Below are 123308 nucleotides of genomic sequence, written 5' to 3' on the forward strand. Positions count from 1 at the left end.
GAGGTGGTGGCTGAGGATGAGGCAGGGGTTGGGGCAGAGGTGGTGGCGGAGGCCGGACCACAGGGGGCGCTCTCTGGCACTGCTCTTCCAGCCGGGCGATGGTGTCTGTCTGGTTGTTAGCCAACGCTGCTAGGTGCTGATACTTGTGCTCCAGGTCCTTGTAGCGGTTGACCAGCTGCAACATCTCGGACGTCTGGTTTAGCACGCGGCTCTCGAGCTGCGAGAGCTCCAGCGCGTTGTCCCGCTTGCGGATGATCTCATGCAGCAGCTGCATGTAGAGCTGCGTGACGCGCGAGTTCATGTTGCGGCTCTCCTTGCGCAGCAGCTTGACCTCGTTGACCAGGCCGCCATCGACCTCCACCAGCTGCTGCAGGGTTTCAATCTGTCGCTTCTGCTTCAGCAGCTCCCCATTCAGCAGCTCCAGCTCCTGCTTGTGGACGCGGTTCTCCAGAAGAGCGTCCGGCTCCCGCGAGTTGACGCAGATGGCGCCCGTCACCTTCCGCTGCGGCACGATGAAGGTGTAGGAGCACTTTTCCGGCTGCTGGGCGTCGTCAGGGGAGCGCCCATACCTCGTCCGTGGCGGTGGCTGCTCTGCATACAGAAAGTCCTTCTCTGGGCCATCGTCACTGCTCTCAAACTGCTCGGCCCTTCCCGCTGTCACGCTTAGTGGCCCAGAGGCCAAAATCAGCACCAGAACAACTGTGAGTAGCATCATGCTTCTAGTCTCTGGGCTGTGGGGGGGTGTTCTTGACCTTGATGTGGGTGGTCTCTGAAGACAGAGGATGCAAAATCAGATAGGAAACGTTAGAAGGGCCCTGTCATCGGAACATCGTGCATCCTGGCAAAAAGCAAAATTAAATACATGTCTATAACTCATGTTTTTCCACATGCAGTGTCAGAGAATTGTCAGAATTTAAGTTTGCGTGTAGCTACATTGGCCAGAAATGCTTTCAAATGTCTCATGAACAAGAGAGAATGTTGAACAGTTTGGTTTAATTTACATGTCTATGTGAATTATATCCAGACAGCAGAAACCTTCATTCAAAGCAAACCTACGCAACAGGACAGCAGAATTCACGGAACTTTGTCCATTTGATGCATTGCTGTCCTAGAAGGTAATACACTATCTATGCAGACATTCTCCCTGAGATGGACTGGCATCCCATTCAGGGTGTTCCCTGCTTTGTGCCCTGTACTGCCTGGGATAGAGTCCAGGCTACCTCCATGAACATGGCCGAGGTAACCATTTGATTTACAGAGATGGACGAACATTGTGCTTGAGATTCTCAAACAGACCAGTTTTTCGCATCCCGGGTTTTTGATGCTACTTTCGTCATGAAAACAAAGGCTGTCTCTGAAGGTTCTGCAATTCAGTGAAGAACGTATCTGTGCAGCTTGTTCTTGGTTTCAGCTTTGGATTAAGCAATAATCCATAATTTAGTTTTATGTAATATTAAAAAAAGATCAGAGCCTCCGCAAAAGAAATTAAAGTCACTTGCACAGTGGAACTCTGGACGGGCGCCATTGAATAAACCCTCAATCTATTTTTATACCATAAAAGCACAAAGCTCAGCAGCATGTTGGGAAATGTAAATGGACGTCTCTCAGAGCGGGGGGGGGGGCTGGGGGGGGGGGGGGGTTTGAGAGAGCGGACGCAGAAGTGTCGGAAAGAATATTATGTTTAAAATTTCACCCCATGTACCAGTGTGTGAATCCCCGAATAGAAGATGTTTTTTCTCATAAACAGGCAGGAATCTGATAGCGCTAAAAGACGCTGTCCCTCTTTTTCTTTTTGGAATACAGAAAAAAGCAGGTATATAAATGTTCATAAACTATCTGTTTGTAGGATTGTAAATCTGTGTCTTTTACGTTAAATATGAGCTATTGAAATGAAAGGTTACAAAGGTTATTTTAGCTCATCTTTTTGCGGTTGTTGTAAATACAGATAGTGGAAAGTCCAGATTGGACAGGCATGACCGCCGGACCACTGATCCCTATTTATTTTATTGTGTTTTTATGACTGGGATGGTGCCCCCCCCCCCCCCCCCCCAAATAGTCAGGCCGTGTTTTATGGGGAAGTTCCTGTAAACAGCGTAGCTGGCAGTGGAACGGCAGACGGCAGCCTCTGAGGTCCCGCTTCTACTGGGTCCACAAAACAATTATTCCGCGCGCCAAGACGCACGCTCATCTAAGAGACTCGTGTCGTTGGCACCAACGAGTAGCTTTGCGGCCAACTAGTCAACGAGACCCCTAAAAATAACCCCTGGGCCAGATGGGGGCTGGGTGTGCTGTCGTGACATCTGCCGGAATTTTCCATGCGAATGGGCTGAGATTTGTCCATCCTGTTGGGACAGGTGTGACATATCGGCATGTCGTCTTCCCTGCTTTGCTTAAATGGAATCCGCCCCCCAGTGCTCGACTCCCACCTTCTTCTAATGGAAAATGTATTTTCCTCCCTTTAACCTGATTTCGAGTCAAGAAAAAGTCGGTCGATATCCTTCCCCACCTCATCCACTGATTCCAAATGGGCCAAATCAATTCTCAAATGAATGATTACAGTGCTCACAGCACAGTGACGTTGCCTTTTGACTGAGGCAGGTGCCATGCAGGTGGACAGAGCAGTGGATTTAAAGACGAACAGGGAATGGTAAGCTAACACTTCCATGCTATGTGACTATTCCATCTGTGTCTCTTTTCAGTCCAAGCCTCTGTCTTCCCCTCTGGATACACGCACTCCTGTGTTTGAAATGAGATGGTGGGGGACATAAGTGGAGCCATAATTCATACAGAGGGGCCAACCTTATCATTAGTCAATGATATATTTTGAATCTGTGAGTGACAGTTGAGGGGGCACACTGAGAGCCAATCAGCTTTCAGCTGTGACCAGTGCCCCTGTGGTCCCACCCCTGTATCTGCTCTGTCACATGGAGTTCCTGTCAGCTTTCTGGATCCACTGCACTGAAAGCAGAAAGCTTATGTACCATTCACATAGTGGCCTGTATTAGCTGGGGTACGATCCAAGTGTCGAAAGAAGTACAGTTTTTAATAAATATTCCAATGCCATTAAGTCATAAGCCTTTTTATGATTTACTTGATTGGGATGCTTGACGATTATTATTCTCCAGCTCTGGAGGATACAGATGTTCTGCGTTTGTGGCCCCAGTCTCCTCATGCGAAATGTTCTCGAGATGTTGCTGGATGCGGTGAATGTGATGACATTAGAAGAACAAACGATTTTTAATCAAGGGGCTTATGCCCTTTCCGCTTGACCCATCAACATCTGTCAATTGGAATATTAGCAGCTGTTCCAATAATCTAATTAAGTCTAATTTAAGACATCTGAGTAGAGATAAAGTAATACCCATTTTAAGGAATGAATCAAACGGCACCACCATGCTGTGATTTCTGGGGAACCCTGGGAAGGCTGCATTTTCACAGCGAAAAATGCCACTTCAGAATCACAAGAAAAGGTCTAAAATTACACAGGTAGTCTGAAGATGTCATGTTTTGTACGTGTTTCAATGAAATTTAACGCCTTAAGATATGGGAATGTAGACGAGAGGAATGTTCCAAAGCAGGGGGGGGGGAGCTGGAGCCAGAGATCTTTCACAACGTGAGCGAGCATCGCGTGGATACTGCTGTTGTGCAACGTTTGGAGGAAGATGTCATTTGTTTGCTATCTCCGCTCATGGAGATCCTCGCCTCAAAGGGATTAAGCCGAAGCTTCGCTGGATGTTTCAACAACGTCGGACAGCAACACCAGTTCCACCTCCTCGTCTTCTGGATGGAACGTCCTCTCACAAGTCTCTGTCTCCATATAAGAGTGTTTTCAGGGGAGTGAGAGAGGAGTCCCAACTTGTGCAAGAAATGCATTCAGTAGGAAAGGGTTGTGAAAACCTTCAGTCGAGTGATTAAAGTTAATATAGATTTTTATATTTTAGATGATATATAAAATAAGATTAATGACCCTCTTCATCTGGTACACAATCAGCACTTGGTGTGAAATCCCCAAATTCCCCCAAAAATATAATTTATATCCCATGTATCTCATATGCACCTACAGCTGGATAAATATGTACATTTTTATGTAGCATTCATATAATGGGGAGAGGGGGAGCAGCTGGGCGAGCTTCAGGTAAGAACACATCTTGAAAAGTGTTTGTGTGTGTGTTGGGGGGGGGGGCGATCAGTCTCTTGCTCACTTCAACTGGCTTTCAACAAGGGTGTATATAGGGCTGGGGACACTGGCCCTAGCTGAGGTCACGGGACACGGGATTCAATCCCACAAACTTCCAGACGCAGACACAGATGCTCAACCAGAATCCGCTACACAGAACCATAGAGGAAGGTCCCCGCAAGGTCTGCTTCTCAGGCTTTACTGATTTTTTCTTTTTCTTTAATGTTTAGATTAAATGTTCAAATTCACACAGGTTAAAAGGGGCAGCATAGGGGCCTCAGCAAGGGCCACTCAGGCAGTGAGTCAGCATCAAGGTCAAAAAGGTCGCTACTCAAACAAACCTGACTATAACACTGATTAGTCAGCACTCCCCCCCCCCCAGCTTCTGTCATTGATTACTCCTCTACTACCCTGTGATTTCTTTGTTCCTCTGTTCTCAATTAACCTCCATTGCTCTGTTAATTAATCTCCCCTTCAGTTTGAGATTGTCAGTTCTAATGTACTGCTCTGGTCTTCATTTTCCATTACTTTGAGATGTTATGGAACCTTCTGTTTTCTCGGTCAGTCAGATGAATCAGATAAAGGCTGTGTGTGCGTGTGTGTGTGTGTGTGTGTGTGCGTGTGTGTGTATGTGTGTGTGTGTGCGTGTGTGTGTGTGTGTCTGTGCTCGGAGTGTCTCATCATTTTGGTATGACTCTGAAATCACTGGGCTTTTGGCAAGAATATAACCCAAAAAATGGACGTCAGTTTCATTTGTCTCAAAAGGGGCTTCAGTAATGCTGATTACAGGTTTGAAGGCTACAATTACAGCCCAGGTTTGCCAGGCAGTGACCGGCCACACTGCTGTCTCTCCTGATTTCATACCTGGTGTCAGGAGACAACCAGCACATGTTAAATTAAAGGAATCCCCAGAAACACATTTTTAGCACAGGTGTGTCAAACTGCTTGAACATGCAGGAGTTTTAGCGTCCTTCCAAACACGTGAGTGTGTGGTGTGATTGTGGACACACTCGACAGCTAAAGATGGTTCTCAGCAGCTTAATGTCAGTTATGCACCAGCCTTCAGTGCAACTCAAAACCACTTTTAGATAAAAACCATTACAAAGTGAAAATGATAGTTAGTTTATTGTGAAGGATAACACTGACCTGTCGTGCTGTTCGATCTGCATCTGGTTTACAGCCTGTACCACCATGACAGAGATTCTGCCGGTCCATTAGTGGGTGTACAAGCAGATTAGCTCATTCTCAGGACTGGGGGAGGGGGGTTTGGTTCCCAACACAGCAGATAAGTTCTGTGAGCATGCGTGTGTGTGGGTTTGTATGTGTGTCGATTATGAAAAACAGGTTAGGGCTGGGTAGGGGTGAAGGTTGTTATGATGTGATTAGAGTTTCTCCCATAGAAATGATCTGAGAGTCCCCACAAAGATATAATCACAAACCTGTGTGTGTGTGTATGTGTGTGTGTGTGTGCATGTGTGTGGGGTGTGCCCAGTTCTATAAAATTTCCCATGTTCTCTAGCTTATGTCTCCCACCAAATCTAATTTTCCTACCAGAGGGATCAAAAACAAGTACCCAAGCATCCTGCCCCCCCCAGCTCCTGGGGCACACCACCATTGTTCTGCTTATGACATCACACCCACACATGAGCAGACCATGACGGGGAACTCCGTGGCAATTGGGGGGGGGTGGGGGGGGTGCTATGAAATGCGGCTGACAGAGGCTCTGATTCATACTGCACCTCCTCCTAACTTGTACATGAAGCCCCATGATCTTGTCGAAAGATGCGATCTCCTTCAGCAACGTCACTTAACGTCATTAAGCCTTTGCTGCTGTTTCTGGGGACTGACAGTGTTCGCACAATTAAATCCCTGTCAGCTACGTAAATGGAGGTAACAATCCTGTCCGTAGAAGAACAGGAAGCAGGATCAGTGGGCCGGCCTGAAATCCAGCATTTGCAAAGGGCCGACAGTGCCGTGTCACAGCGGGTGTTTCGTTAAGGAGCACTTTGATGCCACTTCAGGTGGAATTTGCCGTCTGCCTGGCAGCGGGTCCGCTGGGCCGGCCTGTATTTGCCAGGCTCATCGTCGCAGGTTCTGTGACTCGTCTGGAGGCCCAGAAAGTCTACATGTGCCGGCCACTGGGCTAGAGGGACGGGAGGCTGGGGAGTCAATGCGGCAAAACCTCATATAACAACGTGCTGTGCTACAGGGATAAGGATGCCCTGGGGGGGGCGGGGGTCCACAGCTGGATTAATGTTTCTGGGGGCCTTGAGACAATAACGAGAGAGAATTTAAAAATGATACAATGTTTGCCAGGGCTGTAGGCTATAGCCTAGGATAGCCTGGGCATTAATCTGGCCCCTGGTGCTGCCCCAACCTCACGCACACAGTCTGGCCAAGTCCGGCATCTGTGGCCCCTCAGCCCATAAAAAGAACCACACCAACATTACTGTGACCACCAGAGATGGGCAATTCAGAGTAGATGCCTAGACCAAAATTTTGTTTCAACCACCCAGTTGAGTACAAATCAACCAAGCAGGTGTCACAGTTACAGAGTACTCAACTGGCTGGTTGAAACAGAATCTTGATCTGGACTTCTACTCTCTGGACCTGAACTACCCACCTGTGGTGAGCACCTACCCCCCCAGCTCTGGACATGCCCTCCCCAAATGCTATGGGACATCCACAGTGCATGGCTGACGTACAGGCCTGGCAGAGACAGAGATTGACTGAACTGACCACCCCCAGCTGCAGGCCACAGATGTAAGGGTTAAAGCATCCGCCCCTCCCATGGGGGTCAATCGAGTCCAATTGTTTCGCTGTCAACACCTTCTAAGTGCCGTTTAGACAGACCCTCTCCTGTCTTATTTCAGATATTTCCTCAGCTGCCTTCCCATTTAACTGCACTTCACCCGGATAGCACCTTCACCCCTATAAACCACATTACTTGGTTAACAGCTGTTTACTACCATGGTATTCCTGCGCCCGTTGTAGCAGCGTCATGTGGGGGGGGGGGGGCACACCTTGCGTGGTGCAGAGAAGACCAAAGCACACAGGAAGCTCCTTCTCATGGGTCTAAGATTCCATTAGCCAGGTCTTCACTGCGGTGTAGTTTAGCTATATGTTTTTAATACTGCCTGGCAAACTACTCTGGGGGTGGGTGGGTGGTGGGGTCCTGGAAAAATGGGCTGGAGGATTGTAGGGAGGGGGGTCGAGGGACTGTAGGCATTCTGGGAGTCTGCTTATCCAAACATAGCAAATGGAGACAAAGGTAGGATTCAGCTCTTCAGGTACACTTGGGTTTTCAGGCTGTTTCCTGACAAGTTGGAAAAAAAAGTGTAAAACTCCCTGGGGGGCGGGGGCTGTGCTGCTCCCCATTAAGCTCCCCCGATTAGGCACAGGCTCCCCCTGGACGCCCCCCTGCCCCTGACGACCCCACTGCCTGTGGGGGCTATTCTTAGAGCAGCCGGAGGTGGGGTAACTGCAGCACTGGTAATAAGGCGGGGGGGGGAGCTGACTCTGCCAAAGCCACCCCCCCAGTTCAAGGCCAGTTATATCTCTTCCCAAATATCTTTTAATACAAACATCCTCAGCTGTTGTCCTGGGTGGGGGGATGTTTTGTCGCATGACATCACAAGTTATAATTTAAGCCTTTTTCTTAAAAGGAGGGGCGGGTGTTAAATGCATGTGAGTGTGGCAGTGTGGCAGCCAACCGGGCAGGGATACTGCAGGATCCAGTGTCTGCTCCCCCGCCAGTCACCCGTCTCCACTGGAAGTGTCATGTGAGGGTTACAGTGCCGCTCAAAGTCCATGTGGACCTCTAGACCAGCCTCATTGCCTGTGCCCCCCCCAACAGAAAAAAGCCCGAAAGACACCAGACCAGAGAGCGCACACCTGAGCCAGAAGGAGCAGAATGACACTCTATGCAGTGACGGGGGGGCGGGGCCCTTACCAGTTGCCGGTCCTCGCCGCTCGGCTTCCCCGTTAAACTCCTTGCCGTCCCGGCAGATGAAACGTCGCCGCCCCTGTGGTCATCACAGGTCGCACACGCCGATCCAGCAAGTCGCCGGCCCCGTGCTGCCCCCGCTGACTCTCACTCTCCTGGGCCGTGCAATCCCCCGGCGTCCGTGGAAGTCAGGGGTCTGGACCCTTTGAAACACTTGGCCCCCTTTGTGTGGGGGGTAGGGGGTAGAAGCGGGGGTGTGGGGCTGGGGGGGGGGCTTGTGAGGAGCAGGAGTCAAACGGCTGCGGTGAAACTGAAGGCATGAAATACAAAAAAAAAAAATGTTTTCAAAAAAATTGCGGAAAAAGAGCTTAAAAAGTTTTTAAATCCACTGAGAAGGTTTGAGAGTCTTTAAAATAATCCGCTTTTTAAAGCCACTTTATGGACGCAAAGTGCTTCTTTGTGAGGAGACGAATACTTCCCCGGTGGAGAGTCATCACTTCTGACTCACGGCTGCAGAGAGTCAGTCCTTTTCAGTGGGGCCTCCCCCTTTCCTCTGCTCCCTCTCCTCCCCCCTCACCCCCCCTGCTCCGGTGTTGTGGTCTGATGAAAGCGTTCAGGAACAAAGCTGTGAGAAGCAGTAAGCCATGTGTTGGCACCTCCCATTTCTCCTGCGAGGGACAGCCCCCGTCCCAAAGCCCCCAGTGTCCTGTGCAGCCCCCCAGTCCATCCCACAACACTAACCCCCCCATCTCTCTCCATCAGACATTTGTGGCCTAACACACCAGCAGTGATTCAAGGGGGAGGTCTGCTGGATTGTGCCTCCCAGCCCCCTCTGCTCCCCATGGGGAAGGAGGCACGGGAGGAGGGACTCTCTACCTGTGGACACTTTTACCCCACTAATTTTTTCCACTCTTTGTTTTGCTTTCCTTTTATTACTTTCATTATTGGCTTTTCCTGCACACAGTGCCATGCCATAATGGGTTGTGTATTGCAATAATTATGCATTAATACTCTAATTACACTGACACAATAAGGTACTATTCAGAATGCTGACCCTCGGTACAACTTCTTAAACGGTACAATAAGGAAATAGTAAAAATATAATTGCAAAATGCCAGTTTTAACTATTTTGAATGTTGAAGTTTTGAATAATATATGTTTACCCCAGTGTGACTGAGAGTTTAAGTGTTTTAGGCTTTATTTGTGGTGCGGAATGCTTTTTCCCTAGTCCCTGCCACTTCCTCTATTTTGAATTTTAATGAGGGTGCCGGCTGTGATGTGGCCAATCTCGGTTCCTTAGGCTGAATTAAACCGCATTTCTCGATATCTGGGATCCCTTTAAAGAGTGCCGGATCTTAATGCGTTTTTTTTTTCCAGGATCCAGGAGCGGCTCCAGTACTCGCTGGAGAGCAGCAGCTTCTTGCACGGAGGAAGGAATTTCACTTGTGCATTAAAAAGGGGAAAGAAAGGCGGTGAAACGCCAGGCTCTCCGTCGGGGTGGCGGCTCGTTAACATACCTCTGGCTGCAGTCCTGCCTCACGGCATGTAACTTGCGAGCAGTTTGTGCGAACATCGCCTTCATCTAGCGATGTCATGCACTTTAATCTACACGCCAGTCTCTTAAATCGCCCTCCGTGCAAAAGCTGCAGATCCAGTAAACGGAGCCGTTTTATTATGTTTAAGGTGTTTCTGGTGGTGTGTAGTGTCTAAATGTATGCTTTATTTTATGAAATGAATTCAGCCTGATCCTCTTTTGCGAGATTAACAACCCCGTGTTTTGTGTATGCGGCGAATTGCATTCCTCCAGTTACCGATCGCACAAACGTCTCTTCCCGTTAAAGACTGATTCTGCCTCCGTTCATTGATATTTTAGTTATTCAGCTCCAGATGTTAAAGAGAAACACGCCCTTTTCTTACATGTTACATCTCCTGCCTCTCTGAATATACGCAAAACACGACCGCATCACAAAACTTTGAACAAAACATCTCTGTTGTGGATTATGAGTCAGTGAAGCCAGAGAGGGACAAAAATTGTGGGTGGGGGGGTTAGGTTTATATTGCATTGTTTTTTTTTTGACGTTGTGAGGACCATTTTTCAGGTCCCCACAAAGATCTATTAATGCAAGCAAAAATGCCACAAGTTTCGTATTTATTTTGGTTACTTATGGTTATGGTTAGGGCTGGGTAGGGGTTAAGCTCGTCATGTTCTGATTAGAGTTTTCCCCATAGAAATGAATGATGTGTGTGTGTCTGCGTGTGTCTGTGTGTGTGTGTGTGTGTGTGTGTGTGTGTGTGTGTGAGAGAGAGAAAATAATTTCAAAATAGGAATGGTTCTCTCACTTTCATTTCTTTCCATCTCTCCTTCCTGTCTGTCGGTAGATTTGAGCTGTGCAGGTTTGTGTGTTGAATGTGTCGTGTCCTCAGTGTCTTATGAAGTCTGTCAACTCACGGTTTAGGGGAGAGTGTTGCACAACAGCCTTAATTGTTCCGCACGAAAAAGATTTATTTCAGCACAAGAACTTGCTTAGAATTAGTCCTGTCCAGAGCTGATAGCCAGGTTGTGTAGTTTACACAGTGTATCCTGTCTGATGCTGTCTGAACAGAATTCTAGTAACTTCTTCACTAAGTCGGTTAATGTCTATTTTCTAATTAGTAGAACACAAAGAAAAAAGGCTTAAAACAAAGTAATGTGAATTTAGAGAATAACTCACAGAGACATTCGGGGTCGCCTTATTTTGTGGAAGCTGCTAGTCATTTAGACTCCCCCCCCCCCGTGTCGAGGAGAACATGTTTGCCCCCCCCCCAGGCTGTCATATTGATTCTCTTGTATGCATTCTGCAGTGATGACAACAATTGCCTATGTTTATTAATATAAACATTGTTTTTTTGTCACACTGTTAAACAATGTAGTTTCTCTTGAACATGACTCAGACAAGCTGGTTTCATTGCACTATATCAGCAACAATGTTTGTTTCTCACTTCATAATATTGTTCTCAAAACGGAGGGTGAATGTTTATGAACAAAATATTGAATCTAAAACCTATTTGGCAAATGGCTCTACAATCGGAAACCTGACACCCATTAAACCTGCGCTGAATAGACCCTAATTTTAAGGTATTAGCCTTCAACAAAATAAAACAAACATTGCGAATTACAATATTTTTAAACAATGTTTTAACATTAAATGAGCCAGGTGCCAGTCATTCCTCACTCCGCCTCCGTCAGCTTCCCCCTGAGCCGCTGATACCGGAACTGTATGATTTTAGCTGTGATTCTGAGATTCTGTGTAACGTCACAACCAAAGAACACTACTCATTTTTAATAAAAAATCTTCAGTAATGCACAATTAAAGCATTTTGATAAGGAACGGTATGTCATCCTTTATCTCGTTTTGAAAAACATCGATATGAAATATCACGCAGCCCTAGCTTGAGCAATGTTTTCACATAAATTGTGCCCCCCCTCTCAGTCCTTGCTGAGACCCCCAGCCTTCCCACCCACATCACCAGCGGCCACACATACCTGACAGGCTGTTTTATGAATATGCTGAAGCTCTGAGCGCGATGACAGGAACCAAGGTGAGTGTGACAGAGATAAACAGGAGTACTCGTGGTGTGGATGGTTCCTATTGGGCCCAGCGCCCCCCCGGAGGGACCCTAACCCTCTGTATATATGGGAGGATAACCCATGTCTTGCTTTAACAACACCTCGGCTGGGGGGGGGCTCAGTCTGTACTGAAATGTAACAGCTTTCGTGTTTTAGTGACACAACTGCAGTCCCATGGAAAGTGGGGGGGGGGGGGGGTTATGTGGTGGTCAGCCTGTCCCTGAATCTCACTCCACAGTGCTGATGCTGACTATTATGGGCTTGTCACTAGGTGACTGGAGGAGCCAGATGCACGGGAGGGCTTTCTGGATTCGTGTGTCCGTGTGTGGCTGGGATGGTGGGGGGGCTGGTATGGTTCCAGCATATCATGGAGGTCGCAGGGGAGAGAATCTGTGCCTCATTTACAGCAGCATCTACCAGCACACTGAGCTCATCCAGTCTTCTGTCTCCTGTTTTGACAGCATGTTATCTGGACGCATTCTGATGACATCAGCGCACCTCTGGTTATGGCGATGCCTTTGTCGTGCTTCTGACTGAACTAGCGGGGCCTGTCCTGCCTTACACAGAAACACCGGGGGAACCATCTCACCGCCCACATTGTTCCCCAGGCTCTTTGTTGCCCGTCTGATGGTGATTGCGGCTGAAATAGCGAGTTGTAGCCCCTCGTCGTTGGCCCTGGTTTTTTACACATCCACTTCCTCTGTTTAGTCTGCAGACTGACAGCGTGACTGATGAACTGATATCTTTGGGTCAGATCTGGCCATTCTCCGGGGTGACACTCCGAAAGGTGTGTGAGAAGCGCAGGCATTCCGCTTTTTTTGTTCTCACAGCGATCATTCCTGCAGGAGAGCACTGCAGTGGCCTCTAACGGAACGCCATATTTGGAGCTCAGCTATTGTTCCACCTTGGGAACGTTCTGTGTCCCAAGGAATAGAATGTCTGCCCCGCTCCGGGCTGCCTCTCCGTGATTGGCCGGTCGCCGTGGCTGCCTGTAGGAGACAGCGGGGGAGACGTCTTGTGACTGAGGGGGCTGTAATCTGTTGGGGAATCCTGCCAGGACCAGCAAGGAAATACTAACACATACTCCCACACACACACTGCACAAAATGCAGATAATGCATAAAGGTATAAGTGCACATATAAGTCACACACGTGGACACAGACACACAAAGGGAAGGTCTGCAGTGGACACAGTGCGTCAGGGTTAGCAAACGCACACATGGATATCAGCTAATACAGACGTCCATGCATAATATAAAATACACAGACAGAAGGAGTTGCTTTTATAGGGGCCGCTAGTCGGCCTGTGAAAGTCACGTGACGGCTAAAGGTGCGTTTAACACATTTATGGGGGGGGAGGGGGAATCTGTGATGTGAGTGGGCCAGCACCTTTCGGTCACTCTGTGGAAAAGACCAGCAGAGTGACAGAGTGAAGGACCAGGACCCAGACCAGAGCAAAAACGGTGAATGTCGCCACTCACCTGAACAGACCTGTTAGACTGTGTCTCAGCTGGAGTTCAACATGAATCTCCAACGAAGTGTAATGGGAACCATGGGGGCTTAATTCGTTCCCCCCCTAATAAATACACCCATCCATTTTCCAAACCGCTTATCCTACTGGGTCGCGGGGGGTCCGGAGCCTATCCCCGAAGCAGGGAACAACCCAGGATGGGGGGCCAGCCCATCACAGCACACACTCACACACCATTCACCATTCACTCACACACCTACAGGCAATTTAGCAAGTCCAATTAGCCTTAGCATGTTTTTGGGCTGTGGGGGGAAACCGGAGTACCCAGAGGAAACCCCACGATGACATGGGGAGAACATGCAAACTCCACACACATGTGACCCAGGCGGAGACTCGAACCCGGGTCCCAGAGGTGTGAGGCAACAGTGCTAACCACTGCACCACCATGCCACCCCTAATAAATGCACCTTTGCATGTAAATGATTAAACTGTGTCTCCCCCAATATCAAACTTTCTTCTACGTTCATGTAATGGAGTCATAAGTGTAGACTGCGGTTCCTACCCAGTCCAGCTCGAAGTCTATCCTGGAGTGAGTCCCTACCGAGTCCGGCCGGAAGTCTATACTGCAGTGAGTCCCTACTGAGTCCGGACGGAAGTCTATCCTGGAGTGAGTCCCTACCGAGTCCGACCGGAAGTCTATCCTGGAGTGAGTCCCTACTGAGTCCGGCCGGAAGTCTATACTGGAGCGAGTCCCTACTGAGTCCGGCCGGAAGTCTATCCTGGAGCGAGTCCCTACCGAGTCCGGCCGGAAGTCTATACTGGAGTGAGTCCCTACCGAGTCCGGCCGGAAGTCTATACTGGAGTGAGTCCCTACCGAGTCCGGCCGGAAGTCTATACTGCAGTGAGTCCCTACCGAGTCCGACCGGAAGTCTATCCTGGAGTGAGTCCCTACCGAGTCCGGCCGGAAGTCTATCCTGGAGTGAGTCCCTACCGAGTCCGGCCGGAAGTCTATCCTGGAGTGAGTCCCTACCGAGTCCGGCCGGAAGTCTATCCTGGAGTGAGTCCCTACCGAGTCCGGCCAGAAGTCTGCACTGGAGTGAGAGATGAAAAGCAGGATAGATTTGTTAGCATTTTTGTCCTGTTGCTCACTTGCTGCTGTCCTTGAGACAGTGTTATTCTCAAAACACTACAGTAGGATTAGCATCTCAACCTAAATTATAAACACACATTTAAATTAATCATTCAGCTCTTGTTTATATGGTTGGCTGTTTTATAAAGACTCAAGACTCAAACCTGTCACCTGCTGGCCACACGGACAGTTTATCACCCACAAGACCTGCCAAAACGTTTATAGATCTTCTGTATTATTTTATACTGAAAGGAGACTCTAGTGACACCATTTACCCAGAACAAGAGCCCCAGAAGGGCAAGGTTGAGTGAGAGATATGAGGGAAGTCAGTCAGACTGTCTGTATGTATGTCTGTATGTATGTATGTATGTATTAGGGTTTTTGCCATGACATGAATGGAAAGTCCCCACAGTATGTGTGTGTGTGTGTGTGTGTGTGTGTTCAATGACATCCTGCAGGGACATTTCCGCGATGCCAAATGCCTTATTCTTTGTTAGTCCAAGAGTGTCAAAAGTTTTTTTTTTGTCACACATGAACATAAGTGAGACTGTCTACCCTCTGCCCTCCCCCCACCCTGGAGAAAGGACCCCCCCCCCCCCCCCCCCCCGTGACCCATGGCTGCTGGGATCGGGTTTCCATCACGAAGATCTTTGCTACTCATCGATATCCATGCCTAAGGAAGCATTTCGTGCCAGTTTAAAACGGCACAAATACAGAGCTGTGAGGTGCTCTGAGCTTTAATTCTATAGACGATGTGTCTGAAGTTTCCATTGTTCCTTTGCTAGAGCGAGAACCGCTGTTTTAGTTTATTATGTTCAGACTGTTCGCTCACCTTGTTGCTGCTGGGAGATGGACAAACTGAATAGTCTTTGGGGAAGGGAGGGCAACTGAAGTTATGAGCATTGGCCTCTGTGCAAGCAGTGGGGGGGGGGGGGTGGCCACAATGATGGGAACCACGAGGAGGAATCCAGTCAAATCATTAGCCAGGCCTGGCAGGCGACTTTTACAGTAATGCGTAAAATCTGCCGTGGAAATTGTGGGACGAAAGAGTGGGAATGAGGTCAGAATGGTGAAAGGACGCCCCCCCCCCCACACACACACACACACACACATCACAGTGACTCAGCACTCTGCAGGATGCTTGGGTACAGAACCACCTTTGGCTGGAGCAGAAGAAGATGACCATCGTTCGGCGGCTGATCCTGGCATGATGACGTGTGATGGTGTAAATGCAAAGATCTGCCTGTCTAACTAATCTGTTTGTAATGGGGTGGTGTAACATAGCCTTTCGTTATATTGGTGGGGGTGGGGTGGGGGTGGGGGTGTATATTACCCCTTCCATCGGTACCAATGCTGTAGCCTCTCATCTTGCTTCCCGCTCCAGGATGTTGGGGGTGGGGGTTGGTTTGGTTCAGAAGGATAGATCATCAGTCCAAGGTACCCTCTGGGGGCAGTCCTCTTGGGGGGGCCCTTCCGGGGTCAGGGTCAGCCTCAGTGAGCCGTGACCTCGCTGGGGGTCGCACGTGGGCCGCTGCCTGTCTATGAAGAATGATCCTCTGTTTGGCCTGGGAACCTGCCTGGTCTAGCAGCCCTGTGCGATTTTTGCTAGCTTCAGCGTAACTCCCGAACACGGACAGCTAATTTCCCAAACTCACACAGCCCGTGGGATACATTATTTGAGAACATTTCTCAGAATTTTGTGAATCTTGGAAGTATAACTAGAAGTTCTTTGTTAGAACAACCAAAAAGAGACTTTTTGAAAGTTTTTGAACATTGTGTTCAGCTCAGCAAATTCATGGTTTCTTTCTTGTAGAAAATAGGTATAACAATTTCACCGGCCGGAACTACTCTGAAAGAGCTGAATTAATGTTATACCAAAAGATTAGAATAGATGTTTAAGACTTAATGAGTTAGATAGTTTAGATAAGGGATCCTGGTTGTGGGAGATCTCTGGATGTCAAAATCAAGGCACATCTTTAAAATTCAGGTATGACTCCCTGTGTGTGAGCATGTCGCTTGGCTATCCTGCCCCCGATTCCTCAAGAAAACGCGTTGTGTGGCGTTGCACGATCATCAGACGAAACACTTTGATTAGCTCAACGGCAGGCCGCTGGAGCCATAATTAATAACAGACTGTGCTCATGAGCGATTTCCAGGCTGGTCCCTTACCTCTTCATCCAAGCCGGGAAAAACGCCTTGCAGCCTGGGGAAATTCCTGCGGCCGTTTTGAGATGGAGGCAACAAGCCGCCATGCGTGGAGCAGACACTCACCATGAGGAGCGGACGACGTGGAGAGCGGTGTGAAAGCATGCCCATGTTAAAAGCCCCCCCATCTTCCTCGGGTAGAGCCTATTGCACCTGCGGAATGGCAGGCCTCAATCTCTGTTGGTTCTGTCGGTGGCCTTTACCAGATCATGATGTTGAAGCTGGGGATGCCCGCTATTACCGAGGCATTGAGGAAACTATGGGTACTTGACCGTATTTATGTTCTCATGTACCCGTTTGACATCATCTTCCATCGCCGAAGACCAGTTCCAATACTCAAGAACAGAAGTACAGAGGACAGTTAAAATCTCCGGATGTCGTTCTTGCCCTGATCCAAATGTAAGGGACACATTGGCTGCATCCTTGCAAATGAGACCAATCCCATGGTTCATTGCGGCCAATGTTCATTCTTGGGAGACAAGTTAGAGAAACCAGTCTTGCTAAGATCACAAACACGGTCTTTGCATACTCTCTAATGAGAAAAACCCACGGACTTTCTCATTGACGCTTTGAAATGATGCCGTAAAACAAGTAGCATCGTAGCCTTCATCAGCTCAACGACGGATAAAGAAAGCAAATGAACCTGATGCAGTAAACTTATTTACTGCCTCTGTGGGGCATTTTCATTTCGCACCACCACCAACAGAAGCCCCAACACCCTCCCTAACTCCCAAGAATTGTGGATGATGCAATGCCTTTAGCAGATGTGCAGAAGCTGCCAATGTCAATATCATACTAGGGGAAATATCTCTCCCTGACCTCAGCTTCCTGTCCAAAAGGTCACGGGGACGTCCTAATGCTGTCCGTCCAGATACACAGATCCTTTCAGGCTGCTAAGCATTACTGATTAATGACAACACAGAACATTTCCTGGAGAGAACAGAGGGAAATGATCACCGACTTAACTATCTTTGGGAGCAGGAAACTGCCAAACAGCTGCCAGGTGGTCACATCGCCAGCATAGACATGACCTAAGACGTGATTCATCTGCTGGTCCTCTGAAAGGACAACATGGCAATTGGAGGTCTTGAGCGCTGATGGGTTGAGCGATCCATCTGCCTCCGTTTGTGCTACAGACAGCCCACAATCCCATGGTCACTCGGCGAGCATCCAAGCCATGGACAATGCCGCTTGGCTGGCCTACTGCTTGACCATTGTACTTGGTGATCCACAGTGCATCTAATAAATCAGGGGTGGGGAAATCATTTCAATATTTTAACATCCTTTGAAGGCCAAACTAAATGACTGAACCTCATGCGATGTCAATTCTCAAAAACACTGCATCAATTTTTATATCAAAAGTTTACATGCAAAGATTCGTGGCAGACAGTGGTTCATTTTGTGTTGTATTTAAACTCTCGACCATTAGATAGCAGCGTTGAAATCTTTTAAGTGACTTTTCCACTCCAAGATAACAACGTAAACTGAGGTGGGAAGTAGCGTAAGGGCGCACCGCTAATGTTTGCATTAGCAAACATAGTCGGCTAGTAATGTTAGCGATGGTTCAATGGAGTTGGTCCGGCTACGTGGCGTACAGAGCTGAAGTGTGGGCTCATTTTGGCAAGAGCATTTATTATTTTTTTTTACTGATATAGTCAAATGCTTGTTTTTAGCTCTGACTGCACAAAAAGTCGTGTTGTCGTCTTGGACGGTTACAGGGACTGTAATAATTACAAATGCAGATGCCTCTGATCTGATTACATAAAAAAGTCAACTTTTTTAAAACTCAGATTATATGCACACAGTGGTGTGTTACTTACATTATGACAGTTTTCCTAAAATTAGATTTAAAATATCAGAATACATCGCCTCGCTTACAGTATCACAATATATCACAATATACTGATCCATACCCCTTATATCATGATACATATCATGTTGCCAGATTCTCGCCAATACACAGCCCTGCAAGTTTATGTCACTTTGTTTTATCACATGAAAACAAGTAATTGCTGTCTAGAGATTGTGAAATGCCTCTGAGCCAGATCATCTGTCTTGTGGGTTGCATACAGTCTGGTGGCGTTTCCCAGGCCTGTATTAGACCAAACTTCTAGTGGTTTAATAAGTTTAACGTTAATCTGTTTTTTAAGTAGGCAAATTAAGAGCCTCTTCCCAAGGTGGTAAATTGATTCCACCGAGCCATGCTGCTTTTTAAACAATAAGAAGTTGCTCCTTAACATTATTCAATATTATGACGCAAAAAAAGAGGTATAGCTTCTTTACTTTACAAAGACCCTTTGCATTATACTACTACTGCTTTAAAACTGACTCCATGCTGTTTATTAAGAGCTTCTGCACAGGAATTTGCTGACACTTGATCGCCAGTCAAGCACCAGAATCTGGAAGCAGCTGAACACAAAAACACAGACAAGTGCGACAGGAGTATTAACAATGGGACCGCTGGGGAATATTAAACTGTATGATATGTACAAAAGTTGGGGGGAGGAGTCACACAGACATAATTTCTTCTCACAGTACAGAACACAGACACATTCGTATTCACACTTACTTCCCTCATTCCTGGTTATTTCTTAGTGAGGACGGTTTTCCCAAAATATGTTCACGCTTCTTTCCAGTTCTAGTTAGGCCGTTTCTCTGGGATAAGAGCAGTGAGCCATTCCCAACCTAGATAACCACCTGTAGGCCAGCTATTTAAATCAAAGACCTAGACATTCAGATTACCGGGCTTCTCCTCCTCCCACGTACCCTATGTACCATGTGGCTTCCAGCCGCAAGCCTGTCAGTCGCGCTAATTACTGACACGCACGTACAATCATAGGCGATAATGGTGCCACCTCGGTCACGACAGCGGCAGCAGCCGACGGTTAATGGAACAAGTTGGGTGCTTTTCTCCTTGAAGCTTTTCAGGACGCGGTGACATCACCAGCCACAAATGGCTTCTCCAGATGATCCCCAGAGCTGACATACAAGCTTGGCTCATTGGCGTGCACACCAGACAGAGCCTGATTGGGACAGTTCGATGGCAAACTTACACACAGTTTGCCATTAAACCGCGGTGACTGAGCTCTTTGTTGTCTCTGGGATATACTGCGAGGATGAATCCCATCGCACTGGTTCACACGAAGAGCTCAACAGACTACAAATGTCCTGATTAGTCCTGGTTGTTATGCAGCGCTTGTCTCACATACCATCAAAGTACCAGCAGGGTCTGTTGTCTATCTCTGGGGTTCTCAGGAGTTTCATTGCAAAGGTACTAATATGAAGCCTTAGTTCTACCCCGGATCTTTAGCATTCAGAGGAGAAGATGGAGCCCAGGATGTTTTATTCCTTTCAGCATTATTGATGTAGAATAATTTTGGATGAAGGAAAACTGACATGTGTGCCAGTCCAGCAAGAATAAGTTCTTCACCACAGCAGGTGCTTTCAGTCAAGTAGAATAACCAATCAATCATGCGCCAATGCAAGTCAATCAACCAATCGCTGAAGCATATTCCATGAATGCAAGTACATCAACCAATCACTGAAATACAATCTAGGAAATCAAGAACAGCAAACTAATCAATCAAGTATATACCATTAAATGGGGATACAGTCCAGGAAACCATAAATGTTACAGACAGAAACAGAGCACCTGTCTCAGGGTCCCATTCCACCAGTTTTCATGAACCGTTTACTGTATGATAAGTCATTTTTCTCTGTGTTTTTACTTACTCAATGATGCTATTTCTTTCAGATCTACTTCTTGGGGCGGCATGGTGGTGCAGTGGTTAGCAGTGCTGCCTTCCACCTCTGGGACCAGGTTTCATGTCTCTGCCTGGGTTCCATGTGTGTGGAGTTTGCATGTTCTCCCTGTGTCATCAAGGGGTTTCCTCTGGGTGATCTGGTTTTACCCCCCACAGTCCAAAAACATGTGGAGGCTAATTGGAGTTACCAAATTGCCCATAGGTGTGCATGTGTGATTGACTGTTGTGTGAGTGACTGGTGTGTGTGTGTGCCTTGTGATGGGTTGGTGCCCCATCCTGGGCTGTTCCCTGTGTCTGCGAAAGCCTCTGGGATCAGCTCTGGAAACCCATGACCCTGAATAGGATGAGTGGTTGCAGAAAATGGATGGATCTGCTTCTTTCAGCGAAATGCTGAACATTCTTTCATGAGATTTGATTGCACCACATCTCTGTGCTTCTTTGAAAGGGATGCAGCTTATTGCAGGCATGTTTGACGGGGAAGCCTGGTGCTTGCTGTCAGCTGTGCTGCTCTACATTACAGAGGCGAGCTCCACCCCTATGAAGACATCGCTTCTAACAGACAACGCTGTTCGGTTTGTAACAAAAAACACACACATAGATCGTATAAAGTGACTTACCATCCCTTACTTTTCAATGCTGTAAATTTACAAACCATCTGCGAACGTCCTGAAAAACTTTTCTCATGTTCAGTAATATAATCTCAAAATGGACAACACATCCTTTAAACATCTGTTTAGGGCACTTTCCATTGCCTGTTTATTTGTGCTTCTATTGAGGTTGGCAGGCCAGTTACTGTGAGTGTACGACTATCCCTGGTAGAATGGGGCGTGGAGAGACGGCCTTACAGAAATGTCCTTTGGTGTCGGTCATAGGAAAGCTTGTGCTTGCTCTGAATTCCCCATCCAGTTTGGGCTGGAGAGCACGCCCACCTATGGGGACCAAGAAGGATGCAGCTCTCCCTTTGAACACTCTGTGCTAAATGAAGATAGCTCCATGGCACATCCCGCTCAGTGCAGGTTGTATCCAGCGAATTAGCCGCAGGAGGTGGTGGGTGTACATTAGCATGACGTCCACATTTGCGGCATTAGCATTTTGCTAAATACACTGTTAGTGACAGAGCTTGGTTTTTCGATGTCTGAGATGTCTTTGATGGACTCTCGTTAAATCCCAAGCCCCTTTCATTTCTACAATCATCAGTGGTCTTCTCATCATTTGCCAAGTTTACCCAAATACGCAACTGCATAGTCAAAACTTTCATTCATTGAGCACAATGCTCTTCTGCAGTAGAGGTATCACATTTTTTGAGGACTCCACCCGGCAGCTCCCCAGAACCTGTGCTTTCAGCTTTTTGATCTCATTGATCATCGTTAAAGCAGTTGTGGAGACATTACTGATGGTTGTAGGGCAAGGTTATCTAAATGCCATTTTAGGTGACTAGTGAATCACTGATTGAGTGGAAGATAATCTTTCATGATTTGCCATGGTACCTTGTCTCATCCAATGTTAGATATGGCACGCCTTTTGTTCTGGATCTTCTGTGGTCCATGACCTCCTTAAAGTGGTCGTCACCCCAGAATTCCTTCACCTTCTATTCCATCCAACCCATTGTCTACATGATGGACGGCTCTGGGCTGACCTGTGTTGATCTCCCAACCCCAGCGACCTCTAAACTGTTGGTTTTCCACCTAACTGTCAGCTCCAGGTTGATATGCATTTTGTTTCACAGCAGTATAACAGACCTCGCTGAATGAAGCAAGAATTATTTGTGTTTTTCACACCGCACTGCAACTTCACTGGAAGCCTGATCTCAGTGTATTAAGAACAAGCGACTCCAAGTATTTCATTCTTTATGTCTTTTGGAAAATCTTTGTCCTTTTGAAATTCAAGCAATATCGTAAAGTTGTAGAACAATTAGACCTTTGTAGAATAACAATGCCTTTAAAGTTTCTGTTGGTCAGCAGACCTTCTCCCATTTGTACAGCTCGAAATTTCACTTACGTGCACCAGCCGATTACCTCACAATAGAGATACTCTTCAGACCTGAACCGGAAACCTACTCTATGACACACCAGGCTCCGTGCGCCTGGACTCCAGCACTCCAACTTCATGCCTCATACTTATCTGACATTTATCTCCACTACATGAAAAGCACTTGCCTTGGGAAAATAGGAATAAGATCATTTATACGAAGTTCATAACCTCTCGTCTACCTTTACTGTGCTTTGTGAAATCAAACTTGGTCTGCGAGTCCAAGGACATGCAAAAGCAATTAGCATTACTAGGTCCATTACTGCCTGGAAGCCGTCTCTTCGATGATTTTTCTGAGTCCCTGTGGGATCTGAGGCTCCGCAGGCCACTCCAGAGGCAACGTCTCCCTGTATATTTCACTACTCTAGATGTCTTATGAATTATAGATTGAGCGAAAATGCAGACTCTGTGCGTGATCAGGACAGCTCTCCTGGAAGAAAGGAAGACAAGGATGGAAGATGGAGAACGAAACAAATAAGGAAACAACCATCCGTCCTGCAACCACTTATCCAGAACAGAACCACGAATTTGGGTTTTTATTTTTTTAAAGTGGGTCAGCTAGTACGCAATAAAAAGTCATCTGGAGAATCGACGAAAATGCACAATTGACTCAGATAATTTAATTTCCATAATTCCCTTTGACTCTTTCATCCATCTTGCGTGTGCTGTGTGCATGTCTGGCATTGAAAGGATTTTTTTAGTCATGCATTGTGATCAGAGGTGGGTAGTTCAGGTACAGAAAGTAAAAATCCAGACCAAGATTTTGTTTAAATCAACCAATTGAGTCCTCTGTGACTGTGACTCTTGATATTCAGCTGGTCGGTAGAAACAAAATCTTGGCCTGGACTTTTTCTCACGGGACATGAATTACCCACCTCTGGCTTTGATGACCAGAGGCACTTAATGGTTACACCTATCCTGCCTTCAGGTGAAACTTCCCATGAACAGAGAAGGGTTCCTGTGTGTTTTTGCTGGCAAAAATAAAATGCCTGTGTGTGTGTGGGGGGGGGGGGGGGAACAATCTGGAGACAATTCTGAACTGTTAATTCAGACATAACAGCGGTTTTATAGCCACGCCTGAAAGAGCAGGAGGACGCGGGCCTGGATACTGAAGCTTTCTGTAACCTGTGTCACTTTGCTTACAGAAGGTTTTTAACAGCTTTCAGAAGGTCTTTTAACTTCTTGACTGACATTTAGTTAGCATAAACATAAAATTTACTACATGATTTATTGCCTTGTCTAAGTTGTAATTCGTGTTGTATATTACTGTTGAGATTTGGATTTTCATGTAGATTTAAAAAAAAAAAAAGATTAAGATGGAAGTTATTGATCCCGGGGGTATTTATGGTGCATACAGCGGCAAGCATATAGTGCAAAACAAACGACAAAGACAGTACCCAAGTACACATGGTGCAGACAAGTACACATGGTGCAAACAGGTATCCATGGTGCAGACAAGTACACATGGTGCAGACAAGTACACATGGTGCAGACAAGTATCCATGGTGCAGACAAGTACACATGGTGCAGACAAGTATCCATGGTGCAGACAAGTACACATGGTGCAGACAAGTACACATGGTGCAGACAAGTATCCATGGTGCAGACAAGTATCCATGGTGCAGACAAGTATCCATGGTGCAGACAAGTATCCATGGTGCAGACAAGTACCCATGGTGCAGACAAGTACACATGGTGCAGACAAGTACACATGGTGCAGACAAGTATCCATGGTGCAGACAAGTATCCATGGTGCAAACAAATAAAAAAGTAATTAGTACACACTAAGAGTGTCCTAATGACTATGGGGATATTAATATTAATATAAATAATAGCAATAATAATAAGAAGAAAATATGTGAACAATTTGCATTTAAATAGGCAATACCTGCTGAACTCGTCAAATCAGCCTGCTAACTTAGTGTTGCTGACTGGACCACTTGGAAGTGTCCTGGTTATTGCTAGCGAGCCTTTCACACCCAGTTGTATATGTATGATGCTGGAGTTAAACTAATGCTTGAGTTCTAGCACTGGACTTCTGAGCCCAAGAGCTTAGGTTCGATTTCAACATTGGTGGGAACTATATTAGCCCCAACTCCCCTGGCCCCTAAACACCTGGCGCTGAAGCTGGAATATTGATAGGGACATGCCCCAACCACCCAGACCCCTCCAATATAGGCATCCTCTGCAGGCGGGTAATTCATGCCAAGGTGTTCCCCTCAGAATGTTCCAGAGATGACTGCTGATTAATTGACTTAGATTTTCTCTGGGTTCTGGGTAAGGCATCCCTAGCCATGCTTCCTTTGGTGGCCAGGGGAAAAAAAAGGATGCACCACCTCAGAATGAAATTCTTTGTGAAATTTCCACTCCACCTTGTGCAGACTAGTAGGTTCCTCGTCTACCTGCTTTACCTCATCAGGAAAGAATCCGTGCGGAGGCTGAGCATGCACCTGGCCTGCGTCCTCATCGTCCCACGTGTTGCTCCGCCACGGGATAGAAGCACACGGTGCCCTCTCCGGATGACTGGTGGAGATTAAAAGACGAGGCTGCTGAACCGCTATTTTCCATTGGCTTCCTCCCAAGACGTCTGATGACTTCCTTTCATGAGGAAAGGGGCTGAGCTCCCGACAAGAACCCTGCTAATGAACGGCCTGCCAGTAGGAATGGGGAAGGGAGGGGAGGGGGGGCTTCTATCTTTATGGGAGACTGCTGACTGCTAACTCCAAGCAGGGCAGATCCCCTGTGTACAATTACGGGCGTGAAGGTGGACTGATGGTGGTACTTTCTGCGATTTGTGAGTAAGTGGGGAAGATCCGCAGGACCTTCCCGCAGCTTTGAAGCAGTTTTGGTTGTGGGCCGATTCTTCAGCTGGAGGGATGAAAGTTGTCGTTTGTTCTGGGTCCAGAGCCTCCTGCCGCACCGAGGGGCCCCATGGAACCCGGGGCTCTCTGTACAGTGCAGAATTTGGAGCTCAAATCCAATCAACCCATCGGCTTGCTCTACCCACTGCTGTTAAAGGCAACACCAGCATGGAGAAGCAAGCAGGGTGGGTCGTGCTCCTTGGCTGGGGGGCACCTCTGTGAATGCACAGAAGCCCCTCCCAGCTCCGTGCAGTGGGCTTTCACTCACGGAATGCACTGCACCCGGGCACAACCCTTTGTTCACCATTCGCTCAGGTTTAAACCTGCTTTAGAGGCTGTATATTAGTGCTGGGGGGGGCATTGAAATAGCCCACACACGTTATTTAGCAGCCTGTAGCCAAAATGACCCCAAAAGCAGCACCACCCTCTCCACATTATAGAAGTATACATGCCTTAAGCAACCAAACAGAAGATGGTGATTGCTGACAAGGTGGATAATTAAGAGGTTGTAGGTTCAAACTCTCTCTGGGAAAATGTTAGTTATGTTCCAACGCAGGGCCATTAACATGTAGTAAATAGTTAACACATTCAAGATGCAAAAAAACACATAATTATCTAGTTATGGTGCTTATGTGTCAGGATGTCAACAAAACCAGAGAATCCATCCATCAAAGCTCCATACCACTAACCAGTACCAGGTCACAGGGGGCCTGAGGCATATCTAAGGCAACATAGAGCACAGCACAAGAGGTAAGCCTGGGTAGGAGGTTGGTCTACCACAGAACACATATTTATACTGAGCCATACACTGTAGGATACAATATCACAGTATAATATAGCCGACTTACCTGAAAAAAACCTTGTCACGGAATAATGACAGCGTATATCACGGACATTAATATGCGGTAGACTTCTTCCAGATATCCCAACTTAGGGGTAGTGATTTCAGGGAGGCAGAAGAGGAGCATCAGGGAAGGTGGGGTGCTGGCCAATGTTTGGCTGGTATTACGGTAATACCGTACATATACTGCCAACTGGAGTGACGGTGGGTGGGTGGGCAGGCAAAATTTGCTGACCGGAGCTAGAGAGTGGAGGTAAAATTTGGGGCGAGGTTGAAGCAGAAAGAAACCTCCTGCTGGTTAATTTTACCATGGCTGAGTAGCATAATGACAGATTTCCCGGACGCATCATTCGCAGGTGTCGGGGAGCTGCTGTCCATACCGGGAACTTCCTGGAGAGGTGGGATGTCTGCTCTTCCCCCCGCCCCCGTGCAACAAACTTATCCACGTTTCAAAGCCAGAAGTCAGTCTGTACCAATGCCATCCTCAGCGTGTTAGTAAGAGAAGCGGAGGTCTGAGTGAGGATGCATCGTGTTCGGACCCCGGTTTGGGGGAAAGTCACGTGGCAGTGATACTGAGCTCTAGTCAGCAGCTCGTGTGCCTCGGCCCTCCCTGGCTTCATTGTATATTCCTAACATCCACCCCGGTGATGAGATAAACACACAAACATGGGGGCTGTTTGATGTCTTGTTCTTTGTTCAATGAAACACACAGAGAGATTCGCCGAGCTGTTTGTCTCCCTGACCGAACGCCACTCGAATGCTGATGCGATGACTTGCCCGTGAGGGAAATTCTGAAACAAATCGCACTTGATTGTTGTCATCTGTCCAAGATGGATAGTACAGTGAGCAGGGACTATAATCTGGGGGTCTCTGGTATCATCATCCCTAATTATTCCTAATTTCCATCCGCATAGCGTCTTGGTGACTGTAGCCCCGAGTACTTTAGCCCTGATGCCAATCTTACTTCAAAACAAAATAAGTCAAGCCTCAGGTACTGTAAACTCAGCTTAGTCCTGGATCTTTCCAATAGCTAGGAATTCCTCTGTCTTGCGCCCTTTGGTGTAAATCCATTCTGGGGTATTTTACACTCGGACATCCCCACCAAAAGCAACCGAATTAACTAGAAAATACCTGCAAAGGATTGAAACTTATTTTTTTCACAGATGGATTAAGCAAAAGAAATTTCTGTGTATTTCACTGATAAAGCCGGATGTCTTTAGTGTAAGTGTTCGGGATATGGACTTAATAAGAACGAAGACCCCAGGAGCCCAGATGGTGACCTAGCTAACAGGATGTTCCCAGGACTGTAGACAATGGAATGTAAAGGTTTTCTCAAAACTGAAAGAGAACGTTCTTACTGTAACATTAATGGAACTTTAATTCCACATTTTACATTTTAACAAAGGTTCTGCCAATGTCAGCACGATAACATTATTATCTGAACATCCTGTCAACACAGTTAATGTTAAATCCAATAATCAAATTGCCATCCCCTGGAGGATGGGCTACACCTTTGAGTCTGGTTCCTCTGAAGGTTTCTTCCTTCAAGGGCGTTTTCCTTGCCACTGCTGCCTCTGGCTTGAGACAATGTAATGTAGTGAAAATGTGCTATACAAAAATGAACAAATAAATATATAAAAATTTTACAAAAGTGCTATGTGTCTTCTGCGAATGTACCCCCGAGAATTGAACGCACAATCTTTGATGTGTAGCGCTAGTGAGATGGCTCCACATAGTGGAGCTAATTAACAGTGCAGTGCATGCTGGGAGATATTTCTAAATAGTCCTTGTTTGTGTTATTGTAAATACTTATGTTCACAAATGTCCCAAATGCCTTTACCTTCATCATGCGGGAACTCTGTCCAATCCTCTCGTGTCTCTTGCTGTTGTGCAAACTGCCCACTGTGTATGTGTCTTACCATCCGGCGCCACAATATTGAAAATCAAAGCACAACATTATTTGTGGTTAAGGAAGTGATTAGAACGCTGACCTGAGATGCAATTGTGCCTTTGAGTAAGGTACCCAATCTGGTGTTATTCAGGATTAATTCCAAAAAATAGCCTATATTCCTCATCAGAAAGTTAAAGCTTAAAACGCAGAACGTACTGCGGGTACCAGCCATTGCTAAATACAGGGCAATCACTTCTGCCGATGACCCGATGATCGACATATCCTTTCAGAATCCCCCCTGATTCTGAAATACCGACTACCGACTTTTCTGGTCCAACGCAGAGTGAGGGATCCAAAAAAGGATTTTTATGTTTGGTTACATCAGGTTTTTGTCCTGGCTAACTGATCTTATCGCTGTGGGCGTTCTTGAATATTCATGAGAGCAATTTCCATTTTCCCATCTGAATTCGGTAAGATGCTCAGATTAACTGATATGGCTCTCTAAAGGGAAGCGCAATACAAAGTTCAGAGCTGAAGGAGCTCAATGTGGAAAACAGATGGACACAACACTTGGAAGCAAATGGCTTTAAATGACAAAGTTACTCGACCTCTAAACCACTCATTCCTTTTGTTTTGTACTTCTGGATTGTGGACTGAAGGTTGTGTGCATGCGCTCAAAACAAAACTCATCCACAAACGAAACCACAAATATTCTAAAGGTCCAGTTTTGAATCAGATGCTGTCTAATTTCTTTTATTATTCTCCCTGCTGATTCAGTAACATGGATTCTCTGGTATATATGGCTGGACCCGGTGGAATCCTTATAATCGTCCAGGTCAGGCAAGTGTAAAAGTGAGACCAATCAGGCAGAGGATGATGAAATATTCTCTGTGGAAACAGAGAGAGCCAGTGGGACAGAGTGACTCAATTGACTGATCATGCGTGATTTATTCAGCAAAAGAAGTATATCGGCGTTTTCACATTTTGGAGGTCTATACATGTCACAAAGTCAGTTCCAAATGGGAAATATCTCTCCCACAGGTTTGACAACCATAGACAAACCCAAGACAGACAACGTGAGCCCTCTTGAAACTGCAGTAAAAAAAAAAGATCATTGCTGATCATCAGACAATGACTGGACCAGACCATGTGACGTGGACTGAACTGACAAGACTTTTCCACAGTTACATGTCATTACGAAGCACGCTGTTTGCCCCTGGAGGCATCCTCAGAAACAGCGTTCCATGGAAAAGGAAGGCACTCATAATTCCAGGTGTGCGGAAAATGCAGGACAGGCCCCATTGATCAATGGGATCATTGTTTAAGTTCAGGAATCTCCTACTTCATGGCTGGGCGGCCTCATTGATGAGGCAAGCCACTCTGCTGAAGGAGAATTATATCACCTGGCGACAACGTTAGCTGAATGCTAATTTAATTTAATTTAACATGCTCTCTCCAGTATGATGTCTCTAGCATGCATTCCATGAAGCAGCATGCCTGCTGAAATATCGATGGATGAATGTATATTTTAACATTACGGTTACAGCCTGAATAACTATGGTAAAAGACGGCTTTATTCTTCATGGCACGGAGCTCTGTCATGGTGGCGACTGTTTCCTTATTAACATCTGAGAGACCCGACCTGTAGCTACGCTGGAAGCTGTACTGGCATTACGAAATACGCATGTGTTCCAGAATGACAACTACAAATATGAAAAATTTATACATCACAGAGTCGCCATCGTGTCCCTTGAGAATGTGGATGTCCCCCTGCCTGGGCAGGTAACGCGTCAAGCCAAGGACCTTTGGATGGAAATATCTGCAATACAACTAAAGTGTGTTATCTAACAACAGTGTGTGATGAAGACGAGAAAAAGATTAACGAAGAAAGGTAAGACTGAAGGAGGGTTGGCGGCAAACAGATGATGGTTATTCTTTCTCAGCTTTTAGCGAAACTTCTTGGTTTGGGCCATAATTCTGCCCTTTTCTCATCGTTTCCACAGTATTAACTTGTAGAATAATCCTTTTAGTGATTTTTCCTTAAAAACACACAGGCCAAAGTAAGTGTGAAATGGTCTCTCGGGCCAGTTTTTTTTTTCCGAATTGGTGAAACCCAAAGATATTATTATGCCTTTTTCTAAGGTGTGAAGAAGCAAAAGGCAGAAGCAAGGAACATTTAAGCTGAAAGCAGCGGGATTCAACTACATTTGTGATCCAAAATGAAACATTTCAGATTCAGTTACCATTAGGATAAAGTGGAGGGAAATTGAAATGTTGACAACTAATTTGAAGGTCTTTCGTCAGAGTTGACAGGCAACGTCTATGAAAATAACAGCTAAGGCACTTTACTGCTATTTGTGCTGCTTCAGGTAAGCAGGGCAATGACAGATGACTTGAAAAATTCTGGAATGTGATGATGCTGAATCGCGCCCCCCTGTCATGCCTCAATGAGCTATCTACTGGGAGCCATCGACATCTCGCTGTAAAACCATCTGCGATCCCTGAGACTTGGCAGAAAGGAAGAGAAATGTCCCATCTGCTGGTTCCGACGGACCGGCAGGAGGCTGGCTCTCCACCAGAAATAACTTGAAGAAATGCTCGAGGATGGCGCTGGACTCTATCACTCCTGGACCATTGGATCGCAAGCATAGAACTTTGTTTTCAGCTTGACGCCAGCCGTAAATCTGTAGTAGCGAGAAAGTCCGTGTGACAAATAGAGAATGGAGTAATAGATGGCACATGGAGGAGTAATTATCTCACACGGGCCAAGAAAAAGATGGTTTCATGTGAACTTGATAGGCCATGCTGCGAATAAATTAAATCCACTTAATATGCCACTGGGTACGTTGTCAGGCATTATAAGCGCTGGGGATCTGGAGATCGAATGGGAAAATCGCTGCTGCAAGTAGCAGGCGTGGCCCTAATGTCGAGCCCTTGGGAGAGAAACAGAAGCTGAATTCCACAACGGGAGATATATCCAGCTACCAAAGTGGCTAACAGGTTAAGACGGTCAGGTATGAACTTTGACTCCATACATTAAGGGCATAACAAAGGCAGAAACTCAGACTTAAAATAAGCATGAAATACAAGCTGAAGTGACTCTATGGATACTGCTTCTTAGCTGAAAACGTGAAATTTGATTCATATTTCTCATGTTATAATCCTTAGCTGGTTTTAAGTCTCACATGTCCCTGTGACCTTAAAGAACTCGAGACATAAGACGGCCCCTAATGATGAGAACAATACCATTCCAATATTGTAAGAATATGCAAACTCACTTCTACATCTCACATTTAGGGACCATGACGCACAAAATGTCTTCAGATAGCAATGAATAAATGTTATTGTTATTGGTCCTGGGTATGATGTTAAACTGCATCTGACCCTGCAAGCAGTCTTCTAACTGGTGGGGAAAAATTTGGCGGTTGGTGGCGGGATTGGCACTGTAGCCTCCATAAAAATATCACACAGAGCTCCAGGGTAGTGACCAGGACTGTTCTGTTCTCTTCGCAGGAGTAGCTCTGCTGCAGCTGTCCACAGGAAGACTGCAGTCACCATGAAGGGGGTGGGGGAAAGCCCTTCAGGGCCTCATCTCTGAGGGAGTCAAAACCGCCGGACAGCCAATGGGGTCAGGCCCGTTGGGGAGGCATTGCCGGCTGCACAGCAGCACTCGAGCCCTAATTTGATGCACCCATTCGGGTAGACATGTGGAATGTCTAGTCCCGTTGGTGTAATGACCATCTTCTTCTGTTGCTGGAAGAGCTTTCCAGACCCATTTCGCTATCTGAGGTAGACAGACCGGACAGTAGCCAGATCTCAGTAAGTGGGTACACCTATTATTGGTCTGGTCACTCTGATGGCTGCCATACTTAGAGGGTGGCTGTTGTTGTGGCAGATCGACTCCTCCTGATATTTCACTCGGTGGTTGATAGGTGCCCACGAGGCGACACTGGCACTGACAGGCCTGGTTATGAGGACTGTGTCAGTCCTGATGGGTCTGGCAACCACGGTGAAAGTGGCTCCATGTTCCTTGACTTTGCAAAAGATCAGGGTCTGCGGGTCACTGGATCCTGGTTGCAGTGCCCCAAGTCGCGTTGTTGGATTATGAAGGAGATCGATCACATCCTCATCGGCAGATGCTGGAGGCTCCTACAGAACTGCAGGGTCTAAAAAAGTGCACAGTTTGCTAATTCTGACCACAGATTTGTTGTTCCTACTCTGAAGATCCTCCATAGGTCCAGTAGGCGGCCACCTGCTAAGAGAATGACCCTGGACCTGGCCAAGTGATGTGAAGTCAGGAGACAGATTGGGGCTACATGGGGGGGGGGGGGGGGGGGGTCATGAGGTTGTTGGAAAGGGGTGTGAGGTGCTCCCAATAGCTTCATAAGAGTGCAAAGGTCCAAGTCTTTAGATTTCTAGTGTTCCCTGTCTTGCTGTATGGCTGACAAACACTGGACTCCGTCGTTACTGTCTCTTTGAAGAATCCTTGAGTACCACTGGTTTGACTTTGTGCTGCTCAGGGAGTCCTGAACGAGGCACATTGCATTGCACACCTGCATTGTGAGGGAGCATCAGTTATGGCACTATAGCCATGTGGCACGATTCCCTGAGGGTGATCCGGCTTAAAGATTCCAAAGTTCTGGGGAACTGAGCAGTCGGACCAGGCCAAGGAGACACCCACGTAACACCTGGCTGTGACAGATAGATAGGCACTTTCGCAGTTTGGGACTAGACCATGTGTCGGCCTGGGGTGATGCCAACAGGGTTCCTGAGTTGTTCCTTGCGGTGGGCATGGTAACGTGTTGTGCCACTGCAAGCTCCCCAACCTGCCCTGACCTGACTGATTGGCATTTGGCATAATTTCAGTTCATTTTTACAATCATTACTTCCCGTCTGTTATCTCCCTCTTCTTGGGGGTGCCACTCAAACCTTTGTTTTGACTACTCCAGATAGTGGCTCGTGTACTTGTCGTCTCCTCATATTTTCCAGATAGGTTTCACCTGTGTAGGTTCTTCGCCTGTCTGTGTTCTGTTAGGAGTTTAGCTTTAGCTGCTGAGCACAATAGAGCAGAGGAGAGTGATCCTGACTCCAAAGGCAGTTGTTGTTTTAAACCATGGCTACGCTGAAGTGGCTTTAGTGCTTGATTGTGCTGTAAAACCCCTGAATTGTTAGCCAAATATCGTCTGTGTCTCCTTTATGTTGCCGTTGGTGGTGACCAGAATTAATAGCACCAGACAAAACAAGCCGATAAGAACAATTAATGATACACAGTTGTGAGGAAGAGACCCAGCAGACAGTAAAGGAGAGGAATCAAATAATCCTTTAGTAGTTATACAACAAAGTAAAACATTGTGGCTCTTTATGAAGGTCAGACTGTGAATAGATGTGCTTAGAACTAAAATGGTCTTCTGTAAAATCACCAATTGTCAATGAATATGAGGGATTCACTGAAAAGCTGAGACCTATGATAGACATAGACATGACACCCACTGGGCAAACCATACAGAAAATTTGTGCATAATTTATGCATAAGATACAAGACTGTATGCCCAGTTAGCCGACTGAAAAGGGGGCTTTGATTTGTTCACCTTCTATAAACTCAAATGGTAATTGCCCGTATAACGGGAGATTGCTGTATGCCAGAATGAGATGCACAACTTTATATGGAAGTACTGAGACATGTAATGCTTAATTCGTAATAAGTATTAGAGGAAAAGTAATGGAATGACTTCCCTCAGGGGAAGTCTGGGTCTGGCACAGAGACCTCACCGAAAGCCCCCCACCCCTTGACCACCTGTGGTCCCAGCTGCCTGCTATGACCTCACCATTTGGAGTTGTTTCTTCAGTCTCCTTCTTGACAAGTTACATTATGCATCTGCCATGCTGTGCTCTCCATGTGCCCTTTGCCACTCCGTGGGGATTCCTGGAGGATGCTGTACGGTGTAAGAAATGCCCCTCCAAGGGCACACTGTTGCAGTGTTGAGAGCAGAGGTAGTTATCACAGAATACCAAGCTGTAGGGATTCTCCAGAAGTCTTTCCAACAGTTCCTGGGAAAACCCACCTGTTCTGCTGAAAAGTTCAGTAATGTTTTTAAATCTGCAGATCAAACACGTCCTGTATTTGGTGTCACTGGGCAGAGGATGCGAATGCTCCTCCCATCTCTGGATTGGCCAGCTGGACCATTACATTTGATTGGAAGTGGAACTTTTAGATGCGTGATGAATGGTTTCATTTAAAGGAAAACTCACCACACAAGTTGCCATCTCACATGTTTTAAGCAGAAACCAAACAATTTTTCATCTTCAGCTTCAAGTAAAAAAAAAATTAAATTTTAAGCAGCTTAATGATAATTAGTCTAATGAGTCTTTCAATCACTTTTTGCAACGCTGTCAGAAGCATAATTTGGAACATCCTCGGACAAATGGACCAATAAATTTATAAATTCTATCAATTTAGTCAATTTTGTTAATCCCAAACTTCAGTAAGTTAGCTGTCAGCTACGTTTAAGTTTGGATCAAAGTAAGGCGGCATGGAACTTTTGCCGATAGTTGAAACTGGAAACGGTTTTATTTCAGGCAAGGTTACAAAGTACATTCCTTTTTCTGCATATAAGTTCTGCATATAATGTAAGGGGTGTGACCTCTCCCAGGTTGCGTGGAATGAGAGATGAAGCTCTGCTCAAGTTATTTTGTTCATGTAGAGATGGCATACAGATACTGCTGGAGGCAAGATTAATAACTCAAGAGTGAAATATTTCATATTGCAGCAATAAATACTGGGTGGAATAGTGACCTCACAACCCTGGAGGTGTGCTTTCGATTCCCATTTCCAGTTGTGTGCATGGAGTTTGCATGCTTCACCTAAATTTGCACAGGGCTCCTCTCACAGTCAATAAACGGTTCTGTTTCACCATGTCTCTAAATTGCTCATTTAAACTTTATTAGAAATTGTTGTGTAGCTCCTGCTCTCATACTGCTTACACATGTACCTGGGCTTTCACTGGAAGCTCAGCCTAGTCGGCTGTATAAAAAATAACATGCCATATGCCTGATTTCTACATTGCTTTGGACCAAAGCATCTACAAAATACGTGAAACGTAAATGTAAATTGTGTACCCTACGATGGACAGGAATCCCATCCAGTAGCCCTGCATTGCCTGGTACAGTTCCAGGATGTCCCCCTAAACCAGGATAAGCTGTTTATAGAAATGGTTTATATGGTTTCTAGAACTACTTAAGGGAATGGATGCTACATTTGGTGGGCAGGTTCTGTTTGTGGAAAAGGCTTCCATCCTCCAGCTAAACGGGAAGCCCTCAGAGATCGAACATTATGGTGCAACTGGAGACGTTACGCAAAACACAGAGAAGACGTTACACACAAATTGCTAAGCAGCACAGCTTACCCTCCAATTACCGCGTCTTTTTCTAGTTTAAATGTTCCACTCTCACACGGATGTGCTTGAGACACCACTGACTATTAGTGGTAAATATTTCCGTATGGATCAAAATGTTAAGGCTTTCTCTTCCTGGCGTAGCTCATGGTAAACGGTCATGTGGTGGGCCCCTTTTATGACTTAAATCTTTCTGACTCCGCTGAACATGCGGGGCTGTGTGGTACATGTGAGTAATGTCTACAGCTTGGGGGGGATTTTTTTTCAGCGTTTTTTTTTTTTTTTCCTGGGTACGTGTTAATAGGAAGAGCACTGGATTCATACTGGCTGCATTTCAGCTCCACCTTTCTGCCACTTTCTATCAGGATAGGTAGGCTGGTAGGGTTCCTGTGCCTTCTAGATTTCCTCCATACATTCCAGTTTTCCAGCCCGCTGTCCTGACTGCTGTGAACAGTGCACTTCACACCTGCACTTAATGTTTCCCATTCCTTTTGATGGTCACTTGAGGTCATCCTCCGATTCATGAGGCTCTGTTGGACAAGTTGACGGTCATCTCTGGCATTAGAAAGTCGCTTCTGCCCTCTGCCTGGCTAGTTTTTGGTCGTTCCCGGTCTATGTTGTCTTTTTAGCCTGAGAGCAAGTGTTTCTCATACAAACAGGCTGAACATGGAGATGAAGGTTTATAAAGCGGGTTGCTTTTGTTTATTGAAGGGCTTGATTACGCTCCCATAGACGTCCCATTGTCTTGAGAATGAGAAAAAAAAATACTCGCTGAGGTACTTAGAAATACTTGGTCAAGGTACTTATTCTTAGAACTTTTGAGCTTGGAAGCAACCTGCCACTCAGTGTAGCCTTCTGCCAGCAGAACCAAGATAAACCAGCATTTAGCAGATTCTTAAAAAATATGGAATGATCTCCTAACTTTTTCCAGAGCTGTGAATAGAGCTTCAGCTTCAATCTGTGATTTAAGTACACCTGAGATGTACGCTTTCTTCACTCAAACACTCATGCTACCAAGCGAACCAATCGAGTTCTTGTGGTCTGTGTCGCCGTGGCGTGTAGTTGACATTTCAGGGTACGGTGAAGGCTACAGTGTAGGGTCCATGGCTATGCAGTATTTACCGCGTCAATTTGACACAGAAGTATACGTCAGCCTTTAGGGCTCCTTTTTAGAGTGAAGCCGGTGCTCACCCTGGAACGAGGTCATCTGTAATAAAGGCTGTAACCCGTGGATGGGTCCATTATTAGGCTAATGTTAGTCCAGTGAGGTTCAGTGTAGGATGTAGCTACTATCCATGCCTGAATGCTGAAAGCAGGTCCGTCCAAAAAGTATACTGCCGATACGATTCTTTAAACCTCTGAGGGATGTCTAGACTTCTGTGAAAATATCAACAGTTACTTTGGTAGCTCAGTAGATAAAAATGTCAAAGCTGCTGGTGTGTTTTACTGTAATCTGCACGAGAAATAAAATAAGTCCTCAAGCACCATATTTTCCGGTGCAGGGTTAGGGTGAAGCTGGAGCCTTATACATCTGGCCCGTCTCTGGCCAGTCTTTAGGAAAGTCACACATGCAGAGGGAGAAGAAGACAAAGTCACACGCACAGAGTTGGGACAGGTCTCAAAGCTTCAGCAATGAAGGTATGGAATCGCAGCACTTCCCACTGAGCCAAAGTGTGCAGTCACTGTATAAAGATGTAGCATAAATAACAAATGAATATCTGGTACAACGTTCAGTGAAGCCATACCTTCAGATGTCAATTTGTTTAGGAATGATCTCTAAAAACACAAGCGAGACACTCCCAGATACCAGTCTCCTCTCCAAATCCCTCACCTACCCTTGACTCTGTTGAAGTAACGAGATACCCGGACCGTAAATATCCCCGTAAAGATCAGGTCTCGTCGTGTCTAATCAAGCACCTCGACCTTTTCATTCCTGACGACGGTCCGGTCTCAAGTGTCCGGTTCAAGACCCTGAGGAACACTCATCACCTCAACACTGCCTTGTGAATTCGGGCTGCCGATCCGATCAAGCAATAGCCTGCCTCTGGATGCACCAAGGGAAGATTTCTGTCCAAGTGTCCTTGGAGTATTCTCTGAGAGTCGGGGGGGTATTTATGGATGTTTTTAATCCCCATTTACATAAATCATTTTATTATTATCATAAGTTGCTGAGGCAGAACCTCACAGACAAGACCATCTTGGGTATTCCTGCCCCCTAGTGGGGCTCATTTTAGCCCCCCCCCCATAACCCAAGCCCTCCTTAAGGGCACCTTTGGTCCATCTTCATATGAGACGTATTTTTATCATTGCCGCAAAGCCCCCCGAAAACCTCCCACATGTGAACAGGCAGGCCAGTCATTTTTTTATACACACGGCTGACCGCTTCGCTGCAAGGGATGGATTTAAAATACTCTGACCCGCACTTCCAAGCTCCACCCTGAGATGGCAGCATATGGGAACTTCTCCATTGGTGGATATAACACAAAGATAATGACCTAAAATTACTTTGTCAAAAAGTAACACCGGAGTAATTCAGTTGCGATGAATTCCAGGAATTCAGTTTCTCTTCCTGCTGGATCTGTTTCCCTTCTTTTCTATTGCTCTTTTGTCGTCAGCAGTCCGCTTCCTTACATGAAAATTAATGGATGCCCCCTCCCACGAGACCTCTATGTATCTTCTGCTTGTTTTGTTAAAACGTTAAAGATATTATTACAGCTAAATGTCATACTTTGGCTAATCTAACTGTAATGTTTTTCCTCCCTGAAGTAACATTACAAAGTACCTTGGCAAGGATTTTTTTTTCTAGTTCTCAAGACAATGGGACATTTACGGGAGCATTTTCATAGCCGGACAATAGCTGCTGCCAGACAGGTCTGTCAATAAATGTAACCAGCCTGCTTCACAAACCTTCATCTCCACGTTCAAACTTTTTGTATGAGCATCACCTGGTCTCAGGCTAGAAGGACAACATAGAGCTTCCTCAAGCACTCAAACCCTCTACTGTCCAAGTCTCCCTCTCTTCCTACATTACTATGTTCTCAGGTCATCAGTTTTGTCATGCTATCTGCAGGACACATAGGTTATTTTTTAACTGTAGATGTCACAGAGGAGGGAGACTAAATATATTTAGTTTTTATATTGCAGGCATTGTAACCCAAGCAGTCAGCCAGCGGCCAACAGTTGGGGTAATGCCTGTCTCGGCACAATCCTGGCATGCTTGACGGCCTGCTCGGTTATGCCACGAGTGAAGTGTGGTGGCTTCAGGATCGATCCCAGAACACCCGTAAGCACACAGCTTGACTGGTATCTATAATCACCGCACAAGTCCTGGAATTCCTTCAAAGTTGGTTTGATTGATATTACATGCCCAACCCGGTACCACAGCTTGCTTAAGTGGTTCTATCATGTTTCGTGGTCCTGACAGGAATACGTGGAATTTCGTACAGTAGAGCTAAAGTATACATTAGCCATAAAGTCTGGATCCTTATTCATCCTCAAAGATAACGTGACAAGTGCCTGAAATAGGAGACCTTTTGTACTGCTGTGTGATTCAACTGTATATGTCACTGTTATTTACCTGCTTGGGGAACGTTAAATAAAGAGACGTTTGTGACTCGTGGTGAGTGAAAACGCAGACAAAGGATCGATTGGCACCGTCTTCAGACTGTTTTACGAGAGATTTATGCTCTAATTCCATTGACTTTTGTGCTTTGAATGTCTGTAGAAGAAGGGCTACTGCAGTTCTCTTTACTGGCACTGATACGCACATTTCATTTTTAGATAACCGTCACATGAACTAGAGATGCACCGCTCCTATTGGCCAACGACAGCTAAAAATGAGCAGATACTTAACGCCAGTGAGCCTTTTTAAAAACAGTTCGAAAAATGTCTGGTGTGTGGAATTATTTAATCATTTGGGGGGAAAAAAGCATCAGAAATGCAATTTGCAAACATTGCTCTCCACAATTTGCTCACTTCAGGATAAGACAGCAAACCTGCTGCAGTGAAGGAGGCTGCAGCACTGCCGAGTCACTCTACTGGCAAAAGAAAATTCAGTGCGGGCAGCGCAAAATTAAAAGATTATTAAAAATTAAAAATTAGAGTTTATCACATTAGATGACTAACCCTTCATTGTAGTTGGGGACAATGGCTTTCAGTGACTAATAACACACTGTAAGTAATAGAATACTTGAAATGTGTAGCTGAGAACACTGTAACTTGTATCCCAAGAGTTGGTAACAGTTACTGTTCAGATCGTTAATAACTATGTCCTTATTTGTATGGCAAGTGATGGTATAATTTTTTTTGGTTTTGTTATTAATTTAAGTAACATAGTTATTTGAAATGTGTTACAGTAACATGAAGCAGTTAGTGTTAGAAAAATATAAGATGCATAAAGTTGTAAAATGTAGTACTCTGGATCATTTGTTGTTGTCAAAAATGTCCTTATCGGTACATCACTAACGTAAACATGCGCAGATGTACCATGTTTTGTTATGAATAATCACATTAAAATTGAAAGTGTATGACTGGGCTTCTGCGTGTGTCCCTTCCATGACCTCATGTGCTGGACAGTAAGCCTCAGACTACTCTACTTTAAAGTGTCACATCACACGTACATTAGATGCCAGCCAACTCCGTTGCAGCAGGAAATAACGTACTGTACAGAAAATGCCATTTAAATGACCCGCATATTGGTATAAAACTATGATATTACATCTGTCAAAGCGTGTCTGCTCAGCCATTCCAGAACCTCTCCTAAAGTCACCCCAGTGTTTGCACTTACCATCCAATACACCTGTGTACTTTGTGATTCAACCACTAGCACACCTGCTTTGGCTAATCAATACCTCATTGAGTTATGTAACTAGTTAAGCTCATTAATTACAGGGAAAGATTGGGGTGCCCCTGGGGGTAAGTTTGGAAACCAAACTTGTGGTCTTCTAGCCATCCAGCAAGATATCAGTTCACTTTTTAGGGAACAGAAGAAATTTTCCGTAGTTTTTATTGTGTTACTGCTAATCTGCATGTTATGTAAAATTGTGTTTGCTTTTCTAAGTAAAATACACTGCGTATGGCCTAAGACTTTCACACAATACTCTCTGTCTGTCTTGATTGCTTTTCTTGCCATCAGAAGCAATCTGAGTGACAGCAGCTGGCTTTGCTGCTTCTCTTGTGTTCAATCGGGGCAGAAGAGTGAAGCAGGCTGAGTATGGACCATGGCGTGTTTCACGGTCTGCTGCAAGTTTATTGAGAGCCCTGTGTAACACGATGACATGACCTCTGACACTATAAAGAGGCAGTTTAATAGGCACGGCCTGTAAAGCTAAGATTTATTCGCTTGTAATTGTTAGAGGGTCGTATCTGTCACGGTAAAACTTTCTCTTCTGCTTTAACGTAATTACGGGTAATGCTCAAACAATGGAAACTCACATGTAAGAAAAGCTGTGCAGCGCGTCATCCGTCCTGGCAGCTCGCTAAGGGAGCCTGTAAATACCTGTCCTTACAAACAAGGGAAAAACCCCTTTGGGTGATTCCTATGAAACCATCCACTTCATTTCCGAAACCTTTGTATCATTACCACAATGGTGTCCATTTAATGCTAATTTAATCTATTTTTTTTTTATAGCAGTTTGCTTTTAAATGCATGTACAGAATCTATATGTTGTGAAATGCGAAAAATATTAGGTTGTAGATTCCAGACGGTACTGACAGAAATCAGTCAAAATCATATAAAAATGTTATTTTAAAAATATACATTATTTCAGAGTTACTAAGTAACTAAGCATGACTGTTAATGAGTATGACTGCTAATAAGCAATTTTTTAAAATGTGAAAATGTATTGGCTTTATTAATGGTGTCTGATGTTTTCAGACTGTCGTGGTAATGATAGTTTTAAGGACTTGTTTTGGGAAATACAAAACATGTTTCATTTTCTGCAAATGTAGCCTTACAAACACCTCAGACCTGGTTAGAAATGGCTAAAAAAGAAATCTGTTGATGCGACTCTTTTTAAATACTCCGAAACCAAGATTTCATGAGAATCACCCTTCTGCCACGTGTCCCGTAATTAAAAAGCAGCCGTTGTATAAACGGCATGCTCTGACCGCCTTCATTCATACGGTGTTTGTCATGACAACAAAAAGAAACATTTACCCATCACAGAGTTAAAAATAAAAAACCTGTTTCCTGCCCCATGAACATATGTTACAATGTTGGAGCTGCTACACCAAAGACGAAGGAAAATTCATTAAGCGTGTTGGTGGAGGGGGGGTCTGCAGTTTATGAAGCGGTTAATCCATAAAGACTTGATGGAATCCCTGTGTTTCTGACCATTATTCACAGTGCCTCTCGAGATGCCAATAGCATCGGGGGCATCTTGCCCCACTGAGCCCAATTTAAAGTCATTGACGCGCACTGAAAACACAAACATGTCGTCACAGCATGTAATTACAGCCTGTCAAAATGGCAGGACAAAGGAACTGGACTGGCTGCGGATCCAGCTGTTTACATGCTGGCTTTTTCCTCTTCTGTGATTTTTATAAGAGCAGCTCTGCGGCCCTGCGAGGGTGGAACAGGACCCAAAGAGGGACACTGTCACCTGGCAATACTGCAGTCCGGCCCCTCCAACCGTTTGAACCAAGGTCGCTAGCAAGAAAACTCACAAATAGCTGTTCTGATGAGCTTTTGCGCTGCCATGAAGCAATTGTCGTATTGTTAAAAAAATAAAAGTCCTCACAAACATCGGACCGGCATCTCGTCTCTCAAACTATCCATCCATCCATTTTCCAAACCACTTATCCTATTGGGTCGCGGGGGGGGGGGTGCGGAGCCTATCCCAGAAGCAATGGGCACGAGGCAGGGAACAACCCAGGATGGGGGGCCAGCCCATCGCAGGGCACACTCACACACCAGTCACTCACACATGCACACCTACGGGCAATTTAGTGACTCCAATTAGCCTCAGCATGTTTTTGGGCTGTGGGGGGAAACCGGAGTACCCGGAGGAAACCCCACGACGACATGGGGAGAACATGCAAACTCCGCACACATGTGACCCAGGCGGAGACTTGAACCCGGGTCCCAGAGGTGTGAGGCAACAGTGCTAACCACTGCACCACCATGCCGCCTCAGGTTCATGCCATTTAAAGGTTAATTACCAGTCCAGGGTACTTTGAAATGTTCTTCTATTTTACGGCTGCTGAGTCTCTCACCATAGCTGGATCTGCCATGTTTGGGAGAGGGCTGTTCCGAGCACCTCAAACAAACAGCACTGGTTAATTAATCTACTAAAACGATCCTTCTTCCATGCTTGAGTACTCGGTAAGGTTCTCGAAAATAATTCAGAGTGAGACTTCGTCAGGTGAAGTTTCTTTAACCTTGCTATCATGTTTAGGTTGGCGCCGACCTGTTTGCAAGTTTAAAATGCATAAAAGCAGCACATACATTTGTGTGCTGCATCAAGGCTTTTTGACTTTGTCAGGAATCTCTATTTAAACAAAATAAATTCAGACAAAATCAATGCAAGTCCATGCATGTAAGGCAAGATAAGATCATTTCAGTTTATTAATATAATTCTCTAGAGGTTTATTTTACCATTATTTTTTATTGAAAATGAGAGGTTTGCTGTCAAAAGAAAGGCCCAGAAAGCCACACCAAAAATATTAAAACCGATCTTTTCATGGATAAGGAAGCCTAACAAGGTAACCAAGAGGTAAGAAACAAACTGGATGATAAATAATTGTTTTGAGGGTATTTTATGGCTGATTTAAGACACGGGTTGGCACCGACCCGTTTAGCATAATAGATAGGAACAGAAGCAGAAGAGCAGCAAGGTCAAAGTCAAATTTATTTATGAAGCACTTTTAAAACAACCAAGGTTGTTTATTTGCAGATAAAATAAATACAAAATGAAATAGAATAAAATAAAATGTCGTCAACACATCAGCCACAACTCGTGTTGAAAGCTAATGAAAAAAGTGAGTCTTTAACAGAGACTTAAAGCTGTCTAAGGGCTGGCCTGTTCTGATCTCCAGTTCCTCAGCAGTATCAGTAAATAGATGGTAAAAGATTATGGTGGGGGAGGGTCGACGTAAATTCTTGATATTTAGCCAACAGAGAATGGGTTTAATCTGCAGTGTGCTTCGACGTCCTGTGGGAACCTTTTTGCCGAGTCTTGCCAAAATGGCAGCCTGGCAGAGGACAATTAAACAACATTATGCAGCTGTTATGGTCGGGATCTGTTAGCCACCAAGCATCTTTTCAGAAGTTACACGCAAAGAGGCCCTTAGCTTGCGTGTTCCAGCTCATCTTTTGAATGAATGAGGAGGATCCATCATGGTTATTTCATGAGAAGTCCGCATGAGTCAAGTTAATAAGTCAAGTCAGACAACTCAGACAAAGTAAACGACAGTTTCGGAGCCAAAAGCTTTGATACCAGAGGATTGCTGTTTGACTTCTGGGCCTGATGTTTCCATTTCTGAAAGAACTCAGAATCAACTCTCAAAACGTTCCGTTTTTAAACAGCAGGGAAACAGCATTATTGCATTTTCATTGCTGTCATGTCATTATAAAGTGGAATGTTTAAAGCGTTAGACCCGCATCTGGGTGTGTTTACTGGTTCTGGTTGTAATATTAAACATGACAGCATGTCTTCGTGTAAAAAAAACGCATTACAATGGCTCGTAACAGCCTCTGCAGTCATGTGTCCTATTATGTACATAACTCTGACAGTTTTGTCCTCGTCTGAATCCAATGCAAACAGGCCTGGCATCCATATATACACACACTGCGCAAAAAACTGAAGTAACACTTTGAAAACACATCAGATATCAATGGGGGAAAAAATCATGCTGGATATCTATACTGATGCAGACAGGGTAATGTGTTAGGAAGGAAAGGATGCAACATTGTTTGATGGAAATGAAAATGATCAACCCACAGAGACTGAATTCAAGGACACCCCGAAAATCAAAGTGATAAAATTATGCGGCAGGCTAGTCCATTTTGCCGAAATTTCATTGCAGAACTTAGAATCATACTCAGTAGTTTGTATGGCCCCCACGTGCTTGTATGCATGCCTGACCATGTCGGGGCATGGTCCTAATGAGACCACGGATGGTGTCCTGGAGGATCTCCTCTCAGATCTGGACCAGGGCATCCCTGAGCTCCTAGAGAGTCTGAGGTTCAACCTGACGGTGTCGGATGGACGAAACATAATGTCCCAGAGATGTTCTACTCAGAGATGTCCCCACCCCAATATAGGTCCAATCACATTCTTTTCCAGCTGGGTAGGTATTTCCTCATGTGTCTGCACAAACTTAGAATTTCTGTAAGAATTTCAAGGTGCAGCAGAAATGTTTACAGTACAATTCATCAACAAGGGAAAGGTTTATTGTGTTATACCGTATTGATATTGTAGTGCAGTATAATATCATCGTCTGTCAGTTTCCTGCATCATCGTGAGTGTGAACTGTGTAAACTGGCTATCAGAAATGGAGATTTCAGGTACAGGAAGCACAAATACAGACCAACATTTCGTTTCAACCAACCAGTTGAGTATAAAGAGTCACAGTCACAGAATCTTGGTCTGGACTTCTACTCTCTGGACCTGAACTTTCCACCTCTGCTGGCTCTGCTTGACGTGGTGCAATCCAGATACCTGGTGCCAAATCCTGGGGGTTGTAGCAGAACTCGGCTTTCTGGAAAAGGCCTTAAGGAAGAGGAGCATGCATACTTAGCTCAGTTGAGTCGTTGGAATGGGATTGTGGGAAATGGGTTGGTTTAGGAAGCTGCTTGTCCACTGATCGTTTGTAAACAGCTACTTTAAATGGATTTCAATGGGGTGCACCTGTGCAAACCCAGCTGCGATGGTCCCTGCACGCCAAAGGGGGCGGTACGAGTTTAACGAGCTACTAACATCAGCTGCATATTTTGCCACATATGACAAGTGGCAGACTGATTCTGCGCGACATCTGTACTGTAGCTGTACCGTATGGAAACCTGACGAGATGTTAGACCACTGCATGTCTGCTCATGTTTCTCCTTTTCTCTCACAGCCAATGAGGGCCTGTAAAGTAAATTGGGCATTTACACACGATGTCAGACCCCCCTCTACAGATCTCACTGTGATGTAAGAGCGGGAATTTGTACAGGAAGATCCACGAAGAGCACTGCACAGGTTCTCAGACGCTGTCCTTCAAGGGAATGTGTTGGGGTTCTTTCGGAGTGTCATTTTCACCGCTGATCAACAACCTGACCCGAGTTGCATGAGGCTCACTAAACACAGTATACGCTTCTCGAAGCCAAACGTGCAAATCAAGGAGCAGGTGATGTCACTCCGGACACGTGGGAGCCTCCTGATCACATGACATGTGGCAGCTGCACAGCACACGCAGGAGACCTGACCGCGCATCATCTCCTCAACAAGAACTTTCACGTTTGCTTATGTTTTCTTCAGTGAGTCATTTGTTTTGAGATGAGTTGTTATGATCGGAAAAGACAGAGCCATTCTTCAATTAGAGCGAGTTTGTGTTACCAGAGTGGTCAAGTCCTGTGCCTGAAATCCCTCAGTCCTTTGTAATTCCATTACGATGCCGTCTGATTTTTCATGGTCATGTGGTCTGAAGTCCTGCTCTGCGGGTGGCCTTGTAAGCAGACCTTTTTCAATCACTATAGCCATTAATGTCTCAAAAAGGCACTATTAGCAGCAAAAACTAGTGTTAGAAGCGTCAAAGCTCACTGCGATGGGAATACTGTCCATAACTGCCAGAATTCAGACTAATGGGTACGATAAAAGTCAAGGGAAAGCAGGTTAATCTCTGTGATCCAAAGCAAATAGCAACAAGGGTATGTTTCTGGTTAATTTTACCTAGGATCTCTTGGCCGCATTTTCAGTGGCTTATCTGATAACATTTTGATATCAACATCAGGATTGAGAAAGTATTGGAAGGACATCCTGCTATTTTGGCCACCATTGATCTCTGTCTACGTGGAGCTTGTCTGTGTTCGGTTATTGGTATCAGTAATATGCACGGCCGGCCGCATGCGAGCTCTGGAAGGTGAGAAAGACTCCATCCTAAGCCCAAGCCCTTAAGCAATCAGCCAGCCTGGTTCCTATTTCGTTCTCCAGCCGTTTTTATAGAAACACGCATTCAGATGGTGTCCGTCTCTGCCAGGGCTCACAAGGCCGGTAAATGCTCATAAAAACATGGGGGGGCAGCTCTGAGCCTTTCCAAAGCACTTCATTTCGGTCCAGCGTGCACATGAAACAAAGTTTGACTTTCTCAATATGCAGCTGCAAACGCGGTCTTGTTTAAAACTTCATTTTATGACAGATTTCGGTGGCAGTGGGATTGAAAAGTGCGATTCCAGTGTGATGGTACTTTAATGCCCTGTGTGGTAGATCGGGAGACTGGGCTTGATGTCCCGAAAATCAACAACCTGCAGTTTTTTTGTGAAACGCCATGACAAAGACCCAGAATAATCATCAAAGAAAGTGGGGGTTCACTGCCGATCCAGCAGTCAGCACACCATCGGCAGCCACGCGTAACACTTATTTTATCCCAACATAACGCTCGTCTCACAAAGGAGAGGTGAGGACACAGCTCGGGGAGGAGACAAGGATATATGCGGGCTGCAAGGTGACAGGGAGGATGTTTTCCAGCTGGTCCAGTTCACTGCGATGCAACGGACCCAGCCAGTGCACTCATGCACTGTCTCATTCTCTTGCCCAGAACACTGTGGGTCATTAATTGCAGTGACATACGGTACAACGTTTGCATACGATAAGGATTTACTTGCAGAGCTAGAGTGCAGGGACAGGCTGAAATGTAATATTTTGAGTCATGTTTCGTCATATATGAATGAAATCACATTTGGACCCGTACTAAGAAATGCTTGTAGTGCAGCCTGAAAATGCATCCACCTTTGTTAGCTACAGATGGACTCTTCTTCTTCTTCGTTCTTATATTAATGAGGTGATATAAAGTTATGTTTCCTGATCTGGTGCCCAGAGTAATTAGCCCAGTTAGCTTTGCCAATAAATGTAATTATGAATTATTTAGTTTAACTGTGTTGACAAGTTCAGTCTAATTGGCTAAAATTCATCGGTCTGGATAACAGCGTCACGTCAAAATCGAAAATGAATTATAAAGTTTTAATATAACAATACCAATTCCCTCTTGCTTAACTTCCCTTTTCCAAGTCTGTAACTTGCATTTTGTTTTGAAAAAGTTTGACCAAAACAACATGGTATCCAAGATAGAGGTCTGTATCTCACTGTACAAGATTTCGCTCAAAGGTAAACCACTTACATAACACTCAACTCACTTCAGGCAAGCTTAGATATAACATGACATATCGCCTTGCTGACAACTGAGTGAAAGCGGTAGGTGAAGACAGCACAGTGAAAGCCATTTCAATTCTGTATCTGTAATATTTCAGTGCATTCACTTTATAAGTAGTTTTTTTTGCATATACTCAGGTTAGGTACTCTAGCATATTTTTAAATGAACACAGACATTAATTTGTACAAACTACAGCAAATTATCCCCAAACTTTCATCTGATCTAAAAATCTTTTGTTTTGGCCCTTAAAATAAATACCACAGTATTCATTGCTTGAATATCATGGATACTTCATATGTTGTTCTTTGGAACAATAAAAAAATTAAATTAAATCCAGATATAGATATGTTATCTACTTCAAGAATAAGGCATTTTGTTTGGTTTCATTAATTCCACAAATAAAAAATTCAATAAGAGCTTTGCTGGTCTATGGGTGTAAACAAACATGACTGAGAAAGACTGCTCTACTTTATTATCAACTAGAAAATATTTGAACATTTTATAGGTCTGTAATAGCTTAATTAAAGGCATTTTAATGCAGCTATAGTCAGATTTCAGCTACTGCCGCACTATAAATAGTTGACACGGGATATGGTTTCACAAATGTCAGCTGCATTTTTTCATTTAGAGGATGTCAAATGTTTACAATCTACATTTGTTTATTATTTTTGGGAGGGTCGATATAATCCAGTAAATTACTAGATTAAAAAATTATGGCTTCGCAGTCCCAGGATTATTAACTCTACAAGAACATTAAATTAACCAAGTAACATTAACCAAGCTAACAATTTCAGGTTCTGTGAATATTCCTTAGCCTTTGTTTCATAAATCCGTGCAGTTCTTCTGTGACTTTCTGGAACATCCTTAATATCATTTACGCGTTCTAGGAGGAACTTGTTAGACAGCAATCTTAGGACGGTCTTCTTTGTGCGATATTTAAAGATGGTGTACTCCGTTTTGGAAATATGGGTTATCATAATGAAAGGAGTCCTTTGCTGTGCCTGCCTCCTATCATTGACAGACTATGCATATTGTAGGTTGTCTCGGAGTCCTGAGACTGGGAGGAGACGTCCTGAACTGGTATCATCCGGAAACCACATCAGGCAGGCTAAGGTACCCCACCCCAGTCCCCCAACCCCACCTATAGAATACAGAATGGATTCTCTCAAGAGAAGGATAAACGGAGGTGGCTCGCACTACTCAGTCATCTGAGCTGCACGTAAGACACCTGAGGTGACACAACATACCTGCTTGCTGGGCTACAGCATAAAAGACCTGAGACCGCAGTTGCTGCCTGCTGGCTCTGACCTTGGGGTGACCTTCCTGAGAGTCTCCTTCCCAGTCTCTCCGTAACCACCCCCGCACCCTAACAACAACGCTCCTCTATGGAACATTGGGGAACGGAAGAATGAGGTCATCGGCTAGCTATCCCGACAGGCATCAAAAGAGTTATTACATGCCGTTTACTGGGCAACTGCTAGTCTGTTGAAGTAATTACACGTTCATTTTCGACGAGCGGGGTTGGGGGAGATGTGGTTTGGCCAGCTGAAGGAATCTGGAATAATATGGCCTCACCAGAAAGTGACTCCTTGTGTTTATGAGCAGGGCAACGTAGGCTATTGCTGGTCTAGTGTGGCTATATATATTTATATATAAATGGACATATTTAAATGTAGGTATATTGGAGACCAAGATGGGAGAACAAATCATAATCGGAATTAGAGACACAGTCACAGTCACGATGGTTTATTGACAAATACTTTTCCATAAAGGGAATTTACTTTGGAGTGTCATGCAAAACGATCAGGGACCATCGAGACAATCAACAGAATAAATTATTTATTAAAACATAAAATAAAATCATGTGCCTCACATAGATAATGTGCATAGAGCGATGAAGCAGCCAGCTGGTTAGGCGGACTGGGGCAAAGATAATATGCATAGCGTAATGGGGATAGAGTTGCAACACAAAAACACAACAGTAACAAAGAAAACAACACAAAACAACATGCACCGACCCAGCAAGGCAACCATTCAGGCTGCCATCTTAGTCCACAATCTTAGCCTGAATCACTATATTACATTACACTGTGCAAAGCCTGGTAACAATTATATGTAAGAATATGTATGTGCAACATCAGAATCCAATGTATACATGAATGTACAACCTGTACAGTTTTTATATTCTACTCTATTCATTGGTGCATTACATTGTAAGTACAACCTACTACTTTTAGTTATTTTTTAATTCTATTTTTAATTGATTATTGGTAGAAATTGCTGCACTTTATTTCTGTTCTTTATTGGCTGCTGCACCACCCAAATTTCCCCTTCGGAGATAAATAAAGCTTCAATAAAGTCTCATTTGATCTCATCTTGAGCCAGATGGACATGGGTTTGTCGACCTATCAGTGACGGGGGCGTGGTACCGATGACGCGCCGGATCAACCTCTTCCGTGAGTTTAGCCTTGATGCTCTGCGCTAATCTGGCTCACAGCTTCGCCAGTCACTACGGTGGCTTCTAATGACCAGCAGCCCCTGACGCTGAGGCAGGAGCAGATGTCACTCATCTTCCGGCCAAGACGGCGGGGAGCATGGTTGCCATGGTTACAAAAAGACCATCATCTGCTGAGGAGTAGGTAAAAAGTTTCACAAACACACTGACAACGCATCCCAGCTCAACACGACATTGTGCCACTGAAGTGTTTTACCAGAAAAATCACTTTGTCTGCCAGCATGATTTCAGTCCCATGGTCCACATTATTATTATTATTATTATTATTATTATATATTGATTCTTGTCATTGAATGACAAGAATAGCTCAGCATTTTCTGTTTCTTCGACATCTTCCTCATTGGGTGCTACAGTAAGAGGTAGTGCAGTGCTGCAGTGGTCAGCACTGTCACTGTACACCCCTGGGACCAGGGTGTGAGTCCACTATGGCTCCATGGGTGTGGAGTTTGCATGTTCTCCCTACGTTGTCGTGCAGTTTCCTCCAGTTTCCCCTCGCAGCCCTAAAGCACGCTGAAGTGAATTGGCATTATCAACCTGCCTGTAGGTGTGAATGGTGCATGCATGTGAAGGTTTGCCACCCTGCCCTGTATCACCCCCTGCCTTAGAATATTGAGAGCAGAAGATGGATGGTACAAGATAATGCACCATTTCTGCCCTCCAGACACTGGACCAGCAGCGTAAAGCACCATGCTGCCCAGCTGGATGTTGCCAGAGCTCACCGTATTTCCTCGTCGCACTGCCTTCCCATTACATAAGGGCCCAGGGTTGTGCTGTACGCTCCATGTGTTCAGACGACACATCTCTCACGCAGAGGAAGAAACTCCTTCACTCTGCGCCAAATGGATGAGGTTATATTACTCACTTTCTCCGCGCGGGAAGAGGCCAAAGCGACTGGACATACGACAGCTCCTAGCAGACACGATTATGCAACGGGCTGTTCTTGTCTGCTCGGGGTGAGAGCCTCATGCCTCGTTCGGGTTTCAGACCAGATGGGTGTTTGTGTGTAAATGGCCTGATTCACTTTAGCTTTTCAAAAACCTCAGCATGGGTGGGGTCTAAAACAAACTAGTTTGGTTTTCACTGATGAGTCCAAGGTGACACGATAAGTGACAAGTCGCTGGTACTGTAAGTGTTATGGAAGAAAGGCTGCATCCTACCTTTTTTAGGTATGAACATGAAGATACCTGCACTACATATCTGCCGTAATTGCTTTAGAACATCTCCTGGGAAGTCCTGCTGTTTTCTCTTGAGTGTGGTACTATATGCTCACACTTTAGACTTTAGACAACCACTTGAACCATTGTTTGCAGTCTTTGATGATCAGCATAACCGTTTGGCACTGAGAGTGTCCCTTTGACATTTATGGTGAAAATGGATTTGTCTAAAAGGTTTTCTTTGTCGCCCCCTAGTGGGGATATTGTTTTTTGTAATAAATATTTCACGATGTCAGTGTGCCTATGGAAGTTCTATCAAATACATAAAATATATTAAATTGTTGTTTTGTTGTCTTCTATTTTGTTTTCTCATGTTATAATCCCTACAAATTCCCTATTAATTACTATTATTTCGTTTTTAATTTTGTTCTTTGAAATACACAACAAAAGGGTTTTAAATCTTACATTTAGTCACTGAAATTCTCCTTTATACTACAGATTACGTCCGGGTGTCGTCCCAGTGAGGACGCAAGACACAACATCACACATATTTAGCAAAACTTCTACAATTATAGCGCAATGGGTTTGTTTTGGTTCTTGCAGCATGCGGCACGCGTTGTAAAACACGTCAGCTAACGTCCACTATACGTCACTATACGTGTCTCTTACCTTCGGTTTTGAGTGCAATCAAATGTTACTCGGTAGGAGTCCATTGATTAACATTTACATTGTGTTTCAATCCTTAACAAAATAAATAATTTCTATCAACATCGATAGTTATTAAAATCTTCCAGAATTTCAACAGTAAATATAATTAAAATATATATAATTCACAGACTTAATACGAAAAACATGTAGAGAAAATTTATGAACAACACAAATCACGAACATTTTGGAGTTCCATGTCAAAGCAGCCTGTTGATAAAATCTACAAAAATATATAATAGGCATCGCGCTGATTAGATGTTCTCATGATGACAGGAAGTGCAAACAAACAACCGTTTTTAAAATGTTGTGTGGTATAAAATACTGAAACGAAGCAGGAATATTCTAACAGTTCTTCAGCCAATTTATCTTAAAAGTATAACTCAAGTCAAATCAGAAATAGGCCTAGAGACTTCAAAACCATCTGCTGCTCTTTACGCCAGAAAACCCCCATTTGTAGAGTGATGTTTATTTATCCAAACCCAACAAACGAGTAGCTAATATTTTTATAAGCAGAATCTTAAATATAAATGCATAAAGCAGGACAAACAACCCTTGAACCAGTGTTTTTTTTGCACCCAATTTACCATGCGAGACCCTATATCACGTATGTTTAAATTAACGATATGATCAAACACTCAGTGCCCTCTGCATTTTACGCCAATCAATGCCAGACGCACAAATGTGATTTGAGATACCAGTGAATTTTACATTAAGTATCTGTGGTTTAGCTTCTTGGATTAGTTGAGTGTTCGTTAGTTTTCCACTAAGCATTTGCAGACCAAAGACCCGTTTTTATAGGTTAATTCTAGGATTGGGGCTGGTATATCTGATCGTGGATCAGCATATGAGCTTGCCGGTTTCAAAATGCTTACATTTCCAGATCTGCCTTGTGACACAAATTTGGGTCGCGAATGATAGGCTGAAAACGGCTGCCTTAGAGACGCCTTCTGCTCAGGCTGGAAGGGTTCTAACTAATATAGTTAAAATCTCGACCAATATAGTTAGAATCATTTTAGCCCAGGAGATCCTGCATATAAAGAACATTTTTGGAAATTCCAACATATTCAACCTGATGCCACTGAAACACGTGCCAGAGGAATTTGAAATGTGTCTTTAAAAAAATATCTATATAGTTTAATAAAAAAGTTGTGAAACTCTTATTTGCCATTTATAAACAAGAAAACCTTACACTTTAATTCAGCATTTCATTGAAAAAAAAAAAAAACAAATATAAAACCCATATTTGCATGCACCTCCAGTCAAATCCCGCTCGGCCTGCTCTCAGCTACACCGCCCACGGCTAATCACCTTTTTTTGGCTAATTTGCCTGGTAGGCAGATAAGCTATGTGCCGTGGCAACAGTTATGCTACAATTAACTAGCGGCTAACGTCCTCAAATCCTAGTTACTATATCTTTGTGGGCAATGCACAAAGTTCTCTTGAATGATCACTTGATTTATAACCTTTGGTTACCACCCTCATATCAACTCATACCGTCTTGGACTTCTGAGTGGCAGCCTGTCTGACCCACAAACTAGAATCAGGGCGCCAAGCCCAACAAGGTTAATCGACCCACATGATGATATGATTATTACTGACATGCCGTGCAAATGAGTGACGGGAAATTGATTGTGTAAATGTCACAATCAATTTTTTCTTTTGATCAGGGCGCCCAGTGCCACCCCCAACAAGATGCTACCACGGGCGGCTGCCCATTTTGCCTGTGCCTAAATCCCCCCCCCCCCTCGGAGACCACATTCCCTCTTCCCACTTCCACACCAAATGCCATTGGCCGCTTTTATTCCATATGACCCAGTATCATTTTATACAGGAATAATAAGAAAATAAAGTGACCAACATGAATATAAAATGTCACCCCTTCTTTTAAAATCAGTAATGATCTTACGCAACATATCAATCCGCTCAGATGCCAGTACAGACGTTACATTCTCGACAAGTCCAAAGCACTTGTATTCTAGAAAGACAGGACTGTGTAACTGCCAGTAAAATGAGCTTACAAGTCAGCTGTTGGTTCCGGATTAATGGAAACTTTATTAAATTTGAAGAAACTGACTGTTGTTTGCAACTGTGCATTTGCGATGTAAAAACCGCTGCGTGTTTTCACCGCCCTCAGGCAAATACTGCACCATTAGCCGTATTGACATGCATTTGCACGTTTCCCTATCAGAATAGTTTCTTTTAACGAGTTTGCTTAAATAACATTCTCTAATTTATAAACATTAAAGAAACAGTTCGATGAAGCAGCCATGAATACGTACAGTGTAATGTGCCGTTCGGAACATTAGTCTTCTCTAGTTATCAGAAAGCATTTGCATATTTTCCCATCTCAGTCAAGGTTGAGGATAACTGAGCAAACAATCTTGTATTGTTCATACTGCTGTACTGTGCCCACAAAAAAAGGAGTAAGAACTGGGCGCTGAGGTTGCATCGCTGTACCCATGACAAGACACTTCAGGCAGAACCTGAGTGCAGCCCTGCAGTGGCTGCTACCTCAGCACCATACCAGTCCGAATGGAATGGAACAGTGTGAGTTTTTTTACAGTGGCTGGAGTGCCAATCCTGCTACCAACCCCCAAATTTTCACTATAAGTTGGAGAACCTGCTTGCAGGGCTGGATGTAGATTAACATCATACCCAAGAAGAAGCAACTGCAGGTTAAGGGCCTTGCTCAAGGATCAAGGAGTAGGATCACTCTTGGCATTCATGGGATTCAAACATGCAACCTTATGATTACTGGCACAGATTTCTAGCCTCAAAGCCAACACTCCACCCAATAACAAAAAAGAATTATCTAATAAATACATCTTCTGAGGTGTCAGATTCCAATATGCCACTTTAAATTTTTTTTTCTTTTTTTTGAAAATAGCGACATCTGCTGTACGGAGGAATACATAGGAAACAATTTCAGACAAATATCCTGTAGCACAACGCCAGTCCACAATCAGGCAACATTCTGTCAGACAGGCAAAGCAAATTTCAAAAGACGTCTCTATTTAAATTATACCTGTAAACGAGTGCTTTTTGAATTACAGTAACTACACTTTGAGGAAAAAATAATAAAAAAAATTGTTGGGCTATGTTGTAATCTCCAGCCCCTGATTTATGGTTCTCTATCTATTCCTGTCAGAGAGCCTCTTTCAGGACATGGTTGACGTTCTTAATGAGAGAGGAGCTATACTTCCAGATTGTGGTGTCCCTGATTAGGTCTTTCTCCCTCACCTTCATGTCATCGTCTGTCCTGCAGTGGTGGAGCCGTGCGACGGAGGCAGGAACCCACATGGAGGCTCCAACATGCCAAGACACTTTGTGCACGGAGGTCCACACTACAGCACGTGGGTTCACTATCATTTTGCATGCATTGAAGGTGAACCTCCGGTAGGGCTCACGGTGTACATGTTGCAGAACGTTGACCCCGGGCACCTGGCCCCAAAGGTTAAACTCCCCCGTGTCACCAGTCACACTGGTACGGAACACGCTGTTCTCAATCTGGAAGCTTTCCACTCCGAGGTGGGCTGAGGAAAGTGCGTTCATCATCTCCACCCAGTCGTGGTGCAGGATGGGCACCACAACCTCATCGATGTCATTCAGGACCACATAACGACTCTCTGGCATATTGCGGTACACACAGTCGTTCAGGGTGGCGACCTGCCCATAGTAATGCAACTGTCCAGGATCCAGAGATGGCAGCCAGCTCCTCGATACACTGAGGTAATGCTGAATGTCCCAAGCAATGACTTCAATGAAGCCCTCAGCAACATAGAAGTCCAATACCCTCTGAAGCATGGGGCTGCAGTCACTCTTGTAGACAAACACTTTTTGGGCACCGAGGATCCGATACATCTCCAATGATTGCACGAATTGTAGGATATTGCTGTAGTTCCCATATAAGGTGGAAATGCACACAGAGAACTGGCGGGGGTAGGTCAGTGACCTGCCTCGACTGACTGGGCGGATACGGAGGAATGGGCCAGCTGATTTTGGGCTCATTGTTGTGGTAACACTGACGTAAGGAGCGACTTCAGCCTTGTTTGGCATCTGGCACATAATAAATGCAGTACCGTAAGGGAAGGAGAAGTGGTCAGGGTGAATCAAGACCTTGGCCCTAACGGTGACAAGCCACGAACTGTTGTAGAACTGGCAGTAGAATTGAGGCACTTGGGATCTCTTCACGATGGCGATGATGCGTACGGTTCTGGAAGAGAAGCGCTCGTCGAGGTAGGCCGACACAAGGAGAGCCGTGGAATTTCTCACACTTAATATTGCTCCTGTGGTCACGCTGATGTCACGAAGGTCCGGCACAGGAAACGCACTGGGCTTTTCCCAAAGGACCGCAGCACTATCAAAAAGATGCATTTTAGCGTTCAAAACAAAAAGTACAGCCATGGCACAGCCAATGACAGTCAGCATGAGGATCTTGAACGTGGAAATTCTCATGTTCCGTCCGCTCTCAGTGTAAACATTCCTCACAGTTCCAAGGTCTGGTAAAAGTGAAGGGAAATAAAATGAATGCATTAGTTATCACAAAGCAGGATTTTCCGTACAATAGGAACTAGAATTTTAGGCATAGTGAGTCTTGCAAAACTATTGAACGCCCCTTAAAATGATCAGATGTGTCAGAATTAGAAATGATACCTACACAAATTATCAGGGTTTTTTTTTGGTTGCAAACTCTCTCACAGTACATTTTTAGTATCAAAATCGATTGTCAGCAAATCTTTCAAAGAAAATCAAAAACTGAAAAATGCTACTTGCAGAAATACTCAACTCCTGTGCTCTAGGAGCATCAAATGAAAGAGGAAAAGGACACATGTGGAACAGTGTTTTCCCAACAAAATGAAGCCTGGGGCCGAAGAGCATGTACAGAGGATAATATGACCTTTTCTACTTTTCTACTATCCTCACTATTCGTTGGAGGGACTTGTGATCTGTGTCTTCGCAGTTTCCACACCAGAGTGTTCACAAGGTCATGTGTCGTTTTTGTCAGTTTTGATGCAGTTTATCTCAAAATTTAATTGGTTCTAGATGCTTGCCAATACAATTTGTCGGTAAGGTTTGGAACAGGTTGTTTTGATGGGGGGAGAATGCATTTTACTTTAATGTCCACCAAGTAATTGCAAAAATATACCTCTCTGCTTCCATAAGCTTGCTTATTTCTTACTGTCACTCGATAACTGTCAACTTCGCTTTTCACCAACGCAAATAATATTATTATTTACATGTAAATGCAAATAACAGTAATAATAGTGACACGTTTATTTCAGACAGAAGTAACATAGGAGAACAAGCAGGATGTAACGGGGGCACCGCCCCTTGCCCTATAAATATGCGGTTTTACCTCGTGTTGCAGTTTTGCAGAACTGCGAGCAGCTTTTCTGCGTTTTCAACTTCTACAAAAAGGAAACGGTGCAAAGAGAAAATAAAAGAATGTATCATAAATGTGTATTATTAATAGAGTGGATTTTTCTTTAAAATACTACACTTCGACATTGTTTAATTACATATCTAGGAAGCAGCTGCTAAATAAATATGCTCAAACATACAAATGAAAATAATAAGTGTAAGAAGACAGTCAGTCAGGCCCAGTTTGAACGGAAATGCTAGCCACTGCAATATAAATTTAATCTAATTTAACCGTAATACTCCAACCGAATTCCATCATATTTTTGTGACTGTTTTTCAGGTCTGATTGCATAGTTTCACAGAAACCTGTATGCGCTGCACTACTTTAAAATTATAGTTAGCACTAAAGAAATGCTAAAATCAAGCAAATTCTGATGATAGCAATAATGAAAAAAGATCGTTGGAATCCGTGGTCAAAGCTAAGTATGCCATTATAATACATAATAAACGAATGTATGTTTGTACTACATTTGCTGTTTAAGTATCGTTTTTTAAACGTATTTCTTGTGCATTATTATTTCAAACGAAGGTGCAGTAAATGTCCTGATATTATTGTACTTACGTATTTAATGTGCGTCTTATCCAATCCAGCTTCGACACATCGCTAATCATCATTCTCTATCGGCAAATTCACCAAACCATTTTAAACAAAAGAAGATAAATCACTGTTTCGTCATACCTGTAACCGTTTTAATTCTCTTTAAAATGTCAGTCAGCTGAAACCTTCAATGTTTCGCCTTCTGCCTTGAAGTATTGCAAAATATTTCAGCTTTGAAATATTTGCGAAAAGATGATTCACTGGGTCCCCTCTGGTTTCATAGGAGGAAAAAAAAAGATATATATATATATATATATTGCGTGGCCACGACATAATTAAGTGGTGGCCATGTCTTTCTTAAAGCGTGGCAACGAGTTAAATTTCCGGGATGTTGTACGCCGGTCTAAACTGTTCCTAAACGCCGGTCTGATAACGCGTTTAGGAAGTTAACGTGTCTCCTCACAATTATGTTATCAATTTAAAAAATATAATTTCTTTATAAAATTATACTTAATTTTATCGACTCTCGAAGTTTTCCATGTGTTTACAGGCATTCGGAAATCTCGTGGCCACGCGTAATGATTCGTCCATCCATTACCATCTGCTTATCCGGTTCGGGTCTTGGGGGTAGCAACTTCAGGAGCGATACCCAGACCTCCCTCTCCCCAGCTACCTCTACCAGCTCTTTGCGGGGGATGCTGAGGTGTTCCCAGGCTAACCGAGAGATATAATCCCTCTGTTGAATCCTGAGTCTGCCCTGGGGCCTCCTCCCTCTATGACATGCATGGAAACCCTCTCCAGGTAGCTGCCCAGGAGGTATCCGCACCAGGTGTCCAAACCACCTCATTTGGCTCCTTTTGATGTGGAGAAGCAGCGGTTCTGCTCTGAGACTCTCCCGGATATCCAAACTTCTCACCTTATCTCTAAGGGAGAGCCCAGACACCCTGCGGAGAAACCTCATTTCGGCCGCCTGTATCCACGATCTCATTCTTTCGGTCATTAACCATAGCTCATAGGTGAGGGTAGGGACGAAGATGGACCAATAGATCGAGAGCTTTGCTTTCCGGCCCAGTTCTTTGTTAACCGTTTCGTCGTGGCTAAGCACCAGCAAAACTGCAGATACTGCTCTGATCTGTCTGTCCAGCTCTCGATCTCGCCTACCCTCAATCGTGAAAGAGACCCCAAGATACTTCAACTCCTCCCTGACTTGAAGAGGGCAATCCACCCATTTCCGACTGAGAACCATGGTCTCGAACTTGGAGGTGCTAATGCTTATCCCCGCTGCTTCGCACTCGGCTGTGAACCACTCTAGATCATGCTGGAGGTCCCCAGCAGATGAAGTCATCCACAAAAATCTGGACACCCTCAACACCCTGGCTGTGCCTAGAAATCCTGTCCATAAATATTATAAACAGAACTGATGACAAAGGGCAGCCCTGGCGGAGCCCACCCCGCACTGGGAACACGTTTGACTTATTACTGGCAATGCGGACCAAGCTTCTGCTCCGTTCATACAGGGACCGAATTGCCCACAGTAGTGGGCCCTGAACCCCATACTCCCAGAGCGCCCCCTACAGAGCACCTCAGGGAACCTGGTCGTAAGCCTTTTCCAAGTCCACAAAACACATGTAGACTGGATAGTAGGAACCAGGAGCAAATAACACACTTGAAATTAACTCTAGACCTTTTATCTGCTCCTTGTAAATTAGATAATGAGGGAATGACACACACTTGGCCATGGAACAGCTGAGCAGCCAATTGTCCCATTACTTTTGGTCCCTTAAAAAGTGGGTGGCAGATATACAAACTGCTGTAATTCCTACACCGTTCACCTGATTTGTATGTAAATACCCTCAAATTAAAGCTGATAGTCTGCAGTTAAAGCACATCTTGTTCATTCCATTTCAAATCCATTGAGGTGGTGTATAGAGCCAAAAAGATTAGAATTGTGTTGATGTCCCAATATTTATGGACCTGACTGTATATTCTTGCAAACTAATCCCCTTCTTAGTTACTCGGCAAACTACTGACTTTGTTTGATAGAATTGAAAATGGTGGCAGAAATTAACATTTTGGATGGGTACGTATCACTCCATGTAACAGGGGAATTCACTTAACCCTTCAGAGCTAGACTAAATTCTCGGAAGCTTGAACCACCACAGGCCATCTGATTACAGACTAACAAAGTTTACCTCTGATAGTAAAGCGATGGTAACCAACCACAATCCTTTCCTGTATTCCATTACAAAGCAATGCTCAATTGTAGTTAAACGACGGTTATAGGTGTGGTTTCTGCAACTGGTGGTGGCTCAGCATTTCTCTGTTTATCCGGGTGTGAAAACTGAAAAGTAGTGCGGATGCATCATATGGCCACGAGGGGGCGCGGGCACAGCATTTTCCCCACAGAAATCAATCAAAAGCAGAAAAGGGATGAACGAAAACAACCCAATAGGAGAAAAGGCTTTTCCACACTACCAACACATAACTTCCTCATAATAAACGAAAACTGGTGTCTCTAAATATAGGTAGATGGCTGTAATATCTGTCCAAGTAAATTGTCGCGCCCTCACCGCGTTGGAACGTATTGATCGCAACCTCGTCTAATTAGAAACACCTGTTCGGCTCCTTATTTAAGTCTGTTCTGCCCGATTATTCTTCACGATGTATTGTTCGACTGAGACTTACTGAGCATACTTAAATGTGGCTTCTGTCTAGCCCTGATCCGTACCCACCCTGATCCTCAGCCTGTCGGACTCCGCCTGTGTGTCTGCGCCGCGTCTGGTGCTCTACCTGTCGGACAGATCCATCCCGGCTCAGAACCCTTCTCGCTTCGTGCCACTCACTTCAATCCAGCCAATGACTTGTTGTCATTTTCGCTGTTCCCGACCGCCCCGGCTCCCGGCATGATCTGCTGCGCAATTTTGGACCCTGACCTTCGCTGTCGATTCTGTTACTGTTTGCCTGGTTCCGCTCATAAAACCGTAGCCCGGACATGTTCCTGTATGCAACATAAATCTTGGCTGAAAAATACTCCCATTCGATGACCAAAATTATTTTCTAGGCCTGGTCTTTTAAAACTTCCAGGTGAACGGAATACATCAGATTTTTGTTCAAGGTCAGTGAATTAAATTTTTCAATAACAAAGCCACATTTCACGAACTTCGTGAATTAATAACTTTCAATATTAGACGTCAATATATATAACGGGGGTCTGCAACTCCAGTCCTGAAGATTTATCAAGAAAACCTACTGGACGGTAGCTCTCCTGTACCGAAGCTGCGGACCACTGGTAAATAACAATATTGGTAACTTAATATTCTCCGATAGTTTCGACTCTCTTAGTGCAAATAATATTATACAATTCGCTGACTGTTGAAGTATTACATGTTTCAGTTATGCCATTGTATGCATGTATATTAAACAATTATACTGTATGGAACAATACAATGGGTGTACCGCCCTGCACTACTCCAACTATAATCTAATACCCCCGACTAGTAATCGATTAGATCAAGAGTGTAACCTTACAATCCCTAGTCTAAAGTCTTACATGGGAGGGATCATTGGGGGTTGAAGGTCCTATAGCCCTGGGCAGAAGGTTATAATGGCTATACTGTTAATTAAACAGGTGCTTAATCATGGCTATTCTCTCCTTAATGTTTGTAGCTTTTTCCTTTAATGACTAAAGCCTAGAAGATTTTTTTTTGGTCATCGAATGCCAGTATGAAATGCCAAACTATATTCAGAGATGTCAGATTTCATTTACTGTAAAGAAATTGTGCATTCATAATGATTCGTACCCAGCCTATATCCTCCTGAGACTAAAGGGAAAAAATGGGTCTTTCAGTTTTAGGTTACTTGTGATTATCTTCAGAGGAAATAAAACATCTTACGTTTTTTAGACTTTTTCAAACTTTTATTTTTAATTTTACACCATGTCCAGTGGACCAAAGTACATATTTGATGTTTGAAACTGGAAGTTAAACTTTTTCAGTTCAATTTTATTTATATAGCGCTTTTAACAACAGCCATTGTCACAAAGCACTTTACATATAACTGGCCCAAACCCAACCAAGCAAGCCTGAGATGACAGTGGCAAGGAAAAACTCCCTCTAGCAGGAAGAAACCTTGAGCGGAACCTGGACTCGGAAGGGGACCCCATCCTCCTCTGGGCGACCGGGGAGCATGAAACTGTATTTACATTGACATTAATTTTAGTCTATATAGTTTTAAAAGTCTGTTGGTTTCATGTAATTATCTCCAAGGAGTCCAGGTGAGGGTTCAAGTGGTGTAGTGTCAGCTCAGGATCAGCTCAGAAAACCATTGAATCATTGAGTTATTTGGCAAAACTAATCACTTTTAATGACTTATCTTTCATTTCTTTCAATGTTAATTTATGAGTTGAGCATCCATCCATTCATTTTCTATATCTGCTGATCCTATGCAGGGCCTTGGTGGTCTGGAGGGCAAGGCAGGAAATAACCCAGGACAGGGCACACACACCATCTATGGGCCATTTGGCATCTCCAATTGACCTTAGCTTTTTTTTTGGACCATGAGGGGATACCAGAGAAGGAAAGCCCATGATGACAGGGAGAATATGAAATATGCTCATCTGATGAATCTGGCTCTTCAAAATTCCGTATTACTTCCTCAGTAGGTTCAAACTTACCCTGTTCCTTTTCATCATCTGACAAGCCTACACATGAATCTCTCTGTTATTCTGTATAAAATATCCTCTGCATCTTTCTCTGTTCTACAACAAAGTTGTAATTTGAAAGACAACAGAATGATCCTGGTGTCCATTACAGAAGACGTTCATAAGTTTGACAAAAAAAAATAAAGTGCTTTCACACCTCGCTAAACAATACCTGACAGGTTTATCAACAATGATCCAGGCAGAGCTCTGTTGACTCAATAACTGCACTATTCTAAACTTTCTCTGGCATTAACACCAGCACGCAAACTGTGCGCTGGAAGCTTCATGGAATGGGCTTCTATGGCCAAGAAGCTTCATGCAAGCCTCACATCACCAAGCGCAGTGCCAGCATCGGATGGAGTGGTGTAAAGCACGCTGTCACTGGACTCTGAAGCAGTGGAAAGATGTTCTGTGGAGTGACGAATCACGCTTCTCTGTCTGGCAGCCTGACAGATGAGTCTGGGTTTGGGAAATGCCAGGAGAACATTACCTGCCTGACAACATTGTCCCAACTGTAAAGTTTGGTGGAGGAGGGATAATAGTATGGTTAGTTCCAGTGAAGGGATCTCTTAATGCTTCAGCATGTCAAGACATTTTGGACAATTCTATGCTTCCAACTTTGTGAGAATAGCTTGGGGAAGGAAGGCCCTTTCCTGTTCCAGCATGACTGTGCCCCAGTGCACAAAGCAAGGTCCATAAAGACATAGTTGGGTGTGGAAAAACTTGACTGCCCAGTACCCTGATCTCCACCCCATGAAGCAGCACTGGGATGAACTAGAATGGAGATTGTGAGCCAGACCTTCAGGTCCAACGTCAGCACCCAACCTCACAAATGCTCTTCTAGATGAATGGGCTAAATTTTCCACAGACACACTCCAAAATCTTGTGGAAAGCCTTCCCAGAAGAGTGGCAGCTGTTATAGCTGCAAAGGGGGGACCAACTCCATACTGATGACTATGGATTTAGAATGGGACGTCATAAAAGTTCCTGTAAGTGTAATAGCCAGGTGTCCCAATACTTTTGTCCACATTGTGTATCTTCATTATCATCTTGTGGCATAAAATAAGTCCATATGAAGCTGTAATTTCTTTTCATTCACGCTCAGCTAAACATGCCTTCTGTCTCCCACCACTCTTTATGGAGGCCTGATCATGTGGAGCCTTAGTCCTCAGTTTGGAGCTGAAAGAGTAGGTGGAAGGAGAAGTGGCTTCTGTCGTGGCATTTAGGTTCTGCTAGTAGCTCATGTCCTCTTCCCTTTAATAATAATGTGGCAACACTTTACAGTGTACAAATATGTAGTAATAACTCAGTTACTGCTGAAGTACAATTCTAGTCATGAACAAATATAGTTGCCACTTGAGATGAAAGAAGTGTTACAATTCGTTAATGATGAACCAACTTGAGATCATAAACAAATGTGAAATTGTGACAATCCTATTGGCGGCACCTGCACCCCCATTAAATGTCATAATGATGCATCGGTCCTCAGTCACTGAAATGGCAAGACTGGCAAGACAATTAAACGGTCAAAAGAATCTGCAACACAGGGCAGAAAATGCTGACAAGAAGAGGAAGAAAAAGGGAAAACAATGCAGAGGAATTTTGTGACTGCAGCCAGTTATTTGGATTCTTTCACACTTACAGACACTAGCTATTTATCAGCTATATACCCCGTGCTACTGAAATGTTTCGAATATAAATCAACTGACAAAATTTGATTTCTGCTGCTCCGTATTGTGAAGTTTAGCATTTCAGGATGCAGTGTATAAATATATGAACGTACCCAAGATGAGCTGCAGGTCCTTCACTGCTTTCTGTGTTTGTTTTTTTTTTTTCATTTGTGTTTGAGTTTTTTTTTTTTTTAATTAACAGATTTTGCTCTTTTTTTTTTTGATCATATTTATTGTATTCAATAACTTTGTGGCTGTATTTCGGTGGTGTTTTGAATAAATAAACTGGTCGAGAACAACTGTGCGTTGTATAGGTGGAATATTATTAATATTATTATATTTATTTATTTTGTTGTGTTTGGGGGGGCATCCTGGCTACCATCACTGTACCTTCAGAGACAGAGAAATCAATATAATGACCCTTATAAGCCCCTGATGTCTTAAAACGCTGTTTTCCAATCCGGTCCTCAGGGACCCACAGACAGTCCACATTTTTCCTCCAGGAGTTTAGAGGGAGCAAAAACATGGACTTTCTGTGGGTCCCTGAGGACCGGGTTGGGAAACCCTGTATAAAGATCCTAACAGTGTCCGAGCTCTGGATCCATCCATCCATCCATCCATTTTCCAAACCGCTTATCCTATTGGGTCGCGGGGGGTCCGGAGCCTATCCCGGAATCAATGGGCACGAGGCAGGGAACAACCCAGGATGGGGGGCCAGCCCATCGCAGGGCACACTCACACACCATTCACTCACACATGCACACCTATGGGCAATTCAGCAACTCCAATTAGCCTCAGCATGTTTTTGGACTGTGGGGGGAAACCGGAGTACCCGGAGGAAACCCCACGACGACACGGGGAGAACATGCAAACTCCGCACACATGTGACCCAGGCGGAGACTCGAACCCGGGTCCCAGAGGTGTGAGGCGACAGTGCTAACCACTGCACCACCATGCTGCCCGAGCTCTGGATCCTTGGGGTAAAAAAGCATTTCATTAGAAAACTCCCCCGTGAAGGTTAATCATAAATGCATTATTCAAATTCTAATAGGACCAGTGTGAAGGCGCTGAGTGATGACTAATCAGTTGCAAAATTTATCTCAGTCCATTGTTTGAGTATAATTTTCTGAATAACACATCTGTTGAATACAGGAAGCCATAAAAATATCCTTTGTGCAAAACATCTCACAACCTGCTTCTCATAATGAGAGACACAGGTCATGGTGTCTGTTATCGCTGGCAATGTCTTTTATGTGTGTTTTTCCATTTGCAAGGACCCCAGGCAAAATATTCTACAAGCTTCGCTTGTGTATGGGAAATACACATAGGATGATGCCCACCTGACAAAAAGACCTGCTTCCTGTGTGTTGCGTGATTGGTACTGTGGGTGGCCATCTTTAACTGCAGATCAGCTACTTTATACTTACCATGGTTCCACATTTAGGAAGATACATAGCCTAGTCTTCATATTACTATATGATTTAGCAGAAGCTACCCGCTAAACTCTGGTTGTCTCATATCCAAGTTCTGGTCCTGGTTTTTGCCAGAAAAAAAAGCCAAAAATAAACCCTCTTAAACTGAGTTGTTTGTTAGCTAGTCCCGTTAATGGCATCAAAGTAAAGACATACTTATAAAATCTCCAAAGAAATGCCTTGGACGTCAAAAGTGATAATTGTTAAGGAAAAATGTTAAATGACCTACGTTTCATATCGTTAAGTAGCTGAAGCTCATCCGCAATGCTGTCAAAATAACAATAGCAACATATTCCTCAGTATAGCAGGCTAGTTTAGAAACTAAGGAAGTAGCCTTCAAACAAGAAACACTTTTATTTTCAATAACTGAGATATTTTTGACACATTGAAAACCATAAACAGTGATGGCCTTATGGCCACTGGTTCAGTTAAAAGACAAAGCTGCCTTCAAGCAGGTCTATACAGGAACATACTTTATCTCTGTCACAAAACAGGCCAAATGGCAAATTTTGTTTACATTGCTTCTCGGCCTCAGGGTAGGGGGCTGCATTCCTCAGCATTCCTTCCTGTCCCAAATGCCCAGCCAGTCAGCAAACAGTCTTACCAGCTCCCATACACAGTACCAAGGAACAACAAATACCGTATGGATCAGGGACAGAGGTGGGGTCTCACAGCAGGATTTCCTCCCCCCGGCTATTGATTCAGACAGGTCTATTCCTGTGGATTTGTTTTAAAAACCATAACAAAAGAATGGAGATTTTACAGCCGGGCTGTGACAGCACATAGCAGCAAGAGGCAAGTCGGCCTACTCTTCTCATAAGGAAAAGGTAAATCGGTTCAGCTGAAAGAGTAGTGCTGTTTATAAAAGCCTGTGCGCTGCTCTGCTAGTCACGAATCGACTCAGGAAATGAAAAAGAATGGAGAAATCAGGCCGACGACTTTGAATGAGCAGTACCTGGCTCATCAAGGTGTCTCCTTATGAGGAATCCAGCAAGTAGATCCAAAGAACATCCCTTGTACCACTGCCTGGACGTTTACTTTCCTGCAGGACAAATCCAGTGCACCAGCATATGTGGAGATGACCATGGGCTGCTCTGTGAATGGTCTGTTGCCTGCGCTGAAGCCCCGCCTCCCTAATTACCTTGGGGAGGGTTTGACGAAAGCCCCCGCCCCCGCCATCACAGCAACAGACAAATTTCTGTGAAATTTCTTTTGCAAATGAGAACAGGATCTCTTCCACAGCACTGGAATTTCATCAAAAGACTCTCGACACTCCCTCACAGACTAACAAAAGAGGCAGTGTGGGGATCTGTATGACTTGTATGAAAGATCAGGTGTAGTGGCTTTTAAGTTTTTTCCATATAAATGGGCAGGACACTGCATCTATAACAACAAACCTATATCAGCAGATCTAAAATCTCCAATGTCTAGAAAGGACAGCAAAACAGTGAATTTTTGCGTCAGTGAAACCTCCAGACTACCACATGACTGCAGTGCTTTTCCAAAACAAAAAGGTTTGTTTTGCCAGCTTAGTCTACGCAGCCGCGCCCCTGTTACTCTGGTCCTTTTTATTTCGGGGATGGCGGTCAGGACAACAGCATGAGGAAAAGTGATTGTGGCCTTAATGGCTGCCTAAGTACCCTGTGCAGGGCATTCAGAGGTGGGTGGGGCACAGCAGAGGCATGGGCGCATAATCAAAACCAGCTAATACAACTCCCTGGACCCCTTTAAATGGATGGAGACCTCAACCCCCACCCCCGCTTGGCAGGAGGGTCTATGCTGGTGGGACCATAAGAAAAAATAATGCAGATAAAATAAGAAACAGAAGCTACATATCATCAAGACAGACAGACAAGCAGAACTGCCACTGTTCATGAGAGGCAAGCAATTTATAGCATAGCTGGAAGAGATCTTGCACACTTAGAAGTCCACGCAGCTGTGATCAATATATATAAAAAAAAGGAAAAGACTATTTGAAAACCACACTGATCTTCAGCTCGAAACGTGAAAGTCAACAAGCTTCCATGAATGAAGAAACGTGAGAAAACCATCAGCTCCGGTCTGCTTTTCGATTGGCTAGGTAGTTGCCATGACAATAGGTGACAGCGCTCCCAGAATGCCCCTGGGCGGCATGTTGTCTTTCTCTCTCCCCCGTTCCACTTGCCCGCAGGACATCACAGAGCAGCTCCTTGTCCCATCTCTTAAAAATGCTGTATTCATATTTTATTTTGTTCTTTTTTAAATGACTTTTTGGCGAACATGAAGATGAGTGTTTGACAAGCTTAGGCTCAACATGGCGGTTCCCAAAATACACCCCACCTTACTCCTCTGTAGCAGGGAAGGGTGGAGGTCAGTGGATTTTTCTCAGAATTAGCGTGATGGCACTGGATGGGACAGTATGGGAGACCTGTGGGAAGGTTGAAGGAAACAACAGGAAATACGTTATGGTGGAGTAAATTAATAACACTTCCTTATTGATCCCTGTCAGGAAATTGTCCTTTTGCCCACCCGTCTTCTTCTCCCTGACACATTTGTAGGTGAGAACAAGCTTGGCAGTGAGGAGCACCCATGGAGCTGGGGGATAAGGGCCTTGCTCAAAGTCCGAAAACATGTGACTATTCAAGTGAGGCCGGGCTCAGTCCGGCGACCTGATCACAGGCAACAGAGGCTTAGCCTGCGGAGCCACAGGCTCCTCCCCTGAATGACTTGGGAAGCATGTTTTCTCAGGCCTTTCTGTTCATTGGTGGGGAATTGTGTACTAGACTTGAACCGTGTAGGCAAGCTGTCCGTCAATTAAGCTTTTCATTTAGACAATGTCTTCATGATGCCTATTCCCTCTCAGACAGGATCTAAATCAATAATCTAAACAAGTGTTCATCACATGAAGATATTGAATGGTCACCGCTTTACATCAAATTTGCCTCAGTGGTGTCTCACCAACCACCTGACCTGTCGCTGGAACCTCACAGAAGCCAACTAACCGCAGGTGCCCAGACCCTTAGACCAGGCCGTCGTACAGCGACAGGGCCTGAACGATGGAGGCGTCGCCCTTTGAGCCTTCCTGAAATTCCTGCAGTGTCAACATGCCGTCTGCATTCTGGGGGGAAAAGAGAAACAGACCTACACTTTCATCATTTTTCAGGTCCCCACAAAGATCTGTGAAGGCATTTGAAAAATTTAAAATGCCTCGTATTTTGTTTGGTTACTTATGGATAAGGTTTGGCCTGGGTAGGGGTTAGAGGTTGTCATGATGTGATTAGGGTCCATGCCCATTGAAATGAATGGAGAGTCCTCACAAACAAACAAATAAGTGGACAGACGTGTGACTCTGTGTCACACATGTGCCCTACTTTGTCCATCATGGCGAAGATGCGGTCCACGCGTTTCTCTGGTGTGTTCTCATCCTCTGGCAGCTCCACAGTGTTCCCCTGGAAACACACACACGCACAAGCACACACACACACATCTTTTCATAGCCTGCCACACACAAAACACCTGGTCCCAGCAGCCGAAAGTAACTCACCACCATCTGGTAAATGGCGTCCACTATGTTCAGCATCTCGTCTCGTGTTATGTAGCCATCATTGTCAAGGTCGTAGAGTTTGAAAGCCCCTGTGATGGTGACCAAAGAAAGAGGGCCCACGACATATCACATCCTAACGCAATACATAACAATGTACAATGACATCGCAATACAAAACAATGACTCACAATATATAAAATCACTGCAAAAACAGAATGAAGCATTTTCAGAACAAAAGTCTCCCGGCAGCAACACTAAGAGGCGTGGAAGTCACAGAGTCGACATGTCAGTAGGATGACGTCACATGTCTCTCTTTTTGTGCAGAAAGTCTGAGTCAATGTGGAAAAAGGCAGCCCCCGCCTTTGCCCCCCTCCCCCACCCGGTTTACAGAACCGGAAGCAGGGATACCACATCAGGCCAGGTGCAGCTTTTCAGAGGCTCTGCGTATGTTTAGGGAGCCATGATTCAGTTAATGGTAACACCACAATTGATTTTCAAGATGTGTGTCTGGGCAAGCAGCATGGGGACTCGCCTCCAGGGTTCAAATCCCCACTTCTCCTCTGTGTGTGTCAGATTGCTCTCTGCACCCCTACTCTGCACCCCAATCTCTGGATTGTCTATAGCAGTGTTTTCCAATCCGGTCCTTGGGGACCCATAGTTTTTCACTCCCTCCCAGCTCCCAGTAGGAAGCAAAAATGTGGATTGTCTGGTAGGGAACTGGGAGGGAGCAAAAACATGGACCGCCTGTCCCCGAGGACCAGATTGAAATCACTGGTCTATAGTGCACCACTGTCTTGAGAACTATGTTAACTGGGAAAGGCTCCAGTTGCCCCAGTATTACATAGGCATTTGGAAGATGGATAGATTTTTGTACTGCTACCTCTTACATTTTAAGGCTTTAATTAATTTTGGTTTTGCTGAAAATTCGTAAATTGCTGCATGTATGAGCAGGACCCTGTCTTCATGGTAATTATTTTTTTAAAGGTTGTCTTATTAGTGAAATATGCTTATTTCAATATTTTTTGCGTATTTTCAATATTTAGTAAATTATATGTTATGTGATTGAACTGCAATCCTGCCCATATGAGACCAATCAAAGCGATACAATGGTCAGCCTGCTCCTTGGACAGCAGGTGTGAGTCCCGCTTGGGACAAGGCACCAGGGTATTCCTACATTTGTCTGTCTTACATCGTAGTTTCTCGTCCAGGGTGCCCCGTGAGGTGATGGACAGTGCCTGGATGAACTCCGAGAACTCGATCCGTCCGTCCTGGGAAGGGTGATAGGGGGATAGTGACTCAGTATCCTCTCTCCCGAAAAACAGACAGAGACAGAGGGGCTATGATTTTTACTGTTTAAAGTTACTGTTTATGACTAAGAATTCACACAACAAAAATGCAAATAGCATTTTTATGGATATTAGCAGTTATCTATCATCTGAGAGTGAGAGTGGCGGTGCCTGGGAGTGAGAGTGCTGTACCTGAGAGTGAGAGTGACAGGACCTGAGAGTGAGAATGGCAGTGCCTGAGAGTGAGAGTGGCGGGGCCTGAGAGTGATGGTAGCGGGACCTGAGAGTGAGAGTGGTGGGACCTTAGAGTGAGAGTGGTGGGACCTGAGAGTGAGAGGGGCGGGGCCTGAGAGTGAGAGGGGCGGGGCCTGAGAGTGAGAGTGGTGGTGCCTGAGAATGAGAGTGGTGGGACCTGAGAATGAGAGTGGCAGTGCCTGAGAGTGAGAGTGGCGGGGCCTGAGAGTGAGAGGGGCGGGGCCTGAGAGTGAGAGTGGTGGGACCTTAGAGTGAGAGTGGTGGGACCTGAGAGTGAGAGGGGCGGGGCCTGAGAGTGAGAGTGGCGGGGCCTGAGAATGAGAGTGGTGGGACCTGAGAATGAGAGTGGCGGTGCCTGAGAGTGAGAGGGGCGGGACCTGAGAGTGAGAGTGGTGGGACCTTAGAGTGAGAGTGGTGGGACCTGAGAGTGAGAGGGGCGGGGCCTGAGAGTGAGAGTGGCGGGGCCTGAGAGTGAGAGGGGCGGGACCTGAGAGTGAGAGTGGTGGGACCTTAGAGTGAGAGTGGTGGGACCTGAGAGTGAGAGGGGCGGGGCCTGAGAGTGAGAGTGGCGGGGCCTGAGAATGAGAGTGGCGGTGCCTGAGAGTGAGAGTGGCGGGGCCTGAGAGTGAGAGTGGCGGTGCCTGAGAGTGAGAGTGGCGGTGCCTGAGAATGAGAGGGGCGGGGCCTGAGAGTGGTGGGACCTGAGAATGAGAGTGGCGGTGCCTGAGAGTGAGAGTGGCGGGGCCTGAGAGTGATGGTGGCGGGACCTGAGAGTGAGAGTGGTGGGACCTTAGAGTGAGAGTGGTGGGACCTGAGAGTGAGAGGGGCGGGGCCTGAGAGTGAGAGTGGTGGTGCCTGAGAATGAGAGTGGTGGGACCTGAGAATGAGAGTGGCGGTGCCTGAGAGAGAGAGGGGCGGGGCCTGAGAGTGGTCCCTGCAGCCATACATTACTCAGAGACTGGCACACAGAGCCATCAGACTTCCTTAAATTGGACGTCCAACGTCCAGTTCATTTGACTAGTGTGATCACTCCGTACCAAGTCCCGGCGCAGCACGCTTAACCCCACCCAGGTCCGCTTGATGGGCAGTAATCAAAGACAATAATCAATCGGTTTGACTTGGAGATGGCCCACCATCATGCTTTTGAACAGGCATCTGGGGCAGGTCATGCCAGCAAGCCATCCAATCAGCAATGGGTAAGGAGTAAAATGACAGATTCTTCACCATGTTTCTGTCATTTCACTGCCTCAGGTACCAGGTCCGAGGTCAATAACACGACCTCCTACTGGTGCATCCAGATATAGGCTTATATCGAGAGATCAGAGTCAATGAAAGCAGTGAAACACGTGCGATGAAGACATACAAACAAGAGGTAAGGAGCGCGTGCTGGTACAGTGCACTGCCGCACCCACCAGGCGACGATCCACCTCAGGGATAAGAACCCAAGTGCAGCCATGCGTCGGGTGAAAGCTCAGCACCACACGAGTTTCAATGGACTAGAACAGTGTAAGCTTTTTTTCTAGTGGAGAGCCAATCCTGCACACACAAGCGAGTTGAAAAAGTGTACTGGCTTTTAATTTTCAGACCTGTATTACCCTCGACTCTCTCCCCTTCTGATCCCACAATCCACATCCTTGTAGATGTACAGGCCCCATCTGTATAATTTGACACCTGAAACTCCCCTCAAACACACACACACACCAGGAATAATCAATATGAGACAAAGCTCATGGGTGTGTCAGGATTGGTGTTGAATTTCCCACACATACCCCCCACCCGCCAAATAAATGTTTTCCCTGTACTCTTGTTACCTTGTTCTCGTCAAAAACATTAAATACGAATGTAGCAAACTTGGTGGGATCTCCAAAGGGGAAAAACTGCTTGTAGATCTTCTGAAAGCCGGCGGCGTCCAGCTGGCCACTGGGGCAGTCCTTGATGAAGCCCTTGTACCTGGAAGAGAGATGCATGATGGGCAAGAGCAGGAACTGAGGAGGGGAAAAATAAGAAGTTGGAGGTAAAAAAGTATTTGGGCAAACGAACAACGCAAAAAAGATGAATTTAGGAGGATTCCCACTTTGTTCACCTTTGAACCCAGCATGGTGATAATATTTTCACGCTCGCTTGCTAATGTTTGGTGGATATGCTACGCAGACCTGAAACCAGCTGGGCAGACCCTGGGAGGAATGTTGTTACACCTAGGTGAGAGATGAGGAGAGTCAGCCGGTGTTGGAACATGTCCACCACCCCAGCGTGATGAGGCACCAAGGGTATGGAGGTCAGGAGAGGGTAGAATCCCTCACATTCTTTTCCCAGGTTCTGTAGGTCTCTTGCAGGTTTCCCCAACAGGAGGCCCAAGAGAGTCACATATTTGCCCCCCCCCCCCCCCCCCCCCCACAACCTGCTCCACCAATGTTATCACTTGCAAAGTAGCATTTTTCCTTAGAAAGTGAAGTTGCACGAGTTTTCTGAACATCAGTGCTTTCTGGGTGAATCTAAATTATGCAGGAATGTTACTGCAGTGGTTCGAATCGCTGACCTCCTTCAGCTACTGTCTCCAGTCTCCCCCATTTTATCTACTAATTTGCTCGTATGGTCATTGCACCTGCCAACTTCTTTTTAAAGAAATGCTTTATATTGACTTAAACTGGTTATTTCTATGTGTGGCCTCGTGGGTCAGTGTCGATGACGATATGGGACCTCGGTTTCACTTCATTAGACACCCCTTTAAACCAAGAACCCACATTTGGGTGGTCAGTGAATTTGCATCATAAAGAGAACGACTTATACACTCACAGAATATCCAAGCTTTTTGTTCAATAGGGGTACGGAGGTACCTGTTTAACAAAATACTTTTCTGAATCTCTCTAGCACTTATAAAATACGTGCTCTGCACACTCCAGCTGCTGATGGAATTGTTTCCCTTAATCATAGCTGGATTATTGCTTAATTACATCCTCACACAATAGTTTCAGCTACTTTGCTTTTTGGCTTATTTAATGTCACCGACTGAGGGGTTATAAAGGAGGTGACAGTTCGGACTTATTCCAAGGGCCCCTGAGCGACAGAGGTCTAAAAAAATTTGGAACATAATACGATTGGTCTGGGTTGGGGGTCTAATATAATATGCTTTCATGGGGCCTAAAATCTCTAACGACAACCCTTGTCAGTAATGCAACCTGTAAATTGTAAACTGTTTTATGTTGTGTGATCCACGCCAGTTTGGCAGGGTTTTGTGCTGGAAGCTATAGACACACACAAAGCAGGCATTTCAGCAAAGGATTTGATGATAATATGTCACAGATGAAAACTCTAACTGCCTTTACTAAGCGGCAAAAAAATGCAGACTGTCCTGTTCCTGAATCCCTTAAACTGCTGAACAAGGGTGTTACGATGTCGCAGTGTTTTAAACCCTCTGACTGTACCTTTGAGGGAAGTGACTGTTCTGTAGCATAAAAGTGTGATACTTTATTCATCTCTGTGGGGAAACTGTCTTTTCTCTTGTCCCATCTTGCTCTCCATCAGACACACATACAGCTCTGGAACAAATGAAGAGACCACAGCAAAAGTTCTCAGTTTACGGGTGTGTGCCTGTGTGAAATATACTCTTTTTTTTCAAACTCTAGCCTGGTTCTTCCCTGTTTCTCATTGATGATCAGCTGCTTCTTTGCTTAATTTGTATTCAGTCCTGCTTCTAGGAGCCTGATACACACTGTCCTAGCAGTGCACTTCACACCTGCACTTAATGTCTCCCGTTCTTTTTGAAAGTCACTTGAGATCATCCTCCAATTTATGAGTTGACGGTCCTCTCTAACATTTGAAAGTTGCTTCTGCCATTTACCTTGGTTTTTGGCGATTGTCACTGTCTCCTGCTTCACCTTTTGTGTTCTGCTGTCTTAGAAACTTTCAACCTGGAAGCAACCTGCCTTGTAGTGTAGACTTCTGCCAGCAGATCCAGGATTAAACCAGGATTTAAAGGATAAAAATATCGAGCAGTCTCAGTTTTTTCCAGAGCTGTATATGTCAGACCTTGGGTGAGAATTTGCACCAGTGTCTGTCCGATGACTGACAGGGAATCTTAACCCGCTCATTCGCCCGCTGCAGCTGAGCATTCAGACTGAAGAGGCTCGACACTGCAGACTGCAGGTCCCAGCTTGTCAGTCTGGTTTATAAGATAAAAAGAAGCAAAGAATCTGTAACTTCTTGCCTGGAGGCATCGGAGCTGAGAATAAGGGGCCCTAGTCACTAGGGAGCTGGGATCTGTATCATTCTGGGCTGAAGATTACAGCACAGGGAGGAAGGTGAGAGGCGGGTCTGCGGAGGGAAGCTGCCGTCCTGAGGAACGTCCAGCCAGTAGAAGGGATATGCAGTGACTCTGTGAGGCTGTATTCCTGCCTCAGCAGTAAGCGAGTTGAAAAAGGAGACCTACCTCACAAACGAGAGTGAGAGAACCAAGGGTCACGGTCGTGCAGGTACAGCATGCAGGCGAAGGAAACTCACTAATGGGCGAGTCACGGATGTGTGGATATAGCCGCTGTGGGGGGCGGGAGAATACCCAGAAGGCCGTGGTACATGAGTCACCAAACCGTAATAACAGACGTGACCCTCACAGCTGAGGGTTAATTAATGACTCAGAGGCAATTCGAACCCTGTCTTCTTGCCAACAAGGTCACACCCCCGTGCTTAAATTGCCAGCATCAGAGACGTTATTATTAAAAGACAAAATATAATAACAACATTACTTTTCAGCCGCCAGGGTACCTAAGGCAAAATGAGAGATAGAGCCCACTAATAAAGTAGTCATGTATTGCAACGTAACAGGCATCCTGTCCCCCTAGTGTTCGCTTTGTGAATAACACCAGGCCACCCATGTGGGAAGCTGCCATATTCTCAACACTGAGCCTTTTTCTCCAGTCTGCTGGGATTACATTCTTGTCTATCATGGCTGTCTCCACTCAAATCCCCCTCCCACCCTCTGACTAAACCCCTTCTCTCTCCTAATGACCGAATGATGGCATTTTCGCAGTGTGGATTTCTCACAAAGCCGGCAAAGCGTAAATAAAAGGATTCCCGCCCTGTGATTATCGCTGTACTCGGCGAGATTAGACAAAGGTATCCAGCGCACCGTGGCGGATCCGCTTGCAGTCGGCAGGCAGCTGGCGGCAGATTAAATGGTGGGACGAGGTACGGGCGGTGCCCCCCCCCACCCCTGCATATTCAAGAGCCACAGCTGTGGTCCTTTCAGCACCAGCAGTCAAGGACTCCCCCCCGGCAGTGGAAATCACCAAGAAGCCACAATACGAATAGAAAATAGGGAAAAAACCTAAAGAACATTTTTAAAACTGTAAGAGTAACGGCAGCAAGTAGCGTAGGGGGGCCGTTCAGACAGCAGCGACTGCTCTAAGGCTACACGTGACACATGGCTTCCCCCATAAAATTGCAGAAAGAACTTGGATTAGTCAATGTATCAATGTAAATTCATTTTATTTGCTATTAAAACTGTAATCTATCGTACTAATTAAACCACAGCGCTGATCGTTTTAAAGGAGTTGCTTTTCACAGTATGTACGTTAATTTTCTCTTTGAAACCAGGATAAATATGGCCCGTCGATGCCTATTGACGAGTGCTTCACTGGGAGTCTATGTACGAGTTCAAGTACGCTTTGTCCGAATGGAGAATAGACAAAAGCCTATTGGTGTTTTTGGGGCCTAACCGGACACCGTGCTTCACTGGGAGTGTCTGGCTGTGTCTGATTTCAGGGGCTGCATCGTTTGAAGCATGCGGTCTACGAAGGTGTACCCTTTGTGGGCTGCGTTCTTTGAAGATCAAACAGAAACCGCTGTCAAATAGGACGTTCTGGTCTACGGACAATTCCCTGTTTGTGTCCCGTGATGTACCTGCCCTTACCCTTGAGTAGTAGGCTCTCACCGCCTAGCTGGGACACACCCAGTTTACCTCTGTGCTATGAATCTTGGGATTTGTTAGGTTGAGATGAAAAGAAGCAAAGAATCTGTAACTTCTTGCCTGGAGGCATCGGAGCTGAGAATAAGGGGCCCTAGTCACTAAGGAGCTGGGATCTGTATCATTCTGGGCTGAAGATTACAGCACAGGGAGGAAGGTGAGAGGCGGGTCTGCGGAGGGAAGCTGCCGTCCTGAGGAACGTCCAGCCAGTAGAAGGGATATGCAGTGACTCTGTGAGGCTGTAATCCTGCCTCAGCAGTAAGCGAGTTGAAAAAGGAGACCTACCTCACAAACGAGAGTGAGAGAACCAAGGGTCACGGTCGTGCAGGTACAGCATGCAGGCGAAGGAAACTCACTAATGGGCGGCGAGTCACGGATGTGTGGATATAGCCGCTGTGGGGGGCGGGAGAATACCCAGAAGGCCGTGGTACATGAGTCACCAAACCGTAATAACGCTATGAATCTTGGGATTTGTTAGGTTGCGTGAACGATCCATCGGGTGGATCCTTCATAACTCAGCAAAAAGAGAAGGACACATTTCTAGAATGAATGTTTAAAATAGGACTTACAGCCTTATCGCACCGCTGTGACGCATCCAGCCTTTCAGTGCAGCCTAGGAAGGATACAGCCCTTGAATTCAGACACAGCCTATGAGAGCTTCTTAGCTATTTTTGTTTAGGCAGCGTTCACTGGACAGCTAAACATGCAGTCACATATTTTAGAGACACCTGAACGCCAGGCTTCTCTGCATATTTCTCTGCATGTTTGTGAGACGTCACAACAAGACAAGATTAACTACCAGTAACATTAATGCTCAGAACTGACACGTTTCACAAGCAGTTGGAGGTGTTGCCTGTTAGTATTAATTTATTCTGTTGCCTGCAGGGGCACAGAAGTTTTCGTTGCAACCGTGAGTGACAGTTTATCGTCACGTATGTCATCTTTCACCATTGGCATTTGTAAATATTGTAAATGAAGTTGCTATCATTGAGATTTCAAGTTAGATCTTTTGTTTAATTTTTCAGTGAAAGTTCAGAGATTTTTAGTAGACTAGTTAGCTAACTAAGTTGTCTGCATCCTCAAAATGGTCAGATTGCTTGAGAAAGAAGCCATGCTGGTATAACAGGGTAATAGATCATTTCAAAAATAAAGGAAAGCGGAATTTACACATAAGTAGCTGGTTGATTAAAATAAGAAAATAAGAGCTTTTTTGGTTATATAGCCAGCTGTTGACTCTAGACTCCACCCATTTTAAAAGCTCCCCCCCCCCCCCCCCCCGCTTCTGCCCACAAGTGATGGTTTGGGTGGGTCCCCCCGCTAATGCGCTAATGCCAAGCCAAGGCATTGGGAGCAGGTGCACACACACGCACACACACACACATGGCTGCATGCTGCATTGTAAATCCAAGGAACATATCACATGTCTCTGTAATGCTACATCAGTGACCAGTGGAGATGGGGGAGCTGAGACAGGGGCCTCGTGACAGTGCAAGCTGGGTCCTCCGAGTGAACAATAAGGTGCCCTCAGATGTGCCTGTGGAGAGGGCGGGGGGAGTGAAAGGGGCGTGAACTGTGAGTAAGTGAAGAAAACGTCGGAATGCACTCACCACTGCTGCACTTCCTTCTCTGTAACTGCGGGGATGAAGGAGAAAATGCCAGTCAGTCAGCGAAACTAGCCCCCACCCCCCAGTTTCGTCATTCCCAACTCAGTAAACATTCAGCTTCCCAAACCACCCCTTCCAGGCCCTCCAAGAGACAGCCCCCCCCCCACTAAGCCAATTACGTTACTCCACCATGGCGCTCCTGGTCGCCATAGCATCCATCCATAATTTGGAAGCATAAAAAACATTAACTCCTTCCTAAAAGAAGCATGATCCTGTGCTGTCCAATCAGAGTCGAGCACGAACTGGAATCACCTTCTCCTCTGAGCTCAGTACTTCGCTGTACTTCAGCTTAATTCACTGAATAAACTGTTTTGCCACCTGCTGGCCAAACCTGCTAGTGCAGCCCTGTAAGATAACATGGTGGCTTATAGCAGGCAGCATCATAGCCTGACATCTCTGGTCTGGGGGCTTGTGCAATTTCCTGCTGCAGCCCAAAAGCATGTATGTAAAGAGTTCAATCCCCAACTCCCCGCCCCATAACCACTAGGAGAAGACCTCATTGACCCCCCCCCCAACAGCCCAAACCTACAATCATTTCACATGTGACTTGGCCATTCAAATGGCCATTTAAACAGAGACTTCACATAGCATTAATGACCTGCACTTCGCTTGCTTCCACCAATTCTTTACAAGCTATTTCTGTATCCCAGACCCAGATTGAGGCCACCCATAAATACATCACAAAATGGGGGCAAGGCGAGAGCTCGGCTGGCTAGCGGCAAACCCAGTGAAGCCTTTATATGCTGAACACGGAACAAGCATGCTAATTGGCTCTCAGTGGCGCCCTCTAATGGACAGGGGAAATCTTGCCCTAGGAGGGCTGTGGGGTCTGAGGCCTTTTCACTAAACCCCACTAGTCTATTTATTAATTAAAAAGCCTTGAGATGGTAAGTAATGTCACCTGGCTTTTGGGAGTATAAATAATTTAGGCAGGGCCACATTCCAGTCGGCGTGCTTATCTGCAGGAGACAGGTGGTAAACCTGCATATACGCTGACCCCTAGAGGGCATTACAGTACACCGCCAAGTGTCAGACATGTGACAGACCCATGGGCCAATGGGAAGCCGACGGGCAAAAGCACAGATGCATGGAGCAGTGTCGTCAAGCAGTACTTACAAGCTGGAGCTGGCCCTGGTCATGTGATCTGGCTGAGTGCTTTCGGGGGAGGTATTTGTGCCCTATGTTGTCCCAGGTATAATTAAGGGGTTTAAGGGGGATCCGTTCCCAAGGCACAGTACTCCTGTTGTGTGTCTGCATTTCCGTGCCTCCTCCTCTGCCGTCCAGCAGGAAAGAAGGCACTTTATTAAATCGGCCCCATCCCTACATGTAACGTAACCGGCACTGGGGTGCGTGGAGTGGGTCAGAAGAATGGCTGTAAGGGGGGGGGGGCAACCACAGGCGGCCGAGTTCAGAGGTAAGAAAAGGCCCCCTGCAGATACGAGTGGGACCGATAAACCCCGAAACATCTCTGTGTGACTAAAGGAGCCACTGTAATAAGGGGGGCAATGGCTGTACCACATTCAGGCTGGTCCTGAAACTATGGCGATGCACCAGTGTGACTGTACTGTGCCAGACGTCTTTGTAGGGGCAAGACAGAGGAGGAGGGAGGGAGCGGAGAGCGAGAGACAGAAAAGGATGAACCACAATCAGGCTGAAGAGGGAGAGGTGGGCGGGGGGGGGGGGGGGGAGGAGTAGACGGCCCAGGAGAGAGGGGGTGGGTGGGGGTGCCTTTTCAGTTACGGGTGACCCTAATTACACACCAGCCTGTTCTCTTCCTCAGAAGCAGGGAGAGAAAAGAAAAGGAAACTGGCGGGGAATGGAGGCTGGGACGGGGGGAGCGGGGAGAGCGTGGGCGGGGCCCATGCAGACAGTGAGCCAGCGGCACAAAGGCTGACACGCGCCCACACACTCACAGACACACACACACCAACAGGTACAGCAACCGGGACAATGGCAGGACACTAAAGAACCCATTAACTTCTACACCACGGACATTTACTGTACAGTGCCCATTTATTACTGACAGTAACCTCAGTCTGTGGTATGACTGACCCTAAAAGGACCTAGACAGTATTATGTGACACAATGAAGAATAACCTAAAGGGACAGGCCTCTGAAGCCCATCTTTGTGAGTGCTCCGCCCCCTTAACCACGACGACGACGAGTCCTGCTTGTTTGCCGATGGCTGATTGGACCAATGGGTTATCGGCCCATGCTGAAAAGCTGGTCACGACATTGTGCTCAGCCGTTAGCTAACCAACTGTAGGGGGGGGGTCGTCACAGACCCCAAGAGGGCACCTGCTGTCGTACCGCAGGCATGGCCTCCAGGCGTAAGTTATGCGAGTCACATCGGATGGAAGCTAGCTTATGGGAAACAGGATCTGGCCCGTGATGAAGTCAGTCAGGCCGCCTGAAGGCAACAGTAAACAGAGCCTTTGTTCCTCAGGAAGGTTGAAAGGGAAACTGACCAGTGATCCTGGTGTAAAGCATCCACAGAGGGGTTAAATAGCAAAACAGAACCTGAACAGACACGCAGATGGGATTCGCAAAACATCGAGGTCTTTAGGGAAATTACACACATACTCCTGTCTGTCCATGAATGCACTAATACAGTTAAAGCTCTTGAATTAATTACTCATTAGCCTGACAAAAAAAAAAATTAAAAGGCAGTTCCATGGAAAGGTCCATCCATAATGCTGATAAAGTGCTATGAATTTTTATCAAGTTTCATCCTAAGAGGTTACGTAAAAAGATCTGTAAATTGATTTGCCGTCCATGCTCTGAGACATTTTGTTTGGCCAATAGGAGTCTAAATGTCACATCCATCAAGTTTGAGTTGCATTAATTTAGTATTTAGTATTAGTATTAATATAGTATTAGTATTAGAATTTAGAAAAAAAGTTCCTGCTTATTCTTCCATACATAGATATTTTTCGTAGAGTATATTTTTGCATCTTGGCTGAGCCCCAGAAATGGCACTTTTTATAAGTACAGTGAATATATGTCAGGGAGAGGAGCCTGTATTCCATCAGAATGTGCTCCACCCCCCCCCGATGCATTCCTGCTCCACATGATCAAGAGGCTGAGACAAGAAGTGAACTCTGGAGATCCTCTCTGACCCTGTGCAGCAGGGTTATGGTTGAGGAGCGAGAGAGAGAGCTGGTACTCACAGTAGGTCTTGCTGGTCAGCTCCTCCACCATCTCTGGCTTCAGCTTGCTGTTGGACTTCCCCATGGCCGAAGCTGGGGGAACACCTTGCCCCCTCCCCTCCCGTTCTTGAGTCTGGAAGACGGGGTGGTGTCGTTGAGCTAAGAGCAGCCCCCTCTCACAAAAGCTGGCTGGGTTGGCTGGCAGCAGATAATCCGCTCAACCATGTCACATTCCTGCTCCCATGTCGACCTCCGCTTTGTGTCAGCTCCACGCCGCAGGGGGGCTGTGTCCATGGGTGGCAGAGGCTGGGGGGCTCTCTTCAAGAATCACCTCCTGGGAATCTACCACCTGGAGCCCCCCCCCACCCACTGAGATCCAAAGCCTCGTTTCAGGAGCAAGTCCCCAGGAGATAGCCCGCTTACCCGGCTCGGAGATGCGAGCTCAGTGCCGCTGTCTTCAGACTGTAGGATCTGAGAGAGCGAGAGCGAGAGGCAGGCGGACTCCCAGCCTGTACTTGCGCGTGTGAGTGTGTGTGTGTGTGGCGTGTTGATAGCGTTGTCCGTGGTAACAAGAGTCACCAACTCTTAGCTGCCTGCTCCCACACAATCCCACCCCCTCTAAACAAGCCTATATAATTTTCAACCATTCTCATTTCCTTCCTTAAATTCTGCTTAATTATACAGAAGAATATGAAAAGAAACTTTTAATAGAATGCATCACTGTATATAGGTGAAAATAAACTACAAGGTGTGTATTAAAATGCATAATATATTTAATATATTAAGTATATTATAAATTAAATCCATTGTGTCACATTCAATTCTGGAACCTTCAGCATGCTGCCTTGCCACATACGTTAATGTCAGACAGTAATGTCTGGGAACGGGAGTACCTCTGAGCCCCCACCCATACCCCCCCACCTCCCCATACCAGGATGAACACTGTGCTCACTCTGGTCTCTTTCATCAGTGGTTGCTGCTTAGTCCAACTGTCTCAGTATCTCCCAAGTTTCCCAATAGAAAATACCATAAAATATAAACAACACTGTCCTTCAAAAGATCCGTTGAGATCCAGTTCCCGTCCTTCACTGTTCTACCTGCACCTCATCTTTATTTGATCTTCTACAGCCAACTATTGATTTTGAGATTTTCCCTCCACTCACATGAACGTCAGTTCAATATTGTATTTTCACGACTTCATTAAAGAAAATATGCTAGATGGTACAAAGGGCAAAAAAAAAAATATCAGTTCAAGCTTTAATTAAGAGCAAGTAGGTTATGAAAAAATCTTCTGAAAGTGATGTGGGTAACTGCATATTCATGAACCTATAAATAAAAATAAAATATGAACTCTGGTTTAAATATGCACATCTCAGGCAGTTTATTAGAATCGCTGTGGAGAAACAGTCTCAAGAGCTTGGGTGGTTGATTCGAATTTGGAGGAACTTCCTTATTTGAGACACAGCAATGCAAGTATTTGTGGAGAATAGTCCAGATCCACACGAGCATGCAGGCGGCATCTGGCGTCTCCGCTTGAGCTGTCCAGCGAAGCTTTGGACAGCAGAGATGAGAGCTTCAAACACGCACCGGAGCCCACAGCTTGGGCCGCCGTTTGCTTCTCGGCGACACCAATCGTGATGCTGATAACAGAGGACCAGCATCATAACTGATGGTGATGAGTAGAGCAGGCTGATGTGAGCAATATATCGACTTATTGACTTTTAAAGCGGGAGCGGCATGGTGGTGCAGTGGTTAGCACTGTTGCCTCACACCTCTGGGACCCAGGTTCGAATCTCCGCCTGGGTCACATGTGTGCAGGGTTTGCATGTTCTCCTCATGTCGTCGTGGGGTTTCCTCCAGGTACTCCAGTTTCCCCCCCACAGTTCCAAAACATGCTATGTTATTAAGTGTGCATGTGTGAGTGTGCCCTGCGATGGGCTGGCCCCCCATCCTGGGTTGTTCCCTGCCTCATGCCCATTGCTTCTGGGATAGGCTCCAGACCCCCCACAACCCAGTAGGATAAGCCATTTGGAAAATGGATGGATGGATGGATGGACTTCTAAAGCAGTGCTTCTCAAGGACCCCCCCCACACACACACACAGGCTGTGATATTATTTCTCTTATACACATTCTGCAAAGATGACAATTGCCTTTGTTTATTAATATAAACATTTTAATTTGGTCACACTGCCAAACAATGCAATTCCCTTTGTCTTTCCACTATGTCCACCAACACTGTTTGTTTCTCATTTTATAATATTATTCTCAAAACAGAAGGTGCATGTTTATGAACAAAAAATGAAATCTAAATCCTATTTGGCAAATGACTCTAAAATACATGTATATATCACTCCAGCTGGGAGGCGAGTGTCGAGTAGGCGGGGTTTACCACAAAGGTTGGGGTATCAAATGATAACAGGCCCCTCGTTAGAGACCCCACCCACATTGCTGCAGCTGTATACCTCACTGAATGGTTTGGTTTTAGCTGCAAATTCCTTGGATTCTGTGTAACGTCACAACGGTTTACAACCAAGAAAGAATACTATTGGTTTTTAATAAAAATCATTAACAAGGTCTTAATTATAACACACAATTAGAGTATATGGATATAAATGGTATTGCATTATGTTGTATCTTGTTTTAAAAAAAAAAATCAATACACCATAAAAAGTCTAAACCACTCAGTACTAGGTTAAGCCTTGTCGTGTTTTATTCTACACATTTTAAATAAACCCTGCCCCCCCTTGGGTCTCACTGAGGCCCTCTAGTGGGCCACAGCCCCCCACCACCCCCGGTTGAGAACCACTGATCTAAACATTAAAAGACAAGAAAATTAGAAACTTTGATAAACTGTCAAAAAGGAACATTGCCTGATAGCACAAAAAAGGCCTATCACAGCGCAGAAATGAACGCAATTCTAACCAATCATACGGTCGTCCTTTAAGAACGACAACATACAAACACAATGCAAAGTTGATTGATTTAGCAAGGCATGTCTCTTGCTTCTGCCTTGGTAATATGGAAGAGGTGAGCGCTTCTCTAGTGGAAGTGACGGCTCAGCAACAGGCTCGCCAACTTTGGTCAGCTGTAGCGTTTGCAAACAACCCCAGAGATTTCGCTGTTGCTAATTTTAGGTTTATAATGAAATATCGATTTGCTGTACACTTCAGTCTGAAAGTGTCTGTGTCACGAGGTATTGTAGATACACAGGGTGAAAAAGACAGCGGTATGGGGGTATTTTGGCAGTTTAAAATGTGACATGCACTGGTGCTGTGTACTGTAAACTCTGCCAAGAAACTACCACCCAGTTGAAAACACAGAATGCATGGGTAGTCATTAAAGTCTGCAGTCCATTCAATTTGTGATAATTTTTTTATGTTCTAAATCAGTTTAATGGGAATCCTAAAAGAATTTTAATCAAAAATGGAGCCTTAAATAAATAATTACTTAAATTACTATATATAGCAATAATTATCAAGATTGACTGATATAAAGCAAATTATTTTGCCATATTGCCCAGCCCTAATTTATATCAATGGATACCTTTACTTAAGCAATCAAGTTATGTCTCAAGGTTTGTGCCTTGATGACAACCCATCAATAATCCAACACAGTCCGACAGCGACCACAATTCCCGCGCAATAGGCTCGGGAACCGTGCGGGAAGAATTCTAAAGGGACACATTAACTGATGGCCACTAAATGCTCCAAGAAGAGGCCAGGATTGTGTTCTCCAAAGCATCCTAAGAGCCAGCAATGCGGAGGAGGACAGGGAGAGAGCCCCAGGCAGACAAACTCTTGAGGCCACCTCCTTCCACCTGATGAGACAGGCTGGAGGACGACTGCCCAGCGCAGAACATGTCCACTTGAACCAAGTGCTAAATAATATTGATATCAAGAGAATATCTTCTCCTAACTGGGTCAAGGAACATGAAGGTTACCAAGAACAAACCATAGCATTCCTTACACTATCCCATCCTCACAAACCTCCGAACACTCACCACCCTAGCTTGATTCCCACAATGTAGTGGAAAGTAACAGAGCTACACAAAGCACAAGCTCTTAAAATATTAATAATAGTATTAATTTAAAGGGAAGAGTATATAAACTACTGTGTTGGATCCTTTGTAAAGTTTGAGCCTGATGATGAATCCGAGTTTGAGGGTTTATGTAAGAACAGAAGAGGGTATTTAAATAACTGGAAAACATGGGGGAGGGAATATTCAAGTCTGGGGGAGTTTTACCTACTCTGGAGTTGGAGACAAAGGCAATGAATCGATTATACCCTGACAAGCAAAAAGTACTGCTCCATTCTTCTGAGAAATACGGCATCCTCTGCTTTGGATCTGTGTGGAGATATTCATATTGCAAGACATTAAGCCCAAACATAAGAGCTTTGCAAGCACTTAAAAACAGCAATAAGTATTGACTTTCATGGACTATCTTCTTCAGTCTCCTGAGGAAGAACCCCATCGAAAATTTACAGAGGCACTTGAAGACCAAGGAAGACCATCACCCACTAAGACCATAAGATGACCTTTGTCACCTTCGCCTGGATAACATCAGGTTATGTACAGACTCCATGAGCTCCAGGTTTTCACTCAAATTATGCTGATAATATCCTTTGAAAAGGAGCAATTTCATATTAAATTGCAAAACAAACATTTCCATTAGTGGTCTCAGACTTTTGGAATCCATCGTGAGTGTAATTTATATCTTTGTAGGATATCTGTTTCACTTTATTCATTTCCTTAAATATAATGAGAATATACATATGATATACATTCCATAAAATTCCCCACTTTTAATATCATTTGACAGATGATTAGACTGTCATTTATTATGGGTGCAAAATAAAGTCAATGAGAACGTTTGCCCAGTTCAAAGATCTGAAGTTTGCCCAGTTTGTTACAAGACAGACAGACGAGGCTTATTATTTACAAATAATTAAACAAAAAAGAATCCAAATCCAAAACGAAAAATAACCACCAAGAAGCGGGAAAAAAGCACCCTTCTATCTCTCAAACTGCACACCCAGGACTGCCACAGAGGAAGTCAGCATCGATCCCCACGGCGGTTCCGTCTGGTAGGAATCTGCACCTTGGACACAATCCTGATGGCCGTTAGCTCGTTTGAGCAGGAAAACCACAACCCAAGTCTCCATTTTCACAGCAAGACAAACAAAATCCACCTGTGTGGATTTGTTTATTTCCCAAATGGTTTCAAACATGCTACTCATGTTTACTTCATAAAATAGCTAAATCGACGCAACCTCCTTCAGTCCTGACAGGGAAGCAAAATGGACAGCGTTACACCCTGAACATGACATCGCGGGTGGCAAGGTGGCTGCAGGTAAGGGTATCCCATAATCCACAGTGCAGCCCAACCGTCGTCCACAGCCTCCAAGTTCTGCACAGTCCAACACCCTTGGGCTCAGGTGGGGGCACAGCATCGTGACGCCGCTAAATTAAACTCTGGCGCCACGTCACGGACAGGAAAACGTATAAATGATATACGGCGGGGGGGGGGGGGGTGTAAATAGGTGAACATCCGTTATGGCCCAATCCGCTGACTTTGTACGCTGACTGCCATTTGAAGTACCAACAGCCAGAAGTGACCCACAAAGTGAGGAGAGCCCTTGTTTGTGCAGCTAATAAATCGCATTAATAACATCTCTATCATATTAAACACAATAAATTAACCATCGTCAACAAGAACGCCACCACATAAAATCTAAATAAATACTGACAATTCAATGAGTTTTCCTTGACGGTCCGCTGAAATGAACAAAGTTCAATGTAGGAGAGGAAGAAGTGTTGGTACAGCAGAGCACCAAAATGTGGGCGTGCTTGTGCAAGAGCGTGCGTGTGTGTGTGTGTGTGTATGGGGCTCTGTTGATGTGGTCGTTCGGCAGCAGTTGTCCTTCACAAAAAAAAAAAAAAAAGCACAAAGCCAAGTATAGACAAGTCCCAAAAGATCCTGAAGACTTGAGGGCGGTTCAGAACTACAGTCCAGTTCAGAGCTGCAGCCACAAGGACCAGATAAAGGTGAGGGGGTGTTTACTTCTGCCAACCGTAGATGTGAAGATCTTCGCAATCAAGCCATGCTCTCTCTCTCCTCTGAAGGTCCGTTGGAGACCTTCTTCACCTTCTTCACGCTCTCCGTCATACCCGTCGTCGACGTAGTGACCCTGGAATGGATGAGGGACAGGAACATCAGTGTGCACGGAATTTGACCTCACTGAGACACTCGTACCGAACGCAAAAAAACCTCTACAACAAAGCAATAAATCAATGAATTATTCAACTGCATTTTCTCTAATCACGGTCCTTGCTGACAGAGATGCCAGCTGAAGTCATACCTCCGCAGATGGCTGAAAAAGCAGAAGCAGGAAGAAGCCGTTGGTGCCAGTGAAGGAGTGACCTGGCATCCATTCATCACGTTAGGCTGCCAGTGACCTGACTCACATCTGCCGTTCACTGCTTGGCACACTGACAGTCAGCAGCTGGAGAGCAGAGGTGATCTCCACCAGCCAAAAGCCTCACCTGACCCTGCTGCTCGCTCTCTCTCTCTCTCTCTCACACACACACACACACACACCATGTCTGCCTCAGTACCATCCAGACCCAACAACCAAGGATAGATCTGAAGAGTTGAGATTCACACATCCATATCTATCAGCTAACTTCATTCCTAACAATTCACTGCTTTTGTGCCAATCTAAGAGTGCGATCTCACACCCCATAACTTATAAAAATCTGTTACAGAGAAAGACGCACCACAAGGGCAGTGTACGCTCCTGCAGATTCAGAAACAGCGCCTGTGATCGGAAGGTCACCGGTTCAAAATGCTCTCACTGTGGGGGCCCTGGGCAAGGGCTCCAACCTCCAACTGCCCCAGGGACTGTCTGACCCTGCCTTCAAGTGTATGTACCCTCAAATGATCTCCATACACTGAGCAGCTTTGGATGAGCCTGCAGTGAGGTGACTGGTCATCATCCTCCTCCTCCAATGCAAGCCCAAAGCAGGAAGCTCCAGCACCAAGCTGGGTCACTCCTCAGCCCAGTGGGAAGCCACATGGGCTGGTCGGCCCGCTGAGCAGCTCTCAGCTGCAGTCCAGTAACTCAAGGTCACCACTCCTCCCCAGGATGGGAAAAAATATCACAGCATGTCCCCCCCTGCAGCCCTCCCCCACGAAAGGCTGCTGTCACAGAGCAGGTGTTATAAGCACTGTCCAGGTCCCCCGCACGGGCTGAAATGTGGGTCGGGGCACCATATGGGACATGTATAGAGCAGGGAGGGGGCAAGTCTGTTCTCATTTCACATCATTTTATTATATTATATTATATGAAAAATAAAGGGATATATGTTCTTGAGAATCTAAAGAGGTCAGTTCGCAGTCCACTGAAGGAAACAGGGCTTTTGAATAAATAAAATGCAATTCTCACAAGAAGGAGGGGGGGTGTTGTCTATAATTTATTGCATGATTCTCAGTCCATGCATCAGCCTGCTTTTACGCACGGCATGAATCGAGTCATTAAGGAGTTTAAATTTAAAGATGTTGATTTATCATAAGCCTGCCCATCCATCCATCCATCCGACAATTTAAAGACAGCAATTCGCCTAAGTGTGTTTTTGAACCGTGAGAGGAAACACGGGGGAAAAAAGCAGAGAAAAACTGCCAAGTCTCCTCCGCCATTAGACGCCAGAGACGATGAGTCCCCCCCCCCCCCCAACACTTATCTCATGAAGCTCAAGGTACTGAATTAAGGAGAAACCTTCCTTTCACACTTCATAGCTTTTAGGTTCAATTCACCAAGTCACCAAGAACTGAAAGCATAACTAAAGCAAGCAGGTTGTGTCACCCCCCCCCCCCCATCATATTTGTTCAAGATGCACTGAGATACCGTTGATCTGCATCGATATGCGTGGATGATCTAAAAAGGGCATATTCTGTATATCATTCGTTATTTAGTATCTCACGTCGTAATGTACTGATGAACGTACGATAACTTGGAACTAGATCACTTGAACAAGCTAATCAGATTTTCTTCATAATGATAATTCACACAAGCTAATGCTGATTCCACTAACATGTGATTCTAACATAACACAGCGAAGTGAGCTGGAACCGCACTGTAACTTGTGTGTATTCGCGGTACAGGTCAGACGCAGCCTGGCTCCTGTACACCAATGGAAAAGCACCAGTAGAAATTCACTCTGCACACAGTCGAAGAGTCGGGAGGTATGTGCGGCTCAGAGGGTTAGAACGGTGTGCTTGTTATCAGAAGGTTGCCAGTTCAAATCCTGAGGTCAGCAGACTAATTTTACCATTGGGCCCGTGATCATGCGTCTTACAACCCCCAGGTGTTCCCAGGTCTGGCTGACCTTACTTTCTAAATTATGCATTGCTTTGGGTAAAAGCTTCTGCTAAAAAGATAAATGTAAATAAGGGAGAACAATCTCGAGAACAGGGCAGAGTTTAACGTCAGAGGAAGCAATTCCAACATCAGAAATGTAACCAAACACAAAAACATTATGTATTTGGACATAACTCATGAGACAGCAGCAGATGCACTGGATAATGGACTTTGTAAAAAGAATCAGTTGAGTTTCTTCATTTAGCGAGATTAAAAAAACTACTTCCACCAGGTGGAGAAATAAGAGAAATGTGTGATAAGAGGAGAGAGGAAAAGGACAATCAGAGCTCCTAGTTGAAGTTATTTATGGAATCTTTCAGCCTGGAGATGAAACAGGCCAAATCTGCAGGGTGTGGAACAGTCTGCAAGGTAGGTGGGAGGGATGGCACCATATAGCAGGACGCAAACTGGGAGACAGATGAGCGACAAAGGAGAGAGTGGGAAGATGGGGGGAAAAGAACTGTAAAGCTTACACATGCTCCATCTCCAGGTCCTCATCCTCCTCCATTGAGAGGAGCAGGTAGGGGTTGTGGGAAGCGGGCCGGAATTTGTGCCCCGTCAGGAAGAAGAAAACCAGCGTGGCCAATTCATCCAGGAGCTGGGAACAAGGGGGCAGAAAGTGAAGGGTGGGTGACATGGGGCAGGGTGGAAGCTGCAAGGATCCTGATTGGCCCGCTACACAGCAAGGGTGAGCACAGGCTCCATGACATGGACACTGCATTACCGTCCAGGGGAGTGGAAATCACATCTGCCATTTGTTATTAAAAACAAACCATTTTTAAAATGGTCTGATTTTTCACACGTGCAGAAACCAGACAGAAGAACTGGTCAGAAGCCACTTTAACATGATAGTTATCAAACTCACATGACGAAAGTCATATACAAAACCACGCTATGCTTGTTCACACACGACAACGGCAATGGCGGCACAACAGTGTTTCTCCAAGACATTACAAAACAGTGAAGGTCCCACCCCCCCCAGTCCCAGGCCCAGTCCCAGCACCACTGCCCTTGCGGGCGAGCTCTGCCCCCAGGCTGTACTCACCTGGTACAGCCACTTCCACTGGAAGGGGACAATAAACTTGATGAGGATAGCGATTATGCGGGTGAAGTAGATGTAACACACAATCTGAAGGAGGGAGACGGAAATCTGATGAATCAGCAGCAAGGTAAACCGCACCCTGGTCAGAACTGAGAGTCTCACTCATATCGTTCAGCTAGAGAGAGGGTGGGATAGCGGCTTCTCTCTAAGTGTGGTACACTAACACGCTAATGCAGAAAAACACTCGGTCAAAGAGTTAAAAATGGCTTTTCCCAGACCTATTTTAAGACTTAATGACAGCTACAGCTGTATCCAAATATGAGCTTGTCGCTGTTAGGGGCCATACAATTACCAACATGGCTCCGGAGCACCATGCTGGGTGGAGGCGTCGGAGGCAGCTGCGTAATGGAAGGCGGGAGCCAGGGGGGGGGGGGGGGAAATCACTTACCATCACGTAATAATGCCTGAACAATATCAGCTGGGCCAGATTGACGGCAGCTGGTGAAGAAAAATAAAGCAATGAAGACGATTTAGTCAGAGGGTTGTCATACCCATTTCCACCCATAGGGGGCAAACACTGTCATTGTGTACGAGCACAACAAAATGTTGGTGTGACCCAACGTCGTTAAACGTGTGATTCATTTTCAATTTTCATTGGAAATTTTGTTTAGTTTTGGTTAGCTTTCAGAATGATTTTGCATTTTTGTATTTTAATATAATCATATATATTACTTGTTTATGCGAACGCACCGATTGGACTGCTGCTAAAATTTCATTATACCCCACACGACGACAATAAAGGACCTTGATCTGACTCTGAATTTTAGTTGCAGAGCTGTGTCTCTGATCTTTAGCGAAACCTTCACGAATACACACTGCACATTATACACTAATATCATCAAAAAGCCAGGAATTATTAAATGGTCATTTAAATGGATTACAGTTCCTCCAAAGGGTAACGTAACGACATTTGATTTTATTCCGTTTGAATTTCGCAAGTAGTATTTATAGTTCTCGTTATAATTTATTTCAGTTTACAATAATGTTTTCTTTTAGTTTTCAGCAACTCGGTGTAACCTTGGTGTAACTCGGTGCATGTGACCATGGTAACTCACCTAAATGGTGTCACAGTGCACCGGGCCCCCATCTTAACCTATAAAAGCGCTAATCGCCAACGAGCACTTTGGATCACTGAACCATTACGTACGAAGTACAAACAGCAGATTAACAACTGCACCAAGAAAAACGCGATTATAAAAGGAGAGAAAAGGCTGAGGATAAGTGGCCACATTTGCGAGCTCCTAAGTGCCCCGTGTTTGGACGATAACCAGGATAACGACAGGCTGCTTTGATGAGGGACGGGCCGGCGGCTTTCAAGAGGCAGGACGCGAAATGAGACAGGGAAGCACACAGAAGTGAAAACATCAGGGCATGCAGCCGCCCGAGGGGGGAAACACCACTATCCACATCGCCATCTTCCCCCCAAAAATAACACACAATATTGTTGGACGGACACCAGGGAGCGAAAACACGTGACTCAGCGGACAGAACGAAACAGACAGCCGCTTAATTTAAGCTACGTTAAACAGAAGTGAATTGATTAAATGAGTTTAACAATCTGTTATTTTAAGGAAAGCAAATGTACACTACAGTACTCGACCAACTGACTTATCCATCCATAAATACAGGCAGTTTCCAGGTTACAAACGAGGTCAGTCCCCTAAGTTTGTATTTTAAGGGAAATGTAATGCAGAAAAACAACAATACAGTATATAATAATCATTATGCAGTAATAATAAAAGTAACTGCACCATTGTATTACACACGATTTTTTTATATAATAGGAAAGAGCCACCATAAAGTCTAAGTACCACTAGTCTGTAAGTCAGACGTTCTTAAACCGGGCACTGCATGTATTCAGGGTACAAGGCAGGGGACTTTCGGAATGCCAGTCCAGCACAGGCCACATACCTACACACAAAGGGTAACAGACACCAACCCACCTTCTTTTTTGGCACAGAAAGGCACAGAAACATTATCTGACCACCTAACCCCAGAGGGGTGAAGCCGTACCACTGCTGACCAAACCCCTGATCATTAATTCATTAAAATTTATATTCAAATCGCTAAATACTGAAGGTAGATCACAGGCCTCACGATTAATGCTGTGTGATTCTGCAAATTTCCTGCAGAAAGGTGGTGTTCTCAGCATGCAAATAGCTAGAATGAAGGTAATAACCTGGCTGGCTTGGACAGAACTGAAAACAATGGAAAAAAAAAACACGACGAAGGGAAAGGGGATTTCTGTAACGACACGTGTCCTAAAATGCCCCCGTGAGTACCATCCACACCACCGGGAGGCACGGAAGCATGGGCGGACTGCAGAAAGGGGCGGGACGCTAGTGTTTGCAGGATTTACAGCTCCTACTGAACTGCAAGCAAACAGGACCCAGGAACCGGCAATGGCTAATGCCAGAAAAGGTGAGCGTAGGGAACGTCTGAACCAGGACCGAGCGGCCAGGGATGTGGACCTACGACTCTGTAGCGCCTCCATCACTGAACAATCTTTTGAGTCTTTACATTGTATTTCCCCATGACAACTGGGATATTAAGAACTTACCTCCATTCTCACACAGCAATTTAAATTCAAATTTTGCTGTCAGGCCAGCTTACTCGGCCCTGCCAGTGCCTGCAGGACGTGCCCATTCCCCAAACTGGGGGCACCTCTCTCACACAAAAGCGATATTTTTATCTCTGCTCCGGCAGTTGGTGGGGGGGGGGAATTAAATGTTCCTATATTCCAGTGTTTCCCCAACGCGATCCTTGGGGACCCACAGACAGTCCATGTTTTTGCTCCCTCTCAAATCCAAATGTAGTCTGTCTGGCAGGGAGCTGTGAGGGAGCAAAAACCTGGACCGTCTGTGGGTCCCTGAAGACCGGGGTGGGGAACACTACTATATACATTTCTAGACTGTTAGCTAAACCTGGCCTCTTGTGCGGCGTTTGCCTGGTCTCCCTGTGTAACATAGATCTCCTCCCACAGTCCAAACACACACAGTTTGCTGACTGGCTCTCCAAAGTTCTCCATAGTCTGTGCACCCTGATGAACCTTGTGTCCCACAAGAGCCGGCTCTAGTTTTTCAGGGGCTCTAGGCAAAGCTTTACTTGGGAGGCTGCCCTAAGCAGGGAAACTGATAGTCATTTCATTTCCTCCAGAACGCAGGTAATTCCAGAGCTTAGGCAACTGCCTGCACCCACAGCCAGACCCGTCTCAAACAATCCCATCAAATCCAGAGGTATAGACTGTGGAACGCTAAGTGCATACCTTTTCCATCTGTGGCAGAGGCTTCCTGCAAGTGTCTGATAGACCTGTGCAAGTCACAATGAGGCGAGGTCAAAGATCAGCACTGTACACAACTGGACTGTCATATTAACACAATTAGACTACAAAGAGAAATGTATCGGGATCTTAATGAAACAATTCTAACACTAGCAGAGATTTTATAATTAAAGCATTTGTTTAAAAATACTTTTAAAAACGAAAATCGGATAAAATTTCCCACCAAACTGATTGAAATTTTTTAATTTAATAAAAGAAATCACATTTTTTCCCCCGTGCATTAAATACACCGATTTCTTCAGTTTTATTTACTTAAAAAAAGGTTCAGATAAAGCAACGTCTGTAAACTGAGCCGTACCAGACGACTGGAAACAGAATCGCACCACAGCACAGGAGGTCAACCAGGAAGAGGATCTCCTTCCAGAGGCCGTACTCCGTCGTACCCTCCTCCGTCGACTCAATGATGATATATGCCACGTTAGCCAGGACCTGGAGTGGGGGGGGGGAAGAGCACACATGCGAGTAAGGGCTCAGATTTCAGTGTTTACCTTTTGTAAGTGGGAGGAGCTTCAGTGCCAGCATGGCTGGAAAAATATTTGCACTGCAGCAAAAGGCTGTGGGGCTCTCAAACACCTGCAGAGGGATGACGATCATGAAGATCTTCTTGTCTTTATCTGACAGGATGTGTTTGACGAAGGCCCAGCCGGTTCCGATCAATGCGATGGTGATGAACAAGAGCGCCCCCTTCAGTCTAAGAAGGGAAAGACACAAACAAATACAAACTGTCTTTTACAGCTTTAACACTGGATTCATTGTCTGCAGTTTTAAAACCTGACAGATTTGAAATGATTACAGGGAAGCAGGGGGTTTGTGAGTTAGTCTTTCTGAGTCACTTCTCAGTTAGCAACTGATTTACAGCTGAACCATTCAGAGAGGCATCCAGACCGCAACGCCCTTCTGCTGTATGCAGAGGTGGAAGCCCACTGAGCTCAGGAGCCGTGAGACAGTTTTCAAAGCAGGAGTTCAAAACATGACTTACAGATGTGTGATGTAATACACCACTGCCCATCCTTCAATGGGGAACCCCTGGTTAGAGATGTAGTAGTAATCAATCTGAAAGGAAGCATGGTCAATCAATCAATCAATCAAATGAATCAATCACATTTAATTTAGTGCTCTGCAGCATTTTTACAAGCCATTTTGTCTCCCTGTGATTTAAAAGGATCTGTCCGAAGAGCAAACTTCAAATGCAACGTTAAGTGGTATTAAAAAAAAAAGGTTTATATACATGTGCTGGTGCTGGAAGGCGATATTGTTTTAGTTGGTGTTCATACAATCAGAAATCCAGACAAGGCAGAATCTGGCACTCTCTCGCACAGCCTGCGTGACACAGCACGTCCACCATGCCCAGTGACGTGGGGGCATACGGGCTGCGGTCGTGCCAAGTTCCATGGACACTTACAGCGTGGAAAACCAGGGACAGGGACTTGGTGAAGGGAAGGGCTGTCATCAGCCAGTGGATCTTATAGACGTCGGCCCTGAGGGAAAAGAGGAACAGGTTAGGAGGGAGGGAGAGAGACAGATAAAGACCAGCAGAGAGAACGATAAGTCAGGGATTTGATAAGGATTTGAATTCTTTCTTCCCTACAACCTTAAATGAGGCTGTAAATCCCGTATTGGGCCACACGTGGAGAGCGTGTACACTCTCGCCAAGTTACAACACACGGATGAGTTGTACGCTCAATGTGCCACGTGAGGCTGCTTCAGTGATGGAGGTATTGAGTGCAATACACAGACCAGACCTGATTCCAGGACACCGGATGTCCCTCAAGGGGAAGCACTATGTCATACTCTCAAGAAAAAAAAATACATCTTCCAACTGTCCTCTCTGTCCTGATTGCATATCTATTTATACCCATTTATAACTAGGCCAGCATGGGTAACAGCACAGTTGTTCTGAACTCTTAAAACGGTAGAATCATTATTATATTTTAGCCGTCTTACAGCTAGTTTGCTAGCTTGATGCCATAAAATACTTCATCTACGCTCCTTAAGTACTTTTGTGACCGTGCACTGGTATAGTCATTCTTTTTTCATGTACGTCACCAGTGTAAAGTATATTAAAAGGCTGATGTTAGGTACAAGTCAGCCATCAACATTTAACCTATTATGTAATCAAAGCCTGCTCTCAAAACCAGCTCCAATTATAAATCAAAGTTTTCGTAGTTTGTCTGCATGATATTCACCTGCCATTCAGAAAAGTCTAAGTTTATACGATGTCCTTGTTTAAAAAAGGAAAGTTAGTTCTTTGTCCTCTATTGGCGAATATTGGTACTGCATCTATTAATTTTAAGATTAAATAAAGAATAAACTTCATTGATCCAACAAAGCCATCAAAATACTTTAATAACTGGGGGAAAGAAATTATGTATTCTGTTTAAAGATAAGCAGAGTTCAGATAAGACACTGAGCCAGCCTTGAGGCCATCCCATAATCCTTTGCGTTCCATGCAGCAGCACAAGGCCACAAACTGCTGCTCCTCTGTGAGACTGACCTGTGCGTGCGGAGCACGTGGACCCACAGCACACCGATAAGGAAGAAGAACATGGACATGAAGATGTAGAGTTTGGGCAGGGGGATCTCGCCGGCGGACAGGTAGCTGTTCGGGTTCTTCTCCTCGATCTTGATCTGGATCCCAGGTGGGTTGGGGGAGCCAAGCAGAGCAGCAGCATTGAGGAGGAAGAACCAAAAGCAGACAGAGAGAGTCAGTGAGGCAGGGAACGGAAAAGGGGGTTTTTACGCAAACAAATTCAAAGGCTTCTGTGCAACGAAACCCATGACAGAGGAAAGTACAGGCAACCAAGGGTGGGCAAGTAGGAAAGGAAAAAGGAGTTGAGAAGAGCAAGATGAGGGATAGGAAAGGAGGAAGAAGTGAGAAGATGAAATGGAGGGAAAGAGAAAAAGAGGGTAGGAAAAGAAAAGGAGAGAGGGGGCAGGAGAGAAAAAGGAAGGAAAGTGAAGCTCCTCACATCGATACTGAAGCGTAGGGGTCCCGTTTGTTGCTTTTCCACCACGTAGCAGTTGTGAAAGTAGAAGTTGTACAGACCTTGCTGACTTTCATTGCTGACATTGAAGTGAAACTGGAAGCAGAGGAGCAGTCAGCCACCATGTCTCTGTGTAAAAATAACAATAAAAGAGAAGCCAAAGCTCACCTGAAATGAGTAGCTGCTCCCCTGTCTTTGGAGGGGGTACACCAAACCAGTCTTAACGCCCTGTTAAGGACAAAGGTCACCAATTACGGCATTTCATTACAAAAACGACTCTGTCGAGTTCCACTCGCTGACAGAATACAAGAACCATAAGGGCACTGGAGACTTTGGCTGAGCTGGAAACGTAGCAGTGCTTAATTGAGATACGAATTCACAGATTTAGCAGAAGGGCACCACAGTAGCTCAGTGGGCCACAGTCGCCTCGCACCTCCAGGGCTGGGTTGTATGACTCCTGCCTGTGTGAGTGTGGTGTATGGATGACCTCCCCTTATTGCGACCTTCCTCCAAGTCCTCAGGTTTCCTCCCATGATCCACAGACATGCAGACAGGCTAAGTGACTCTCTTAATTTGACTGTGGTGTCTGTCTGTGAGTGTGCAGGTGTAGGAGTCCTAAACTGAGCTGGCATTCCAGCTTCGTTCCCTCTGCTGCCTGGGATAGGCTCCGGCCTCTTGCAACCCTGACTTGGATAAACAGTGAGAAGGATGGATATCTGGCAGAGATAATCATCCAAATGTACATGTATCGCAATAATAGGTGCAAGATGACAAGAAGTAAAAGAAGAGGTCAGAGGTCACCCGTGTGGCCCAGCCCGCCTCAGGCGTAGGCCTACCTGCATGGAGTCACGCCTCTCTCTGGCTTCGCCGTCCCCTAAAAGGGAAAAGGGATGCATCTCAAACACCATCAGCACCACCTGTCACTGCCGTCTGCCTGCAAGTTGGCATCACCAAAACATCGGCGTCAACATAGCAACTACCAGACACAGAAGTACCAGATATATGTGGGTATCCAGAAAAGTGAGAGTCACCGAACAGCCAATCAGACAAAATAAAAAAAAGAGAGCCAGAACTGTAAATAGTTCCCGGTGGAACCCTGCAGTGAGACGTCCTGCTGTGCGTTAGGGATAGAAGGGCTCTAAGCAGGAAGGTAGCTAATTAAGGATAACACCACTAATAAGCTTACCTTTGGCTCCGGTTGGTGCAGACGTTGGATTGCGTTTGGCACCAGACTCCGCCTCCTTCACACCCGCCTCCGCCAAAGGCACCTCGGACACGATGGCAGGGAACGTGCTGTCCTCCGTTGAGGTTTTCATTCTCACCCTAAGCAATGCGACACAATGTGAACTGGTGGTGCACTGATATAGTTAACAGATTTACAGTGCTGTGTGACGTCTAAATCATGTTGGTATAAAACTATGATTCCACGTCTAATTCTCCGAGCTTAGCCATTTCGAGACTTCACTAAAAATCACCCCAGTATTTGCAGCAATTACCCAATGGACTTGATTTTTCGATTACCTGTGTGGTCTTCGCTAATATTACAGTGTAGGTTCTCCAGCTAAGGATTTTATAAGAAATACTTTTAATGTGCAAAAAAGTCTTAGGCAGTCAAAGAAAATAAGGTTTACTTGATCTTGAATGTTGGTGTTGGTTATATTGTGTCTGTCACAGTGTCAGCTCAATCATATATTTCACACCCTCCTCCCCCAATCATCCATGTATTTTTGTAACTTGACCACTAACACACCTTGTTTGGCTAATCATCACCACATTAAGTTACTTAACTAATTCAAATTAAGTCAGCTGGTAGTGAAATGTAATGAATACATAGAGGTACCACTAAGGAAAGGTTAGGGCTAAAAGCAGCGATCATCTAGCCATCCAACATGGAATGTTTTGTAGAAGTGGTCTTGTCAGTTTTATACTTTTACAGTGTTACTGTTAATCTGCATATACTTACTGTCCAGATAAAAAGGTTTAAACATTCTCTTTGACATATAGCTAACCTCTGAGCTCCACAAATCTCTAATAAAACTAATGTTGATGATGTTACTTCTTAAGATTTTGTAAAATGTTTGTAGCGACATCAAAGTACCGCTGACTTGGGAGCGAAGTTCCAAGTGCTGAATAAGCTGATGAAATCCCTCGTCCTTCCTCTATAGGAAATGGCTGACCGTCCAATATAATCATCTCCATCATTTTAGTAATTATATGTCTTTAGCTGCTAACTTCAAATATTGACTAAAATCTAAATATTGGCCAGCAATATGACCAAGTTTGACACATCAGAGTGATGCTGATGTCTTGATTTGATTTTTGATTTTTGATGCTAACCGATATATCGTGCATCTGTATATCACAGGTACACTCAGTGGGTGGAACTGTCCCATGCTGTCAATCATCACCTGCAAACCAATGAAACCAATAAAGGGACCAACCGCTGCCAGTGACATTATACTAAATCACACCCACCAGGGGAAAAAAGCCTTGCTTCTGCCATCACTAGGAGAACATATATCAGGCTGTGGAATTCAATCCCCCTAAAATGAAACCTAATAGCAACTTGGGCTCCATAAGAAACTAGCTGTCTGTGTGAGGAGAATGTCAGTGAAGGAGAAACCCAGCCAAGGGACCGTGAAGAGTCTCCAGGGTGACCAACAGCACCGGTATTTATTGAGACAACCAGCCACACAATCTGAGATTCCCTTCTGCCCTGTGGGCACATCACTCCACACTGCTCCACATCACTCACTTGCTATGCTTGAAGTCGATCAGCAGCAGAGCTGCAGCCGTATCACTGGTTGGCTCCTTCTTCAAAGCACAGTAATCCACGTCCTCATCCTGCAAAAGCATGCACCGTTAGCTCACACCCAACCCATCACACCTCTGTGCTGTTGGGGGGGGGGTTGCTCACACGATGGTGACCAGACACGACTAAGTAAAGAGGAAAAAGTAGGGGCTCCACTCACCAGGTACGTCGAGAAGCCGTTGCTGTTGGTTCTGTCCAAACTGAAGCCGATCTTCAAATACAAATCCAGCGTGAATCAGCATTAGCATGACATTATAAATGGCTCAATGCCTACATTACGTTAACAAAGAGAGCCCTAGAGGAGACCCTAGGGTCTCAGTCAGGGACTAATCTGTATTACACAAATATGAGAGATATTTTTACGAATGAACTTAAGTCCAAGTCAGATCTCTCTTGTTTAAATTAAACAAAAGTTTGAAAACTGAATATGCATTGGGGTTATGCACCAAGAGCAGACAAATTTCATTTCCAGGTCCAGAAATATTCTGGATTTCTTGTATTTGTCAGTCCAATATACAAAAATTCTGCAGGCAATTTTCTTTACCGTGGAGTCATCAATGTCGGTGTCGCCATGAAGGACCAGGCTGTTCATGGACACATTCATGTACCCATCCTTGTAGAAGCCAAAGGAGTTCAAATGTACCTTATGCCGGACATCTTCCTGGGGGGGGGTACACACAAATCTCAAACAAGTCTCCAAACTCAAAAAATCTGTTACACTGAACTCAAATAACTCAGCATGACTAAGCCGCCAGCCCTTCCCGTCCCCCGTATTCACCTCTGACCCCCTGCAGTCCTCACACGAGCACTGCGTTGTAACTCTGAACCGCGTACCAGCGTCACATAGATAAGCAATCAAGACACGGCGGTTTAACTACCCAACCAGCGGATTGGTAAACAAAAATACGGTTACCATTACTCAAGGAGCTGCGACCAGTTAGACAGACGCCACCGAAAACTTAACACGTACCCTAGATAACCAGCCCCGTTTTTATACGGATATTTATGTACAACTTCCTGTCAAGGGCAATGAGCAACAAAATATACGGAACTTAGGCTAGCTGAAGGTGTAAGGCTTTCCCGCAACCTAATGGCCTACATTTAAATCATCTTAATTGACTTAGCCAACCATTCCTTAGGATTATCAGCGGATATGCTCAAGCCTTAGTGCAGGAAGCTAACTAGCCACCTAATACTACTAGCTAGATAGCTACTCCCTTGAGTGGGGGGGGGGGGAGAGCGTTGAACGACTCCATACTACTAGACCGTGTCGACAGCGACCAGTTTAGCCCGATCGGCGTTACTTCGTACCTTGAGAATGAGATGGTGCAGTCGACAGTGGCTCCATCCGATTAGCAAAATAAATAAAACACTCCCGAACGCACACCTCCTGTCAGCCGCCATTTTTTCATAACAACATCGCCGAGCCGACTTCTGGATATGTGACGTCGTGATGTCGGGGGCGTGTCCTAATTAATCCAGCTCCTCCCGCAACTTCCGGGTTCCGTCACCACGTAGAAGCAGTTCTGCGGTCAAGACCCCCGCTGCGCCTACGACCCCCATTCTCTCCGCAATTCTAACTGGCAATTATAATTAGATTAGCTAGGATACTACCCGCTGTGTAAAGACAATGCCTTGTATGCTAATCCCTAGATATAGTTCTTTGTAACACCCCTGAGGGGCGATCTTAACCACATTTACATCAATCTTCTAACTGCTCATCTTGGTCAGGGTCAATTACAAGCGCAAACTGGAGAAGCTAAAACCAAAATTTCTAACGATGAAATAGCCCTTTAAGACTGTCAGGTACTTTTTCTTGTCCAAGATTAAAATTAAATTTCACAGCAAGTTGCTTAATTTAGATATACGTTTTCCTTCCTGAATATCTCACTGAAGAAGGCTGACAGTACAGAAAACACAGTGCTATAACTGTAACGCTGCCGTTTAACAGAAACTCCCTCCAGGGTATCCATCAAGCTCCATCTTAGAAAATAATAATAATCATAATAAGATAGGGCTATAACAACCAAGGCCCTTGTACAAATCATCCAGAAAGAAGTAGAATCTGCCTATTTTGTATATGAATATGTTATGCATAGATTAATCCCCCTCAATCCAACATGATTTTTATCCTTATTTTATTGAAATGCTGTCCACAGAATCTCACTTCGATCATATTCATGTCCATATATACAAGGCACAAGTGTAATCAAAGATGTTTATGGACTCAAATCGAATATTACATTTTCAAAATGACATTTTTTAAAAAACACTAAAAGTTTTCTAAATTAATTTAAGAAAATCAAACATAAGACCATATCGCGGTTTAAAACAAACTGACACATGTAGTCATGTGCAAAATGCATACAGGACCTGAATCAAATAATTTAATTCTCGATTGGGATAAACATGTAATAGCCATACCCAAAAGTATGTGAATCAGGATGCATCCATGCTCTCAATCAGCCACATGTTTAATCTTATTGGTTAAACTGGGTTCAATTGGTTACTGCAGTCCCATTCTCAGCTGTTTCAGCATGTGAAAGGCAACAGAAATACCCCAAAGAGAAAGTAACATTACACAAAGAGAGCCTACAGTGCATACTGTCACTCACCCATAACAGGAGGTATGTCAGGCGGAAAAATAAAATCAGATGCCAATAAATCTCTGTGCTTCGATAACCAGAAACAGAGTGGAAATAAAAAGTGGAGTAAACTCTTAGACTTCAAACTCGATGACAGCTTATGTCATCTTAAGATCACTAACATTTTACTGGAATGATGGGCACTGTAAAGGCAGAAAGTAAGTGCTTGAGAATATGATTATGCCCAGATGTCATGCTTAAAATGGGCTCAGAAACATGTAAACAAATACATAATGGCAGCTCATTCTACATCCTAATCTGAGAGGACGCAAGGTGAAATAGTAAGGCATTCATGTTCCATACAGCTTATCCCTCACTGGGTCATGATGAGACGGGATGGGCAGGGGGCACCCTGACATGGATGCCAGTCTACCAAAGGGCACCAGGCAGGGGGCACCCTGACATGGATGCCAGTCTACCAAAGGGCACCAAGGCAGGGGGCACCCTGACATGGATGCCAGTCTACCAAAGGGCACCAGGCAGGGGGCACCCTGACATGGATGCCAGTCTACCAAAGGGCACCAGGCAGAGGGGACACAAATTATTGTTTTGCAAGAAGCATCAAGTGATATGAAGATAGTTTTTTTTTTTTGCCTGATTAGTGTTCTCATAAAACATCCTAAGTAAAATTAGCCAAGCCCTTTGACACCAAATGGGGTGATTAAGGAGGGTCATATTCATACACAGCAAACTCTCCCTTCAGCAGCTCTCCAAACCCCCAAGATCATCAATGCTGTTCGTGTTCCTGTCCCACTGTCCAACAGCAGCTGTCATATATGTAGCACTTAAGACGGCACTTATAAGCCTCCAAGATCATTTAATTAATTAATTTTTTAAAAGTGCTTCCCATTCACTCATTTCTGGAAGGTGTTAAGTTTTCCCTCCACACACACACCTGTCTATTCCAGCTAAATACAAAAGGTGACCCTGCTGCCCCCTGGCTGCTGTCTGTGGCAATGCATCCACTATCACAGCCTGGCCTTGGGCGTCTGCTCCAGCAAGACCTTCATGTCCAGCAGCGCCCCCTCCAGGCCGTGTGCCAGCTCTGTGGCATTGGTCTCTGCACAGCTATTGAAAGCCGACACAGAGATGTTGATGTGGTCCTCCATTGGGTTGTAGCAGACGCCGTAGCCATCCGGCACCACTGGCCCAAAGCACATCACGCAGTCGGTCTTGGCCGGGACCTTAAGAGGGAGCACAGAGTGCGTCAGGGATATTTATGTGTTGCTTAGACAACAAGCCTGTTCTGTCAGCGTTAAGGGCTATTCCACTCAAAAACTGAGGGTCCATCTCTGTCAACCTTCTGAAACAGCCTTCCTGTATTGTGAATACTTATTAAACCACTTTGGTTCTGTGAAAAGGCTGTGAGGATAAAGCTCATATGTTCAGAGCAAATTAAATTGAATGCGTTCCTCAGTCAATAGTTGGAGATGAATGTACCATTTTTGGACATGCTACTCAGAGGACTACCTGACTGGTAGAGAGATTGTAGTGCATGGCCACGGCATAGGAGGTGTCCATGAAGACCTTAGGTATGGATATCAAGTCATCATGGGCTTGGAGCTTGAGGCCCAGGAGATGGCGATCTATGGCCTGACCACGGATTGCCTGCAAGGGAGAAGGAACCAAAACATAGATCCCCAACTCTTAGCCAATAGCGTGACAAAGTCAGTCATATAGCACCCCTTACCCAGCACAGGTTCACAGCCAGTCTGGGGCAATAAGAAAGAGGATGTAGACCCTGACAGGACACCAGTCCATTAGCAATTAGGTGCCAACTGAGTGACTGTGGGAGGAAACTATGGCTTCATGATAGCACGTCCTGATATAATGGTGATAATATGGCACATGCGCACTAATCACCAGGGCTCTACATGACGGGCACAAACATTTTTCTCAGCACTATATGGATGTTTACTTACACCCATAATTTGGTAAAAAGATTGGTAGTTCACCTAAAATATTAATGACAGGCATATTGTAATGCCCAAAAGTTAGTAATCTGTATAAATCTGGTGTATTCTTATGTTTATTAAATTTGGTTAGCGGAGCACGCCACATACTACCGTTTTGGTAAATCATGGAAGGGATAATCACTGAAATGGTGGTGAAGAAAGGAGCAGCTCAGCAGCCACAACATCTTTTAAAAGAGGAGATTCCGTGGATAAACGAGGGAAACAGACATCAGTGGTGTGGCGGTACTTTCTGCAGTTTAAAGTTCGACACATTTAATAAACGTAAGGATATGGTGAGTTATTACAGATTACTAACCTTTGGGTGTCATAGTACACTTTTCATATATAAACTAAGCAGGGGCCGGCAATCACAGCCAAACCCTGGAGTTTGAAGCTTTATTGCTACGCACTGAGCCACTGTGTAACCCTATAACGGTACAGAAGAATATTAACACTGAGGAAACTCATATGATTTGCCATGCTAAAGGTTACTAGAGAAAATACCACCACCGGGACGTAAATCCACAATCTTCCGGTGACTGATCTAGGCATTTAACCACTAGGCACCACGCTGCTGTATTTCCTAGAACAGCACTGGACTCACCATGTCAGTGTAGGTTCTGTGGGCCTTCACAGCCTTCTCCATCAGGGCCACCTTCTCTGTGCTCTGTTAACACAGGTGGACATGAAACCGAGACCTGGGCAGTAAAGGTAGAGGTGAGAAATGAACAGGAGCTGCTGCTGAGGACTGACCGGCTTGGCGGAGTCATCCATGGCGCGTGCGAAGTTGAGCGAGTCGATAGAGGCTGAACGGATGGTGTCTGTACGACCCAGTCTGAACATCCTCAGGGAGGCGCTCTCATATGTGGAACAGCAGCGCCGGTACATTCTGAGGTATGACAAGAGATGGGGGGGCGGGGGAGGGCGGGGTCACAGAAACCACAATCAGCCCCGAGAATAAAACCACCAACCCTTCACCATATTTACATCTCCACTGATGCTTAGCTGATTAACTTTTCATCCAGTATTTAGGTAATTAGTTAACTAATAAACATGTTGCATGTAAACCACCCTGGAACTGGGCTTCAGTTATTGTTCAGAACTATTCAAGAAAAAAGGCGTAAGGTTTAAAGGCATAAGTCCTTAAAAAAATGAAAAGAACAAAGGAACCAAAAGCAATTAACGTATTCATTAAAAATGAGCATAATGTGTAAAGTGATACATGCAGAGACGGCGGTCTAAAGGAGCTGCATCGGGACTGGCACTCCAGGAGAAAGGCCCGGCAGGACGCACCTGAAGTAAGCCAGCTGCAGCGCCACCTGTATGAAGGCGTCGGGACTCATCTTGTAAGATTTTGGGATGTTCTTCCCGAAGTGCGGGAACACCAGGACCTTCATATCCAGATCCTGCACCATTCTGAGGAACACGCAGCGGGAGGAGGAACAGTTAACCCCCCAGGCGCACAAGCCCACTCAAAACACAGGCTGTCTTGAAAGTAGGAGGGACACCCTGAATCTACTATAAATAATGTGAGGAAAATCTATGGAAAAACACACTTCTCAGATCCCACCTACAGGCCAGCATTGCAATTGCAATTGCAAATGATCGGGTTACTGTACAAAACGGAGGGACTTGCCAAGCCCTGTTAATGTCCTTTTATACAAACACCTTCAGATTACAGACACATGCAAGGTGCCAAGCAAACAGGATTTCTGGCGCCCCCACATGTTCATATTCTGCTTGGCTTTCTCGATGTCTGCTTTGATCTCTGGAGTGATGTTGAATCGCAGCTTTCGGGGTATGGGCAGGGGCACCATGGGCGACCGCACCATGTCCGTCTTCCTCCTGATCAACACAACATTCAAATACTGTGACACCACACTGTACTGTGTACGGCTTCACTCTATAGAGATTAAATGTTAATGTCACTGATACACATATTACAAGAAATTTGGGTAAAATGAGTTACTCTGCTCTGATTAGCCATTCAATCTGCTGATAAAACGAACAGCAAGCACTCTGACAACTTCCTGCTCACATGTATTCAACGACATGGTCCACCAGGGAAACAATGGGCGGGCCTTCGGCAGGGGCGTGCTCATAGATCAGACCACATGACCCATCCTCTCCAATGATGAACTGCAGACAGAAAACCAAGTCAGGTGACCACAAAAGCGAAATCATATCAATGTGGAAGCAGTCAAAGCAGCTACCTCAGACTGGGCAAACGCGATGGTGGTCAGACCCCCTCACCTGAAGGGTCTTGTCGAACCAGCGGTTCCCACTGTTCCGGCGGCTTCCCCCGCCATGCAGCATCTGCAGGGCCGCGCGGCTGCGGTACACCTCGTCTGACACGCGTGGCATCGGTGCGTCCAGGCACACGGTGAAGATGCTCTTCTGGATGGCGTGCACCGACTCCTTGTTTGTCTTGTCTGGATTTTAATAAGACAATGTTATAAATAATTCACAAAAAAATAAAAAAAAAATTTAAAAATTTAAAAAACACTAGCCAAGCCCCTCCCATTTCTTAAATTCAGGCCCCACCCCCAGACTGTCTCACCCACCTTTGAGGAGGTTGCTGTAGGCCTTGCCCCAGGTGTTGCGATGTTGTGAGGTCAATATGCCCACGGGCTCCTTGTTGGTCTGCAGGGATGAGTTCCAGATTTTCTCTAGCTGCATGTACAGCTGGTCCGCTGTCAGTGGGGTGCCATCGCTGTTGTATACGTCCAGCACAAAGAACTGTAGGCCACGTGGGGAGAATTTTCACACTTTTGAAAACCTGAATATTATTTCTGGGTGAATCAGGTCAGATTCCATTGCTCCAACTGCCATCTATGTTACCCCTCATGGTGTTCAGTCTGGTAAACCATTTAAAGTATATAAACATGTTTGTTTTAAGCATTGATGATGCATAACATCAGTCATTGGATTATCAGAAATTCCACTAATGGCCACTAGGTGACATTAATCTCCTATTAGTTTGTTAGCTAGTAAATTTACCCATTAATCTCCCACTAACTAAGCACACCTATTTTCTGACAGTTTGGTTTCAGAATAGAAGAGTAAAGCAAATTATTTAATTAGCTGAGATTTGTTGTTCTACTCAAGGTTTATGTTTGAGGCAACCGCCTCCCACAAAGAATACCTGGTAGTTATGCACCACCGTGATAAATGTCGGTGCCCTCTTGCTACGGGCATAGTTGACCACGGAGTCCTTCTTGAGTCCGGGGATACGGCAGGAAGAGAGGATCTGGTAGTACTGATTCATACAGAGCGGGCTGCCCCCCAGGTACTCCACAGGTAGGGTCTCACTGGAGTGGGGCGGCAGTGAGTACAATTTCAACCAGGGCAAGCCTGCAAAAGTGAGTTTCTGCACCAACACTCATCATGGAACCAACTGGAGTAAACAAAACATATCACTGCCCCACTGCAGATGACTACCTCAATGAAGCACTCACAAAGAACAAACGACACTAAATGCAGTCACATTTCAGATCATGCGTGAAAGACCCTCATCTTCATAAAACCAAGTGCATGATTTCCTAGGCCGAAAACATGACGACATATTTGTGGCTAGACCAGGCGATCTGAAATGCCGGTAACAAGGCATGCGAGACTGACCCCTCCCCCCAACGAAATGAGATCTGAACAGCCCGTTCTACAGGGCAACACAACTGACACTCCAGTCAGAAGTCACAAAGACACCCAAGACAGGCTTGGTTTAAGGCTCACGTTTCTATACATATGCACACAAGACAGTGACCGTAATCAAGCAGCTCTCCAGATCGCACTCCCAGCAACACACAAGCTGACACCATGGAGACAGAACAGACATTACACTCACTTGTCAATCATGGTCTTAAAATCCAAAACCCCTGCAATCAACGTAGCAGCAAATCTGAAGAGAAAGATTTAGCAAAAACAAATAGCACATAATTCATCTTTACAGTCATGCATTCACACGCAAAAAAAAGAATCAATCCATGCTTAAAATGCCCCAAGTAATAAAACAATAATTCGGTGATATTAAGGCGACAGTATATATCACTATCACCTTACAATTAACGTTGAAATTACAGAAATCTCCAACTCATCTTACAGCAACTAAATTTAAAATTATAAGCAAAGCAGCTTTTGGTTTCAGGAATTAAATACACATTAAAATTCACCTGTAAAATTAGAACAGTGGAGGGGTAGAAATTACACTCATCTATTTATACTTCTGTGCACTTTGGTTACAGTTTCACTATCATTCATTAACATCTAGAGAACAGGTATAACTGATGGTTAGATGGCAATATGACAGATACGCATTCAAAGCCGCCTCCAGGGGGCGATCACCTCATCTGCCCCTGCCCATCATTAAAGTCCATGCGGGGAAGGACCACCCCGGGGCTTGAGTGGACCACCACAGGCATCCGATAGTCCAGGTAGGCAGTGTGCAGCCACCAATCAGCAAGCTGCAAGAGAAGGGAGGGATAAGAGGGGGCATTTGTTTTTGGTTTGTTCTGGGGCAGGTATATTGGCCTTGGCTATAGGCCCAAGCATTTCTATATATTAACCAGCATATCCGCACAGAGAGGGAAAAGATCCATTTTCTTTCAAGGGAAAGTACACTTTGTAAACAGGATCGCCTTGCAAAGTATACGAGTCAGTCCTAGTCAAAAATAGATTAGTGCATTTTAATCAGAGTACGTGCAATAAGACATGTTGCAAATATTTCATGGTGCTACGGGAAAAAGTACAGTCAAAGCAAGTACTGCCAAAAAATACATTTCTTTAGCCCAGAGCATTCCCTGCCTTACGTAATTCTCATATTTATATAATTCACATATTTAATGTTATCAAAAATATAGGGAACAGTGTGCCCTTAAGCACCAACAGCTGCAGGGAATGTCTGACCCCGTTTTCTCAAACATGTATGTCACTTAGGAAAAAAGCGTTTGCTAAATAAAATGTAAAACATCATTAATGTAAATTTCTAGCAATATCCAGAAACAACTGTCATATTTAAATACATCAGACACAAACCAGGTAATTATGTAATCAGTAAAACAGGTCGGACCTAAAACCTATGTTTACATAACACAGTTCACAGAATGCGTTTTACGGGAATTACTGCTAGATATTAGACAAATTCTACAGACTTCCCACAATGAAAGCAGGCACTGGTCGAAATGGATTTAAGAGCAAATTCGCTGTTTGCAGGCCCTTGGTAAAGTACACACTGGCTGTGTCTTGCAGTGGCAGCAGGTGTCATAGCGTTTAAAGACTCAGAGTTTTGACAAATAAATCAAAGGGCTCTACCCAAACAGCTTCAGGGAAAAAGTTCTAGGATTTATAGAAGAAAATGTTACGCAGCACCAACATATACTTAAGCAAGGCTAAGAGCATGAGTGTTCATGGTAGCCAGTGTCTCAGAAGCCCCCACCATGCACATACCCAGTTCTCCATCTTTCGGGCCCTCTGTTCTAGCCCCTTCTGGAGTCTCTCCCCCACACCACCCGGGCTCACAAACTGCGCCACGAGTTTGCGGGTGTGCAGTAGCTCCTGCTCGCTGACAATGGGCTCCAGCACGCTCAGGTAGCGCTCAAACGTCTGCTTGAGGGACGGCACTGGGAGTTTCGGCAGACCCTGCTGGTGGGCCAGGTACCTGCCGGAGATCTTAGTCGGCCAGATGGGCCGCACCAAGTAACACGGCTGCCTTTTGCTCTGCCTGACCTGGGAAACACCATAATATTTGAGCACTGGTAAAGTAGATGGCCAAACTGGCCAACATGTAACAAACACACTCATCAAGGAAATCCCAAAGCTGTTTTATAGTGCAAAATAACTTGAATATAGTTATAAGATGAAACTCAGATGTTTGTAATACAAACATTTACAACCATTTCCACAGGTCTGGATTAACTTTAACAAGCCAGTGCAACTACAACCTGTACTATGAAACGGGGTCACTGGCTTATCGGGGCGAAATGTAGTTGAACGAATATGAAGTCCATTTAAACTGTGATACCTTAAATCCGACAAGTTACCCCGATAAGCCAGTAACCCTGCTTCGTAGTACAGGCCTCTGAACAGCCACAATTTCAGAGATGGGATGTTAGGAATATTGTAGTACAGGTATTAGTACTAACTCCAGACAGGATATCTCAGATGATCTGAAGTTCTTTTGAGAGGACCCACACAATTTATGCCCAAATGCAACTTTCATGCAATCACACAATTATGATACAGCATCCCCTAATAATTTAACCTGATCTGGACAAATAAATTTGATTAAAGGTGGCACTGAGAGCTGCTGCCCCCACCTGGACATGGCTTGTAGTGCAGTGTAGTGCGAGATGGACACAAAGTATGTCATTTATAGTCCGCAACTGTTCTTATTAAAACAATTATTTGTATAGTAAGCTCCACTTCCCCGTGAGTCCAGGCTACGTTTGACTGTCTATGAAATTCCTGTCTAATATGGCCGTTAAATTAAAGTAATAGTATTAAGTACTGTCCTGCTGTGCAGTATAAATTGGATTTTAAAATGTTCCGTGTAGTTATGAAAGATATATCAACAAAAATCGAGTGTAGTTAGCATTAAATATTACCCTTGTAGTAAGATAACTTATAAAGGCAGGATGTTGGATAACACGACGACAATCTAGCTCAGACGGGCTGTCAGACCTTAGCGCACTAGCTGGAAGGCAGCCGTCTTACTAAAGCCCGTTTCTAAGCTATTAACTACACGGTGTATTTATTATTAACGGATTTACGGGCAGAAAGTGCGAATGCCGCGGCAGCCCGTTGAACGCCATTACTGTTACTGGGGGAAGTTAGCATTCTACATAGTTAGCCGACGTAGCTAGCCAGGTGCTACCTCTCCATGGCTCCTAGCGTCCAGCCAAAGCTCTAGGCAGGTGTACCTACCAGGGTCCTGGTCAGCAAAGTCAGCATAATGCAATCAGAAACGCCCTTCGGAGCGGTGTGGGCTTCAGGGGACCACCGGCCAGAGTCCAAAGGGTTTCAGGGGGAGACGCCCCCTCCCTTTAGGAGAGCACCGCTGCCATGGCCCTTAGCCTGTTAGCCCTTAGCCTGTTAGCCGTTCGGCCGGCGCTCGTACCACTGTACTGCACTGGAGGGAAGGCGGTGTCCGCGAGACGCGCACTTTAAACTCTATAACCAGTTCCGAACTGTGCTTCTGGCCCAGCCATCGGCCACTAAATCAGGTTTTATCACCACTGTAGCAAATGGTTTAAAAAGTCACTCCCAGCATTACTTATTAAACGAGAGAACTGGATGGACTTGTTCAAAGCTCATACGCGTCATTCATATCCGCTTTATTTCGTTCAGAAACAAAATATAGACACGTGCTTACAATTATGGGTGTTTTGCTTTTCCAGCTCTCACGCATTTGGTGGCACGCTTTCAGACTCGGGCTCACGCAATAAATCGTACGGCAAAATTCATATTATTGCATTATAAATCTACAATTGGCTAATCAAAAGTGTTGGGGTAGTTTGCAAACCCTGCAGAGTATTTACAAAGTAAATAAAACCATATCCGTACTGATAAATGCGTGTGCATGTATGTGCAGAATTGTCTCGAAATGAAGATATCGTGCCAACCAGCCGACTGAATAATGGATGTATAGTTTTCAAAATCTAGTTGAATAACTAACTTGGGATTTAGTTATATATGCTTGCTATAATATATTGAACAGCTGCGTACTTTTGTGGAGATCCACACAGCACGGGACTGGTTTGAAGTTGATTCTCCCAATCTGCTTTAGGAAGACTTTAAGGTGTTGGTTGACGCTGTAGAGCGTAGACCATATGTAGGTAAACAATCAGGATATGGAACCCTACCCTTCTGTTTTCTTCAGCAACCCAGCTGTTTTCTTTAAGAAAAGCCTAAAGCCACATCTTGATCGATGACACCTCAGGTAGCCCATCTAAACACCGTCCTCTCTTTATATTTTATCCCTCTTGTGTGTGTGTTTTTTTCTGGTTGAATACTTCTAGCGTTTTATCTTTTGTCGATTTATTGTATAGCTCTTGTTCCGATGCCAAACTGCATTTCCTACTCGTCATCCACTGGAAGTTTACACTGCTCCTAGGTTACCTTGGCTGCTTGACTGCTGCATGCTTGTGATCTGCGTGCTTTGGACAAACAACCAAACATACATTTTGTAAATGTTAACTATAAACTGACAATAAGCACCCTATAAATTCTGCGACATACATTTTTGAGGCAGCACTGACATTTGCATCTCCAAACTTCATTAGGGGAGGCAGATGCTGTGCCGTGATGCGATTCAGAAATGAACAGTATTTAGTTTTTCTGGGTTTTTCTGCGTGTGTCAGTATGCATGCATGTGTGAGCCTGAGTGCGCATACGCAGAAAGCCTCAGACCGCAGTGGTGATGTCCAGCGATTTTTTAAGGTGTCTGGAGGAAAAACAACTCAATACTTGCTTCACGTCCTTGGGGTTTTCACTGGCTACGTGAATATTCCAAGAGCATAGCCATTAAAATCTTCGCTTATTAACATATAAAATTCAAGTCAGTTTGAGCTTCCACCAAATGTAAAGACGCGAAATTAAGTTACTCGTGTCTACGCTAGAGGGAGCTTTTGACACACAGAAGACAAAACTTGCCTAAAGAAAGGCTTTATTTGCGTGTCGTTTTCAGGGCAAGCCAGTTTAATTTCGGTAAGCAATATTATACTTATATATCATAGTACTGTTACAAATTCATTTTCTTATATTTTAGTGAATTTATTAAGTCATACTCACAGCTGATTTTAAAATGTGAGTACTATTGTATGTGTATGTTTATTTTTCGTTACGGCAAAAAAATTGCGTGACCAATTAGGACTATCATAGTGGATTAGGAGTCAGCCATCGTATTTATGGTGTCTGACAGACCTGCTTACCAGCTGACAAGCTATTGTCCAATTAATTTCCCGAACCGACAGGTGTGGGTCGAGCTGGGGTTAGGGCATAGATTTGGGTATGGATGGCAGCACCATGTCCATAGCAATATTGTGGGAGTGCCGTATATTTAGGGGTGCGAGGCTGATTTGGTCCATACCAATGTTAAAACTAAACCTATGCCCTTGGGTTGGGGTGTGCAGGGACCGGGGGCTTGCTAGGTCACTGCCCCATTATAAGATGACACCTTATACCGCCAGTAGTGAGCCTTTGAAAATGATAGTGGATAGGAATATTGTGTGTTGTACACTTGGTTATTTTATTGGTTCTCACTTGGTTAAACTAGCAAGTGACCAAAGTGTCTGTATTTTCCAGCACATTAAGGGTTTACTAAACCTCAGTGGCCTGTACTACGAAGCGGGGTCACTGGCTTATCGGGGTATCTTGTCAGATTTAAGGTAGTCTGGGCAAAATGTAGGTGAACGAATATGAAGTCTATTTAAACTGTGGTGCCTTAAATCCGACAAGTTACCCCGATAATCCAGTAACCCCGCTTCGCAGTACAGGCCACAGATGTCCTGTCCTGTACCTTTTCATGCAAAACGGGGAGAATGGCGACTCCAAGTGGCAGAGGATCCTCAGAGGACACCCGAAGGCCGTCAGGCAAAGTTGTAGAACCAGACATTCTCCCACTCCTATCCCACACAGATCACACTCGTTGGAGCTCAAGCACTCTTTAGTAGAGATGGTGACGGAAAGGACCGCCAGGACTGCATGTGTCTGCAATGCATCTTTATAACAAGGTGAGGAGGCTTTGAGAACATGCGTAAGAAAGGCACCAGCCACTTCTGGGAAGCTTCTCAGACTGTCAGCAGCTACTGTGGGTTAGCTGCATAAAGCACAATCCTCAGAAACAGGTACTGGTTTTACATCCCAATGGTACCTCTCATGACACATGACATCCGGCTGGACACATAACTCAAAAGTTTCTGGTACAACCTAATTTGTTCCAATTAAAAATCCATTTTGGTGAATGACTAAGAGGCAGTTTGGTCTCAGCTAAGCAAGTAATCGTAGCTAAAAACTCACACCCTGCATAGCTAAAACAGTAACTCAGAGAGCAAAATCTCTGGGGTGAAATTCATATCCGATTAAAGCATCTTCCCAAACCGCTACTACACTACAAATCAGCGTGATAGCAGCCAGTTCCGTCTGGTTCATCTCAAGGCGTCGTTTAAATCAAAAGGAGCATTGCTAATTCTTCACCGAGCATAACTCAAGGCTCTGTGACCCCAAGCTCATAACACCCGTCTGATCCAGAGGTTGAAGGTTTGAGCTTTACGGGACCACCAGAGGCAGGGGGCCACCAGAGGCAGGGGGCCACCAGAGGCAGGGGGGCCACCAGAGAGGGTGGGAGTGGGAGGGGGGGTTGGAAGTCAGATGAGGATGCTGCAGCTGCATTCAGAGCTATCGATGAGGTGGTTAAAGGAAACCAGCGCAGGAGAGCTTCCTCTATTTTCTGTCTGCTTCCTCTCCTTTCTTTCTTTCTCTCTCTCTCTCCCTCCCTCCCTTACCCCCCCCCCCCCCCCCCCCCCGTACCTTGTGAGTGTACAGCCATGATTCTCCATCTCCCCGTGTCTTGGGGAGGTTGTGTGCAGAATCCTCCACTCACATGAGTCATTTCCTTCCACCACATGCTGCTCTGCATCACAGCCTCCCTGAGGGACCCCCCCCCCCCCCCCCCCCCCGCCCCCCGCCCAACCTCCTGCTAGCCGGCCCGGCAGACCTCTCCCCTCACGCGAGGCCCTGGAAAGTCCGGCTGCAGGGGCCTGGCTGTCCCAGAGGGGGCTCTGCTGATTCCGGTTTGGTCAGGGGGCTTCCCACAGTACAGGGGGCTTGTGGGGGAGAACAGGATTGGGAAGCGACTATTTACATAGAAAACAAATTCCACTTTATTTGTACGGACTGAATTAGAATCACTAAAGAAATCAACATACTCACATATCTTAATAAGGTAATATAAAATAAAATCAATAATTGGATATAATTTACTAATTTAATTATTTTTGATTAAAGGGCTGCATTTATCAAGGTCATTGAACTGGCACTATATATATGCTAAACTTGGGACTGAAGGTTTTTCTCCAAAGGACAAATTCATCTCCTACACAGGCAGAGAGTTGGCTATGACTGAGCCGTTTCCCCCTCACTGTCTTTTAGCAGAACCAAGACTGTCACCCAAAAGCACAGAGACTGATTCAGCATTCAGCAAAACCAGGTGTAGGTGTGGCCATCTTACAGGTCTGCGGATCAGTGTGAACGACTGTTTAGGGCCCGTTGTGAAAGGACAGAGCAAAAGGAAGATTCACACTCTCCACGGGAGGTTCGGCCCCAGAATTTTCATCAAACAGATTAGCGCGAGTCTGCCTTTCGTGTGAGGCCCCTGCAGAATGTAGAGACAGAAAAAAACTTCTGTTTGTGGCTGAAAATGGAGGCCTCTTTGAAGGTAAGGACCAAGGAATGTCACTCAGTCATGGAAGGTCCAAACTGTACCGGCCAGGTCCAAGGGGTTGGGGTATGGGGCTTCCTGTGAATGGATTTCCCTGAATAGGACAATGAAACCCAACAGCTGTTACCTGCAGGAATGACATACTGTCAAGCATTAGGTCACACTGTTACAGTCCACAGTTAATGTGTTATCAGATGAATGTGGCACCACAATGCATGACATATCACAAAGGTTAATCATTTCACCATCTTCATACATTTCATATATTTTTGCTTCCTCATATCTTGTAGCTAATTCTGTACTTGTGCTGATGTAATTTAAACATGCATCACATTCTTCTTTTATTTGCATTAGCATTTGCTAAATGAATAAATGTTAATAAAATGTACATATGTTGTTTAGCCTCAGCATCACATTTACCACCATACTTCATTACCAAACACAGATCTTACAAGAACCTAAATTGCATTTGATGTATTCCACTTATCTGAAACATAAACTGTTATTATTATGGCGTTTTACATTGATCATGGTACATTCTGAAGGCTTGCTAATGATAAATTATATGTGAAATTGGCATTTAATTTAATGTTAAGGGGTTTGGGTAGTGAGGGGTTAAGGGAAACGGAGGGAGGGAGGGAGAACATGTTGGACCCCACCCCCGACTCCCAGGCTGCTGGTAGGTTCTGCAAGCACTTTCCAGGATAGCAGGGGAAACTGAAGACCCCCCCCCCCATCCTCAGCTCCTCCCACAACACTGCCCCCACCCCCCCCTCCACATCCTGCAGGCCCCCGCACAGCCACACATTCCGATCCCCCACCCAGGCCAGGCGCACTGCCTGCTGCAGTCGCCTCGCACCCTCAGACCTGTTTCAGGTGGTGCTCAATGTACATTTTGTTTCATTTCGCAGACACTTTTATCCAAAGCGATGTGCATCTTTGAGGAAGAAATTTGAGTCCCTGGAGTAACTGGGAGTTAGGCCCTCCTTTAATCAACAGCCGAACAGTGAAATCACTCTGCCGAGTGTAAGATTTGAACCAACAACCTTACGGGCACCGGGTTGTTGGTTCGATGTGGGTCCCTGCTTTGGTACCACTGGGATGGCACTTAACCCTGAACAGCTATAAAATAAATCGAGTCATATTATTCTGTAAGTTGCATTGAAATGAAAGTGTCTTGCATAAATATTAACAGGAAATGCACTGTTTGTTTCTTATTGGTCCATGTTCCTACATAGTCACCCTACAACAGCTGCGTGTGCGAGTGAAACTTGGCTATGTTCGTTTTTTTTTTTTTTTTTTGGGGGGGGGGGGGGGGCGAGTTCAGAGATAAGACTGCATTGACAGCACATTGGACCATTTTGGTGGGGTTTATCGTTATATTTTTTGTTGCTTATCAAGTATTGTCCATTGAAACCTTTTATTCATTTTGGTGAAAGATATTATGCTTTATATAACAATATAAGAACACTACTTTTCCTGCTAAAATTTTAATGTGTCCAATGATACACCTGGATACATCAGCCCTTAAAAGGAAACTCCATAAATCTTTTTGTTTCTCAGTGACCATGATTGTAAAATCACAGATCAGGGCTACAGCTCTGGAAAAAATTAAGAGACCGCTCTGTATTATAAGAAAAATACTCTGGATCTTGTTTAATCCTGTTTCTGCTGGCAGAAGCCTACACTGCAAGGCAGGCTGCTTCCAGGCTGAATATTTCTAAGACAGCAGTTCACCGTGAAGCAGGAGAAACTAGGAACAATGAAAAATCAGCCAGGCAGAGGACTGAAGTGACTTTCTAAACCCAGAGATGGCCGTCAACTTATCCAACAATGCTTCATGAATCGATGGATGACGTTCAAAAAGAATGCGAAACATTAAGTGGTGTGAAGTGCAGTGTTACGACAATTAGCACTGTTAGGCTCATAGAAGCAGCACTGAAGACCCATACAGCAAGGAAGAAGCCCTTCGTCAGTGAGAAGCAGGGAAAAGCCAGGCTGGAGTTTGTGTGCAAATTGAGAAATGAGTGAAACTGAAAATTTTGCCGTGGTCTCCTGATTGGAAGGTTGCCGGTTCGAGCCTCAGCCTCAGCAGGATAGTCTATTTATAATTTCTTATTAGTTAAGTTGAACTTTCTTGCTTCGTACCCTGGTGGATCATGACTGGCTTCCTGGTGAGCTTTCCACCATTATCTAGTCTCTGCTCCTTCTCTTTTTAGCACTGTTTCCCACTTCAGTCATCAGGGACCCACAGATGGTCCATGTTTTTGCTCCCTCCCAGCTCCCTACCGCATAGTCCTCATTTTTGCTCCTAGGTAGCTGTGAAGGAGCAAAAACATGGACTGCCTGTGGGTCCCTGAGGACCAGATTGGAAAAGACTGCTTTATAGCATAAGAATGTTAAGGTAACATTAGGATTACGCCCCACCCCCCAGCCCATCTATATATTATAACACTTAGATTTTGCTCTATTAAGTTGAATTAAGTGTGGCAGAAAAATAATGACATGAATGCAAAAATCCCACTGTCTAAACAAACCAGAATATAAATCTGTCCTCATATCAGGGGATGACTTTTATTTGCTCTGTAAAACAATTTTCTTTAAAATGCAGGATACGGTCTGGTGAACAAAATCAGCTTGATGTCATTCTTAGGCTGAACTGCCCAGTAAATAAGAAGTCATGCAGGCTGCTTGTGGTCTCTCTCGGGATACGAACATGCTGCTTTGGCGGACATGCGCCGCGCCATTTCTGAGACGACCGTGGAAAGAAATCATTCAAAAGAGCAGCAATCCAAATCTTTTTGCATCCCCTTGCTTTATGGAGGTCAGTCATGTCCATTCCTCCTTATCTTAAACCCTAAATCCAGAAACATTCTTCCCACTAGACAACCATTCTTGGGGCTGTACCACATGTAAAGAAAGGTAACAATGATTTTGCCCTAATCAAAACACTCCCCCCCAATTCCGTTCCTGCCCCTCTAGTATGTGCTCCAGTGGACCTTCACTGGGATATATCTAACCAGAACTGTAGGACTGTCCCAAGGCTGGAGAATGTGGGCCAGGCCTAAGTGAAACGGCCCCCTCTGGCCCTCATTTGCATTACAAATCCAGCACAGGCCTCTGATTTCAGCACCACATCCCTGCATTTCAGCCCCGGGTGTCAGTGCAGGACGTTGAGCGTAACACTTAACAACCATATGGGTCTTTCTGGAGTTAGAGCTTATGGTAACTAAACATTATTATGATTAATTAGCACTCACCCCTCTTCTGTTTCAGTTATATTTGTTTCTGTAGCCACTTGTCCTACTCAGGGTCATGGGGTGGGGGGGGGTGTTGGTTAGAGCCTATCCCTGAATCACCACATCATTGTAGGGCACACTATCGCACCATTCACTCACACATGCAAACCCCCCCCCCACACACACACACACATACACACACACACCACAAGCAGCCCAAGTCCAGAGGCAACAGTGCTAATCACTGCATCACCCATTACCGCAGAACTCTTTACAGCATATATCTGACAACGTACAATGCAAGCTAACCCATGTCACTGGTTAACTTTGGATCGTGCTCAGTTCCACAATCTAGTTCAGGACAGGAGTATTCCTGCCAATTCAATAATAATAATCCATCCATTTTCCAAATCGCTTGTCCTACTGGGTCGCGGGGGGTCGGAGCCTATCCTGGAAGCAATGGGCACGAGGCTAATAATAATAATAATAATAATAATAATAATAATAATAATAATAAATATTGTATTGCATCCTTTATTCTTATTATTCTTATTATTGAAATCATCCTCATTACAATCTCATCACCATATTATTTGCATATGATCCAAGTCTGACCCAAACATTCAGGTTAAACCCCATGGCTAATTGGTCCCTATTTTCCTATCATTACAAATAAATAACAACCGATATTTTAATTCCAACATTCAGCATTTACCCCAGTGATAATGATATAACCAACAACGAATACACGGCACGAATACGGTTTGTCGACCCGGCAGCTATTGACACCAAGTACAAGAATGAACAGTTTGCAAAGTTTCGCATTTTGATGGAGAAAAACTTGACTTATCTCCTTTCAAAGAGGTGTACTTTATGTTGAGATGGACACATTAGTGTATTGAATAATGATGACTGTAACTGCTGTACACAAACAACTGTATTAAGTTCCCTCTAATGATAAATTATGCATCTATACTAATCACTGACAGTCGTTCCAATTATTATTCACAAATCACAGAAGGCCGCCCGAGTCAAGTAATTTTACATGTTTATCCACCCGAATAGTTATGTACACTTTTTTTGTATCATATGTGCATTTACAGTAGGTTTATTGATTGCGGCGGGAGATTCGTCCCAACAGTAAACAGCAACAAGAAAAGCACTCAGGTGTGTAAATCGGCAGGATCTCTTTGTTTCTCAAATGCAAGCGCGAGTTCGAAATGAGGCTTAGATCCAACATCGGTAACTTCATGGTGTATATATGTTACTCCTGACACCATGTCTTTTAAAATAATTATCTGTTCTTTTGCAAGCACTGACTAATGATTGCATACATAATTGTAAAATATGCTTGAGCTGTTGCCAATACTTGTTCCTGTCTGGAACGAGAGATGAATATTTCAAATGTTTGATTTGTCTCTATTTTCTGTACATTATTGTTCTAATGTGCCGATCGGCTGGAACACGAAGCTGGCTTTGGACGGACATTTGCATTTATGAAAATGATATCCCATAAAGTCGGAACGTCGTCTCCCACGACTAAACCGTACGTTATATAAACGCTTGTGCAGTGAACATCTCGCACCACCCAGTGTAACGCAGAACTTCCCGGTACGGCCCGCTGCTGGTTCCGTATTGCCTAGTTCTGAATCTATTAATCTTTCGTTACAAACTTTCAATGTGACCCTTTTACTGTTAACGCTTTTTAGAACCGCACAGTTTAGGCAGCAAGCAATATCTTCCTGCCCGGCTCTTTGCCTGTAATCATCAGGTAACATCAAGACAACATCTGAAGCCACTGGTAACATAATCGCAACATTTCCAGTGCTTGTTGGTTTGCGTTCTATCGTTTTAGGGCAAATCCTGTAGCTTCCTAACATACTATGGTGCATGAAATTTAAAAATTTCTTCAAATGCGTCTTTTACAAGAACGTGTGTTTAATAGCGGGTATTAACACGCGCGGTTAGGTGGGACGTTTCATGATTGCTGGCATGGATTTTGTATTCGTACGACCCGGGATACCAGGACAATCACGGCACTTGTTTGGTCACGGCCTCCACCTTTGCTTTAACGGACCATAGTAAGTGGCAGCTGTGATCCTGGGCCACGCAAAACTGTTGCATTGTCCACACTGCCCCTAAAAGATTATGCGGCCCTGAGCACTCTATTAAATGCAGAAAAAGGCCGTCCTTTATCAAGGTTGCCAAAGGCGATAAGTGCGGTGCAGTCAGAAGCTGTTGGGAGTCCGTCGAGAGTTATTCTGGACCTGAAAAATACAATTAAACACACTATACCTTCATTGTTCATTGAGGAAAGGAGTCTATTATATATGAATTGTGTGGTAGACACTAGGAGTAGGAAACTGGTTTTATATTTCTGTTGGTTTTTAAATTAATAACCCTGGATTTACGGAAAACCCTCACAAGACCCATCTTTCTAACTGCTGGGTTTAAATTTCAGCCTTGTCGAGACAAGACGTGGGTTTTTTTTTAACGGGAGTGGCTTTTGGGTACAATGATTACAAAACGTAGAACCACAAGGAGGCGCTCATTCTACACCAATGAACTTGTAATACTCCGCTATTTATATATATATAATTTTCACGACAGGAGAAATTGAACATTTAATGGTTAATAAATCCGAATGCTGTAATTGAGAATGAAAAAAAAACATTGATCGGGCAATGAATTCAAACGCCTAAATAAACGAAAAATCGTATCAACAAGGTCAGCTCTCAAGTAGGCACAAAATAAGCAAAATCGGTTCAGAATGAAAAAAGTGATTATGTTTTTAAAATTTAAAAACTGTATAATAGTTCGTCGGCACTACCTTCAGCATTTTTTTGAGGAGAGGTAGTAAACTATATTCGAGAAACACGCCAACAGCTCCTCGTTTAATTGAAAATATAAAGCATACAAACCAGCTAAAATTGGTGCATGGCGTCATATGCATGAAGTAAAAAACAATTAATCTTCGCGTACAGTAGACTCTTGTAACAGTGCTGATGTTTTGAACGAACTGCGGTAATTGTTGAAAGGAGTTGGGGGAGATTGCGAGCTGAAATACAAACGAGAGGCGGGAGAGAATGAGGGGGAGGGGGCTTTAGAAAACAGCGTAGCTGGGGTCAGCCGGAGGTACGGCTATGCAGGCTCAGATACCTTCATTCATTGATTTTGAAGAACACCACCAAGTGGCATATAGCAGAGATAACAAACGGCAAGTCGGATGAAAATGTCCCATCCGAAAGTGCGCTACATGAACGGAATTGTGCGACGGTGCATGCGCCAATAAATGCGACTGACGTCACCTCTGATGGATATTTTTTGCGTTTTTATAGTTTGCGATCAGTTTACACGCTCTTTAATGAAAAACTAAGGGGACATCTATTTTATCAGATTTATTTATTTGGATGGAAGAAATTCACACGGGCCACAGTTAACGAATTATTGGAGTGGCAGCGCTAAAGGCATCGCAAATTGCAAATACTCATTGAATTAAACGTTTCATTCTGTGGTACAGTCGTACCCGGTGGTAGGGATAAATTTAAGAGAACCGTCATTTTTGGGTTTGGGGTAAAGCCATGCTGCTTGTAAGAGGGTCTCTGTACCTTACTTAGATATTTATTATGGTATCAAAATCTTGCATTTGGGGGTCAGCTTCAGTGTGGTTGCTTGGAAAGGACATTTTGACAGGATCCACGACCCCTTT

The 123308-nt window shown here is 45.0% G+C and overlaps 4 protein-coding genes across 13 annotated transcripts in view; all 4 read right to left on the reverse strand.

Annotated features, from left to right (window-relative positions):
- Nucleotides 1–8683, reverse strand: part of LOC125746205 (angiopoietin-related protein 2-like) — a 17232-nt gene extending 8549 nt beyond the window's left edge. For both annotated transcript variants that reach the window (XR_007398876.1, XM_049019939.1), the window contains exons 1-2: nt 8130–8683; nt 1–769 (exon numbers count right to left, since the gene is read on the reverse strand). The exon at nt 1–769 is cut by the window's left edge and continues 156 nt beyond it. Coding sequence is in view for 1 of the 2 variants with exons in the window: in XM_049019939.1 (XP_048875896.1) it covers nt 1–715 (715 nt within the window). In the remaining variant the exon portion in view is untranslated. The remainder of the gene's footprint in view (nt 770–8129) is intronic.
- A 40800-nt stretch (nt 8684–49483) lies between these two features.
- Nucleotides 49484–82183, reverse strand: LOC125746198 (neuronal calcium sensor 1-like). Of its 9 annotated transcripts, none has more exons than XM_049019926.1 (10): nt 82096–82183; nt 81694–81805; nt 78467–78491; nt 72712–72850; nt 70549–70627; nt 69360–69448; nt 69187–69264; nt 68818–68933; nt 66792–68243; nt 49484–56535 (listed from the first exon to the last, which is right to left on the reverse strand). In XM_049019926.1, exons 2-8 carry the CDS (start codon nt 81755–81757, stop codon nt 68835–68837), a joined length of 573 nt encoding a protein of 190 aa, XP_048875883.1. In that variant the 5' UTR covers nt 81758–81805; nt 82096–82183; the 3' UTR covers nt 49484–56535; nt 66792–68243; nt 68818–68834. The 9 variants fall into 9 exon arrangements, with proteins under 9 accessions (XP_048875883.1, XP_048875881.1, XP_048875882.1 ...); XM_049019924.1 differs by lacking the exon at nt 82096–82183 and adding an exon at nt 72487–72582 and having other exon boundaries at nt 81694–82076; XM_049019925.1 differs by lacking the exon at nt 82096–82183 and having other exon boundaries at nt 70534–70627; nt 81694–82076.
- A 4195-nt stretch (nt 82184–86378) lies between these two features.
- On the reverse strand, nt 86379–101797 carry gpr107 (G protein-coupled receptor 107). Its single transcript, XM_049018937.1, has 18 exons — nt 101641–101797; nt 100874–100990; nt 100490–100540; nt 100273–100361; nt 98704–98840; nt 98354–98391; nt 97686–97745; nt 97503–97613; nt 97028–97161; nt 95936–96011; nt 95513–95586; nt 95107–95224; nt 94832–94962; nt 94459–94502; nt 91582–91631; nt 91137–91220; nt 90565–90689; nt 86379–87862 (listed from the first exon to the last, which is right to left on the reverse strand). Exons 1-18 carry the CDS (start codon nt 101731–101733, stop codon nt 87769–87771), a joined length of 1626 nt encoding a protein of 541 aa, XP_048874894.1. The 5' UTR covers nt 101734–101797; the 3' UTR covers nt 86379–87768.
- Nucleotides 101798–102450: 653 nt separating this feature from the next.
- On the reverse strand, nt 102451–112272 carry LOC125745760 (carnitine O-acetyltransferase-like). The gene is made up of 14 exons (XM_049018936.1): nt 111848–112272; nt 110372–110650; nt 109271–109389; nt 108774–108827; nt 108075–108240; nt 107494–107668; nt 107183–107361; nt 106968–107068; nt 106655–106774; nt 106223–106345; nt 105683–105818; nt 105534–105596; nt 104445–104582; nt 102451–104158 (listed from the first exon to the last, which is right to left on the reverse strand). Exons 1-14 carry the CDS (start codon nt 111872–111874, stop codon nt 103943–103945), a joined length of 1896 nt encoding a protein of 631 aa, XP_048874893.1. The 5' UTR covers nt 111875–112272; the 3' UTR covers nt 102451–103942.
- Nucleotides 112273–123308: the final 11036 nt, after the last annotated feature.

Source organism: Brienomyrus brachyistius, chromosome 7 (genome assembly GCF_023856365.1).
Source record: "Brienomyrus brachyistius isolate T26 chromosome 7, BBRACH_0.4, whole genome shotgun sequence".
NCBI lineage: Eukaryota > Metazoa > Chordata > Actinopteri > Osteoglossiformes > Mormyridae > Brienomyrus > Brienomyrus brachyistius.

What these genes read in the sequence shown, in the direction of transcription:
- LOC125745760 (XM_049018936.1), bottom strand. Translation starts at nt 111,874, where the DNA reads ATGCTGACTTTGCTGACCAGGACCCTG. An exon ending in CTTTGCTGACCAGGACCCTG is followed by an intron (nt 110,651 to 111,847) that starts GTAGGTACACCT and finishes GGTGTTTCCCAG; the next exon opens with GTCAGGCAGAGCAAAAGGCA. An exon ending in GATGGGCAGGGGCAGATGAG is followed by an intron (nt 108,828 to 109,270) that starts GTGATCGCCCCC and finishes CTTTCTCTTCAG; the next exon opens with ATTTGCTGCTACGTTGATTG.
- LOC125746198 (XM_049019918.1), bottom strand. An exon ending in CTGCAAAACTGCAACACGAG is followed by an intron (nt 56,536 to 57,392) that starts GTAAAACCGCAT and finishes CACTTTTACCAG; the next exon opens with ACCTTGGAACTGTGAGGAAT.
- gpr107 (XM_049018937.1), bottom strand. Translation starts at nt 101,733, where the DNA reads ATGGCGGCTGACAGGAGGTGTGCGTTCGGGAGTGTTTTATTTATTTTG. An exon ending in CCGACATTGATGACTCCACG is followed by an intron (nt 100,541 to 100,873) that starts GTAAAGAAAATT and finishes TTGTATTTGAAG; the next exon opens with ATCGGCTTCAGTTTGGACAG. An exon ending in CCCTACGCTTCAGTATCGAT is followed by an intron (nt 97,162 to 97,502) that starts GTGAGGAGCTTC and finishes CCTGGGATCCAG; the next exon opens with ATCAAGATCGAGGAGAAGAA.